The sequence below is a fragment of the Magnolia sinica genome, chromosome 11 (assembly GCF_029962835.1).
Source record: "Magnolia sinica isolate HGM2019 chromosome 11, MsV1, whole genome shotgun sequence".
Lineage (NCBI taxonomy): Eukaryota > Viridiplantae > Streptophyta > Magnoliopsida > Magnoliales > Magnoliaceae > Magnolia > Magnolia sinica.
The window spans coordinates 52,605,187-52,749,365 of NC_080583.1; the positions used below are offsets into that span (position 1 = coordinate 52,605,187).

At 39.5% G+C, this 144,179-nt stretch overlaps 1 protein-coding gene and 1 long non-coding RNA gene across 4 annotated transcripts; both read left to right on the plus strand.

Annotated features, from left to right (window-relative positions):
- The first annotated feature begins 10,110 nt into the window (after nt 1-10,110).
- On the plus strand, nt 10,111-90,327 carry LOC131219142 (uncharacterized). Of its 3 annotated transcripts, XM_058214146.1 has the most exons (19): nt 10,111-10,257; nt 10,338-10,428; nt 10,531-10,632; nt 37,018-37,100; nt 37,480-37,564; nt 37,639-37,737; nt 53,417-53,478; nt 53,700-53,893; nt 53,985-54,045; nt 54,195-54,372; nt 76,910-76,948; nt 77,058-77,119; nt 77,220-77,256; nt 88,787-88,836; nt 88,944-89,013; nt 89,506-89,581; nt 89,742-89,821; nt 89,912-89,980; nt 90,059-90,327. In XM_058214146.1, the coding sequence occupies exons 2-19, from the start codon at nt 10,363-10,365 to the stop codon at nt 90,107-90,109; spliced, it is 1,464 nt and encodes a 487-aa protein (XP_058070129.1). In that variant the 5' UTR covers nt 10,111-10,257; nt 10,338-10,362; the 3' UTR covers nt 90,110-90,327. The 3 variants fall into 3 exon arrangements, with proteins under 3 accessions (XP_058070129.1, XP_058070130.1, XP_058070131.1); XM_058214148.1 differs by lacking the exon at nt 10,111-10,257 and having other exon boundaries at nt 10,410-10,428; nt 37,005-37,100; XM_058214147.1 differs by lacking the exon at nt 89,742-89,821 and having other exon boundaries at nt 10,114-10,428.
- On the plus strand, nt 71,764-74,263 carry LOC131219143 (uncharacterized). Its single transcript, XR_009158010.1, has 4 exons — nt 71,764-71,921; nt 72,045-72,139; nt 72,651-72,710; nt 73,578-74,263. It is a non-coding gene; the product is annotated as an uncharacterized LOC131219143 (long non-coding RNA).
- Nucleotides 90,328-144,179: the final 53,852 nt, after the last annotated feature.

Genomic DNA, 144,179 nt, shown 5'->3' on the forward strand with positions numbered 1-144,179 from the left:
CATATAATGGGCCCATGGCCTCACACAAAGGTCTAATATACATCGTAATGAGCCATAAATTCATCACATCGAGCCTTGCCCATGGGCCTCGAATACATCAAATGGGTCGTATCAATGGGCGATAAATACGCAACAGGTGGGCCCCACTCATGGACCAAAGATACATCATGATGGGCCTCATGGATGGGCAACACCAAAGGTCATGAACACACCACAGTGGGCCTCCTCACATGGGTCATATATACAACAATGTGGCCTCGCCAAATGGGCCACAAATACATCATAATGGGCCTCATATCTATACCGCATATACATCATTATGGGCCTCATAGCTGGGCTTAATACACATCGCTATTAGCTACATCACATGGGCTTAATACACGTCACTATGGGCCGCTCAGATGAGCCATAACTATATCACATCAGGCCTCATTTATGACTTTATAAACATCACCATGTGGGGTCCACGGACTGGACAATGCTAATGAAACACGTACATTAGGCCGGGGCCACGAGGAAGGACGGTGTGAATACAACGCATCACAAGGTGGGCCCCTCCCATCCAGCAAACGGGCGGCATAGATATATATCATCTGGGTGGTCCCCCACCGTCCAGACCACTAGATGGTGTGCATGGATATAAAACACATGAATCAAGGCAGGCCACACCATCCCTCGTTTGGACAATGTGGATATATAACATATCAAGGTGGGACCCACCGTCCATGAGCTAGACGGTGGATGCAACACATAACACATATATATGGTGGGCCCTATGCCCCAGGACAATTGGAATGTAATACACATCACATGTAGGGACCCACGGAGCTTACAGACATCAATACAGCAGCAGTTGTAGCTGCTGGGTCCATATGGATGGTCAGTGTTTGATAAAAACACATGCATCTAGGTGCGTCCCACCTAGATAGCCTACACGTCAGTAGGTGGGCCCCACCCTTACACGTGTAGCACGTGTGAGGTGGGTCCCACACCCTACAAAAATAAATAAACGAAATGTATATAACACATACATTACGGTAGGGTCCACCGTTTTCAAACGGATGGACAGCAAGAATAATACACATATGTCATGGTTGGCCCATGGACGGTGGATGCAATCGCATCATCAAGGTGGTGCCACGTGGTGGCCCACTGATATATGTGTTTTCTCTTCATCCAGATGTACGGGCGGTATAAAATACATACATTAAGGGTGACCCTGCACGTTACAGTTGCAGGTGGGTCCCGTCCAGATGGACGGACGGTGTGAACAAAGTACACGCATTATGTGGGGTCTATACAAATGGACGGTGTGGATCAAACCCACAGAACTTGCTGACGCAAGTGCAGCAGCAGAGCTGCTGCAGTCCCCATCACATTGATTCCACGTGTGGGGCCAGCAGCGTAGATAAAACACTTAGATCACGGTGGATCCCACGTCCTCAGATGGATGGTGTGGATTACATCATCCACGTGGGGTCCACACACAGCGGGTGGGGTCCAGTCCACATCCAGGGACTGGACGGTTAGATAAAACACGTATATTAGGTGGGACCCATAGAACTTCTGACATCACACATCAGCTATATAGCTACTAAGGTACACTGGCCGATCGGCTTGGTGGGTCCCACGTATAGCCCACCAGATATACCTATATGGTATATAATATTATATTATATCTATTATTAATATTATATATTATTTATTTTTAAAAAAAAACAATGCCCACGCCCTAACTTCTGGACGTATGCAAGTGGGCCTTGCAGCTGCCGTCCAGCAGCACGCTGCAGATGGACGTTTAGGACGAGTCACATGCTCACGATGGGTCCCACTTAGTCGTGAGTCACCTAGGGAGTGGTTGACCCTCATCCTCTCCCAATCAGATGGGCTGTGAGGATAAAACAAATACATCAGGGTGGACCAGCAGCTGGGTAGACCCCTGCCCGCTGGATCTGACCCATTCTTAGGTTCATACCTTAAGTGAGCTCTCCATGGGTGGTGTGGATAAAAATACATGCATCATAGGTGGGCCACATGATCAAGAGAGAGAGAGAGAGAGAGATCGGTTGGTGGAGGGACCTGCCACTATGGGTCCCTCTTTGATACAATAAATATATCAAGATGGGTCCCACATATGTGGGCCCTTAAATCACAAATCAAATAAATGAAATCACCCACCTTCAAAACTACTCCTCCTTCTTCCGCATTAGGGTGATCTAGCTCCAAGGAGAAAGAATCAATGGTTGAGATTGGATTTTAGAGGTTGGATGATGAGGTATGAAGCTTCATGGTGGGTGGAAAAATGGAGAAAAACTTGGACGTTGGGAGTTCTTGGGATTGCTAGGAGAATGAGAGAGATGAGAGAGAGTGATATAAGAGAAGTGATGGGAGAGAGGGATGGTGAGGTAATGGGAAAGTTGACTTTTTGGGACTGCTTGGGGATGGGTGAAAGGTGATGTGTACTTGACATGAGATGTGATGTGGTACTTGATTGATGGGATGTGATGTGATTGATTTGAAAGATTGTTTTCGGTTTGTAAATGCGCGGCATTTTCCTCGAACTAATCACGGGCTCGCATCTTCTAGCCTGGGTATCACCTCAGTGCGTAATACGCAGCGTTGGAACCGTGGTGATGGCGCGGTCGCTAAGGTGTAAGTCTCAGGTCAAGCCGACTTCGGAATAGGAGACATGAATCAAGGTTACACGCAACTGCCGATAATAAATTGCAGGTCTTCAGAATTCAACCGGGAGAACTGTGGAAGTCTATGGAACAGTACGGGCTAAGGTATGGGTTTTACATTCCATACCATTGTATTTGGCTCACGAGTTTGGTTTGCTCACTAGTCACTACAAGGAGGCTTGTCACCCAAGTGTAGGCCGACAGCTTAACCACGGTGTCACATACCACCATGCTCGGCTCATAAGTCTTAACGGATCGTAGTACCAAGGTTAAACGGGCCTTACACTGGTAAGTAGTACCTTAGATTCATACAGTAGCATCCATATATGGTGAATATACATTAGGCCAATCGGGTTACTTGGACTAGCTCAACTGGTACGAGGGCACGTTGAATTAACCGACATGGAGCTCGTAAGCACTCCGCGTGTCCTAACCACTGTCGACAAATAGCGTACGACTTGAATTTATCGAACATATCTTGGTGGTGAAACGACCTCGGCCACTAATTCGGGAATCATTACCAATTGCCTGGACTACGCAGTAGTCCCAATCATATTTTTACACAAGAGGTATTCATATGTGATAGTCAAACAACATGTGACAACCAACTTCAGTATAAATCTCATTTGAGCATTTTAACAAACACATTGTACACATATTGTCATACATAGGCATTTCATCCATAAAGCACATAGTAGTAAGATAAGTTATATGAAGGAAACTGCAACTATAGATAAGGTAATCGAGAATCCTATCTTAACACCCTCATTAAATCCATTTCAGCAAACATTTTCTCATTCATGCATTTTATCAAACACTTAGACTACACATACCAACATACATATAATAAATTAGTTATAACCTATATTATAGCAAATCCTTTCACAAGGGAGTTGCCACACGTACAACAATCATGTATTCTCAAACAACAAACATGGCAAGCATAAATCATAATTCCATATTCATACAAACATTTCAACAAACACATGGAATGCACTATATTTAACATAGTTCATATATATGTATAATACACAGAAATCATCGTGTCTAAGCACATGTGACAGCAATCAAGTCATTCATAAATCATTAACTGATATTGAAAGCCTTGAAAACCATAACCTAAATGTTTATAGTCTGCACCTTTCGTCGGTATACTCGTATCGCACTCAGTTGGAATCCTACGCCTTTGTCTACGGCACAACGGTTACCTGAATCACGAAATAGGCCAGCTATTTCGTTGATTCTTCTACTTGGATACCTAAAACAGATTAGGGTTAGAATTTCTTACCCAAAAATGGATTCGGATTTGCCGGTGTAGCGATACAGGTAGGATGATTCGGCATGTGGAGTGGTGGAATCGAATCCCAGCAACGATCTCTCACTCTCTCTCTTCTCCTCACTCTTTCCTTCTCTTTTCTCTTCTCTCTCCTAGGGTTAAGAAATTCATATGGAATGAGAGAGGGGTGGGTTAAGGCCCTTATATAGGCTCAGAACTGATGTCAATGGCCTCATGGCCATGGTATGCTTAGGATATAGCCAAAGGGTGGCTGTTTCGATCCAACAGAGCTCATATGGAGGCCTATTTTCTGCATATGGTCCAAAGAAAGTTTTCTGATAATGGATTTAGGTCAGGTTAAGGTTTCGGTCCGATCGAATTTATAGATTGACCGTGGAGGACCAGTTTCAGTTCAACGGTCATCGTCACTCGATCAGGGCCACAAGTGCACTGACATGTGTAGAAAAATTTTCCTGATCTAAGGGTGTAGTTGGGTCAGAATCTGACGGTCTGAACCCTTAATTTGGCCTGTAAGTGAACAACCCAAATCACTTAAGTTTGAGTTCATTTTCTAAAGATATTCACGTTTCTCACACACTTCACTCCAGGCTCAAGTTGTACGTTTCTGGATACTATTGGGACTTAATTTCTAAGATGGTTGTCAAGCCCAATAAGGCGGTCATAACCGTATAGTTTTACGATAATCGAACTTTCGACGCGCGATACAGGTCCGATACGGAGTTTCATGGTGCTCCCGAGAGCAACTGGGTTTTGAGATTGATCCGAGGTTTCTAAGTAATGTAGAGTTAGCGATTCTAATGGTTTTAGGTCTTGCAGTTCGTATAGAAAGTAGTCCAACCTAACCTACCGATTAATTCAGTTTAGTACTTAATTAATTTTCAGCTAATTTCTACATAATTTGATCCTTAGCGATTTCTGCCTGAGGTGGTACTCGGGTCTTTGTAAGGATTTTTCTGAGACGTTACATACCCACTGTTATTTGCAATGTATATTTATTAGAAATACACACGTGAGAGTGTAAGTTATCAGTTGACGATGGATTCTTCAGATGAGGAATCCCCGGATAGTATAATTGTGTTTCAGGCGGTGGCAGCTTGTGTACAGGCTGTTGGGAATATTGTCGTACGTACATGTTCATGCAACCGGCGCATCATGAGGATGATGACCGAGCAAGGTTCATCAATTTTATTATTTGGGCTAGCGACGAAGGATGTGTAGATCAGCTTAGGATGAATCGAGATTCATTTTTTGAACTATGTACATTGCTACGCAAAAAGACATGACTCCGTGATACGCGTAATGTTAGTCTTGAAGAACAAGTAGTTATTTTCCTTCACACGTTGGGGCACAATGTTCGTAACCGGGTCATAGGTCACAGATTTATTCGATCGGGTGAGACAGTCAGTCGACACTTTCACCATGTGCTGGAGGCAATTATATCAATGTACCCTGATTTAGTTAAAGCAGCTGGCACAGAGACGCCATCAAAGATCCAAACAAATCTAAATTGGTCTGCTTACTTTCAGGTATATTTGTAATAGGTGTGTTTTCTAAGTCTGTCTTTTTTACTTCCCTCCAATGTACGGTCGCTTCATGGTTATTGATTCTTCACATTTAGGATTGCGTCGGTGCAATTGATGGTACACACATTCCAGCGCATGTGTTGGCAGTTGACCATGTGAGCTTCCACAATCGCAAAGGGGTGCTCTCCCAAAATGTAATGGCAACGTGTTCTTTCGATATGAAATTTACATATGTATTGGCCGGTTGGGAGGGTTCTGCTTCGAATGCGAGAGTGCTACACAACGCATTGACCCGATCAGATGATCCCTTGCTTATATCAAACGGTACTGTTTATCTATTATGAAAGTGTCAATCTAATTGTTAACTATGACTGTATCCAGTTTTTTAGTTAATAGAACGTTGATTCGAATGTATAGGAAAAGATTATGTTGTCGATGCTGGATACGCTCATTCACCTGGATTTATGGCTCCATACCTGGGCATTCGGTATCACTTATAAGAATATCGAACCGGGAGAGCTCCTGCAAACATGAAAGAGCTGTTTAATTACTGACATGCACAATTGCGTAATGCAATCGAGCGATGTTTCGGTTTATTGAAAGACAGATTTTCCATCTTGAAGAGCGCTATGCAGTATGAATTTTAAACATAAGTCCAGATTGTGATAGCCTGCTGTGTCCTACACAATTATATACGTAGCCAAAATGAGTCTCCACAGGATAGTGATTTCGCTGGTATATCTGCTGCCGATGTGGAGGGTATCCCAACGCCACAAGAGCTATCAAGTAATGATGAGTGGCAATGGTTGCTTCGAGTAACGCAACATGAAAAAGATGCTTAGAATCGAATGCACGATGACATTGCAGCCAGAATGTAGGCAGATGCTCAGCAGAATAGTAGGAGTAGATGATGATACTTTCTATTTAATTTTCATACATCAGTTGGTGATGCTATATTAAAGGTTTATTTAACTTCGAAAAACAGTAATTATGGTCACCGAGTTACACACTTGGTGGTTTGTTGGTTACTTATAAGGACCAGTGAATTTATGTTATATAAGTCTATCTTAATATTTGTTGTTTTAATGATTATAGTTGTCATTTGCAAAATAATCATACATACTTCATATTCAGGTGAAATGACAGACTCCTTTAATAAAACATCCACACCGACCTAGTCATCGGTAAAAACATTGCCGGTAGCCACCCAATGTTCACCATGTGCAAAAACCATGAAATCTCTCGTGGAGCCTTCATCTAGAGCGTCGAAGATCAAATGGACAAGTGCTATGGACTAGATATTATTCGATACATTCCTCGAACAGGTCGCACCAGGCCGTAACGCTGATAACAGATTCAAGTGGGAGGCGTACTAGATTGCGGCTGACGAAGTTACAAAGTACACTGAGGTAATTGTCACATGGCAAAACGTGTCCAATCGGTTAAGATATTACAAGCAAAAGTATACTTCAGTGAAAGACATGCTGGCAACGAGTGGCTTTGGTTGGGACTCTGAGAGGATGGTTGTGACAGCTCCTGATGAAGTCTGGGAGTAATATCTTAGGGTACATTTTATTGGTTTTGAATTTCCTATCATCCATCTCTATGTAATATTTACCCATTATTACATTTGTCTTATTCCTCTGGCAGTTTCACCCAAATACTGTAAGACTCCGCGGTAAACAAATCGACAGGATGGATGACCTCGCAGTCATATATGGATCCGACCAGGCCACGGGCCACTACGTACGAGGCAGCAGGAGTATGACCGCGTCGGCATCTTCTTCTCGTCTGCAGCGAGACCTTAATGAAGCATGAAATTCTGTTGATGACGATATGGATGATATGATAGATCTATCAGAGGATTACGTAACAGACTCCATAGGGACCATTCGATTACCATTGGACAGTCCTGCAATGGGACATCACGGGTCCCGTGGCACTCCCACTCGCACTCTTATTCCGATGGTACTCGTGGAGGGATAGTAACAAGGAAACAATCGTGCCCACCTCATCCATATGATGTACTCAAGGCCTCTTTAAATACCGTTGCCGAGTCAATGATGAAATTTGGGCTCGGCAAACAAGTTAATCGTACTAACAAAGTACTTGATGTGCTCTAAAAGGTGAAAGGCCTGACCATCAAAGAATTTATCGATGTTGGTGAGATCCTGAGTAAGGACAAGTTGTTGGAGTCGTTCTTTGTTAGTCTTCGACCCGAGCGCCGAGTGCAGTAGTTAAAGGAAAAACTCCGTAATCACTTCAGTGATGGAGGCAATGTCTCTGTCTGACAAGGTGTGGTCAATGGGTTTGTTATGCTGGTTTATATTATGGGCATGTAATAATTTATATTGTGATGTTTGTTTCCATATACTGATTTTTTTTTCTTCATAATTTTGGATTTTGCTGTGCTAGTATATATGCCTAATGTATACCATTGTGACTGTTGTTTTAATGACTAAATATGTTTTGGAAGCAATCCGGTATATCTACTCACATGCTTGCATTACGCACATTAACTCGGATTGGATTAGTCAGTTAATATAATGCAGGAAGGGTACGTACATACAACTTTCATATTCTTATTAAGGATTACTATGGGATATTTGAATTACAGATGTTCAGTTTTTGATATATCACAAAAATAATCCATGCGTGTCATTGCAGATGGGTAAAAAAAAGTTCTACATTGTCCTCGTCGGACGTCGCCTTGGGATATATGACACTTGGGATGAGGCGCAAGTAGAAGTTGAGGGATATAGTGGTGGCAGACACCGTGCGTTTTGGAACTGGAAGGAGGCCGTAGCATGCTGGGACAATTTTTTCCGTAAGGCTCGTGAGCCATCTAGACCACTGCCAGAGTTTCCGTGTCTTTAGGTTGCTGCTGCATCTGCTGAGATGGAGATCCAGCACACTACAACTTCGTCTACCCATTAGTCGACCCAGACGAGACAGGAGGTGGTGGAAAGGGCCACATCAACTGATGATCTTGCTCTCTTGGATAGCGAGAAAGTCGTTGCAATTTTCGTGGGTCTGCTGGTTCTTTTTTTTTTTACATTGCTTATTATTATTAAAATTTAAATATTATTATTGTAACTTTGATTAAAATTTTGACTTCCGTTTATGGTTTTTGTGGACTATAGTCATGTGATGGTTTAGTATATTATAGTCTGCGTGTAGGCACAAATGAGGATTTTCTTTGTGCTTTTGATATCTCTTGACATCTCTAGTTTTAATTTGACATGGATCTCCAACTCTATCGGTTACCACAATGAACGGAATGGATGGAACACATCCATGAATGTACGGCCCATATTTGAAATGGATAGTCCCATGGGGGTTATGTGAAATCGGTTTGCGTACTGAGATATGCTCTACAACTCCAGCATTTACACAGTGGGCCCCACCATAATGTATGTTTTTCATCCATTCTGTTCATCCACTTTTACTGAATTTGTTATGACTTCATCTAAAAAATTAGAGGTATATAAATCTCAGGTGAACCACACAAGCTGAAAATAATAGTGATTGGATATCCATCATTATGACTGTCCAATCCAACACTTTCATCCACAACTTCAGATCTCGCCTGCTGATTTTGTAGACAATGATGATTTTCTAGACTTAAGATCCATTTCTCATTGTTTAAGTTTCTGTACTGACCATCTGATAGGTCAATATATATATGGACGACGTGGATGAGACACAGGTTTGGACGATACCCATTGAACGGTGTGGATGAGACACAGACATCATGGTGTCCCGTGGAGTACCCAATCCGGTCCATGACACCCTTTCAAATACGAAGAGTGACTGCCAGTTTCAAATTCTACAACATACAAACACTTTCACTGTTGGATTGCATGAGATTGCATGCAATCCCATGCCCGGCCAAACATCCACCGCTTCTACCACGTTTGGATTTCCTGAACTGTCCAAACGTGCACACGAAGTGGCCGCTGGATTGTCTACTCCAATTGGATTGGAGACAATCCACTGACGGGCAATAAAGGACTTCGTTTTTTTGTGCACTCTACCCGTTACGACCTACTCCACTTGAATACTTTTGTCCAACTGGGCCCTAATATATTTCCTGCATATACTCTAGATAAATGCACACTAGTGCAATATCCGAGCCATCCACGCCCAATTATTAGTTGGGTTGGGACCCATTATTGAATGAGTCCAGTCCATAAAATAGGAGTGCCTCACATGTATTATAAAAATAGTCAATGGTCCCAACTCATCAACACGCAAATGTCCACTAGCCAAGGTGAAGTTAGGATTTAATGATTGATGTCCCATTCTTCGTGGGTTCACGACTTGGATGGTTATGATTCAATACTTTCCTTTCATTTGCCTTGTATGCTATGCCCAAGTGAATGTCATCGGACGCTATGAAAATTAGCAAACCATTTCAATTCGTTTAAGATAAGGTGCCCCTGTAATCACTGTTATTCCCGCGCAAACGTGTAAAAGATGAACATAGAGGACAGGAAACGCAGTTATATATATATATATTATTATTATTTTTAATTTTTACCGTTAAGATTTTGTAGGCAGTCACTTCCAGGATTCGTTTCTCTCAGTAAAAAAGAAAAGAAGAGAATTAAAAAAAAAAGCAAAAAAAGAAATGCAGCCTATCGCAATCGAGAAGAGAGAGAGAGAGCGAGAGAGAGGGAGGGAGAAAAACACGTCTCCAAACGTGGGCCGCGCAAAATGAAGGAGGAAGGGAAGAACACGAAGTGCCCGTGAGGTCAGACGACTTCTCTATGAAGAAGAATACCATTGATTTACCTCATCCTTTTCTTTTCTTAGCATTGTCTTCCTTCCTAGTTCCTATTCTTCATTTCATTCTTCGATGGCCGGTTCTGCTGCTTCTGCCGAGGGTTCAAATGCATTCGACGACATCGAAGAGTTCCTTTGGGTCGGTACCCTTTTGATCACTTCATCTTTTTGTTTATTTCATACGAAGATTTCCCTTTTTTTGGGGGGTTGTTTGAAGAAAGGGCCTTGTGTTGGCTTGCAGGCTGATGTTGCGACTGTGGATATTCCATTGGAGCGATTCAGCCAGGTGTTTGATTTAATGCACAAGGGAAACCAAGCTTTCCAAGAGAACAAGATTGAAGAGGTTTGATATGATTATTTGGATTTCTTCAAGGGATCAAACCCCCAACAATCTCAATTTTATTTTATTTTTCCTTATTTCCTAATAGCCTATATCATATGACGAGTACTATCTATAACTACTCGTGCTAACTCTATAAATTGTACGGGACCCATGTCACTCCTCTGATGTTTTTCATTATCCGTTGGTACCATGGGACCACACCTCCTGTTGGATTCATGGAGGCTAGTGCAACCATTGATTGTTAGGAGCTCCTTTAAACATGCACCCAACAGAGTTTCAGAACTTCTATTTTGATCATATGAGCCTCCGAAGTTTTGATTCTCCTTACCATCATGTCCTCTTGTTTGAATTCTATGGTACGGGCAGGTCCAACTGGCTGGACAATTGCTCCACCTTTAGTTATGCTTCCATCCACAATCTATGCCGTTGGTCCAAATTGGACTGTGTAATTGGGGGACAGCCTTTTGGATGATTGACCTTTTGTTGACTGGATGTATATCATCACCTTGGAAACCTGTCTCGGAGTGGCATCAGCTGATTTTGGGTCTCATTCATCTCCTTCAATTGATTGATTCTCTGTGCCAACATCCCACCTTTTGAGATAATTCTTCAACTCCATCTCCGTTGCCACTCTGGTTAGCATTACCATTCACAGTAATGGAAGATAGCTCTGCTACCTTGATGAGATCTCGGCTCGTATCTAGTGTTTCTAACTCTTCAAGTGTATCAAACCTTCAAAACTTCTATTGTTTTCGTTAATGCCTAATAGGTCGTTCCATGTCTATAATCCATAAGAAATCATGCTAGTCCCAACCCAGCACTTAACCATGCTTAACCTTGATTCTAACCATCCAGCTGAATTGTGGCCTTTATCTTAATAACTAAGTGGCAGTTGGGGTGACATTAGAAACCATTTTAGATCAACAAGCATGACAGAAGAGTCACCGCCTGTTGGTCTATAATTGTAGCACTAGCGTGGCCCACCTAAATGGATGAACCTGATTTTTGTGGCATTTTATGTTTCATGATGCTGCACCTCATGGACAGTTCGGATCATGCACATGCACACCAGTTGGCATGCATATGGGCTTGCTAAAAATAACTGCCTCATCTCATTTTCCAAAATACAGGCAATCAGTTTTTCAGATTTTGACAGTTATCCAGGCAGATTTGGAAAAACAATAAACTGGTGTCACTTAAACCTGAATACTAATAATTTAAAAGTCTAAATTCTAGAAAATATTAAACTATAGTATGCTAAATACAGAAACAATTAGTTGGGGCATCGGACATGACATTCCATCCAACGCATGGCTCAACAAAATTCCGACAATCACCCCTTGATCCTTTTTTTTTTTTTTTTTTTTTTTTAAAAAAAAAAAAAAAAAATTTAGAAAAAAGGTGCCATACAACCATGCCAATTACAAAACCAATTTTGATGGGTATTCTTTTGGAAACCTGGGGTCTGCTGGGTTGGGGATGTTGTTAGGGACAGCAATGGTGTAGTGTTGGCAAAAATTTCAAGCACTGTTTGGAATTAGGTACCGAACTATGTGGAGGTGTCTACTCTTCTTCAGGTCATTAAGGTGGTTAGAAGCCTTGATATTTTCCTATTTTCATCAAAGGAGACTACAGCAATGCGATCAAGTGGACAAAGTCCTGTGGTTGTTTGTGCGTGTGGTGGTTCGGTAGATGAAGCTTGGGATTTTTGTTCTCAGGTTGTGATCTCTCTCTGTTACCCTGAGAAGTGTTAATGAGATGGCTGACGGTCTTGCTATACTCGCGCTTTGAGAGATACTTGTTTCAGTCAGGAAATTAAGCTTTTTTTTTTAATAATTTTTTTTTATATGTTGTTTTGGTCTGGGCTATGTATCTATTTTTATTTTCTGCTCTGGGATATGCTCCATGTCTGGTTGTGGTTGGGTTAGGTGTTATTTTGGCGCTTACAGCAGAGCTTTCTCTTTTCCTTTTTTGTTTCGTCTCCTTTTCTTTTTGTAAAATATTAACGGCTAGGAGAATGTTTTGGGGTAGTAGGGTAAATGACCCAAAATCCTTTGCAATGGAGGAAATGAAGATTGCGAGGGTAAAAGTCCGTAATGCTTTGGGTGGGGACGGTTAGAGGACAAACTTCTGGTTGGCGATTATAGTTTCCTAGTTGCTTGGGAGATTAAACACAAGGGTGTGGGCTAGAAGTGCCATGTTCTGGTGATACTAAGGGCAAAGCTTGGGTTCAAGGTTCAACAATCGATTGAATGAAGACATGATCCAAGCGGCATTGACAGTTGCTGTTCGAGGGGAGGAGTTAAGGGATGTTGGAGTTCATGGTTGCCTGACCTAGTGCAAAAGGGAAGGAGATCTCATTGGCGCTTCTAGTGATCGTCGATGGCTTCAAAGGAAGTAATGGATTTTGCACTGAGGAAGAACTACGGAACTTGTTTGTCTGCGAGCTACTGATTAATGATGAGGACAGGCACTATAAACTGCAGCTGACAGGAGATAGTGGCTTGGATAAGGAGATGGGACAATTCACTGTTGTCTCTCGTTTTTCAATTTTCAAATGTCATAGGGTACCTTCAAGACACTTTTCTTTATTTTGGTGGCAGGGTGAAAAGGGTTAAATCCATGTGAGAAGGCCCAACTAGCTTGCCAATGTTGCAGTTGCCTTGTGTGAAAAATCCAAGTTGTCTTGGTTCCCAATGTTGGTAGGGGCATGTAATGATGATGGGCAAATATGTTGTCGTCAGGGAGTGGACAGCTCAAAAGTTGCCAGAGATGACTATGATGACCACATGTGTATTATTGTGATTTCTCCTTTGCTTCTGGAGAGGCATTTTTTGAACAGAGGGAAGGGTACTACTGAAATTTCATATGTAGAGGAGATGCATCCGATACTCGGAGTGGATGTCATCAACACATCATGGAGGAACGTATGTAGCTTACAATAACTTATAGTGCTTTGAGAACACTTATATATATCTGTATGTAGATATATATGTACATGCACATGTATGTATATATTGGTTCTGGGAAGATGTGGGGCCCACTTGATGAATTCACGACATATAACTTGTCTATCACATGTGTCGCAGGTCCCAAAATTAACCCAACTGGAAACTCAGGTGGGCCACAACACAAATATCGTGTAATGGAATCTAGGCTGCCCACACCTTTCATTTGCCCTGGACGAAGGGTCAGGACAAAAATCATGTTGTTTTGCGACTTAGGTGGGCTGCTTTGAGAATCAATGATGCACTTGGTTCCCTGTGCTGTAGCTCACCAGATTTTCTATTCAAGCTGATTTTCAGGCCCTAGGGGAATCTGAGAGGGCTCATCTAATGGATAGGTTGGATGTGATACATACAACATATGGGCCCACATCTATTGAGTACTTGGAATGCACTTCATATACATATACCATGGATATCATAATTAATGTGTAGGAAATTTTTATTATTAATGATTTTGAGGGTTACAGAGAGGAATTCCTTGATTACCCTTGGGGAAGATGAGATTGGACACAACGGTCACTGTTGATGGGAGGGTTCATTGATCTCAGTACTATAAATGTCCATGACCACTTTAGCAGGATTGGGTAGCCCATGATCATATTTCGTGGCCATCCTGTATGTTGAGAACCAATGACGAGTTGGGGTGGGCAATCTCTCTCATTGGGCCCCAAGTGGGCCTACCCCACATAGGAGTGTAAGTCATCATTAGTGTTGTCATGTGCGATTGCATATGCGAATATGCGATCACATATGCCATAACCAGGAGCGAATGCGATAACATACTTTTTTGCATGAACCCTTTAAAAAAAAGTTCATGTGAAGATGGCACACTCCATATCCGATCGCATATAGGTCCCACTCCCAAAGGTTTAAAAAAAAAACCATTGGGACCTTTTTTTTAAAGGCACTTTTACACCCTCCCCAGTTTTCCATATTCTAGACCTATATATCTCTCTCTCTTTCTCTTTTACTCTAATCTCTTTTCAATACACAATCTCTCCTCCTAATCTCTCTCTTTTACAATTTACTATTCATTTCCCATTTGCTCTTGAACTCTTCCAAGTTTCTCTATTCAACAACAACAATCAAGGTCCAAGGATTCAAGATTCATCATTCAAGTTTGAATTCAAAGTTCAAAGTTCAAAGTTCAACCATCGAAGTTCCAACTAAAATTGCGTGGATTGTCTACCACGACGCGCGTGGAAGCTTGCCGGAGCTTAGAATTACGGCTAAGTCCTTGGGGGGGGGGGGGATGGGATTGAATAGTAGAGTTGCACATGAATCGAATCGAGTTGAGCTTGGCACATCTCGACTTGGCTCGGCCAGTAGTTGACCCCAGCTCGAACTCGGCTCGGCTCGGTCCTTGAGCCTGACTTGCCCGCTTGACTCGGTTTGGTCCTCGAGCCTGACTTGCTAGCTCGACTTGGTTCGGTAGCAGCTCGGGCCAGTTCGAGTCGAGTTGGAGCCTGCGCGACATTTTCTCAAACACATGGAGTGCACCTTCAATTTCTCATAGTATGAAAAATAGTAGTAGCAATTTACAGGTATCTCATCAAACACTCGATAGGCAGCATCAAAATCAAAACATGAGGTTAGTTTTATCATGTAAAGTTTTTTTTTTTTTTTTTTTGTAGTGATTTATTTCATATCCATACCTTCCTTGCCACCAGCCGATCCCGCGGAGAATGTATGCACTCGAAATAACACTTCGTTGAGTCATTTCATCAAACACTTGGTGAGCAACGTCAATATCAAATAACCGAGTCACTGAACTGATTCGATCCGAGTTCGATTCAAGTTGATTTGTGCTCGGACAAGCTTGAACTCGGCTCAAAATTTTTTTGAGCCCAAAAATTAGCTCAACTTGGCTCAACTCAGTTTCGAACCGAGTCGAATTGAGCTTTTTCGAGTTGAGTCGAGTGAGTTAACCGAGCTAACTCGGTTCGTGTACAACTCTAGTGAATATGACCACTTTAAATTTTTTTTGCCTAATTAATACAATTTACCAATTAAAACTATTAAGACAAATTAACACTAAGGCTTTTAAGCCAAAGTGGGTCCAATCATATAGACTACAAATGATATAACAATTAAGCAACTAGTCTATGGGAGATAGTAATTGTGTGTGCTCAGTGTTCGAAGTATCGGTATCGCTACAAGTTTCGCTGGCCAGGGATATGGAAACAATATTGATATCGCCGATAATATCGCTGATAACTGGAAATGCAGGGAAACGTGGGAAAAACGGTGGAATTTTCAGTGAAACTTCAGGAGATGTTAAAATGTACATATTTGCATATTTAGAAATTAAAAAAAAAATAAATGAAAAAAGAATGCATACATAATAAGTTTCCATTTAATGGGGCCTTAAAAGCATGTGCTATTGAAATAAATTAGTCCACCCATTCCATCTGGCTTGTTTAACCATCCAACCTTCCATCCAAACATCCATCAATATTGAAAAATATCAACAACATATGATATTTCACCAAGAAATCATCAACAATTGGAAATGAAACAAAAGATTATGGTCTCAATATTGTGCATGTTGCGATATCAATAATATCGAGATATTATTAATGACAAATTGAACACTATATGCAACCATGTACCAATTAAAAAATTTGAAATAATTTTTTTCTAATAAACAAAATTTTGATGATTTCAATACGTTGGTGATATTATTGAAATATCGTTGATACACTTATGATACAAGCATTACCTATAATTTACATAGTCGAAAATATTGGCAATACATTGGTGATATTGATGCATTGGCAATACAAGCGACAACTAGAATTTACATGGTTGAAAATATTGGCGATTACATTAGTGATATTGAGACTTCGGCGATACTTAGCGATACATTGCTAATACTTGGAATTTTCGATACTACCAGCGTTATCAGTATTGCTACTAGTGTTATCGGTATCGCTGAGCTGGAGATAAAGATAATATCGGAGATATTTCGATAATATCGGAGATAATTCGAACATTGTGTGCGCTTACAAGTTAAGTGACTAGCATACAACCCAATTCAAGCATTCATATAATTTAACTAATCAAACCAATAAACATGAATAAAATTGTGCTCAAATGACAATACAAACACAAGCACGTATAGTGTTTCAGTTTCCCTACTCCACTCCCAACGGACGCACTCTCCTCGAGTGTACTGGTATTAACTATCTTAGGAGTTTTCAATAGGTTCACTCATAACCTTTACAAGCATACACTCTTGCCGGAGGCCTACATAAGGACTTGACGCACGTCCACTCCTGTATTGGAGAAACACGCTTTCACCCGTGTTGGTGGCTCCCACGAGATTTTAGTTGATTTTCTATCAGCTAACCAACAACCACTATCGGTCCTAATCTAAGGCCCTACGTATACTCCCGTTAGAGGCTCCCTAATGAGACTAACAGGTATACAACTATGTTTGGTGAATTTGGCCCTACACAAGATCTTAGGTCCTACACAAGAACCTATTCGAGTTTGGGTCACAAACTCTTACACTCAATCCTACACAAGGAAAGATTGTATGAACTCTAAAATTGACAACCTTACTTGTCGAATTGAGCTCCGTTGATGCGCATTGCTTGAGATACTTGATCGATGCTTTCTTGTGCTTCAACTAGCTTCTCTTGTTCTCCCCTAATCTTTGAAGTCGATCTTTTTATGCTTCCTTGTATTTGCTACTTTGCACTTGATGCTCCAGTGAAGCTACCAAGGTAATGGGAGGGGTTTGGTTGAATCTACTACAACTAAAGGCTTAGTTGGTTTCCAAATGAGGATTCACCTATATGGGCATTCTAAAGGTTTAAAAGACAGGATTTACCTATTGAATTGGTATCTATACTCTAAAAAATGCAAGGAAACAAGATCATCATCATAAGGAACTTGGAATACTCATGAGAGTGATTAATTACACGCAAGATGACTTGGATTGATTTGGATGAGAGCCCAAAAGTGTTGGGAAGTATTGGGGCACACTAGGGCTTCTAACTCACTAAAAAATCATCATTTTTGCCTAAGGTGACAAGGTCTGAGTGCCCTTTATAAAGGAGTAAGTTCCAACAGTAAAAAAATGACACATTCGATCGATTAACCGATGCCTTCCATCGATCGAGCGACCCTTCGATGGAATCGAGAAAGTCCAGAATTTCAGACAGTTACTGTTGGACGTTTTTGGCCAACTTCGATCGATTGATCGAAACTTCGCTCGAGACACATCGACGGTTTGTCAAAGGGATCGAACTCCACTCGAAAACTGCTATTTAGGCAATGCAATTTACAACAACTTTGCGCCTCTTCAAAGCATAACTAAACATGTTCATTAATGGTCTAACACTTAGATTAGATGAGTTAAATGTTTACTTATGGGATGATTCATCTAGAGGTGGGTTATTTTGGATTCTAAAAGGTTTGAGGCTAGGTTTACCAAGGCACCTCATGATTTACCTATTGTCTTCAACCTTGAGGCTTCAAGCCTTCATGTCTTTGGCAAGGTGTACCAAATCGATTACGTATCGGCCGTAACGGCCAATACATAACGGTAACAACCGAGTCCGTTACGCGTTATGGGGGTCGAAACAGTGACCCCCCCAGTTTTTTGCTCGGATCGGCCGTTACGGGGGTTGTAACAGCCGTTACGCCCCATAACAGTCATTACTGCCCTGTAATGGTCAAGGTCTAACGGTCATAAACAGCTCTCTCTCTCTCTCTCTTTTTTTTTTTTTTGGTCATTTTAAGTTGTGTTTTTTCTCATTTTTTGGCATTTTTCTCTTCCAAATTCTTTCTTAAATTGTTCTACTGCAAATTCCGACCACTCTTATATTGAATTTGAGGATCAAAACAAGTTATTTCAAGGATTTTGTTGAATTAAAGTTCCGTAGCCATTTTTCAAAAAATCTTCAAAAATAGGTATATATACCCTTTTTAAAAAAAAAAAAAAATCTCTGTTGTTATGGTTGAATATGATGCGTTATTCAAATTAGAACATATGAATATGCAGTTTACAGATAACGCAACTGATTTTTCATTTTTTTGTATTTTTTTGTATATATTTTTTTAAATTTCAAACTATTTTTGATCAATTTTTAAAAATTAGCAAACACCTACACATGTGAGATATCTTAATATTAAATTCATTCTAATATTCTATCATTGGTATTAGATAGTTAGTAAATTAAATCTGAGTTTTGTAGTCAATTTCAAGCTGTCAGGTTCATAAATTCATCAAGCCACCTAATACAACTTTCTCACCAAAGATTGCACCGTTACACCACCATAAGGCCATTCAAAATTATAAATGAATGCATATTTGGAATATTTAGAATTTTCTGTATTTAATGGATAATTTTCAGATTTTTTTTAGAACAAATTTTTTTTTTTTTTTTTAAAATAAAATGTTACAAGGGGTGTATCAGCCGTTACAGGGCCATAATGGCCGGTATGGCCTGTAACCATATTAGTGACGGTGGGCACCGTTACGTCCAACGGTACCGCAATGGTACACCTCAGTCTTTGGTCTTTAATATCTTCATATGGAGGCTCAATTGACTCAAGACACCCTAGCTCATGTCATTGACAAAACCGAGGCACTAACACCAACAACAACCAAGTTACATCCAAGATCATTTCTTCTTCTTTTTCTTTTATTTCTCCTACCCATTAGCTCATATTCATATTCTTATCATTCATTCTCTAACCCATTGGCTCATATTTGTTTCTTCTTCTTCTTCTTCTTCTTTTATTTCTCATTCATTCATTCTCATCTCGCTTTCTCTCTCTCTAATTCTCTAATCTTTTATTCTCTCTTTCTCGTACTCTTTCATTCATGCTCTCTTAGACTTAGATTCTTAATATTTCACATTCTCACTCATTTTCTCATGATCTCAATCATAAACTTAGATTCATTTATTCTTTCTTACTTTCTCTCATTCATTATTCGTTTCTGTAATTCCTTCATAGTCATAACTCATAGCCTAGATTCATAACTCATAGATCATAATTCATCCCTCTTTCTCTCTTTTGACTCTCTCTACTATCTATTTGTTTATTAATTGCAGTCATAACTTCATAATCTCTTTCAAGTTTGATTTTTTTTTTTTTTGGTTTCAAGAGAGGAGTCAAGTGAATTTACAAGTAACAAATTAGTGAGTTACGACTTATAAGTACAAGCAGTGTTGTCATGTGTGATTGCTCATTCGTATATGTGATCGCATATGCACATATATGTGCATTGATCGCATATGCGATAGTGGCATATGGCATATGCGATCACTACACATGCGATCGCATATGCCACATGTGCCATGATATGCGATCGCATATGCGATGTATGCGATTGCATACAGCATATGCGATTGCATATTGGCCAACAATCAGAAATCTGACCGTTTTCTGACTGTTGCAATTTTATAAAAAAAAAATTTTAAATCCAGTTTTTTTCCTCTATAAAAAGGCATTCTAAGCACTCTTACATGCACTCAAAGCTCAATCTCTCTCTCTCTCTCTCTCTCTCTCTCTCTATCTCTATTTTGCTCTCTTACACTCTCTTACACAATTCCAAGCCTCAAGCTCCACTCCTCCATCTATATTTCTTTCAAGAATCAAGATTGAGATTGAAGTTTCAATCAAGGGACAAGTACATACATCCACAAGGATTCAAGAATCAAGATTCAAGAGACATTCCAAGCCTCAAGCTCCACTCTCTCTCTCTCTCTCTCTCTCTCTCTCTCTCTCTTCCCCTATAACTACACGTCTACAAATGTAACTAAAGTGTTAACTCTCTCGTTCTCTCTTCTCAACTTCTCCTTCCCAATCTTTTTCTTTAAAAGCCAAGTCGACTGACTCCGTTTGGAATTACAAGCATTATCGTAATACTATTGAAAAGACTCACATACTGTGTGAGCTTTACGGGTTTGTAAGTGTAGGTGGCATTGCACAACATAAGCAACACCTTACACATACGCCGAGATCAAATGCAAGAGCATATCCCAACATTGCTCCGAAATCCGAAAGGAAGTCATGGAATACATGGACAAACATTCGAGAAAAAAGTACAATAGTGTCGTACTTCGAGAAGAGTTTATGGAACAAGAAGCTTATGAGACTATAGATATTAATGTTGTTGATAGGGATCAACTTACCCTTCCTACGTCGACCGAGCGCTCTAGACCACTGGCTGCCAAAAGAGCTCGTGGGGCCAATAGATAGGTGGTATAGATCATGTTCTGAGGATGTCGTTGATTAAAAGGGTAAAGGAAAAGAACCCACTCAAACAACTATAAAAAACTGATACAAGAATAAGGATAGGAAAATCACAATTCAGTATATTGCTTTTAACACTGTTAAAATGAAAAACTTCAAGGTTATGGTAGAAGCAATAAGTCAATTTGGACCTGGGGCTCAAGCTTCCTTCGCATTATGAAGTGAGGAAAACATGCCTCAAAATTGAGGTTGATTTTACTAGAAGCTTCATTGTTGAATATAAGGAGGTATTAAAAACATATGATTGTACTCTTATGGCCGAAGGATGGACTGATAGATTTGGTCGGACACTGATAAACCTTCTAGTGAATTGTCCAATTGGGACAATGTTTTTGAAGTCCATAGATGCTTTGGCTCATTCTCACATGGCTAACTATTTATTCAAATTGTTAAATAGTGTAGTTGCAATAGTAGGAGAGGAGCATGTTGTCCAAGTTATCACGGACAACGCAACCTCATATATAGCTATCGGTCGCCTTATCATGGAGAAGAGGCGTTGTTTATTTTGGAACCTATGCGCAACACATTGTATAGATCTAATGTTAGAAGATATAGGTAGGTTATACATTAAAGTGATTGCTAGGGCTAAAAGAATCACAATTTTTATGTATAATTATGCCTTTCTTCTCCATCACATGAGAAAACACATTGGGTGCAATTTGTCTTGTCTTGTAGTCACCTGATTCGCTACGACCTTCTTAAAACCATAAAGGTCGTAATCAAATAAAGTCGGGATTAGAAGCTTTGTAGTGTTGGCTGATTGGAATAATGGACCTTGGTCAAAGAGGATTAAAGGGAAGATAGTCCAACAAACCATCCTCTCATAATCCTTTTAGACACAAGTGCTAAAGGCACTAAAATCATTGGAACCCTTAGCAGGTGTGTTGCAATTGGTGGACGACGATGAGAAGATCAATGGGCTATGGAGATGGCTAAAAGCAAAATTATAGATTACTTCGACTAGAAAGAGCGTGATTACAGGCCCATCTTAGATATTATAAACAAGAGATGGGACAGCCAAATGTTATTTCCATTATATTTGGTTGCCTACATCCTTAATCCGGCCTTAATCTTTTGGCAATTGAATTGAGGCAAAAGCGACGCATATGGTTGGTTTTCTTGACGTCTTGGAGAGAATAGTTCTAGATAAAGAAAACCAGGATATGATTTTTGCTCTGCTGGACTTTTACACGAAGAGTGGGGGATTTTCTCAAGATTAATAGTAATAAGGTATATGACTATGAAAATTTCAAGTATGAACGTCTTAGTGAGTTGATCTAAGTAACTTAGAAATAGTTTTATACAATGTGCAAAGTCTAACTTAAACTTTTATTTGCAGCTGATTGGTTGGTTTTCTATGGAGTAGACCCGAACACGAAGGATCCAACATTAAAAAAACTGGCCATGAATATTCTTGGTTTGACATGTTCTGCTAGTGGTTGCAGTGCATCTGGAGTACGTTCGAGTCTGTCAGTTTGGTAATTCACTCCTTAGTGTTGATTTTAGTCTTAAATTTTAGAAAGTTAAAAGTAAACAGTCATTGCTAATATAAAGGAACCGTTTTAAAGAAAAGAAGCTCAATGACTTGGTCTTTGTCCAATACAACCAAAAGTTGTGAGAACAATTTCAGACTAGGTGAGAAAAGTCTGGTTTCTGTGATCCTATTTGCTTAGATGATTTGAAGGCAGATAGTGAGTGGCTTGTAGAGATAGAAGATCCGATTTTTGTAGGCGAGGACCTAACATGGGCTCAAGTCAAAGATGCCGCATTTGGATCTGCATCTGGAGAAAGTTCTTTCAGTTGAAGGCGGAGAGGAGTGGCGAGTGGTAGCAGTCAAGTGCAAACAGTAGATGGGGATTGATGAGATAGAAGAAGATGATCAAGATCAACTATTACATGTGGATGAAGTACTAGTACGAACCGATGATGAAGAAACAGACGAAGATGAAGTATACATCAAAGAAGGAGATGAATATGATGACGATGATGGTGATCCAATGCCACAATTGTAACTGGATCAATGTGTATAGTAGCCTATGTTAGTATGGTTATTTTATATATTTTAAATTTGCAGAGATAGAAGATCCGGTCTTTGCAAGCGAGGACCTAACATGGGCTCAAGTCAAAGATGCCGCATTTGGATCTGCATATAGAGAAAGTTCTCCCACTTGAAGGTGGAGAGGAAGGGCGAGTGGTAGCAGTCAAGTGCAAGCAATAGACGGGATCGATGAGATAGAAGAAGAAGATGATCAAAATCAACCATTAGATGTGGATGAAGTGCTAGTACGAACCGATGGTGAAGAAACAAATGAAGATGAAGTATACATCAAAGAAGGAGATGAATCTGATGACGATGATGGTGATCCAATGGCACAATTGTAACTGGATCAATGTGTATGTTGCCTTTGTTAGTATGCTTATTTTATATATTTTAAATTTATAGAGAGTTAATAAGTTGAAACTTGTAACTTTTTAAGTTGTTCTTTTTTCTTTTTTTCTTTTCTTCTCTCTCTCTCTCTCTCTCTCTCTCTCTCTCTCTCTTTGTAAATTGTAAATTTGTATTTGTAAATTAAGTTGTAATTTGTAACGCATAATTGTTTTTGAATATCTTGTTTGGCTCACCCTGCAAGATTACATTAGTGGCTCACATACGAGTATGGCTGGGCCAATGTTATAAAATCGCTTATGCGATCATAAGCAATCGATCAGGTGTGATCGCTTATGCGATCGCACATTGATTTTTTTTTGAAAAAAATAAAAATAAAAATAAAAAAATGAAAAAAGTCGAAAATATTGATAAATTTTCTGATGTTTTCCCCAATAAGACTATAATTACTCCAATTTTGTTTTGTTATATATTTCAATCTAATTTGTTTGTTACCTAAGCTATAATAAGTTAATAACCATTAACTAAGATGTAAAAAGCTAAAAATTAAAAACAAGTCAACAACTTATTAATAAAAATTTAATAATTTTATTGATAAATGAAATCTTAGTGGTGTTTCAGACTTTCAGTGAAGAGCGAAGACTACTATAGCATATACATAGTGCATTACGTACAAATTACAATTACAAGTTAGAAGTTACACCTATAAGTTGCAACTCAAAAATTACAAAATTTCATTACAAGTATACAAATATACAAACTACTATAACTATATACATTGATCCCTCTCCTATTGGGACACACCACCACCACCACCACCACCACCACCACCACCATCAGAATCATCTCCTTCTTCAATGTACACTTCATGTTTTTCTATTTTTTCATCATTTGTCTGCACAAGTTGCTCATCCACGTCTAATGATTGACATTATTCTTCTTGTACTTCTTCAATCTCAATATCATATTCTTCTCCTTGACGGCTACTAGCCCTCGTGCTGCTGCTCGCTCCTCTTCTCTGCCTTTGAGAACCTTCGCCGGGTGTCAATCCATAAGCGGCGTCTTCGACTTGGACCTATGTAAGGGTCTTTCCAGCAAAGATTGGATCATCTGTCTCCACAAGCCACTCACCATCCATCTTTAAATCATCTAGGCTGATAGGATCATAGAATCCAGGCTTTTCTCTCCTAGCCTGAAATCTTTCCTGTAGTTTCTCTTTATACTGGACGAAGACCAGGCCATTGAGTTTCTTTTGTTCAAGATGATTTTTTTCTTTTTTCATGTGAATCTGCATAGCATTTAAAATTTTCAATTAAAAGTGAATTAGCAATTTTCCATTTAGTCAATAACCTGAAACTAAAAGTGAATTATAGAACTTTTTAAGTCGTCAACTTAGCAAATTGAATGTACTCTAGTTGTGCTCGCAACCACTCGCAGAACATGTAATGCTATGAATTCTCATGGTTAGCTTCTGCAGTGCTGGATCCCTCCTGGTTGGGTCAACTCCATACATTGACCACCAGTCAACTATGCAAATAAGTTTAAGCTAGACACTCACTTAGATTTCTTACTTTGTAAGTTGTAACTTTGTGGAAGCGCATACTTAGCAATTTCATACTTCTATGCCCGATAACAATGTCTCTTGGGAAAATCCTTGCACTCTCCATGTAGAAGTTCAACTCTTGAGAAATTATATATATTTCTTGTTTATCTGGAATCATTCTTTCCAAAACGTCAAGAAATCCGACCATATGCATTGCCGATGCCACAGTTCGATTGGCGAATGCGAAGAATACGGTCGGATTATAGTTGAATACAATGGGATGGCATTTGACTGCCCTGTCTAGCATCTATAATAACTACGATGGGCTGGTAATTACGTACTTTATAGTTGAAGTGTTCTTTGATTTTGTTTCTAGCCCTCTCCATTGCATCATGGATATAACTCAGGGTGGCTTTTCATCATCGTTTACCAATCGCAATACACTTACTAAAGGTTCTGATGATTTTAAGGCTTTTATCACTTGCTTCTAAAATGATTGGGAAAGAATGGTTTGTTAGACTAGCTTCCTTTGACCTTCTTTAACTAGGGCCTATTATTCCAATTAGCCGGCATTACAAAGGTTTTAAGTTCGTGACCTTTGTAGTGTTAAAAAAATTGTTGCAAATCGAGTCGTGACTGGACGAAGCAAATTACACCCAAAGTTGGCTTCTCATGTGATGGAGAAGAAGGGCATGCTTGTACATAAAAACGGTGATTCTCTTAGCCCCAACAATTATCTTAAGATACAATGTGCCGCGCATGGAGTCCAAAATAAACGTCTCCTATTCTCCATAAGAAGGTGACCTGCAGGCTGCAGCTACATAACTAGTTGCGTTGTCCGTGATAACTTGGACAACATATTCCTCTCATACCTCTTCAACTACATTATCTAACAATTTGAATAAATAACCGGCCATGTAGGAATGGGCGGATGCATCCATGAACTTTAAAAACATTGTCCCAGTCAGACAATTGACAAGAGTTTATCAATGTCCAACCGGATCTATCGGTCCATCCATCGGCCATTAGCGTACAACTATAGATTTTTCAACTTTTTTTGTATTTAGAAATAAAGTTTCTAGTAAATTAAATCTCATTTTTTAGGCAACTCTCCCTCACTTCATGATAGGAAGGGAGTTTTAAGCCAGGTCTAAATTGACCTATAACTTAAACTAGTACCTTAAAACTCTTCATCTTTACTGTTTTAATAGCTACACCAGCTTGATACAACCACTTTACAATATATTGAATTGTGGTTTTTCTATCCTTCTGCTTATAATAGTGGTTTGGGTGGGTCATTTGTCCTTAATTCTCTGGTCAAACACATCTTTGGGATGTGGTCTACACCACCTATCGATAGGCCTATGCCCACGGGCTCTTTCGGTTGCCGGTCTAGATCGTGCTGTTAGGGTTGTAAATGGTTGATTTAGCCAAAACGAGACCCGCCCATTTACTAAATGCATATGGGTTCAAATTTTAGACCCAGACCCTTTTACTAAATGGGCGGGTCTAGGTCTAGGTCGGGTTTGAGTCAACCCCATCAAACTCATTTATAAATGGGTCTGGGTCTGGTAGAGGGAGATCCACCCAGACTCATTTATAAATGGGTTGGGTTTAACTGGCCTGGTTAAGGGATATCCAGACTCTGAACTAGACCCATTGATAAACCAACCTGGGTTACCTTTATTTAATATCAAAATTAATCAATTCACTAATCCCACCCTCTTCGACGCGTCGATTCGGATTCCGTGGTGCCTCGTATTCTTAGCCGAACATGGGGTGGATTTCTCATTTTCCCATGTTACTTGTCAAGGTATACAAAAGCATTTTTACTGGGTTTAAAACTGGGTCTGGACGGGTTCAGGTCTGGATGGGTCCCTTGCAACATAGACTAGATCCGGCCATTCACTAAATGGGTTTGAGTCAAGCCTAATATAAAGGAAACCAGATCCAGACTCATTTAGCAACTGGGTCTGTTCTTGGACCCAGACCCATACCCAATGTTCGAAATATCGGTATCGTGTTACGTATCACATCCTTGGGATATAAATACGTATTGGTTATCGCACGGGATATATTGTTTGTATTGGATAGTTTATTACACTTTTTGGAAAACATGAGGAAACATTGAGAAAATAATTGAATTTTTCAATGAAACTTCAGGGATTGTTAAAAAAGACCTTAATACACATTTTTAAATCATAACATCTCAAAAAAGAAGTGCACATAATACATTTCCTTTGTATAGGCTCCTAAGCTATGTGTTGTTTGATTGAACTAATGCAACTACATTCAAATTGAATGCATAACATTTATTGTATGTGATGATCATTTCATCAAACACTCCTAAATACTTCGAAATTAGTCTTAATTGACAAGCTGGTTGAAGGAAAATTTTGAAAAAAATAATAATAATTTTATATTTTTAAAATTAATTTTTAATTAAAAATGATTTTTATTTTCTGAAAATTGACAAGGACTTGACAAATCAGTAGATAAGCCATCATAGATGCTTGATTGCATGTTTGGAGTGCAACATTGCAAACAATTTGGGAGAAATTGGGTAAAATTTGAAATTTCTGCAAATCGGATCCCCTACACTCAAACTTCAAAAATAGAGTATTTGTGATGATCATTTCATCAAGTACTCCTAAATACTTCGAAATTAGTCTCAATTAATAGCCGGTTGAGGGAAATTTCAAAAAAAAAAAAAAAAAAAACATGGAGAACATGAAGAACCAATGAATATCGAAATCAAAGCTTCGACTCCATGATTTTTCATGCAAAACATGAAGAACCAATGGATTTGTAACCATTTGACATTGATTTAATATAATTTCAACAAAAAAAGGATTGGAAATTGAAAATACTTACCGGATCGAACATGTGGGATATATCGGCACTACATGTACGTTTCGTAGCGCACAGGTGGGATATATCGGCCGATATCATTGATATTTAAAACATTGGCCGTACCATTTGGCAAACAGGTCGGGTCTGGGTACCCTATCGGGTCCACTAACCCATTTACAAACCTACGCCTTGTGGATGTAGGTGGTGTAGAAACTTCCACATCTACAACTTCAATGTCCTTATAAGCTTCACTCTCCATACATTCTTCTTGAATAATAGTTGTGTCATGTCTTTTTCGATCATTCTTGTCCATGTACTCCATGATTTCCTTACGGATCTCCGGAGTAACATTGGAACATGCTCTTACATTTAATCATGGTGCATGCACAAGGTGTTGTTTATGCCGAACAATACCATCGCAACTTATGAATCCGCACATATCACACACTATCTGGGACTTTTCACCAGCACTTCGATAGTACCCGCACTTCCAACCCAGGTCATTTGACTTTGGTTTCAAAGAAGAAGATTGAGAAGAAGACATGATCACAAAGTATTGTACGAGTAACTAGTTACTAAACTTCCTAACTTCCTACTAATTAGTAAGTACTAAGTAGTGTATGAGTATATGAGTAAGTGTATTAGATAAACAATTGAAACAAATAAGCTATATGCTAACTACTAGCCAAGTCCTAACTACTAAGTAACTAGTAACTACTAAATACTAAATACATGTCTACTATTAGTATATTATTATTAGACTATTACTATATGAGTGAGTGATAGTGTCTCACTATAGTGGAGTTACAATTTACAACAATTGTAACACACACGCACACACATATATATAAGAAGTGAGTAAAGAACCTCTTCTGAATGTCTAATGTCTTGAATCTTGATAAAAGAAATGACTAATAATGATATTGATACACTAAACAATACAATTATACATTTACAATTTACAAATGAATACAATAGTTAATAAAACAAAATAATGCTGGGTGACTCTTGAGTCTTGAGTTGACTTGAGAGTTGAGTCTCTTGAGTCTTGAGTTTTTGAGTCTTGACTCTTTAGTCTTGACTATTGAAATGGAAAAAAAAAAAAAAAAAAAGACAACGAATGTTAGATAGAAGTTAGAACTTAAGAGATTAGAAATAAAATGCTAATGAATGAAAGATTAAGATTAGATTAGAGAATGAGAATGATAGATAAATCGAGTGAAAGCAAGAAGATAGAGAGGTGAGATGAGACTTGAGAGAAAGAAAGTAAAGAAGAGGAGACTAGAGAGAATGAGAGATATAGATAATAGATTACACAGAGAGAGAGAGAGAGAGAGAGAGAGAGAGAGAGAGAGAGAGAGAGATTGTGAGGATTACTTTAAGCCTTCGAGTGAGAAACTATGAAAGAGAGAATGAGAGTATTACTTTAGAAATATGTGATCGCATATGCCATTATGCGATCACATATTGTATACATGGCATATGCGACCATCACATATGCCATGTGTACAACACTCTCATGAGTTTCAACACCAATGTTTTAAATATCGACGATATTGGCCAATATATCCCACGATATATCTTGTATCCCACCCGTGCGATACGAAACGCAGAAGTAGCGGGATATATCCTACATGTTTGATCCAGTGAGCATTTTTTTTTTTAATATTTCCAATCATTTTTTTTTTTTTTGGTAACTTATATTAAATCAGTATCAAATTGTTACAAATCAATGATTTTTCATGTTTTGTATGAAAAATCATGGATTGGGAGCTTCGATTTCGAGAATTGGAGGAGAATGACCGAGTTGTGGAAAAGTGAAAAAAATAACAAATTTCTCAATTTCTCGCAAATCGGTTGCAATGTTGATGTCCAAACATAAAATCAAACACGTATGTAACTTGATCTAGTGATTCTTCTTTTGATTTTGAATGTATTGCTTCTATTTCCACACGTCTTCTTACATTTATAAATTATATGAGTAAACTTTGAATATACTTGAATCAATTCAGATAGCGCATAGATTAGGACCCTATACAAAGAAAACTTATTATGTGCATTTTTTTTTTGTAATGTTTTGATTTGTAAGTGTATATTGATGTCTTTTTTAACAATCACTGAAATTTCATTGAAAAATTCGACCAATTTTCAATGTTTCCCCATGTTTCAACAAGAGCGATACATTATGCGATACAACCAATATATCCCATGCGATAACCGATACGTATTTGTATCCCAAGGGTGCGATACATAGCACAATACCGATATTTCGAACACTATTCCACACTAGGGTCATGGGTTTGAGTACCCATTGTGGTGTGTGTGTTAAAAAAAATGCGATTATGCGATTGGTTTTGACAACACTGGGTTGGCCACATGCATTAAGATGTAGTCAGTGTTAGAAGTCTCGGTATCGCTATAAGTTTCGCTGGCCAGGGATACAAAAACAATATCGATATTGCCGATAATCTCGTTGATAACTGGAAATGCGAGGAAACATGGGAAAAATGGTGGAATTTTCAGCAAAACTTCAGGAGATGTTAAAATGTACATATTTGCATATTTAGAAATAAAAAAAAAAAAATAAATTGAAAAAAGAATGCATGTATAACAAGTTTCCATTTAATGGGGTGTCTTAAAAACATGTGTTGTTGTAAGAAATCAGTCCAACCATCCCATCGCGGCCTATTTAACCATCCGACATTCCATCCAGACATTCATCAATATTGCAAAATATCAACAACACATGATGTTTCACCAAGAAATCATCAACAATTAGAAATGAAACGAAAGATTGTGGGCTTAATATCATGCATGTTGCAATATCGATAATATCGAGATATTATCAATATTATTAATAACAAATTGAACACTACATACAACCTTGTGCCCATAAAAAAAAAAATTTTGAAACAAATTTTTTTCTAATAAACAAAATTTTGATGATATCAATACGTTGGCGATATTATTGAAAAATCGTCAATACACTTATGATATACGCATTACCTAGAATTTACATAGTCGAAAATATTGGCGATATCAATGTTCGAAATATTGGTATCGCGCAATGTGTCGCACCCTAGGGAATCCACGTCCCATTGAGTGGATTCCAGATTTCCTGTGAATGCCTTTAGCATGAAGTTCTTGCGCTGAGATGCTAGGTGGGGCCCACCATGATGTTTGTGAAAAATCCATGCTGTCCATCCGTTTTTCCAGATCATTTTAGGACAAGAGACCAAAAATCAGGTGGATATAAAACTCAAGTGGCCCGCACGAGAGGAAAGAGTGGAGATTCAGTGACCACTGTTTAAACATTTGTATGGCCACAAAAGTTTTGTATCAGGCTAAGTTTTTTATTTTTTTAACTTCATCCTAGTGGAAATGACCTTATAAATGGTTTGGATGGCATATAAACATCACGGTGGAGCCCAGAAAGGTTTCAACGGTATGAAACTCTGTCTAGTTTTCCTTCTCTTATGGTCGTCTTGAGTTTTGGATCCACCTAATTTTTGGTTTCATGTCCTAAAATAATTTGGACAAATGGATGGATGGTGTGGATTTTTCAGAAACATCATGGTGGGCCCCACCTAGCATCCCAGCATAGGAACTTCCTGCGAAAGGCATTCACAGGAAATCCGTGTCCCACCATTTTCATGCTCGGCGCTGCTACGGAACCAATGATGTGTGTGGGACCTTGACTGTGGCCCTCGTCATTATGTATGTGTTATATCCACATCGTCCATCCATTTGGAGAGATCATTGTAGGGCCTGAGACAAAGAATGAGGTCAATCCAAAGCTCAAGTGGACCCTAGTAAAACACAAACATCAGCTTGATCGAAAACTTTTGTGGCCCTCACAAAGTTTTTAATGGTAGGAGTTCAATCCCCCACTATTTTGTGTGGTGGGGTCCACTTGAGCTTTGGATTCAACCCATTCTTTGTCTCATGACCTAAAATAATCTCTCCAAATGGATGGACAGAATGGATATATAGTACATACATCTATGTGGGCCCACCGTAAGGGCTACACCATCTTTAGTTCAGCCAAGTCCCACCGAATCCACTTTCCCTTAACTTAAGGGGCGTGGATTAGGTGTTACGCGGGTAACTGCTTAGTGGTTGTTACCCTTACTGTTGGGCCCACCTTTGATGATATGTTGTATATCCACTCCGTCCATTTGTTTTTCCAGATCATTTTAGGATGTTGTCCCAAAAATTAAGTACATCCAAATCTCAGGTGGACCACACCACATGAAACAGTGATGATTAAACGTTCACCGTTAAAAACATATCAAGGCCTGCTTTAAGTAGATCCGTAATGTCTATTTGTCATCCAACCCGTTGATAAGGTCAATCAGAACTGGATGAAGGGAATATACAAAGATTAGCTTAAACAAAAACTTTCGTTGCCTACAAAATGCTTTTAATGGTCATTCATTCACCACTTTTTTTGGTGTGGTCCACCCTAGATTTGGATCTGCTTAAGTTTTGGATTAACGTCCTTAAATGATATGAAAAAGATGGATGGACGGTCTGGATAAAACATATACATCAAGGTGGACCCCACGAGCTCGTGACAGACTATCTGTCTGTACGTTGTCACTACCGCATTCATCAAAAAGGGCTTTTGAAGCCATTTTTGCAACAGAGATAGGGTTCCAGTCATTCTGCAACCCTAAAACCCTATAATTTCTCCAAAAAATCCCCCAAATCCCACGATTTTTGGCAGATTTGTTGCTGAAATCTCCCTTTCGTTGGAAATCTACCAATTCAACAAAAAACAAAAGGAATTTGAAGTTTTTTCGCACTTATGGTGCACCGCTAGCTCTCGATCGAGTGGACCACCAAATTCAGCTTCCGATCACCCAATCTTCCTCCACAGGTACCGAAATCCCCTCTTACATGGATTGAAAGATTTTCCCTCTTTGTTATTATTTTTTTTGATTTTTCGGTAAATCTGCAGATACAACATGATAATATTGCTAATATCAATGATTCTGCAAAAAAATCATGCGATATTGTGCGATATATCGCACGATAAAAATAATTTTGTTTATATATATATATTTATTTATTTATTTCTGAGGGTCTCAGATGGGTTTCGTATCGCTGGTCAGCGATAACGATAATATCGGCCAATATATCGGTCGATAGTATCGACATTAGGAACATTGGGCGATATTGATGCATTGGCGATACAAGCAATGTCTAGAATTTACATAGTTGAAAATATTGGCGATTACATTAGCGATATTGATACTTTAGCGATACATTGCTAATACCTGAAATTTCTGATACTACCAGTGTTATTGGTATCGCTTAGCTGGAGATAAAGATAATATCGGAGATATTTCGATAATATCGAAGATAATTTGAACACTAGATGCACTTGGGTCCACATGTTCCAACATCGGATCTATTGGTTCACTTAGGAACACTTTAGTGGGATAGATCTTGGTGATAGACCATCCATCAAGTGGTTTTTAGCTGGCTTGATAGTTAAGTGATTTTAGATGTTTTATCAAAGGTTTTTAACCATTGATCTTTTATTTTCATAGAAAAAAATGGTTTATCGAACTTGATGGATATCCAATACTTAAGATCTTATTATTCATTTCTTAAGCCGGCATGGAATTTATGGCCAAGGATGGATGCCACTTGGGTGCATGGATAGGCAGGATTACAGACTTTATATGTAGGTCATAATGAAGTCTGCAGTGATGAGGAGAACCATAATAGGTGCATCCCTTTGAAACGTTGATTCCTCCTTATGAATAAATCCTATCTCAAGGAGAGAGAGAGAGAGCCCCTTGGACACCCCCCTTCTTGGACATTTTTAGAAAAAAAGGAGAAAAGGAAGGACTGAACAAAAGAAAAGAAAATTGTCTCTCCTCCCTCCTTCACATGTGTATGAGTGGTCCACCTTGTGGATGACTTTGATGGTGTGTAGGCCAAGGTGTTCTGTATCCATTACGATATGCCCATAAAGGCTGATACGTATAGGTAATGGCCATGACCGTTACGCGATATGGGGGTGAAAAGGGGCAGTTAGTTTTTTGAGACCGTATCAATTGTTCCGTTGGCCATAAAAGCCGTTACAGGGCATAATGATCGTTGCTCCTGTGACGGCCAAAAAATGATCACTTTTTCTTCTTTTTTTTTCTATTTAAATTCATTTTTCTCCTCTTTTTTACTTTTCTCATTCCAAAAACTCTCCTATATCATTTTACAACAGATTTCGACTACTCTTACTACAACTTTTAAGATTGAAATTGTGGATTGAAGTGATTTGAGTGAATAGTTTATCCAAGGGCCTTTTTTTCAAAAAATTGAAAAAGTAGTTTTTATGCCTTTTTCTGATTTCTAGTTCTAATGCTTGATTGTGATGTGTAAACATTAGAGACATAATCATATTAAACAATTCACTAGACAACTCGATACAACACTTTCACCAAAGAGTAAACCGTTACACTACCATAAACATGTTCAAAACAAAAAACGAATACATATTTGAAATATTTACAATATTCTTGATTTTCTAGATATTTTTTCAAAATTTATTGGGCAAAAGAAAATTTTCAGCCGTTATGGGGGTTGTAACGGTCATTACGCCCCCGTATCGACCGTTATGACCAATACCCGTATCGGTAATGGTGGTGACCGTTACGGCCACCATTATTGATACAGAATACCTTCGTGCAGGCCTAGCCCCATAGTAGTTGAAGGGACATTGATTGAAGGAAAAATGTTCTCCCTTCTGCAGTTTTAGGAATTTGATTGTATCTTCATGAGGGCCTATAAAAATTTTAAATTAGTCATTTTTCAAAAGTTTATGCTTTGCCTCTTTTAAAAAAATTGCTAATGAAGGTGGTATCAGAGTGCTCCCATTGTAGATACAAATTGATTCCTTGTTTTGATTGTACCAATGAGTATATCCATTTGGGATGATAACCGGGCAGATTGAAGGGGCTTTCTTTGGGAATGCATTTTAAATTTCAATCCAAACAAACATATGGATTTTGAGATCTGGTTGATTCAATTCATCATATCACCAATAGTGGGAACTGAATCAATAGTTAATTAGGGCGTATGGAAGTCTTTTTTCTTGTTTTTCTTCTTGTAGACGATGGAAAATGGCATTTTATGAGTTCTTGATGGTTTGGATTGATTGATGGTGATGATTTATGGTTATTTTGAGAATTACATGTAATAAATGGTTGTAAAAAAAAGAAGTCACTAGAACACTATTCTATATTCGAACAAGTTGTACTTTTCTTCTTCTTTTAGATCTTGATATATCCATCTTCTTAGATGGCCTGGATTATCTGGGATATCCATGGAAGATCTAGGCGAAGAGGGCCCGTGCATAGCAGAGAAAGTTGTAGAATTCATGTTTGGGAGTGAGAGGAGGATGATGATCAGCTTGGATTGAGCTTATGTAACCCACATGTAAATGCCCATGGGAGAAGGGCGTGCACACCCACCCCCTTCGTATTTTCACTCTCCATTTTTCTTCTCTTCTCTCTCTCTCTCTCTCTCTCTCTCTCTCTCTCTCTCTCTCTCTCTCTCTCGTTCTCCTGGTGTGCTTCTTCCTCTCTCTCTCTCTCTCTCTGTCTCTCTCTTGTTCTCCTGGTGTGCTTCTTCCACAAGTTTTCCAATTTAGAAACTCTTTTCCCTCTTCCCTTTTGTGACAAGGTTTCTAACAAGAGATAATGAGAACCTTCCAATTCTGAAACTTTGCTAGAAATTAGCTTCCATGTGTTGCTAAATTAATCATATTTAGATATTTCTTAATGTGTTTGATTAGGGTGTTTCTTAATTTGGTAAGTGTACTTGCACTTGGATGCCCATGCGTTGGGATGTATGAGCCATCCTCCACACCCTTAATGGTGTGTACGTCCCATGTCCAACAACATACAAAATTTGTGGGGCCTGGTCACATGTGTGGCATCATAAGTACTGGCTCCTTCAGCAGGTTTCTCTGTGGTCATATATCTCAATTTTCCCTTAGCTTTGTGAAAAACTTGGATTGACTTAGACTACTTAAATAATTTGTCTTATTTAACTTAATAGAGGTTATCTGGACTCCTAAAAAATCAGATGGGTTTATAAATCAAGGTTCTGGGTCACTTTTTATCTCCATAACAAATAAAAGAAGAGTACCTCACCTGCACAAACATGGGCTGACATAGAACAATCGATGAGCACCACTCTTGAACACTTCACACGATGCACTCGTCACCTTGGATAGAAGAATCACCCCACATGTCCACTACTTCCAGCCGGTCATGGAGAAATATAATCACGAACACAACATCCAACATGGGCAAACAGCCCACACGTTTGCAACGATCACACATGAGGTGATATTATTCAAGAAGCTGATGTCTTCAGTCCTTCACGCACACATGGACCATTACAGAAGGCCCGACACACAAAAGAAATAGAAAATAATCCCTAGGTTTCTTAAGAAAATTCCAGCACAAGCATAATAAGGGACACCAAGGGTTAAAAGAAAAGAAGTAATAAGAAGATTTGGAGAAGAAGTAAAAGAATTAGAAACTACGAAGCTCTGATACCATATAAAATAGTGGAAAGAGAGATGGGATAGAGAGGAAGAAAGGGAGAAGAGGAGAATGTAGCGAGAATAAAATGGCCTGATGTTAGGTTTTGCAACCCCCTCTCCTTTTACATTATGAAAGTTTCATAATTATAGAAATGTAATTAATAACAAAAGCAAGAATCCCCTCTATGTCCTAGACCAAAATAACCCATCTAAGTAGGCCTATGTTGGCCCATATCACATTCATTAACACAGGTTATACCATGAAATAACCATCTTCAACATCATTTGTGGCCTAATATACCAGGAACTAACCTTATTCAGCATCGTCTATGGCCTTCCATGACAGGAACTAACCTTATTCAGCATCGTTTGTGGCCTACTTTTTGCATGCTCCATCATCTACCTTTTCTTCATATGTATACTGATAAATAGGAAAACATGTTTTAACCTTATGCAGTACTCATTTGGTAGCAGCTACCGTATCTTTCTTGTGTTTATCTTACTTATGCCCATAAAACCAAATATTACTTGGAATTTGAACGCGACAATTTAATATTTTATTCTACCAGTCATCCAATTGCTATTTAGTTGGCAATGTTAAGTTCATCATGTGTTCAGGTAAAAAAATAAGAAATATACTTCTTGATCAAGAAACACATATTGACTTGTAGACGATGGACATGATCCTGATGAGCAGTTTTTTTTTTTTTTTTTTTTTACATGCATTGATAACTATTTTAGGTTTTTAATGCAGGCAATCGCTTGTTACTCTAAAGCTCACAGCTTAAAACCGGGAGATCCTGTTATCTTGAGTAATAGAAGTGCTGCTTTTTGCAGGTCAGTGCTGCAATCATTTTGTGCTTTTTTTTTTTTTCATTCAAGACCACCTTCAGTTCATGGTCATGATTCTAACTATGCTACACTTTTCTAAATCTATTACGCCTGTCCCATATCTCTGGAAATGTACTTGATTCATCATCATCATCTTAGCATTTTCGAATTTTTTGGTTTTCTTTTGAATGGTGTATTGGCAACACTTCTATGATCAGCTGTCCCACAGACATTAACCTACCTCTTTTACTTGGCACTTGGAAGTTGGAACTGGCCATCGTAGATGCTCACATTGATGCCACTCGTGGAGATGTACTTGATTGTTGATAAAAACTAAAGTGATTAAATGTTCTTCCCTGCTTATATAACACCTTTCATGTTCCAGGATTAGCAAACGCCTAAGAAACCGATCTGCATCTGCTTCTGAATACCAACCGCTAAATGGATTGGATCCTACAACACATGCTGAAGTAAGGCTCCGCTTCATGGCTTGCATCCTTGAAACAGCACTTTCCAATTGCCACATATGCTTATGCTTCTTCAGTCATCATTTCAGCTTGCTTTGAAGGATGCTGAGAAGGTGATGAACATCCGAAGTAATTCAGCCAAATCATATTATCTCAAGGCCAATGCTCTCATTTTGGTAATAATTGTTTTTTTTTTTTTTGTCAAATTCATTCACTATATATATATATATATATATATATATATATATAGATATATATATATATATATATATATATATATATATATATATATATATATATATCCAGAAATGGCTACATTTTCAACCAAGATATTGGGTGCACCAGTCATACATGGACAACTCATCAAAGAAGAAAAGAACTTGCACAAGCCAAACATGCTGTCCTTTTTAATTTTTTTTTTAATTTTAATTTTTTTAATTTTTTTTAAAAAATTTGAGTCTGTAAATTGGGATTGAATCTACACCTTGAGTTTACCACATGGATGCCATCTGATTGAGCAAGGGTCTTGAACCTTCAACATGCAATCCCTTTTTAGCTATCGAAATTCTGCGATCTCAAACACTCGAGCAGTCCTATCTAGCGAAACTGAAACAAGGAACTCCCCATTGGCAGAGCAGCCAGCAACTGAATGGCATCAAAATGGCCATTGAATGTTTTCTTGCAATCCCCGGAGAGGGTGTCCCATACTTTCCCATCTACGCAGCCTGTAGCTATATACTGAGATGTACCCAACCAAGACAAACACGCCACTCCTTCCTAATGTTCACTGGTAATAATTGTTCTCACTTCTCACTGATATTTCCCTACAGAGGGGAGGTCAGTTTGTTCTGCTTACAGAAATCTATATAATTTCCTTATTTATTGTTTCCTATTGTAGACACATACCTGTAAAGCTCCACCTTTGACTGGCTGAATCTTCCTTGCCTTTCTTCACACTTTTTGTTCAAACTGATAGGATAAGACTTCGGCAATGCTTTGAGAGCTGACATTTATCACACTGAATGTTACTCATTAGAGGTAAACAGTAAAGGAAGAAGTAACTTCAGACTAGGAAGAGGAATATACCAATCTATGATGCAAGTACATGACACGGTCCATCTTTAAATTGTCACCAAGTGTGGACTAAAAAGCAAAAGCTTTAACATCATCAAGGATCAAATAAGTAGAGTTCCTCTCATTCATGGCCACCATTAATCTTTTGTCCAGTTTTCAGTTTTGAAATAAATGAAAAGAAGGAAAGAAGGTCACACTACTATTGAATGACTGGGTGAGCTTGCTAATAAAAAAAATATTAGTAGACAATTTTAGAACAAATGACAAAGACAATGGAGACAAGACTAACGGTACCTGTTCTTTCAACATGAGTACATGATCCATCAACAGTTTTTATGTGGCTAGAGTCTGAAGTGGATGAATATGACAAAAAAATGAAAATATATACCAGTCATATGATCGGATGCCCCAAAATTAGTGATCCATGATGAACTATTAGGATTATTGGACACTAGTTAGCAAAAACGAAGATACCTGACTGATCTACGAGAGACTGTAGAGATAAGCACCCTCAAGAAATACCACAAAAATCCCTAGAAATACAGTACACTAGAAAAAATGAAATCTATACTGTTTATTGAATTGTTTTATTTTTCATGATACAAAAATCATCATAAATCTTCTAAAATCAGGCTATTTCAGATCCATACCTTTTTCCTTCAAGAAGCCATCAAACTGTACACTGATGTTGTTGTCGATACATAGGATGACGTCACCAGTGTTTTAAATAGCGCTAGCGTGTTGTGTAGTGTTCAACCTTCTGTAGTGTGTAGCATAAATAGCATAAGATACATGAACATGATACTTCTATTTTTTAAATTTAAAAATAGGAAAAATATGAGAAATAGTAAGAAAAAAAGCAAAAAATAAAAATAAAAATGCCTAAAAGTTTCAAACAAGTTGTTAATTACCATTTATCAAAAGCCAATCCACATATATAACCAAATCAAATAATTATCACATCAACAACTTTCTAAGCAAACCACTTTGATTAATAATGTTTAACTGAAACAACAAGTCACAAGTATGAAAAGAAATAAAAACCCCATATGTTAAGAGTATTAAGTACAATACAAATGTCACAAGTGAAGTCGCAAACTCATAGATTAGTGAATCACAAAGGGGAACATTAAAAAGTAAAAAACCACCATTGTAGAATGGTGGCCCACATGATGGACTAGAAAACATTGGGGGACAATGGGCCCACTATGGCCCATAGAAAACACTGCACCACCCATACACACACCACAATGGGCCCCACATGGGCTCACCATAGAAAACAATGCACAACCACCCATACACACACCATAGTGGGCTCCACGTGGGCTATGCCATAGAAAAAAAATGCACAACCATCCATACAAACGCCACAATAGGCCACCTAAAAAAAGAAAATAAGGAAAAAATTGCATAACAACCCCTAACATGCCATGCACACATCACAGCTGGCCCTAAAACCAAAAAAGAAAAAAGAAGAAGAAAAAATTGGATAGCAACCCCTATCCTATAATATTGCACAGTAATCAACACCCTAAAATGAAAAAATCCCAAAAGAACCAATAAATCTGAATTCGAAATGAAAAGTAACTCATTAAAGGGCAAGAACATACCTCTAGCAGGCTTAAGAAGAGATTTAATCAATCAAAAATCTGAAAAGTGGAGCTTTGTAGTTGCACAGATGCGAAAAAGGGGTAAACCTGATTTTTCTTTTCTCCCCTTTGTTTCAGCTCCAGTGCTCTTGAAAAGACAGGAAATGGACCTCTTTGCAAGGTAGACTGATTGCTTGGAATCTCCCATTCAACGGCCTTTTGGATCGAGGGGGGGGGGGGGGCGGGTGGGGTGGTTGTTCAAAAGAGGGATTTTCAGAAACCCTCTTTTGAAACTCTTTTCTTTTAATATTAGTTTTAAAGATTATTTAGTATGTGAGTTTAACACCAAATTTAACAAAGAATCACCGCCATTTTAAATGAAAATCAACAAAGAAAGGTTACGTTTTAACTTTACATTTAAGGTTTTTTCAAAATGTGAATTCTAAACCATTTAATATAAACAAAACTTAGAAAAATACATTGTAGTGTATGCTACATATGCTACACGCTACATAGTTGTAGTGTATGCTACAGGAGATTTACGCTATTTATGTACGTTACATAGCACTACGGCTACGCTACGCTACATAGCATACACTACGAACGCTATTTGAAACACTTCATCACCAGTAGGTCCCACCAAAGCAACCTTCACTCTGGTTAGCCTAGGAAGAGTGCTTTGATACCAAGTGGAAAGTGGAGTGACTGAATAGAAGAGAAGGAAGAAAGGAGGAGGAAGGAGAAAGGAGAAAGGAGAAAGGAGAAAGGAGAGAGTGTTGGGATTTAATATTGTATCTTAGCCTTAATGATTAACACTCTCTTTAATATTTAACATATATACAGTAGTACACTATAGACCACAAAATACAAGGCACACACGTGAAGACATAAATACGTATATTACATTGTCAAGTCTACACAAGAATATTTTAGAAACTTCTCAATCTTTCTAGAGTGATCTTTGGGACATTCTCAAGTCTATGTAAAAGTTTAAATAGATTACAAGAATACCGTTATAGTGCAAATTATTGGAATACTCTCAAAGAAATCACCACTGGTAATTACCAGTATAATCAATCTAGAGCTCTGCCATCATGAAAGAAATTGAAAACCCTTGTGCTGAAGGAAGAGGATCTATTCTATCTTGTTGGTATCATCGTGGTCTTGTGCCTGCCATTTGGTGTAGGCTTTACAATCTTTGTTTCACCAATCAATCTTATTTTATGTCCTACGTGTGATAAGTGACTAGGACTTCATATCTAATTTGACAACCTCAATCCAAGTCCTTTTAGGTCTTCCTATCATTATGCTTTCAGGTCCTTATATCCTAATCTTGGTTCCTTTAAGAAGTGCGTAGAGAAGTAAGCTACCTTATGAAAACATTTAGGGCTCGTTGGGAGCTTGTAAATGGAGGTAAATGAAATCCATTTCACAATTACACTCAAATCAAGTGTAAATGGAATCGTCAATGTGTCTGGTAGCCTGTAAATGAAATGCACCGAAATCCAAATATTCTATTTGGACGGGAGTAAATGGGAGATATTCGAATGCATTGTAATTCTTCAATATATTCATAGGAACATGTGATATCCCAAATCAGCTTTAATATCGATAGAATGACTGTAATAAGCCCATTGAAATATATACTTTGGCCAAAAATGAGGAAATTCTGAGCCTTGGGTGGGCCACAAATGGAAGGATAACAAACAAGCAACTCGGCAACTTTTTCTAGTTGTCCATTTAGATATCCAACATTTGGGCAGTTTAGATCATTCCATTGGTGTTATTTTAGTGATGCAGCCTATAATTGGATTGCTGCGGAGTATCATCAGCGTGCCATGTGTACGGCGGATTAGGAGCATAGCGACCCCTTTGTTTACTCATGCGATTCTCCCAAGGAGCCAAAAAAGGCATTTCACACCAATTACTCCTAAATCTCTCCTCTTCCTTGGGATTTCAAATTAACCCCATTTACTCCTAATTCATTTACTCCCAATTCCATTTGCTGACATTTACTCCATCCAAACACACCTCTTACCCCATTTACTCCCATGTGCATCTATCTTTTTTATTTTGTGGAGAGATATGCATCTGTCTCTTAATAAATTGCTTTTCTCTGTCTTTCTTTCCTTCAAAATAGTGTGAAGGACAGAGTAAAAAGTTGCATTTACAAAAAGGCCTGGCAGTCGGAAGGGGAGTATAAGATCATTTCCACTAGATGATATCATGAGAGGGATTAGATGGTCCTTATCCTCCATAAATTTGGAGTTTGCTGATGGACAAGATTACGTGACTTAGGGCTCATGGTTAGGTGATCTAAACTAAACAGTCAATCTAATGGGCCCCACTGTGGATGGTTGACATCTGTAAATCTCCACAGATTGGAAGATCCTAACACATTAATTAAATGCAAATGTGTTGCTTCAATGTACTCATGTCCTTTTCTATGTCTCATGTTCCTGTAACTTTTTCCCCCCTAATTTGCTGGTTTTCTTTTCATTTTTCAACTTTCTTTTTTATTCTAATTTTAACTATTTAACAGACTGTTTCCTTCATAAGTGAGGATTACTCTCAATGTTACTTGGACACTTGGCATGCGTGTCTAGTGTCCAAATGTCCAAAAGCATCTGGCATGCCGAACTAAAAAAATCTAGACAGGAAGGCGCTTCCACATGCAAATAAATAATAATTTAGTTAAATAAATAAAATTGACAAATAGAATAAAATTTTGATTAGAACGATGAAAACACGAAAAACAATGGAAATTCGAAAAGAATATTGACATAGTTCCAATAAAAGGCAATTGCTAGTAATCTAAACTAACTACTAATTGATTTTATAGTCATCTCAAGAAATTGCAGTTTGTATCATCACACACAAACACTCTCTCTCTCTCTCTCTCTCTCTCTCTCTCTCATAAAATTAGAAAACCCCAACAATTGAACATCAAAGGTTATGTTTTTCTGTTATATGTGTCATGCGACAATGAAAAATGAACTTACATAGAGAGTGAGAGGAAGCATTATGAATAGTTTCTTCAAAAAACAACAGAATGAAGGCAAGCTTGGGGGATAAAGATGAGAGATGTCTGGTTTGAAAAAGAAATTTACATAACAAAAGATTTTAAGAAAGATGAAAAGGAAAGCTTTGTGGAGAATATGTTTGGAAATCTCCCTTGAAGTGTCCCACATGTGTTACTTATGGTGACATCACTAGGACATTTTGTCTGTTCAATTTTGAAGTGTCGTGTTGTTTCAAGGAGTGTCCCTAAGTGCCGACACGACAAAAATCCATAAAGCGTCCAGGTAACACTTTCTTTTTTGATTGCTTTTCCCCTTTGAAAACAATAAATGAAGATGCTGGTTGATTTTGAAGAAGTGAAGATATCTTATTAATAGAGTATAAAACTGCTTGATATGTACCGCTGCAAAGTCACCACTATGGACAATGTGACTTTCGGCATTGTAACTTGGTTTTTGATGTAGGGACATGTGATGACCTAATTCTAGATGCATATATAATCAGGTTAAAGAATGTTCAAATAAATACACCAATTAACTAACTGTTTCTAGTCAAAGGAGTTAGGTAAATTTCAAAACAAAGATGAGGTCATTCCGTCAGGGTCATGCCCCTTAGCATAAAATTGCGTAAACAGTAAAAAGGGAGGACCTAGGGATATGAGGAGATCCCAGATCTAGTATAAGTCAGTCCACAGTCAAGTTTGATCTGATTCTACTGACTAACCATCCCTCTTTTCCGTTCAAACTAGAAAGGGGATATCCAGAGAGGAACGAAAGGGGTGAAGAATGAAGGGTTCGAGATAAAGAAAGTACAGGTCATTTTGTCATCAAAAGAAAAGGAGGAGGATGACTCTTACCTCTTACTGCATCTCGAAGATCTAGAAAGAAGGAAACTTGAAATCAGGGTGGAATCCTCAACACCCAAGGGCCAATCTTGAAACCTTAATCTCTTGAATAAAGAGAAAGAAAAGAGACGAATTTCTATTCATTCAATAATAATGAAAATACGGTTTCTCACAACGTATATATAAGCTTTGGAAAAAGTAAAAGTGCGCTAAAGCCCCTGAAAACAAGAAAAATAACAAAAAAGACGAAAAATAAAGAAAGTGCAATAAAGCCCCTAAAATAAGAAAAAAGAACAAAAATGCCTAAAACTAAAACACCCGTGTGATAGGTTGTGAAATCCGACCCATGGATCTATGGTCAGGGTGCGGTCATGCCGCTCATGCACTCGTAGCGCGTCAGAAAATGGGTCCGATGGACCCACGTCTATCCGCATCAACTCCTTTGTTTCGGTACTTTGTCGGCGACGACTCCTTCTCTGGTACACTCTAAAGGGTGCACCACTAATGTTCGCATCAATTCTCCATGGGTAGGAAGAATTTGCCACTGACAAAAGCGAACTCTTATATCTCTCCAACAAATCGGGGTTGATGCATTGCAACTCTGCCTATGTGATCCAAGAGTTATCTGTAATGGGCCTGTTCCTCCATTTGACTAGGAATTTCTGGAAACCCCCAGAGCGAGTGGAAACCGCCTTAGGGTCCAAAATTTCCTCTATCTCGTTTCTTCTCGGTGCAGGTGGAAGAGAAGGTAAGATGGGTACAGGAAGATTAGGCTGTGTCCAAGGTCCATATATAGGGAGGGTCTGGGAAGAAACAGGTGAACTAGTGGATATAGGTAATGGCTTGTGAAAGGGAACTAGATCTTCCACATTAAATGTGGATCTGATGCCCATTGTAGCAGGGATATCAACAACATAAGCATTAGATCCCAACCTTCACAATTTTATGTGGGCTTATGCTACGGGCATGAAGCTTCTTCACGGATCCAAGTGGAAACCGATTAGACCTAATACGAACCATGACGTCATCTCTAGGTTGAAATTCCTTAAATCTCCTGTGAGTGGCAGCAGAAAATTTATAATGTTCATTACTTGAATTAATTTTCCTCTTGATCTCATTATGCAATGCATGTACATGCTGGGCGAAGGACTCTACCATCTCTGAAGGACGCTGTGAGGTAGCCATGGGGATTAAATCTATGGGGGCTCGGGGTCTAAGACCTTAAACAATTTCAAACGGGCTCATTCCTGTGGACCTGTTCACTGAAGAATTATACGCGTACTTTGCTGTGGGAAGAACAGTGTCCCAGGTCCTATGGTGGTCTCCAACTAGACATCTTAACAAATTCCCTAGGCTACGGTTTACTACCTTTGTTTGACCATCTGACTGGGGATGATATGCTGAAGAAAACTGGAGCCTTGTACCCAAAAGATGTCAGAGTCTTCCAAAAATAACTAGTGAACCTAGTATCTCTGTCAGACACGATGGATCTAGGTACTCTATGGAGTCGCACAACCTCCTGAAAGAATAACTTAGCAACATGGGAGGCATCTGAGGACTTATAACAAGGTAGGAAATGGGCCATCTTAGAAAATCGATCAACAACCATCAAGGGTGTACATGAACCGAGCTAGCCTGATTAGCTCGCTCGACTCGACTCGAAAAAGCTCGATTCGAAGCTAATTTCGAGCCGAGTCGAGCTGTTTTTTTTAGCTCGAAAATGAGTTCAAGCCGAGTTCGAGTAGGCCCTAGCTTGACTCGACTCGGATCGAACTAGTTCGGTGACACGTTTACTTTGCCATTGATGTTGCTTACCAACTGTTTGATAAAATGACTCAACGAAATGTGGCTGGTGGCAAGGAAGGTTTGGCTGGTGGCAAGGAAGGTATGTACATGAAACAAATACCTTTTTCTCTTTGTTTTTGTTTATTATTATTATTTTTTTTAAAAAATATTTTATTTTATTATTCTTATTTTTTTTTAATGTTATTTAGAAGGTGTTTGAGAAAATACCTGTAAAACCATTGCCTCTGTTTGTAAAACAGTGGGATTTTGAAGTTGTAGTTAAGGTGTTTGGGGAAATGCCTCAATGGTGAACTCGGCTCAATCTTGGCTCGAACTCGGCCTGAGCTGACCCGAACTGCTGACTAAACCGAGCCGAGCTGGCTGGTCAGGCTCGAGGACCGAGCCGAGCTGAGTTCGAGCTGAGGTCAGCCACTATTCGAGCCGAGTCGAGCTGAGGCCAGCTCGACTCAGTTCGACTCGATGTACACCCCTAACAACCATGAGTATGAAGTTGTGCTTACGAATAGTCTTAGGAAGCCCAAGCACGAAGGCCATACTGACATCTTGCCACCGGGTATGTGGAACTGGCAAAGGAGTATATAAACCTGTATTTTGCTTCCTCTGCTTTGCCAGTTGACATGTCTGACACTGCCCTACAATCTTAGCTATATCTCGCTGGAGATTAGGCCAATAGAAACGATCAGACACAAGGGCAATTATTTTATCTCGACCAAAGTGACTTGCCATCCCTCCAGCATGCAGCTCTCAAACTAGAAAATTGCGGAGGGATGTTCGTGGGATACAGAGCTTGTCCCCTATAAAAAAATATCCATCTGTAAGGACGAACTTCGCACTCCTCGAGGGCGGGTCACTAGACAATGACGCATAAATGATCCCAAAATCAGGACATTTTGAGTACTCACCCTTGAGTTGCTCAAAGCCTGTAACTTCAATACTCATGGACCGCAGTGTCATGATACGACGGCTAAGCGTGTCAACAACCTTATTCTCTTATCCGGCCTTGTGCTTAAGCATTACTCTTGAAGAAATTGTGCCCACTTGGCATGCCTAGGGCTCAACTTCTTTTAAGAGCTCAAATATTTCAAGGCCTCATGATCAGAGAACAGGACGAATTCTTGCGGTAATAAATAATGCCGCCAACGGCGCAATGATTGCACAACTGCATAGAACTCCTTGTCATAAGTGGAGTAGCGTTGTTTAGCCTCGTTCAGCTTCTCATTGAAAAAGGCCACAGGATGTCCCTCTTGGCTTAACACTCCGCCTATGACAATTCCAGATGCATCACACACTACCTCAAAAGGCTTTGGTAAAGTCAGGTAGACGCATGACTGACGCTTTCGTCATCTTCTTTTTAATTTCCGAGAAAGCCCGTGCCGCGACTTTAGTCCATTGAAACTCCCCTTTTTGTATACAATCTGTGATGGGAGCCATAATCGAGCTATATCCACGGATGAACCGCTGATGGAACATAGCTAGGCCGTGAAAGCTTTGCACATTGTTTATGGTATGCGGCTCAGGTCAATTGACAATGGCCTTGACTTTCTCAAGGTCTACAGACATACCCTCTGACAATACAACGTATCCCAGGAAGATAACACGGGAGGTTAAGAAGGAACACTTCTTGAGGTTCGCATAGAGCTTTTCTGCATGCAAGGCATTGCAGACCTACCTCAAGTGCTTGATGTGCTGGCTAGGGGACGTATTATAGATGAGGATGTCATCAAAGTACACGACTAAAAACTTGTCAATAAAGGGTCGCAGCACCTGGGTCATCACCCTTATAAACGTACTTGGGGCATTGGTTAACTTGAAGGGCATAACCAGCCACTCGTACGGCCTGTCCTTCATCTTGAAGACAGTCTTCCATTCATCTCCTAGGCGAACATGAATTTGGTGATAACCACTCTTGAGGTCAATTTTCGAAAAGATAGTAGAGGTGGCCATTATGTTAAGCATGTCATCAAGCCTCGGGATGGGAAACCGATACTTGACATTGATCTTGTTTATGACTTTACTATCAACACACATGCGCCACGTGCCGTCTTTCTTGGGTGTAAAAAGCGCGAGCACAGTGCACGAGCTCAAACTTTCGCGAATGAATCCTTTTTTAAGCAATTCATCCACCTGCCTCTTCAACTCGGAATGCTCGGTGGGGTTCATTCTGTAGTGAGGGAGGTTTGGTAAGGTCGCCTCTGGGACGAGATCTATTGTATGTTGAATCTCTTGCATTAGTGGAAGCTTGTCTGGATGTTCCTCAAGGAAGACATCCCGAAACTCCTCTAGGACCAGATGAACCACCTGGGGTATCCCCATAGCAACCTCAGGTGTACTCTCCTTAGCTAGTAGGCCGTACACCATAGTCCCCGCCTTAGTCTCTCTCTCAAACTCCTTATCATCTATGATGTGGAGGGACTTCGACTGAGGCGCCCTTTAACTTTTAGGACCGCCTTGGAACGCAACATCTTTCGCTCTTATTGACCATTTGGGAGGGAGTGGGTCCAATACAAGCTTCTTTCCTTCATGCTTAAATACACAATTATTTGTACGCCTAAATATAGTAACATCTTTGTCATAGAGCCATGGCCTTCCCAAGATGATATGACCAACGTCCATCGTGAACACATCACACTACAACTTGTCCTTGTATGGTCCAAACTCAATCAGAACAAGGCATCACTGGGTCACAGGGAGGGATGTCGCATCCACCCAAAAAAATCTGTATGGGTTGGGGTGAGGGATTGGCTTCAACCCTAGGCGACTCAAAGTAACTGGGGAAACTACATTCTCACAGCTCCCATTGTCCATGATTACTTTGCAGCTCTTTTCTCCGCACTTGGCATAGTGTGGAAAATGGTGGTTTTGCGCCAATCTTCGCTTTCCTTCATCTGGGTCAAGGTGCATCTCACCACCAAGGTGTTCTGTATCCGTTACGATACGCCCGTAAAGGCCGATACGTATAGGTAACGGCCATGACCGTTACGCGATACGGGGGTAAAAAGGAGCAGTTAATTTTTGGAGACTGTATTAGCCATTACGGTGGCCGTAAAGGCCGTTACAGGACATAATGACCGTTACTACCGTAACGGTCGAAAAACGATTACTTTTTTTTAAAAAAATCTATTTAAATTCATTTTTCTCCTCTTTTTCACTTTTCTCATTCCAAAAACTCTCTTATATCATTTTACAACAGATTTCGACCACTCTTACTATAGTTTTTAAGATTAAAACTGTGGATTGAAGTGATTTGTGTGAATAGAATTTTTGAGGGCCTTTTTTTCAAAAAATTGAAAAAGTAGTATTTGTGCTTTTTTTTTAGATTTCTAGTTCTAATGCTTGATTGTGATGTGTAAACATTAGAGACATAATCATATTAAACAATTCACTAGACAGCCCGATACAACACTCTCACCAAAGAGTGGACCGTTACACTACCATAAACATGTTCAAAATAAAAAATGAATACATATTTGAAATATTTACGTTATTCTTGATTTTCTAAATATTTTTTCAGAATTTTTTGGGCAAAAGAAAATTTTTAACCGTTACGGGGGTCATAACAATCGTTACGCCCCCGTATCGGCCGTTATGGCCGATACCTGTATCGGTAATGGTGGTGACTATTATGGCCACCGTTACTGATACGGAATACCTTACCACTACAAGTGGGATACTCTCCACAGTATCATCCTCGGCATCACTAGCTGGGTCAAGGGAGGGGATAATGATCTCCTCATCACCCTGGTCACCATCAACTTTATCTGCCACTTCTTCTGTGGGGTGTTCGGAAACAAAGGCAATGCGCCCACCCTTTATTTGAACACTCGACAGCGATGTGACCCATGCCACCACAGCGGTAGCACTACCCTGGCATCGCGGGCCTAGTACTTGGTCCAGCCATTGTCAAAGGAAATATCAATCTACACAGCAGATTTACAGCTTTACAGATTTACAGATTTATAGCTTTACAGATTTACAGATTTACAGATTTACAGCTTTGCAGATTTACAGATTTACAGCAGATTTACAGCTAATATCTACAGCAGATTTACAGCTAATATCTACAGCTTTGACTGATATGACAGTTATACAGATTTATTCCTTCCTTAATTAGGATATATTAGCTGTACAGTATATTTAGATAGATGTATATATGGTAGGGGCTGAAGATCAGCTTGTATTTTCTTCCCTAAATAGCTTGTAATCTACCTATATAATGGGCAATTGTCAATAAAGAAAGGCAGACTTTTTCAAAAGGACTCTAAACTGTCAGCCATATTATTACCTCGATTTCTGTTGAGTGGCTGGGTACCAGGTTGAGCTCTAGGTTGATTTCTGACCTGGGGTTCGCTCCCTGCAGAGCTACTCTAGGCATAACAGGTCGAAAATCAATCCCCCTCACATTGGACTGGCACAAACAGTGCTCCAGTTCCTGCACCACCTGGTAAGCAGGTTCCAAACTGGTGACCATGTGAAGCATGAGCTCCGCTGAAGCTCAGGCCTGAGGCCCATGCAGAAACGGGAGAACCACAACAGGGTCTTCATCCACATTGCGCCTTATCATATATTCATCAAACTTGGCGATGTATTCCGTCACCATCATGGATCCCTGGTGCAAAATGTGTCATTGATCCAACAGCCTTTGCCTGTAAGAAATGGGAACATACTTCTCTTCCAACAATTCTTTCATCTCAATCCAAAAGAGTACTGGCCCCTCTCCAGATCGCTCATGGCGATGCTCCACATTCCCCTAAGATAGTTTTGCACGGCCCACCAATTTCATCTTGGTGAACCCGACTCGTCGTGGGTCTGGCAGACCGTGCCATTCAAAGAAGTGGTTCATGTCTGATAACCAGTCAGAAAAAACTTTAGGATCCAATCTCCCATCAAAACCGAGGGTGTCAACCTTGATGCCCTTCATGACCCTAGAAACAGGGTCCTTGTGCTTATGATATCTCTGGGGGTGCTGATGATGCACCTCATCATGGCCATCCCATTGGGCGGGAAGAGCAGGATCACGATTGTGTGTGGGTGGTAATGGATACACCCCATCGTGTTTGTTGCCAGGCCCACGGGCCTAGTATGCTTCCAAACCATCCCTAGGCGGACAGGGCTCACAACTTGGGACTAATCGACAACCCCAGTGTCGGGGGTCGCTTGGGCTTCACCTATAGTGGCGGTTGGAATACTAGCCTTTAGACGCACAACTCTCCTCTAGACAGATGAACCTACCATCCTAACGCACAAATTGTTGCGCGATATAATCCCTCAAGGTTTGAAACTGTTGATCTATTTTCTTAGTTAGGCCCTCCATAGCCTTGGTAAATTGATCGGAGTCCATGGTGTAATGGAGACCGAACCCACGACCAGTGTGCGTGGGCATACACCAGGAATGACGAGTGAATGGTCCTAGATCTATGTTCGAGAAATGGTAAAAATAATGATACCAATGCAATACAACTACCCTATATGGCCTAGATCTATATGAGGACTCAACAAAACCTAGGAAAAAAGGGCTGACTAAACTCAACAAAATATGTCTCCCTTCGCAGAGCCGGTCACGCGGGTCGAGCTGGAAGAGACTGAACATGCATAAATTGCTGCTTGAAATCTTGTTGTTCATTTTTTAAAATTTTAATTTTTAATTTTTTTAATTTTGAGTATTAATGACTGAATATCTTGAGATTAAAGAGATTGAAATCACCAATTGAGGATCGATACTCACTTATTGAAATCTTCACGATCGTTTATAGGATTCACTGATATCAAGTATAGACATTTAGCTTTTATACCACTTGAAACCTAGACGATTATTTATTTATTTATTTAAATTTTGGATAAAAGGTTTCTTTAGAAAATTTTCACCACAATGACGGATTGACAATAAACTGACCTATGCTAAAACTGAGCTCTGATACCAAATTTGATGTAGGGACATGTGATGACCTAATCGTAGATGTATGTATAATCAGGTTAAAGAATGTTCAAATAAATACACCAATTAATTAACTGTTTCCAGTCAAAAGGATTAGGTAAATTTCAAAACAAAGATGGGGTCATTCCGTCATGCCCCTTAGCATAAAATCGCGTAAACAGTAAAAAAGGAGGACCTAGGGATATGAGGATATCCCAAATCTAGCATTAGTCAGTCCACAGTCAAGTTTGGATCTGATTCTACTAACTAACCATCCCTCTTTTCCGTTCAAACTAGAAAGAGGATATCTAGAGAGGAACGAAAGGAGTGAAGAATGAAGGGTTTGAGATGAAGAAAGTACAAGTCCTTTTATCGTCAAAAGAAAGGGAGGAGGATGACTCTTACCTTTTCCTTCACCTCGAAGATATAGAAAGAAGGAAACTTGAAATCGGGGTAGAATCTTCAACACCCAAGGGTCAATCCTGAAACCCTAATCTCTTGAATAAAGATGAAGAAAATAGACGATTTTCTATTCATTCAATAATAATGAAAATAGGGTTTTTCACAACGTACATATAAACTATGGAAAAAGTAAAAGTGCACTAAAGCCCCTGAAAACAAAAAAAATAACAAAAAAGATAAAAAATAAAGAAAGTGCAATAAAGCCCCTAAAATAAGAAAAAAGAACAAAAACGTCTAAAACTAAAACACTCGTGTGGTAGGGTGTGTAATCCGACCCATGGATCTATGGTCAGGGTGCGGTCATGCCGCTCCTGCACTTGTAGTGCGTCAAAAAATGGGTCTGATGGACCCAATGTTCATCCATATCAACTACTCCGCTCCGGTACTCTGTTGGTGACGCCTTCTCCTTTGGTACACTCTAAAGGGTGCACCACTGATGTCCGCATCAGTTTTATGCCTTGGAATAAATCCTTTTTTGTAGGTCTATCATCTTAGTTATCATGTACTAAGGAATTTCAGTGTTCATGAATATATTCTAAGAAAATTGCCCTATTTAGTTGCTGTCCAAACACTTTTGCTTTGGGTTACTCTATATACACTCCTTTGTTTAGAGCTTGAATGCTTGAATTTTAGTGGTTTTTTATTTTTTATTTTTATTTATTTATCACGGCCAGTCTGCTGATGTCTTGATTAACCTCCGATATATCTCTAGGTGCATCTATTGCATAACCAGAATGGTACTTACACATTTGTGTGCAATATCAATATCTACCTTTATGTGTGTGTGTGTGCGCGCACGTGTGTGCGTGCGTGCATGCGTGCGTGTGAGCGCGCGTATCTACCTTATCTTCAATAAAGGCTTAGAATTTAATACACTTACTTTCTTGATTCATTTTCTTTAGATGTTTTTAGGTGGAAATCCTCTAGTTTCATTAAACCTTCATTACTAATTGGCAGCTAGAGAAATACGAAGATGCTTGAGAAACACTTTTGTGTGTGTGTGTGTGCGCGCACGCGTGAGCGCGTATCTACCTTATCTTCAATAAAGGCTTGGAATTTAATACACTTACTTTCTTGATTCATTTTCTTTAGATGTTTTCAAGGTGGAAATCCTCTAGTTTCATTAAACCTTCATTACTAATTGGCAGCTAGAGAAATACGAAGATGCTCGGGAAACACTACTTTCAGGCCTTCAGGTTGATCCTCTTAGGTAATATTCTTGTTCATTTTTAATTTCGTATACTGTCTCCAATTAGTTGGTGTGAGGCTTAGATGACGATGTATTTATATTTATCATTTTTTATGGCTTACTTTGTTGTTTATTCACATCTGAGGTCATACAATGCGTACGTATAAATAACGTGAACTGTTAAGGTTTATCCTGACATTGTTGGTTTCTTCTTCTATGCAACTATTTCGGGGATTATGTAGCTCTTGCCTTCAGATCACTCTCCAGGATTTAGAGAGTATTTCAGTTTGTTCGTTTAAAAGGACATCACATGGGAAGCCACAGCGTACGGATGACTTTGAATGTACCCTCTGTTTGAAGTTGTTGTATGAACCTGTTACTACTCCTTGTGGGCATTCTTTTTGTCGCTCTTGTCTGTTTCAGTCTATGGACCATGGTGAGTACTCTCGATTAATTGAAAAGCTTTTTACTCTTCTAGATATTCCTACTCAATAACTCTATTCATCTAATCCTGAATGAATTGACAGGTAACAAGTGTCCAATGTGCCGGACAGTTCTATTTATCACTCCTACAACATGCTGTATAAGGTAAAGCATTCTTGTGTTAACACTTGGTTTCTTATGCATTGTGGTACTCATTGTTATAATTTGTTTTTCTCTACGTTGCCTTTCCTTATTAAATAGTCTTACCCTCATATTTAGTTTCTCATTTCTTGATCTTTCTTGGTTATCTTCAGTGTAACATTGAACAACATAATTCAAAAGAACTTTCCTGAAGAATATGCAGAGAGGAATTCAGAGCATGGCAATTTGACAAACTCAGGTGGTGATTTGGTTCCACTTTTTGTCATGGACGTTGTCCTCCCTTGTCAGAAGCTGCCACTCAATATATTTGAGCCACGTTATAGGCTTATGGTGAGATGATCTATTGCTTGCTGCTCTTGTCACTTAACATTAAGATTTTGTGAAGTAGAACTAAGTTGACAGTTCCTGAATTTCTTAATGTTTGGCTTTAGCTAATGCCCCTTTGAAACTTCTTGCAATAATTAGTCTCCGGACTTTCAAAGGTTCAGGTTGATATTGACGAGTGTCAAATATTCTCTTAACGCTATCTTCTTGTGATTCATATGCATTCTTTCTTCTCGAATCTAGGATTGAAGTGGAAGCATGGCATTACCTCCAACCACATGGTGAAAACCCAGTGGTGACACTTTCAAAAAGTCCACGTGGATGCTGGTTCTCCATGCAACCAAGAGAACTACAATTGATACCAAATATCTTTTTCTGCTTATCATTGTTTCTACACACTACAATAGATGAACTTCTTGTTACTGCAGTATGCTGAATACCTTTCTATTCCTTGTAACATGGGATCGGTGTCTAGAGCTCACAGTGAGCATGGTTTGTACTGTTCAAAGTTTAAATATTATTCAAGATTCTGTCATCAGATGTGTATTGTCGTTAAGCCCTAGCCATGCATTATTTAGGAAGGTTGTATCATAAAGGCCCCATAGTCCAAACCCACCTGTATCATCCAGGAGTGGATTTACACTGTTTAGGCTGTGTTTTGATGCACAAATGAATTGACTTCTGAGCATTAAGTTTATTGTGAACAAGAAATATGATGTTTCCTATCATGATGAGGTAGTTGCACTCAAAATGCAATTATGCTTCTAATGCCAACTTGACAGAAAAATCATTGTAGTTGGGAGTCTGGAACTGTTTAGGCTGTGTTTTGATGCACAAATGAATTGAATTCTGAGCATTAAGTTTGATGAATATGAACAAGAAAAAATGATGTTTCCTATCACGATGAGGAAGTTGCGCTCAAAATGCAATTATGCTTCTTCTAAGGCCAGCTTGAGAGTAAAATAATATAGTTAGGAGTCCAAACCTCAATAAGAATGCTAAGAAAGGAAACTATAATTTGGCTATTTCTACTATAAAAGAAAGACTAATAATTGCAATGCAGTTCTAGAGTGCATCCAAACACATCCTTAATAAAAGAGCTTTCTTTTTACGATAGGGAATGAACCTGATATGCACTACAAGTATTTATTGGTTTAAGAGCTAGCCAGTGTGCTCCATACTGATGTTCAATCTGTCTGAGAGACCATGAAGTAAACTCTATTTTTTTGTAAAATGATCAAACTCCCACATTTATAGTATGCTACATGATGATACTTGATACATGAAAAATTAGAAAAATCCCAACTGAATTGTATGACACAAAACTATACTTGATGTGTGGTGCAGCCTGCAGGAATGCATGCTGCCAGCTAGTATGTGCTCCTTGCTGATATTTAAATCTATTATTGAGAGGAGGTTTTGATTGGGACATCACGCGCACACGCACACCCCCCTACGCATGTACGCAAGGAGGCGGAGGGCTCCACCATCGATCTGGATTGATGACGATGTCTAGGGAGGGCCTCTGATGCAGGACATGAATTTAAATATGATATGCAAGATTTCAGGCTTAGATCATACCAGTTCAAAAACAATCACACAAATTCCACATCCCACGTGAAAATCCAAACATTCAATTAAAGGGGAATCTATGCGGGTCCAGGCCTACACACGTTAGGCTGGATCAATGAAAATTATGAACCAAACAATACTCAAAGGGAAATAGAAATCAATTATACATGCATAAGAATCAGTCCCTAATCCAAGGGATTCCCCAATCTCAATTCAAGGAACCCTAGGGTGAGAAAATTGGTAAATATCTTAGAGAAAACGTAATCTAAGGCTAGGATTCATAAAAAAACAGCTATGAGAGGATAAAAGAAGACAAAAACCTAAGCCAAAAGACGATCCCGCGTATGGGCAGGGGGCTCGGGGCACTCGCACGTGCGCAGGTACCCGGCCGCACGTGCGAGGGGGCGTCGTTTGCAGAAAAGCTCTCCTTGGCCCTGGTCGGCCACGGGGATGCTCCAAAATCCCGAAGTTTCGGGTCGATCTAAGCTATGACTTGTGCGTGGTGCTCCACCGAAGTTTCAGCTCGCCTGCGGGCCGAAATCTGGAAACTTACTATAATGAAGAAAACTGATGCAACAAAAGGACGAATTCGAAGTACGGATGGTGGTGGAAGATGAAAAAAAAAAAGATGGAGGATGGAGGTGAATCGGGATCGATGTGGCTTTGCACTACAGTAGTTAGCCCTTCGAAAAGGGAGGGTTTCGCACCCACTTTTGAATTCTTCCACAACTCATGAAGAGAGTAGAAAAATAAAGCAGAATTTTTTTTAATTAACTTGAATGAATCAAAAGAATTATAAGGGGTGCCTATTTATAGGGAAAATCCTATACCCCAAAAACTCGCACCATGGGCGCAACCTCTTACTTGGCGATGAAGTAAACTAAATTAAAAGCCAAACAAAGAAATCTAAAGCGTTCACGATATTCTAAATAATAACAATAAGCAAAACCTAAAATATGAAATCAATCCGACGAGTGGGCCATGATCATGAAATCCCATGATGGGCTTTTCTTGACTATCGGGCCCACTTTTCTGAAACAAAACTTGTCTTCTAACTAGGAGGCCCTCCTTGGACGTCGTCATCGAGCCAGATCGATGGTGGGGTCCTGCGTACGTACGTGCGTAGCGGTGGTGTGCGGGCGTGCATGTGCACGATATCCTCATCAACTCTCCCCGGCTGCGAAGATTTCGCCACTGGCGAAATAAAACTCCTGAACCGCTCTAGGATGTCAGGATCAAGTTGCTGAAGCTCCTCCTCAGTGAGCCACGTGCTGTCTGAAGCTGGGTGTGACTTCTATTTAACTAGGTATTTCTGAAACCCGCCATCCGATGTGAAAATTATCTCAGGGTCCAGGATATCCTCTATTTCCTCTCTGGGTGTGTGAAGGCTAGGTATGGGAGGTAGAGGCTGGGAGGAAAGGTCGGGAAGAGGCCATGGATCAAAGGGTAAGTTTGAGGAATCAGGATGGGTGGGCAAAGGGCAGGACAAAGTATCAGTGGGTCCCTGAAAAGCAACTAGATCCTCTACATTGAATGTAGAACTAATTCCCATAGATGGTGGAAGATCTACCTCATATGCATTGAGACCGTTTCGCTTTATAATTTTGAAGGGCCTAGCGCTACGCGCGTGTAACTTACGAACGGCCCTTGGAGGGTACCTCTCGAGCCTGATGCGGATCATCACAGAGTCCCCAATATTGAACTCTTTGAAACGTCTATGTTGGTCTGCAGAAAATTTGTAATGCTCATTACTAGTAGTGATCTTTTGCCTGATTTCTTGATGCAATGAATGTATGTGATGTGCAAAAGACTCTGCAGACTCTGATGGCTTATGAGACAATGACATGGGGATAAAATCAATAGGCTTCCTAGGCTTGTAACCTGTAACGATTTCAAAAGGACTTAGACCTGTGGACCAATTGACAGAACTATTGTATGCAAACTCGGCTATGGGTAGTACGGAATCCCATGTCCTGGTATGCTCCCCCACTAAACATCGAAGTAAACTCCCGAGGCTCCTATTAACCACCTCAGTCTGGCCATCAGTCTGAGGGTGGTAGGCAGAAGAAAATTGGAGCCTAGTATTCATCATGTGCCATAGTGTCTTCCAAAAGTAACTCATAAATCTCACGTCACGGTCAGACACTATGGTTTTTGGTAACCCATGTAGTTTGACGACCTCACTAAAGAATAGTTTGGCAACATGCGATGCGTCAGAGGTCTTAGAACAAGGAATGAAATGGGCCATTTTAGAGAAACCGTTCACAACAACAAATATGGAGTCATGCTTTTGAATAGTCTTGGGAAGTTCAAGCACGAAGTCCATACTGATGTCCTGCCAAGGGATGAATGGGATTGTCAAAGGTGTATATAATCTTATATTCTGTTTCCTCTGCTTTGCCAGTTGACAAGTACGACATTGCCCTATAATTTTGGTCACGTCCCGCTTAAGGCTTGGCCAATGAAATCTATCCTCCACTAAGGCAATAGTCTTGTCACGACTGAAATGACCCGCGACCCCTCTGAATGTAACTCCCAGACAAGAATATCGCGAAGGGAGGTGCGTGGTATGCACACGTGGTCACTCCTAAACAAATATCCGTCCAAAACCAGATACTCACTGTTAGCTACTGACGGACTCTCTAATAAAGACGTATACACAACCCCAAAATCTGGACCCTCAAAATACTCTTCTTTGATCCGTTCAAGGCCTGTAACTTCCACGCTCATGGAGTTGAGTAATGCGACTCGACGACTCAACGCGTCGGCAGGCTTATTCTCTACACCGGCCTTGTGCTTAAGCACAAAAGTGTACTCTTAAAGGAATTGAACTCACTTAGCGTGCCTGAGGCTTAATTTCTTCTGAGAGTTCAAGTATCTCAAGGCCCCGTGATCTGAGAACAAGACGAATTCTTGCGGTAACAGGTAATGTCGCCAATGGCGTAGTGATTTCACTACCACGTAGAATTCCTTGTCATAGGTGGAATATCTTTGCTTCGCCTCATTCAGTTTCTCATTAAAAAAGGTGACAGGGTGCCCTTCCTGGCTAAGTACTCCTATGCCGACTCCTGACGCGTCACATGCGACTTCAAAAGCTTATGAAAAATCTGGAAGTTGCGTGACTGGAGCTTTGGTCATCTTGACCTTTATCTCTTTGAAGGCTTTCGAGGCGGCCTTTGTCCATTGAAACTCTCCTTTTTTTATGCAGTCCGTGATGGGAGCTACAATGGAACTGAAGCCTCGAATGAACCGCCTATAAAAAGTGGTTAAACCATGAAAGCTGCGCACCTCATGAATATTATGGGGTTCAGGCCAATTAACGATGGCCTTGACCTTCTCGGGATCCGCCGATACGCCCTCAGTTGATACAATAAAACCTAAAAAGATCACACTACTAGACAAGAACGCGCACTTCTTTAGGTTGGCATACAACTTCTCGGCCCCAAGGATCCCACAAACTTGCCTCAAATGGTTGAGGTGTTGCTCCTTAGTCATGCTATAAATCAAGATATCATCAAAGTATACGACCAGAAACTTCCCCATGAAGGGTCTCAACACTTGGGTCATCACATGCATGAAAGTGCTTGGGGCGTTAGTTAACCCAAAAGGCATCACTAGCCACTCATATAGCCCATCCTTCGTCTTGAAGGTCGTCTTCCACTCATCACCAGGGTGTATACGGATTTGGTGATACCCACTTTTGAGGTCAATTTTTGAGAAGATAATAGCATTGGCCATCATATCTAGCATGTCATCAAGACGCGGTATAGGAAACCGACACTTGACTGTGATTTTATTGATGGCCCTACTATCAACACACATCCTCCATGTGCCATCCTTCTTAGGTGTAAGAAGGGCGGGCATGGCACACGGACTCATGCTCTCTCGAATGAAACCCTTCTATAGGAGTTCATCAATTTGCCTCTTCAACTCAACGTGCTCCTTTAGGTTCATTCTGTAATGCGGGAGGTTTGGTAGAGTTGCCTCGGGGATTAAATCAATGGCATGCTGTATATCCCTCATAGGGGTAAGTTCATTCGGTAGGTCATCAGGAAAGACATCACGAAACTCATGTACTACCTGAATGGCCTCAGTGGGTAACTCTACGCTAGTCTCTGGTACACTCTATCTAGCTACAAGGGCGTATGTCATCGAGTCCGCCTCTGTCTCTCGCTCAAAGTCTTTGGTATTCAAAATATGGAGCGGTTTGGACTCGGACTTCGACTCCTTCACTTCTTTTGGGCCGCTCACACCACTCTGTGGTGAACTCTTTTCCAGTTGTATTCTTGGGTGGCGGAAGATTTAGCTTGACTTTCTTGCCCTCAAACCAGAATGTACACACATTTGAACGACCAAATATGGTAACATCCCTGTCATAGAGCCACGGCCTACCCAAAATGATATGGCCCACATCCATAGGAACAACATCACACCAAATTATGTCTTTATATGATCCGAACTGAGTAGGGACAAGACAGCGGTGCGACACTGGAATGGATGTTTCATCAACCCAAGAGACTATAAGGCTGAGGATGGGCTTCCAGCTTCAAGCCCAAGCGACTCACAGTGCTAGTTGATGCCACGTTGGCACAATTACCACTATCCACGATCATCTTACAACTCTTTTCTCTACATTTTGCATAAGTGTAGAAGATCGTGTTGTGGCGCTAGTCATCAGTGTTCTTGGCTTAAGCCAGGCCGCAACGCACAATCGTGAGGGTCACAGACTCTTGTGCTCCCTCTTCCTCATCACTAGGGGTTCCGACTGGCTTATATTCCTCCTCCTCACTATCACTCTCTGGGGGCACTACTACTTGCCCATCAATAAGGAGTACTTTGGTGCCCTCTCTCGTGCCGCACTAGTGAGCAAAATGACCAAACCCCTGACACCTAAAACACCTAGTGGCCCCACTTCCACGTGAACTAGACCCGACAATCTCTTTACCCTTATTATCCCTAGGTCTGGGCTGAACATTAGGGGAAGGTTTGTTTTGGAATCCCGTGTTAGGTCTAGCCCTAGAGGGGTTGGCCTTAGCACCGGATTCGCGAAAGTCAAACCGCATTCCTACAGATGCTTTAAGGTATTGCTCGACATCTAACACTACTTGGTACAATTGTTCAATAGTGTCTATCTCTTTGGCGAGCACTTCTCTCCTGATGTCAGGATGGAGACCCGTTTTGAAATGAGCAAGGGCAAGTACTGGGTCCTCATCAACCTCACAGCAGGTCGAGTATTCTTCAAACTTCTCGATATAGTCCGCAACACTGATAGAATCCTGTCGAAGAGACTGCCATTCCTCAATCAATCGTAAGCGATAAGAGAAAGGGAGGTACTTTTCTTTAAGCATTTCTTTCATCTCTACCCAATGAACTATTGGGAGTTCCCTCGCTCTTTCTTTCTTTCGCTCAACCGTCGCCCAAAACCTCTTTGCTTGACCCACAAGCTTCATCTTGGCGAATCGGACTCATCGAGCATCCGACATATCATACCACTCAAAACAGTGGTCCATATCTGCCAGCCAATCTAGAAAGGCTTTAGGGTCCAAGTGGCCATCAAATGTAGGGGCATCTATCCTAACTCTATTGAGGAGTTGTGCATCTGGGTCATATTGATCATGGTGTCCTTCACGGGGTGGGTGCATTGGTACGCGCCCATGACCAGCTCCTTGACCGCCTCCATTCCTTAGTGTAACCTCCTAAGCAACTGCCTGAGATTGGGCATCTTCCCCAGTGGTGGGGTTTGCCCTGAAGGAGGCCTCTATTTCTTCTAGGCGTTTATCTATGCATTGTTCCAGGTGCTTATTCAAGGACTCAACCTCCCGGGCTAATTTGGCCACTATTTCTTGCAGTTGCTCCATGTTTAGTGTAGGGTGCAAACCGAAACCATGACCCGTATGTGTGGGCATACACTACTTGCTCAACCTAAGGACCTACTACGGCAACTATATGCGTCTAAAACTAAATGACCCTATGAGACTCTATATGAAGGAGACTACACACCATTACTAAAAATTCAGCTATATATGATGGACTGAATGCATGAAGGACTCAAACAAACTAAACCATAAATATGTGGTGAATTCCCCTACAAGAACCTTAGGCTCTGATACCAAATTTGATGCAGGACATAAATTTAAATATGATATGCAAGATTTCAGGCTTAGATCATACCAGTTTAGAAACAATCACACAAATTCCACATCCCACATGAAAATCCAAACATTCAATTAAAGGGGAATCTATGCAGGTCCAGGCCTACACACGTTAGGTTGGATCAATGAAAATTATGAACTAAACAATACTCAAAGAGAAATAGAAATCAATCACACATGCATAAGAATCAGTCCCTAATCCAAGGGATTCCCCAATCTCAATTCAAGGAACCCTAGGGTGAGAAAATTGGCAAATATCTTAGAGAAAACGTAATCTAGGGCTAGGATTCATAAAAAAACAGCCATGAGAGGATAAAAGAGGACAAAAACCTGAGCCAAAAGACGATCCCGCGTATGGGCAGTGGGCCTGTGGCGCTCGCACGTGCGTAGGTACCCGGCCGCACTTGCGAGGGGGCATCGTTTGCAGAAAAGCTCTCCTTGGCAGTCGGCCATGGGGATGCTCAAAAACCCCGAAGTTTCGGGTCGATCCAAGCTACGGCTTGTGCATGGTGCTCCGCCGAAGTTTCAGCTCGCCTGCGGTCCGAAATCTGGAAACCTGCTATAATGAAGAAAACTGATGCAACAAAAGGACGAATTCGAAGTACGGATGGTGGTGGAAGATGAAAAAAAAGAGATGATGGAGGATGGGGGTGAATCGGGATCGATGTGGCTTCGCACCACAGTAGTTAGCCCTTCGAAAAGGGAGGGCTTCGCACCCACATTTGAATTCTTCCACAACTCACGCAGAGAGCAGAATAATAAAGCAGGAATTTTTTTATTAACTTGAATGAATCAAAAGAACTACAAGAGGTGCCTATTTATAGGGAAAATCCTATACCTCAAAAACTCGCACCATGTACGCAACCTATTACTTGGCGATGAAGTAAACTAAATTAAAAACCAAACAAAGAGATTTAAAGCGTTCACGATATTCTAAATAATAACAATAAGCAAAACCTAAAATATGAAATCAATCCGACGAGTGGGCCACGATCATGAGATCCCATGATGGGCTTTTCTTTACTATCGGGCCCACTTTTCTATACCAAAACTTGTCTTCTAGCTAGGAGACCCTCCCTGGATGTCGTCATCGAGCCAGATCGATGGTGGGGTCCCTCTTCTGCGTACGTACGTGCGTAGGGGTGGTGGTGTGCGGACGTGTGTGTGCACGATGTCCTCATTAGCCTCATAGTTGAGGACTGTATTTTGGTTCATTAGAGTGGACCCGATAGTCATGTGAATCCCATCATGGGTTCTCATGATCGTGGCCCACTATTCTAATTAATCTACTTATTGTTATTAGGAATATCATGGACAGTTTAGATTACTTTGATTAGTGGTTATTTTTTATTACTTCGTCTCCAAGTAATAGGTTGTGCACATGATGCAAGTTTTTGGGTATAAGGTTTTATTATAAATAAGCACCCCTTATAGTCTTTTTTTCTTAATGAAGATCAATAAAAGTGATACGTTTTTCTGCTCTTTTAAATTTCTGAGTTGTGGAGATTCAATTGGGTGCGAAACCCTCCCTTTCTCGAAGGGCTGACTACTGTGGTGCGAAGCCACGCCTATCTCGATTCGCCCCCACCTTCTACCATCTATATTTCTCCTCCTACAATCATCTATGCTTCAAATCCATCCTCTATTGCAACCTTTTTTCTCTTTACAATAGATTTCCAGAATCTGGCCCTGCAGGAGGGTTAAAACTTCGGCGGAGCACCACGCACAAACTGTGCATCAGATTGAGCTGAAATTTGGAGGTTTTGGAATCCAGCCCTAGCCGATCAGGGCCAAGCTGGCCTTTTTCTGAATAGTGGGCCTCACACACGTGCGGCCGGGATCGCACGCACGTGCGTCTGGGCCATTGTTGTTGTCTACACGTGCGGTACTTCTTTGGTTCATCTCTCTCCTCTCTTTTACCTCTCTTTCACCCCAAATCCCTAACCCTAACCCTAAATTACTTGAATTCCCAATTTCATGCCCTTTCTTCAACCTTGAGGTTCCCCAAATTGAAATTCGTGAACCCCTTGGATTGGGGAATTATTTCCGTGCATGTGTGGATGAATTTACCCTCCTTTGATTCTTGTTTGGTCTATAATTTTGATTGATCCGGCCCTAGCATGTGTAGGCCTGGATCCGCATAAGATTCCCCTTGATTGAATGCTTGAATTTTTGTGTGGGATGTGGAATTTTGTGTAATTGTTTCTGAACTAGTGTGATCTAAAGCCTGAAAATCTTGCACATCATATTTGAATTTCATGTCCTGCATCAGGTTTATGAAGGCCACATGCATGTGGGGCACTGTCCATCTTCATGCAAACACACATGCCAATATGCTATATATGTGCGAGATCCAAGCTTTTCATCGAGTGGAATACACTGATGAAATATTCTTCCTCAAACATCAGGCTGCATCACTTCTCAGCTGGGCCACAATGTACAAAATAAATGGATGGTTAAAACATTTTTATGGCCATCCATTCCAATTCAAGGAGTGAAACAGTTTGCTTTAGGCCAGATAAAAGACTTGTGTTCCTCTTGATGGAAAGCTCGGATGTTTCACACATGCACCATATTTACACTTGTGTGGGAAGGGCTTCCACATGCATGTGGCCTTGGCAAACCTCAACGAAGAGACTATATAACAAACTCTATTTTCATAAAATTAGACAAAACGTTTCTACTCTACTGATGATGCTTAGAATCAACCAGGTCTTGTATGACCAAATACAATCAAGATTTTTTCTTCTAGCACGATTTATTTTTTGGAGGTATATTAAAATTTTCCCCGATTGTGCTTCTTTGGTCTGTGTTGGTTTTATGTTTCTTATCTCCATTATACTCTTCATCTAAGTTGAAGTGAATGGAAGATTTGATTTCCTCAAACTTTAATTTCTTCATGCCCTTAGATAGGAGATTGATTAAGTGGTTTAGGAATACTTATCTCCTAGAAGTTGAGCCTTTGGTTTTTATGGATTTGATGGAAGGCCAGAGTTCATTAATTCTATCATTCTACCATTGGTCTTAGTTAGGAAAAAGCCCTTTATGGTCACTGAAGAGGAGCATCAATTAAAGTCGTTTAGAGAAAATGGAAGTGGATGTGCTCCCATTTAGTGAATTATTTAGTTCTATATTCCTTTTAAGTGGTTTGGATTTTTGTTTAGTTTTGCTACCTTTTCATGATGATCCTTCATGTTAGAGTTTTTGTTTCACTTGTACTTGAAGTTCTTCAGTCCAACTCGAAATAGGTGTATATTTATTAGTATCTTGTACAACATTATATTCCATATGTTTCGAATACCAATTTGTCTCATGCTAACCCATCTAGTCACGAGGAAGCTTTTACTCGTAAGTGTAGATAAAAAGACAAAAAAGAAGAAGAAGAAGAGAAAGAGGCAGAAGAAGAAGAAGAAGAACTCAAGATCAGGCTTATCTAGAATACAAGCCACTCTCCTATGTGGTACTGGGATGGGTATTGGAAGTAGTAGGTTCATTCAAGTCATCCAGTATGTAGGACAATTACCATCACTTCACAATCGTTGGGTTATATGGTTGCTTTGGTGGGTCCTATTCAACATGTGTCTATGGCCAAATCCTTGCATCCTAATTTCGTTAGTCCAAGGATTTGTTCCAAATCCAATGTTTGGGGCCTCCAGGGATTCGCCAATCTCAAGATTAATGAATCCACTTACAACCCCAAGGCTCATAAGTAGGACTTGACAACTTGTACAAAAAAGGCGTTATAACACCCCTATCCTTGCCCCTAACATCTTGCCACTAGTGTTTTTAGTATCGGTATCAACGGATGTAATGCACCCTTGAGCATGGAAACATATCGAGTATCGCATGGGAAATATTGAATGTATTGCATAATGTATCGTTGTTTTTGTGAACATTGGTAAACATTGGGAAATTGGTCGAGTTCTTATGAAATGTCAGGAATTTTTTTATTTTTTATTTTTAAAAAAAGGTGCACATAATAAGTTTCCTTTGTATAAGGTCCTAGACTATGTGCTCTCTAATAAAAGCAATGCAACTATATTGAAAATTAGTTTAGCTAACGCTCGTAAACACTTGCAAATTAAGGCTAGATAATTGCTAATCAATTTTGATCTTTTAATTACTTATTGATATTTAAAATTTTTTTTTTTCAAAAAATCCAAAAACCTTCGTCAATCTATAAATCAATCTTCAACATGTCCAATGTGATTTTTCCATACTCTAATCGTAATTCAAATGGGTGAAATGGGGAAATTTCCAAAATTTCCCCAATTTCCCCAATTCGAAGGTTGAAATCTATGATCAACATGCAAAATCATAGATTTTGAAAATTGCAAAAGGACTAAAATCGAAAAGATCTCATTGTTTAAAAATTGGGCGAACTCATTGTTTGACTTGATTTCCATCGAAAAATCCCCTTGTTTTTTAGAAAAATGAAAGAGTGTTAGTTGAAATCAGGTTAGTAATAGATTACAAGCTAGAGATTTGGGGAAAATTTTCAATTTTCTATGGTTTTTGTTTTGTTTTGTTTTTAAAATGAGTTGGGTCTTATGGCTGGAATGGCATCACTGATACTTAATCTAATGTGTCGTCGATACCAACAAGTTTTTTACTACGATATCATCAAAATATTGAATTATATTGATATCTCGCCTATACAATGCGATATTTGGCAATATCTCATGCAATGCCTGGAATACCATTGACTTCCATGCTGTTTCGTATTGGGCCCACGAGATATCAATACTATTGGCTGATAGTATTGATATTGTAGACATTGCTTGCCACTACCTCCCCTCCCAATAAAATAGAATTAAAAAAAAACACTTTTGATCTTCACATTAACTGATTGTTGTCTAACCACACTTTGTTTTTTCCCTTTATAAATATATCAACCAAACAACAAATTTCCAATTTTTGGGCTTTATGGCTCCCAATCCAAGTTGTTGATGAAATAATCAATCTGTCAATCTCAGTTGAAACAAATTCAAGATGTATCCCCAAAGATTTGTAACTTGTCTAGGGCTCACCATCCCAACGACCTCCTAGTGGTATGTAGAATTTGTTGTCTTGTAAAGGTGAATGTGTTGTATGGATTTGTTTTCCTCTTTGGGAAAAGAGAGTTTTTTTTTTTTTTTTTTTCTCTCTTTTTAAATTGAAGAATGGGCCTTTGCCTTTTCTATGTTAGGGTTGTGGTGTACCCAGTGTTTTAAGTATCGACGATATCGGCCGATATATCCCACGATATATCTTGTGTCCCACCTGCGCGATACGAAACACACAAGTAGTGGGGTATATCCCACATGTTCGATATGGCGAGCATTTTCAGTTTTTGATCCTTTTTTTTTTTTTCTTCCTATAAATGATGTTAAATCGGTGTTAAATTGTTACAAATCAATGATCTTGCATGTTTTGCATGAAGAATCATGGATTGGGAGCTTTGATTTCAAGATTTGGAGATTGGCCGAGTTGCAGAAAATTGAAAAAAAAATCAAAATTTCTCAATTTCTTGCAAATCGGTTGCAACTTTTGTGTCTAAACATAAAATCAAACATGTGTATGTAATGTAATCTAGTGATTCTTCCATTGCTTTTGAATATATTGCTTGTGTTTCCACACGTCATCTTATATTTATAAATTATATGAATATAATTTGAATATACTTGCATCAATTCAATTAGACAACGAATAGATTAGGACCCCATACAAAGAAAACCTATTATGTGCACTTGTTTTTTGTAATGTTTTGATTTATAAGTGTGTATTGATGTCTTTTTTAACAATCAATGAAGTTTTATTGAAAAATTCGACCAATTTCCTGATATTTCCAACAACAGCGATACATTACACAATACAACCGATATATCCCATGCGATAATCGATATGTATCCGTATCCCAAGGGTGCGATATGTAACGCGATACTGATATTTTGAACATTGGGTGTACCTAGTTTTGGGACTTCCACTTCATTTAAACAAGAAAAATGTTTTTAGTGATTAATCTCAAAATAGACCCATGCCATGAATGGATCACACAATATTGTATATCGTTTACAATGAAGGGAAAGTTGTTGAATTTTTTCATAATCACAACTCACAAGCCACCATTTATTGTTTCTCCCGTATAAATCAGTAGAAAGATAAGAATATAAAATAGTTAAGAATGCAGATTGCAACTTTAGCTAATTTATGTGAAATTATTTTTTTCTTTTGTAGTTGCATGAAATGTGAAGGTAAGACGCAAAAGAATTCAGCCGAGGTAATAAGGAAGTGGTTGTTTCAAAATCTTAGCAAGTATAAACGGCTAGGAAGCGGGAGTTGGAGTGTGTGTGTGAATCACAATGCAAAGCGGTAGCAACACCTATGTGGAACAACAAATCTCGTCTTTAGCAAAGCTTGATATAATATGTCAAGGGTGTCATTCTTTGCTAGTTGGATATGGATGTTGGTATTGAGTTTTTCTACAAGAATTGAATAATGATCTACATGAGTTAATATTAGATTGATATTAACTCCATTGCGAGGATATATAGTTAAATCCGCCCTGTCGAAAGGCTTTCATTAATTTGGGAACAAAAATACATTTCAGTTTGTGTTATGGCACAAATCCTTAATTACAAGCGTCATGGAGAAACCCTTGATTAAAAAGTAAAAACCAAAGAGAACTAAATTATTACATGATACAGAGTAACAAGATGCAAATGATGCATAAAGTCCTAATATATGGTCTTTCGTATTCAAAGTATCTAGATTATGGATTCCAGTGATTCAAGGACTCAGGGCTCAAATAGCCTTAACATTCATATCTTCTATATCTCCAGGAAATTTAAAGGTTCTAGCGGCATGACTACTTTGAAAGAAACAACATTGTGCCATTCTTCTAGAGTGGACAAGGGGTTAGCGCCTGTACTGCCTAACAGTGGGTGCGGGACAACCTAGAGGTTCAATTTGACGGTCCAAAAAGTTAGCCAGGGATTGCAACTTGGGTTTTTGAACAATCAGCATGGGGCTGCTTCCAAGGTCTAGAGTAATGAGGATTGGGCCATTGTTCAATCATCTAAAACATCATCGTAGGGTCAGATTGTTGGTACTCAGACAGTTAGCATGTAGACACTACTAGGGGTCGAAAGCTATTGTGAAGTTATGATACATAAGAGAGAAGTCCGTAGACTCTCATTCTCACCTTGTCCCGTGCCTTGGTGCGGAGAGGAGGGAGCTTTGAGAAGGATCTAGAGAGCTTTTGAGTAAGTCGAGAAGCATGAATGGCATGCAGTTAAGTTCTGAAGTAAAAGTCCAAAGGGGTATTCATAGTGGGGAAGGAGGTTATTTCCCACTCATGAGGAGGTTACACAGTTATTTCCCGCCTAAAAGGTTGCACAATTACGGACACGTGTTGCACCGCCATTGAACGGCTCAGAATGCTTCCATTTGGCGCTCACTAAGTGAAAAACTATGATCCATGCTGACCTTGGCCATTGGTGGGGGATGAGTTCCCACTATGGCGATGGGTGTTGCATTGCCCTTTAGACAATCGATTGTGATTCTATTCTACCCTTGAGTAGTGAGGATTTGTGTTGGCATGTTGGCATGGAGTGTACAGAAGGTGTCGTGCTGACTTGGTTAATGCATATAATGAACTTGTGCTAGCTTGTCCATGAATGCAGATTGCCTCGTGCTAGCCAATGGTAGTTAGCGGCTTAGCGCGGACTATACTTGGTAGGATTTTGATGTCAATAGATGCCTCTCACCCACGTTGGTCAAACCCTTTGCACGTAACTCTCGGAGCATCAGGGTGGATTTTCGACGGAGGGGTCAGTGCAGTTTTCGACGGCGCAACGAAATGGTTTGCATGGGTGACATGTGGCACAATGTGTCAGCTGCCTAGTGCCTCTATAAATATTGGGCCACCTCTGCATTTCATTCTTCCAGCTTCCCTATCCAATCCCTGCTAGTTGTCTGAACACTAGTGCGACCTTGGAAATTTTGAGCTCATGCACTTAGCGCGAGGTAAGGAATCTCTAACATAATGGACCTTCTAGTTGATCTACACTAGCCTTGACTAGTGCATGTTGGCTCCAAGTTGGTCACGTGTTGGTTGCTAGAGTAGTCCCCGTTGGTAGACAGGGTCAAGTTACACACTACCTAAGGGAATTGTGTCTGCATGCCATAAGGGATTAACGCTATCTATAACTTTGAAAAGTGAGGAACCTTGATCCAACAAGCCCTCCCACTAATGATGTTGGCATTGCATGATTGTAGGTTGAGCCCTGCAGCTAGTGCCAGATGGACTTAGAAAATTTAGGAACCTTGATCCCTCAACACGAACTGGCCTTGGACAATTAAATCTTATTCAACGTTGAGATTATCAATGAGGATTAAACTTGTTCTTCACTATGAATTGACACTCACTCAATTTTGTCATGCAACCTTAGTTGACTTGTTGATTCGAGCAAATTTTAATATGATCTTTCATACCATCTTGCAAAAATGGCAAGAATCAATAAAATTGTACACTTGATTTGACCGAATGTAGTTATGTCCAACCCATTAGACACTTTCGTACACACACTGTAACATATGGTTCAACAAGCATTGCGTCCATACCCCAAGAAGAAGAAGATGATACTCACCATTGCAGAACCCATAGTCCTAACCTAGGAGGCCCGGGTAAGAGAAACTATTACTGCCGAAATGCCTAGAAGCATGAGGGGTGCGCAACAAAATAGGAAGATGTTGCCAACATCGTTCTTTAGGTTGATTGGGCAAATTGACTGTTCTGCTCATGCATTAACGCTCCCACACACAATCCGGACTACCATTGCTATGGTTCAGATTGAGCACCCTTCATCTTTGGGGACAAAGGAGGAATGGACAAAGAACTTGAATGACTTTGAAGCCACTGACACTACCATCCATTAGTCGCCTCGACTTTCTACTAGCTTCAAGTTGCAAGCACTAGCGGCTTGTTAGTAGACAAAGACTACCCAATAGAAGCTAAAAATGTTGATTCAAACAAGGCTAAGCATGCGGAGCAAGCTGGGAAGAGATGAGGGGCCAAAAACTAGGACTGGGCTAGCTAGAACAACATTAAATTATAGTATACTCATAATTCAATTTCCATTCTATGAGGAACATTGGATGTCTGAGTCAAGTCATCAACTCTAGTGCCAACTCCTTATGACCATAATCACCTCTCTCGATAAGTAGGATATCACATGCTATCGGATCGTGGACAATTGGTGCTTTCGAGAGCTGCACCTTTTGGTGGTGATCCTGTTCGGTCAAGACATGAAGCAATAGCCCGGGGAGATCTTGAAGATGATCCTACTACAGCCAATCTACAATCCCACTTACTCTTCCAAGCACATTTATTCGAGACGTTGCGATAGTGTTTTGGGAGCTTGGGGATGGATGGCATCTAGGTGGGTGAGTTTAGGCTTTGGGGGCTCACAAATCACCACCTTGGCTACTGGGAATGGGTTGAATGCATCTTCTAGAAGCACTATGGTGACATGGAGGTTGTTGGCTTAAATGATGCAATTCAGGTATGAGCCAGCGGTTTGAGCAGAACACAGACATCATCCGTGGTTTTGTGGATTTTTGGTGCCCAATCACCAAGTCCTTCCATCTTCCCTGCGGGAGATGAGTATAACGCTTTGGTACCTGTATGGGCCTCCCAATTACAGGAGCTTTCTATGAAGAGTATGTACAGAGTAACACAAAGCTTGGTTACACAGACACGAATCAAAGGCCACATCATCCGAAGGTTACCCACATGCTCTTTGAAGAGTTTGGGAAGATTCCCTACAGTGGAAAAGTCATGTTCCCAAGGTGGATCACATACTTCCACCGCCGGCTGTCAAAGTACTTAGCTTCTAGTGCAACTTGCTGATTTGTTTTTAATGATTCATATAACTGATGTACTGACCTTGTGAGATCTGATCTTGTTTACAGGCCTAACAAAGGCAAAAGAAGGCTATTAAAAATGGAGAATTCATGTTTCGACAAGTTGGAGCAGGAGTTCGAGCCTACTACCTACTTCGATGAATGTGAGTTGATTGTATATATGGCATTTTGGCCTAGCGTGGTGGCCATGCCTAGCTCCTATCATGCTAATACAGTATGCCCCTAGACATTTGTGATAGCGAGGTTGTTGGTGTATGGCGTGCATCTTCCTAGCCTTGACCATTTTGGCAATCATATACCTGGGCTTTGGGGATGTAACATGGCACTTTTGTGGATCATCATAGGCGTTGCCGTCTTCTTCTTGCACTACTTTTGTGGATGGTTGGGGATCTACTTCCCTTAGGTCTACGACGACAATGAAGGAGTGGTGCTTGAACAAGATAGATGCATCCTACTCGGCTTCTTCCCACAAAAGAGAATGAAGAGATTGAGCTACAATGATGTTGTCGACTGCATTTCTATGATGGAGTCAATTTTCTTTTTCTAGTTTTCGATATCTACTAGTGAGGAGGACAAAATTCTCTGACATTGTTGGGCTACCTAGTTGGAGAAACAACTCTTGATCTCAATATTCTTGTGTTTCTTGCCGATTAGAGAGGGAGCAGAGTTTTGGAGGGAGCCATGCTACTTGAGCTGCTTTGCTTGGCAATTCGGGTATGTCCAGTGTTTGAAGTATCGGTATCGCTACAAGTTTCGCTGGCTAGGGATATGGAAACAATATCGATATCGCTGATAATATCGCTGATAACCAGAAATGCGGGGAAACATAGGAAAAACGATGGAATTTTCATCGAAACCTCAGGAGATGTTAACATGTACACATTTGCATATTTAGAAATAAAACAAAATTGCAAAAAGAATGCATACATTATAAGTTTCCATTTAATGAGGCCTTAAAAGCATGTGTTGGTGTAAGAAATCAGTCCAACCATCCCCTTCGACCTATTTAACCATCCAACCTTCCATCCAAACATCCATTGATATTGCAAAATATCAACAACACATGATATTTCACCAAGAAATCATCAACAATTGGAAAGAAAAGGAAAGATTGTGGTCTCAATATCTTGCATGTTGTGATATCGATAATATCGAGATATTATCAATATTATCAATGACAAATTGAACACTATATACAACCATGTGCCCATAAAAAATAATAATAATAATAAATTATTTTTTCTAATAAACAAAATTTTGATGATATCAATACGTTGGCGATATTATTGAAATATTGTCACTACACTTATGATACAAGCATTACCTAGAATTTACATAGTCGAAAATATTGGCGATACATTGGCGATATTGATGTATTGGCAATACAAACGACACCTAGAATTTACATAGTTGAAAATATTGACTATTACATTAGCGATATTGATATGTTGGCGATACTTAGCGATACATTGCTAATACATGGAATTTCTTATACTACCAGCGTTATCGGTATCGCTACCAGTGTTATCGGTATTGCTAAGCTAGAGATAAAGATAATATCGGAGATAATTCGAACACTAGGTATGTCCGGGTCATGACAATGATAGTGGGCCTTCTAAAGAGATTCGTCTGACAGTGTGATACTGGACTTGTTCACTGGGGTTATATTTGGAGGCAAGTGCTGACTAAAAACATAAGTGCCTAGTTTGTCGTTCTTGGGCAAGGAAGGATGGACAAGGCATCCTATCAATGGATATGGTGGTGGGCTCACTGGTATAAGCTGGTTCGTCGCCTTGTGTCTTAAAAAGCGGAGATCTGGGTGCTGCCACCCAGAATCAGCCCGTCAAAACTTCCTCCCAAGGACGTGGGCTATGTCGAAGAGCTTGAAGAGCAAGCACCGTCCCAAGGGACCCTTTGTGTGCTGATTTCCTATGTCAAAGCCTTCCTTGCCAATCAAGACGATTGTCTCCTAGATAGTTGGGTAGCAGTCAAAGATAGGAAGCACTTAAAAGGCACACAGGGAAGAGGATGAGGAAGAAGAAGCTGAAGTTGAAACTAGATGTGCGAGATCAGTTTTCTTAATGGAAAGCCCCTAGCGCCAGGTGTAAATGTTGTAGTAAGTCTACGCTCTTGCTCTAGAGAGTCAAGCTAATGAGACTCATCTCTGGTGTTTGCCCCCATAGTCCTTTGGTGGGCTTAAGGAGAGTATTGTGTCTTGGTGTGAATGTTGTGACAAGTTTGCGCCTAGGCACAAGGCTTGAGTCCATGGTGCTGAAGCTTTATTCAGAAGGTACTAGCATATGGCACATGCCCCCTCTCCTCCACTAGGGTTTCTAGCACATGGTATGTGGTCAGTTTTCTTAAAGGTGCACCAAGAAGAGGATGAGGAAGAAGAAACTAAAGTTGAAGCTAGGTGCGAGGTCAATTTTCTTAATGACAAGCCCCTGGTGCTGGGTCTAGATACTACAACAGGTCTATGCTCTTACTCTTGAGAGTCAAGCTAATGGGACTCATCTCTGGTGTCTGCGTCCATAGTCCTTTAGTGGGCTTAAGGAGAGTTTTGTGTCTTGCTGTGAATGCTTTGACAGGTCTGCGCCCAGGCACAGAGCTCGAGTGCATGGTGCTAACGCTTGTATTCAGAAGGTCCTAGCATGTGGCACATGGTGTTCTAGCACATGGTGTGAGGTCATCTCAGTGAGGGGCGGAATGTTCAGCCAAGTGAGCCTCACCTTGGGAGTGTTTGCAACTAAAATTCCTTTTCTTTGAAATATTCAAAAGTCTTTCTCTACTTCTTTCTCGAAATAAGTGCCAAAGTGTTTATAGGTCAATGGGGGCCCGATTTTCCTGGCACCTTAAAATGGGAGCCTTTGTGCTTGCCTTAGCAGTTTGTGTAGTGTATAAGTCTTCTGCTTCTTCATCACAACAGGATGATGTCATCTTTCAGCACAAAGCAACTGGAGTTGAGCTAAAGGTGGCACAAAGTTGCCATCGGATGCATGGAGGCCCGTTTTGGCTAAGTACCAAAACATAAGGTTAATAGATAATATAAAAAATATGTTACATATATATAAAATACGGTTTTTCTAACATCCTCGCCTTTCTATGGACTTTAACAATATCCTTGAAGCTTCTAAATATCATGTGGGATGCCCAATCATCAATCCAGATGGTTCATTTACTAGTAGTCTTAGGAGCAAGCCATGAGAATCATGCCAATCAGATGACCATAACACTTTGAATGGGGCCAATTTGTTATAGCGATCCATTATTTACTAGTCATATATCACATGGCTAGGGTTGTCAAACCAAAGTGCTACTTTTGAATTAAAAACAATTTAAAGTGAGATATATCGAATAAATATTTCATGATGATGATTGGACCTATTTTGTTTCTTCGCTCAATCTTGACTACTCATCTTTCATTCTATTGATTGGATATTTTGGATCATCCAGTTGGTGTGATTTTTGTACCATGGCTTGTTCCTAGTTGTATAATTGAAAGAACAATTCAAATCAATGATAGGTCATCATCCTATGTGTCATTTTAAAAGCTTTGGGGACATTGGAAAGCGTGCACGATGTTGCTGATGTCCCCAAACCTCACAGGATGACCTATTGTTGGTCTGAATTGTTCATTCATTCATACAACTAGGAGCAAGCCATAGAGCAAAAATCATGCTAATTGGGTGATCTGAAGCTTCTAATTTATAGCATGAAAATAGATCCCACTATTTCTTACGAATCTAAAACAACACTTTGATTTGGTAACACTAAGCATGTGATTTTTGCCTCTTAGACAATGGATGGTTTTAATAAATTGGCCTCATTCAAAGGATTAGGATCATCCAATCGACATGATTCTTGCACCATGGCTTACTCCTATTTGTGTCAGTGAATCGTTCGTATCAATGATAGGTTACCCTATGTGCAAGTCAAAATGTTTGGGGACGTCGCTAACATTCCCATGAAGGTGAAGACATTAGCAAAACCTCACACGCACACACAAAAAATATGTTTATTTCTGCATGTGTATGTAGATGTTACAGTTTGTAAACAATCACACTCAATAATCTATCAATACTATGATCAAGGTCGTTGGGTTCTAGCTTATATTTTAATGGTGGCCATTGTTTGCTTCAACATTGAGGTTTGCTTTCAAGCCTATTTAACTTGTTAAATGAAAAGAAAAGGACACTTGTTTTAAAATTTTGCCATTTAGACATGTTGGAAACATCAAGATGCTTATTAAAACAATAATCCTCACTATACCTTTCTTCTATTATCTTTTAGTTTAACTTATATACTATTCACCCATCAACCATATACTTTTATTTAGATAGATAGGCTTTACTGTATTTTATCTTTCATTAACTAATATTTATATAATAAGATGTTCTTGTCTTGTATCAGTACTATGCGGCATGTTGGGTTTACAAGAGTTCATCATCATTATCATCATCTAAGCCTTATACCAAACAATTGGGGGTGGCTACATGAATCCTTTTCTGCCATTCTACTCAATCAAGGGCCATACCTTCAGTTAGACAATAGGTCACAAGTCTTGTGTTTACATGAGTTCATGGCTGATATTTTGTGTTTGTGTCTAACACACATGCACCTCTCTGTGTCTTAAGTTGCCTAACTATTACAGAACACCAATCTTCACTCCCTCTTTGACACAATACTGGGAGTCGAGCGTTTTCTTGGTTTAGGAGTGGGTAGTTTGAGAAAAAGCAAGTAATGTTCTTGTCATCAAATATGCATTTGGAACTCGTATGACCTTGTACAGTTTTATTGGGGGGCCTTTGTTTTTGTAGCGTAAGTTATTCACTTGGATCCTATTTCACTCTTTAATAATATTATTGTGCTGCAAGTTTAAGCCATGTTGACTTCTTTATTACATTTTATAACAGGTGAGGAGGATAATGGAAGGAAATCATCGCATGGGAATGGTAGAATACTGCTGTTATAATTTTTCATTTATTTATTTATTTTTTGTTATTTTATAGGCAGAAACATCTACAACATTTTTTTGGTGGTTTTTCCAATTCTTTTTTGTAGGTTGGCTTTGATTCAGCAACAGGTTCCATAGCTGATTATGCTTGCGAAGTGGAAATAACCGAGTTAGTATTGAAATTCTTTATTCTTGGGTTCATGGTTTTTCATAGTTACGTTTCATTATGGTCCCATTACACCTTTGAGGTATCTTTTCTATTGATGTAGGTGTGAGCCGCTACCAGATGGACGATTTTATTTAGAGGTAAAATGCAATTTTCAATGTTGCACAATGCTGTTTTTTGCTGAATGCCATACTCTTTTGATAGATAAAATATTTATCATAATCAAATCAAAAGAATCATATAAATGTAAGGCAGAGACTGCTTGAAATAGGAAGAAGATCTAAATCTAATTACTCCTTTTTCAAGACCAAGTTCTTTGTCGTCATGGAGTGCATGAAAAAGATAAATGTCTAAGCTTTTTCTTTCTATCCTTTTTCTTTTGTTTTTTTTTTAAAGTGAAACATATATGATTAAACGATTAGCAGCATCCTTGACTTCATGATTGTGGAGACTAATCTCAACAGATCCATAGTTGCTCTCATGCCATTAAGAAAACCTTTTTCCAAACTTATAAACCTGTTTGGCTGTATCTACTGGGCTTCTGCCATGGGGGTCATCCTAATGCCAGCTTAGGGGAATGGGCCCAGAACCGTAGAAGGTACTCTCCATTGGTTGAGGGCCCACCTGATTGGATATAGATGGAGATATAAACGTTTAAAATGAGATATCTCTATAGGTAGCCAGTCTTTACTTGATTCAGCCCAACCCCTGGAACTCCCTTGCCGTTCTTGGTTGGGCTAACCCAACTGCCAATTCTGAAGAGTCTCTTAGAACTGAATTTGGTGAGCAGAGCATAGATAACAATCTTCATCTTTCATTGTGCGTCTTTTCAAACGACCCCACCCTTCTCACTTCATCTTCCTACTTGTAAGTGAAAGCTCACTTCGACGTTTCCCTTTTTCGATAGAATCTCGGGGGCTTTACTGATTCTAATTTTCTTGTTCATTTTTATTTTATCTGTCAAAAAATTAGTGTTATTAGCTTCACCTGATGAATCTTTCTACTTCTCCTAAGCCCCTCCAATGAGTTCTTGAATTACCACAAACTGTCTAGCAATCCCTTTCTCAGCCTCATTTGAATCTTGTAGTTGAATGGACCTAAAAATGCTGAATTAATGTTGCTCATGTATCGTGAAAGCACTTAGCAAGGCCATTCCCTGATTACCAACTGAACTCCCACTGAATTGAGTTGGTTTTGACAAGTGAGATTTCCTTCTTGCCAATGTCCTCTGTTTCTAGTTCCCTTCAACAATTGGCTTCCAATTCCAGAGCTACTGGGAGGCTGATGTATCCTTTTTGGGGGATTGATGATCCCTTGTTTTCTATTCCCTATGGTTGCATTTTTGTGCCAGTTTTGCGAAGAGGAAGAAGAAGAAGAAGAAGAAGAAGTTTTGCTTAATATCATGAAAGGATAAACAGTAGTTTTGCTTGTCATGAAATGATGCAACCCCTAGTGGAAGGGCCAACACTGCATGAATTCCAATCGATCCCAAATACATTAACGGCTAGTTTGGATTAGAGAATTCCTTAGTAAAAGAAGTCACAACTGAAATGGTTATATTTTTGTTATGTCTGAATTGCAAGGAATCCAAGGTGTAAATATGGAAATTATAATGATTATGCATGATTATTTCTATTTATACTGTAGTCTCCCGCTCGTTGTATGAGCTGATAGAGACAATGTAGTGCGTGTGAGTGATACAGGGTTCAGTCCCCAGTAGTGTTACCTTTTTTTTTAAAAAAAATGTACTGTACAAAGTGGGACTCCAAATTTGGGGGTCCTATTTGGATAGCAAGCAGAAATGCTAGATTCTTCAGACAATGGTCACCTTGTCTCTTGCGCCAGAGAATCCTGATTGTGGATAAGCTGAATGATTACTTTGTAGAATCCATCTATCTTAACATCAACCGTTGTCTTATCAAGGAAATCCTAATAGAGGAATTCCAAGACATTTCCAACATGGTGGAAAAGGATTTTGTAATCAATGCAGAATTGATTTCTGCCATGGAATTCTCGTCCAAACTGGCCCTAAGGAAGATGCATCACATTCTTCTTTCCATCCCTTCAAAGGTTGACTTGTTGTTTACTGGTTCCTTTTGTACCCATGAAATAAATATCGCAAGATGTACTTTTAGTTCTTTTGATGGTCATAGGTTAGAAATTTACCTTCCAAAGGTGCAGGATAACTTTTCATGCCTTGGCTTTATTCAATAACCTACCACTAAAAGAAGTAAGATTCTGGGAAATGGATGCCTTTGTTGCTAATGGCGACACTGTTTCCATTTTTGGTGGTATATATTTTTGTGATATTGTTTCATGTGAATAAATAGCCAGTCTTCGATGGATGCCCAGATTCTTATATAAGATATGGTTGTGAATTATGACCAAGGGGGATGGACATATTTCTTCTCAGATGAATTATTTTAGTGAGTAACTTGAACCATGAAGAATGTTTTGAAAACATAGAATTCCTTCTTCTTTTCTTTTCTTTTCTTTTTTCTTTTTAATTTATTTTTTATTTTTTAGTTTCTTTTGATGTTGGATTCAAATTTGCTTTATGTATTTTATACCTAAAGAAACAACTTTTATTATGATGTTCTGGGCTATATGCATGTTTATATGGTTTGACATGCCAAGAAGGTACAGAAGATAGAGAGTTTGATATTTTTCGGAAGCGAATTGAAATTTGATAATTATAAAAAATCGTTTTGTGAAGCCATAATTAGCATACCAAAAAAACAACAACAAAAAACAAAAGCAACTATACAGGAAAAGTTTGGTTTTTATTCCTAAAAAGCAGTTGAAATTTTGACCAAAGAAACTGATGCATGCCCAAGGCCCAACATCTGCTGAATTTTAGGTTGTTTGCTGCTAGCTTTGGGGGATGAATTTCACATACTACCTTCACTATTTTTTGGAAGATTACAATTGTTGATTTGATGACTGTGGTTGCTGATTTTGAAGATTCTCTGAAGATTTTGGGATGATTTGCTAAATTTACTTTTACTCTTTTAGGCCACAACAATATTTCCAAATCTTTATAGATGGAACCATTGCTATTTAGTATCTTATTATGTTGGTTTGTAATCAATAGAAGAGTTGGAAATGTCCTAATTAGGGATACATAAGGATTCTAAGGTGCCTTTTAGAGTTGGAAATGTCCTAATTATGTAGCGTACATTACAATGTATTTTTTATCATTAATTTTTTTAATGTTTTCTTTGTATCTAATGTTGATGAATGTGACACTTTTATTATATTTAATACTGTTAACTTGTGAGATTTTTATTTCTTTTCATACTTATGACTTGTGGTTTCAATTAGACATTATTAATTAAAATAGTTTGCTTAGAAAGTTGTAGATGTGATAATAATTTGATTTGGTTTATCTATGTAGATTAGCTATTGATAAATGGTAATCAATAAGTTGTTTGAACATGCTTATACTTGAAAAAATGAATAATCTTTTAGGCATTTATATATATATAGTTTTTCTTTTCTTTTTTCCTTACTATTCATCATATTTTTCCTATTTATTTATTTATTTTTTTAAAATAGAAGTATCGTGCAACTACGTTACACGCTACACGCTACAGAGAGCTGAGTGCTACACAACACACTACTACTATTTAAAACATTGGTTGTGATTACTTGGGAACAATTTCAGCTTAGCTTTGATGGTTGGTTCAGTAAATTATAATTGTTCATCAAAATGGTAGTTGGAACTTGGAAGCAAAGTAGCTAAGAAGTTGTTTGCACATGTTTTGGTGAATTGGGGGATTTCTATAGACATTCACGGATCATTCACAGACATTGATGAGATATATACATAAAAAAGGAGGAAGAGCATGTATGGCCAAATAATTTTTTGTTTATTGTTAGGTTCTTTGCACATTCCAAGCTGTGGTATTGCACAGTCCCTTAATTACATTCCGGGGAATAACCCTTGATTCTAAGATAAAATCCAAGAAAAGTTGTAGCCTTGCATAAATGGAAAGGAAGTAATACATAAGACATTGCAAAGAAAGGATGTGATGCTATATTTGGAATGTTTGGGGGATATCCCGAGTGATCTAGAGGGTGATTGTGATCAATTAACGTATGCCCTATACCCTTCACATGGTTAGATGGCAGGCCTAGGCTCTCTTCTTAAGTAATGGTCTCCCCAGTATAAAATCCATGATGTTGCTAGGATGGGAAGGATGGAATGGACGGATATATGGATCTGATGTTATGTGTATTCCACCTAGGTATCTCCAAGAAAGGGAGCATAGAGTTCTATCTATGAAGAAGTGTGTTATTGCATAGTAAGAGTCATGCATATGCACCTCTGAGACAGGGAGTGTAGAGTTGTTTCTATTAGGGAGAATGCATTGCACACGTAATGGGGGGATGGACAATGTCCTGCGAATGTTGACATGTATGTTTGGGACATCATGGATACTATAGTGGAGAAAGGGTGCATCACATAGCGGTTTAGCACTCATGAAGGGTATTATAGTGGGCTTCGATCGCCACTTGAATGAATACAGGCCTTGGTTCAATCAATAAACATCACCCTTGGAAGGTGAGACTTAGGGTTCACCCTTTCTAAATAGAATGTCAACTTAGCTTGATTGATACAAGGGGCGATGCCACTGACGAAGGCATCGATGATCAACCCGGGCAAAGGCACGATTGATTGGCTTTGTTGATGATGTAGGCGATTCGTCTTATGGAAGGCATGGGTGGTCAACTTTAGTGAGGGCACGAATGAAGGGAAGAGCAAGCCTTTGGCAAAGGTTGGCGACCTGTTTTGGAGAGAGGAATGGCAAAAGCAAGGAAGGGGCACATGGTGCTGGACTTTTAGAGCATTGGCCATAAGAATGCCTTGCCTGGTGAGGGCATGAGCATTTGGGGCGACTAGCCACTAGAGGGTGTTGGCCTCCAATGCAGGGGAGCAAGCAAACCTTCTTTGGTGAAGTTGCAAGTGAAATGTCCTCTTATTAAAGGCGCGAGGCATACTTCAGGTGGCTTCAACTGGTCTTCAACACAACGTGAGTGTGGGGTCATGAGCATGGGGAGTGCGGGACATGGTTGGCTAGGAGCACGGGACACGTGTTGGCCTTGGATGTTATAAGAATACTAGTCGTGAGTTTGGGACAACAAGGTAGATGATTAGGACACCACAAGGATGTTCTAGGATGGCTTAAGACATCATAGGGGTGTTTTAAGATAACTTAGGACATCATGGAGATGTTTTAGGACGTCGCAGAGGTGTTTTATATTTTTCAAAAATCATTTTTTTAATCAATTTTTTGAAATAAAAAACATCAGTTTTATATTTTTCAAAAATCATTTTTTAAAAATCTGATCTCAAATATGTACTCTCCAAGCATTTTCGATCAGATCTATGTAGATCTTATCGAAAAATAAATTTTATTAAATCTATTAAATATATATATATATATATATATATATATATATATATTTTAGATTTTTTTAATATGATGTTTCCGATCACAGATCTGGAGGGGCCATGCATGTTTTAATAGATCTACATTAGATCTGAGAAAAAAAATGTAGTCTTTTTGGGAATTTTGAGATTTATGGAAATTTCAAATATATATATATATATATATATATATATATATATATATATATATATATATATATATATATATTTCAAATTTATTGCTTTGGGGGGTGGCTAAGTTTATTGTTTTGGGTTTTTAGTTGTTTTTTATCATATCCAAGTAGTTTGGTCACCATTTTTCAAATATTATGTCTAGGCTTCTTTTTTTTTTAAAAAAAATAAAAAATAAAAAAAAAATTTTAATTTTTTAATAATATGTTGATGTCTTGATGATGCAAATTGATAATACATTTTTTTATTGTTTGTGGTGTTTGATTGTGGCTTTGTGGCTTGTGCAGACTATAAAGTACTATTGTGACCATTGTTGTATAATTGTATGTTTTGAGATGGCTGGAACTGGAAATGATAATGAAGATGTAGGGTGGAAGTATGGTGTAAGGATAGGTGGGAGTAGAAAACAAATAATGTGCAAGTTTTGTAGTAAGAGTGTGAGCGGGGGGCATAACCCGATTAAAACAACACTTAGCCCATCAAAAGGGTCAAGTTTTAGGGTGTCCAAGTGTCCCTCAGGCAGTAAGGGAGGAGATAAAGAAGAACATAGAAAAAATTAAAGGTAAAAAGGTGATGAAGGAGAGAGAAGAAGGCTAGCAGAGGTGTTTGGGGATCCTACACTGTTGCCTGATAAGGACATTGAGTCAGGGGAGGATTCAGATAGGGAGATGACGATTGTGAGGAGGGAAAGCTTACGAGCTCACCACGAGGATGAGGAGCATCGTCGAATGTTTGGGAGGACCGGTTCAATTCGTGTTGTGGGTGGGGGGAGTGGTGGTGGTAGTGGGCATGATAGCAGAGAATTATTTGGGAGCGTTAGGGCAGGGTTACATCGTGCCTTTAGCATGCGACCACAAGAGCCACACCTTTCTCACCCTAACCCCTCTCCTCATATTCATAATCTTGATGACGAGAGGGAGCCACAGGCACCTCCTGGTGGTGAAATAGTGTTTAAAAAGGCCACCATCACGCGAAAGAAATTAAAATGTATGTGGACAAAGAAAATAGTGGATAATCTTGGAAAGGCAACTCTAAAGTTGTTCTTGCACAATAGTATTCCTCCATATGTTGCCGATTGCCCATGCTTACAGGTGTTTGTAGACGAAGCAACTGATGTGAGGCCTATGATTAGAGCCCCTAGTTCTTATGACATAGATTCAAAGTATTCAAATGAAGTGTACCAGGAAGTGTGGGCTTATGTGCAATCATTTAGAATCATATGGGCAAGTAGAGGATGCACAATCATTTGTGATGGTTAGATTGGCCCAACCAGATTGACTGTAATAAATTTCATGGTCTACTCCCACCTGCATACAAGTCTTTATTAGAGCCATCGATTCATCAGATGAAGTGAAGGATGCTAAGTATATAGTTGGCCTAATTGATAGAATTGTAGAAGAAATTAGGGAAAGTAATGTGGTGCCAATTGTCACTGATAATGAGGCAGCATATAAACTAGTAGGAACACAATGTATGGCGAAGAGGCCTCATCTACTTTGGTCACCTTGTGCAGCACACTGCATTGATCTCATCCTTGAGAATATTGGGAAGAAGCCTAATGTATCGATAGTGGTTGAAAAGGTAAGATTGATCACGACATATATTTACAATCACAATTGGATAATTGCTCTTATGAAAAAAATTCACAAGTGGGTGGGAGTTGTTGAGGCCTAGGGCGATTAGATTCGCCACAAATTTCATAGCCATGGATAGTTTGTACAATCATAGAGGGGCACTTTGTGAGATGGTTGCATCTCGGCAGTGGCTCAACTTGAAATATGGACAAAAGACAAGTGGCATGCCTATGGAGATGTGTGGGCATAAGAGACAACACATATTGGAAGAATCCTCCATAGATGTTTTAGGATGTTAGGACATCATGAAGAGAGAAGGAGATGGGGTGCGAATCCTCCTTAGATGTTTTAGGATGTTAGGACACCATGAAGAGAGGAGAGATGTAAGAGAGAGACTGTGGGGAGAGGCATGAAAGAGAGAGAGAGTATGGGATGTGAGAGAGATAGGAAGTAGGAGAGATTTAAGAGGGGAAAAGAGTATGAGAGAGAGAGAGAGAGAGAGAGAGAGAGAGAGAGAGAGAGCATGTGGCGAGAGAGAATGGGGCATGGGAGAGATAAAGTAGGGGAGATGTAAGAGAGGGAGAGAGGAGAGATGTGTGTGTGTGTGTGTGTGTGTGTGTGAGAGAGAGAGAGAGAGAGAGAGAGAGAGAGCATCGTAGGCTCTCTTGTTGTCCGAACAAAGGGTCGCGCCCTCTCCAAATTTCTTAGACATGTTGCCGCACCCTCTTCAAGTGTTAGGATAAGCGACCATGCCCCCTTCAAACATTAAGACAAGGGCTTGCGCCCTCTTCAAACATTAGGACAAGGGGAACATGGTGCCGAAAGCAAGAGCCTTGCCCCCTCCCGGGTGCTCCTCTTCGGGGAAGTTGATCCTCCTCCCTTGCAAATGAATCATTCAGCCATGTTTATAGGTGCAATATGGGACACGTGGCATGCTCCTATTGGTCAACTCAGGTCATTCTCATCATCTTGTGTCCAACGTTGTCCAACATTGCGCAATCACTTGAAAACGCTCATTACTTCCTCGTTATAAGTTGGATCGGGGCAATCTTGGGGCTCGTTGGAATGATAATTTGACAAGCTTTCCAATGAGGTAGGAGTCGTCTCATTTGGAGACCGTTTGACCACTAAAAAAGGAGCCCAAAGTCCTTGATGGTGTGACCAACTTTGCCCGCAAAGTTAGCCACGTACGTTTTCAATAAATGGACTAGATCTTGTTTGCTGCTCCTCCGATCTGAGCAAGGTATTCAAAATCAGTTACATAACGGCCGTTACGTAACGGTAACAGTTATAACCGTCATTGTTGTCAAATGCATTCACATATGGGCATATGCGATTCCATATGCGCATACTATTGATCAAATCGCATATGCCATAATGGCATATGTGATCCTGGCAAGTATGCCATGGCATACTTTTATATGTTATCGCATATGCGAGTATGCGATTTCCCAATAGCCAAGAGCAAAATTTTTATTTTTTATTTTTTTATTGTTTTTTCAATTTGGAGAACTTTTGCCTATAAATAGGCACTCATATCCCCTCATTTTCACTATTCTTTACTCCAAAGTTCTAAATCTCTTACTCTCTCTCATACACCTCTTTTTCTCTTTCTCTAATCTCTCTACAATTATTTCAATTATGTTTATTTTTTGTATTTTATAAGTTGTGCTTACTTTTTGTAAATTAAGTTGTAAGTTATAACTTGTAAGTTGTTTCAAGTTATCCATTTATCAGTAAAATTTCTTTGTTCGAAATTTATAATAATTAGTTATCTTTTAATGTAGCTTGTTGATTGTTTTGTTAAATTTTATATAATATAATATAAGTAATTAAATATATCACTTAATGGAACACTCAAACTATAATGAAATAAGTAAAATAACCCAATCCAATCATGTGTTCTAATTAGACAAGTTTTTCCTCTTTAAAAAAAAAAATAGAATTTTTTTTTATTTTTTCCTCTTTTTTTTTCAAATTTTTATTATTTTAAAAAAAAATGCCATGGCATATGCAATTGTGCGATCACATATGTGAACAGCATATGCTGATTGCATGCGATCGCATATTCGATTTGACAACATTGATAATTGTTACACGTTACAAGGTCGAAACGGCCGTAACGGTCTAGTAACAGTTGTTTCAAAAGATAAAAAAATAGCTGTAAAGGCCGATATGGGGTCTGTAACGACCGTTACAGCCCGTATCATAACAGTAACGGTGGTGGCTGTTACAGCCACCATTACTGTTTTGGAACACCTTGGATCTGAGTGATCTTGGGCTTGTTGGAAAGGTAACTTAACTAGCCTTCGAATGAGCCATGAAATATCTCAATTCGAAGCTATTTGGTCTGTCATGATCTAACTCGAAGTGTGCCTTCTATATTATTAGTTCTGCTTCGACTCTTGATTGTGTGTATGGGAACCCTCGTACTAATCTTGACCCAAGCACAACTCAGAAAGATGACTTTTCATGCCTCAATAGAAGCAAACTTGGTTCTCTTATTCTTTGGGATACTTGTCAACCATTTGCTTTTTGTGAAGAATTTCAACTCTCCTGAATATCTTGCCAGTTGAGTCATGGCATAGTTTTGATGCAAGTACTTTGAAAGGTTGTGATTCTATTATTCAATGCTATGGAATGGATGCAAGTTTTCAAGGACATACATTGATTTGGAATGACATCAAGATCTTTGTAAGAAGTTAAAATGTTATTCATGAAGGTGATGCTCTTTATGTCACCAAGGGAAATCATGTACAAAATGTTGGAAGAGGTAGATTTGGGCAATCAATCAGAATGGAGAAAAGGAGGATAGGCGAAAGAGAGATTTTCGAGCCCGATTCGCATCGCACTGCCGTATAAACAATGGATCCGCTAGACTGGATGAGCAACCTTCTTTGGAAAGGAATAATGAAAAGCCATGTCACTTGGAACAGAACTGTAAGCTTACTTACCTTTCAGTAAGGCCATTTTGGTAAGAAAAATTCGATTACGTAATATAGGCGTGGTTGCTTACAAGACAAGCTAGCTTCTAGATGTTATTCACTTGAACATATACAAAAGAAGCAACCTTCTATCTGGCCTCTGTACCAGCTTCAAAACGTTAGTGTGCTAGCACGTTGTCATTAGATAAGGCTAGTGACAGGCTTTGAAGCCAGCTTCAGCTTCAAAAAGCTTATTACATCAAATGTGCGTCGGCGCTTACGTTTTTCAGCTTCAAAACGACTATAAATTCAGGTGCACTAGTGTGTTTTACTAATAGGCTTGACTTTACTCCACCCAAGTGCTAGCTGGCTAGCTGAAAAAAGCCCCTACCCCTATTATGTAAGGCACATGTTGGCGCTTATGTTTGTCAGCTGCTTGCTGCTTGCTACTTTCAATCAGAAAAGGAATGGGAATTGAATATTCATTACTGATATGACAAGTTTCTGTCTTTGAATCGCTAGAAGTTATAATGGTGACAAGCAAGCAGACATAAACTTAGATAACATTCATATGCATGTCAGGTGTGTTTGTTTCTACATTTTATACGAGGCTTCATGACAGTAGAGCACATTGCTCATTGTTTTTAAAAGTCATGATACAGCCATATTGGCTCCACATCATTCACCCCAGTATGCGACAGGGGTGAATCGTAAGGTCATATCTGTTGATAAAAGGCTAATATGGCCATAGAGGCCCCAGTTTGAAATTTTTGTTTTCAGTTTTCTTGTCTTTCTTCATTGGCACCATGGGGAGTCGTAGTAACTCATTTTGGAGTAGATTTAGGCTAATTTGAGGATCAAAATACAAGATTTGAATGGGATCAGACTAATTGATGCTGAACAAAACATTTTAGGGAAAAAATGAAAGAAGAGAGATTAACCATTAATTTTTATTTTTATTTTTTTTCCATTTTTCATCTTCTTTTTTCTTTTTTGCTTTGTTTTTGTTTTTCTTTTATTTCAATGTAATAGATCCTAATCCACCAAATCACGCTTTATTTGTGGTTGATCAGGGCCTTTTGGTTAACTTTCTATAGGTCAAGCTGACAGAAAACGTTCTTGTCAAAGAATGGTGCAATACATCATTGAATAATTAAACACACGCCCATTTATGCACTTTCCTTTGTATTTTACTTATCACACGTATGTGTTGATATACGAGTATGATCATGTGGAGTCAACTCCGCCCCATTAGTTAGATAAATATTTATGTACTTCTATTTTGTGTACAGTGTTGTTAGAAGTCAGGAACAGCCAATCTTTCAGTCTGATCCTTTTCTAGCAGCAGCATCATCATCATCATCATCATCTAAACCTTTTCCCAATTAATTGGGGTCAGATCCATGAATCCTGTTCCGCTCTCTATCAAGGGACCAGGCCTTCAGTTAGACCATAGGTCTGACATGGATCCTATTCCTTTTCTGACATGATACGTACAAAGAGAACTTCCAATTTCCAAAAATTATTTACTGGTGATGTGATGTAGGTTGAAGGACGCCGGCGTTTTCGTATTCTACACTCCTGGGACCAAGACGGGTAAGCTCTTTATCAAAATGCTCATCATCATCTAGTTCTATTTGTTTTCATGGGTAATAATATGATATGCATGTTAACATTTGGCACTATTTCATGTTTATTTGCAGGTATCGCATTGGAAAAGTTGAATGGATTCAGGATATTTGTCCACCAGAAGGAACAAAAGAGAGAGATGATGTAAGCAGCTGTTCATGTTTTAAATCCCATCAACTATTCAATTTGCTGAATGACATTGGCAGGCCCAGAAGCAAAAAATGATGCTTAGGTTTCAATTAAGGACAATAAATTATCTCTATACTAGACAGGTTGTGCCACCGAGGTGACACATGACATGTTGGGCTATGGGAGGGCCCAAGTAATTTCTCCCATGAAATACGTAATGGTATCAGGATTTAGATAGGTTTTAATGTTAGATGCTTTTGGACGGTAGTCCAGTGAGCAAAGACAATCCTTGTCAATCTCGATGCTAATACATGAAGCTTTATAATGACTTCATTTTAGTTTTCTCATAAGACTGCCAGTGGTCTGATGAAACTGGGCCACCTCGTGGTGGGGAAGGCTTTAGCGTTGGTGTTTAGGACTTACAACTTGCAAACCAGAGCAATTTCCTTGTCTGTGATTGTTAGTGCTTGCAGTAGTTCTTATTATTGTTTTTTGTGCACACAACAGTTACAGCAAATGGCTATTGGAGCAGCAGAGCTGGCTCGCACATGGATAAGGCAGGTGAAAGACACAGCAAAAACAGGTAAATAGCTTAGTGGAGAGCAGGGAAACAGATTCTTTATTTTTTATTTGAATCTGCTCTTGCAAGATGTTTATTGAGAATTATATTATTATTTTCTTGCAACTGTTCATTCTATGATTCATTAAGATTGATGATAGAGAATCTGGTGGGTACTACACAGATAGAAGACCAAGGCGTTTAGAACTCCTCCAAGCTGAAGGAATGCCAGGACCTCAGGACCCTGAGCGTTTTAGCTTCTGGGTATTATATATGGATGTTCCTTTTTTCTGCTTTGTTTTCAGTAGACATATTTTACTTGTTTCTAATTGCTACCATTTATTTCTTTCACAGCTTGTGAATTTGTTGAAGCTGAGGCCATTAGAAAGGTTGGAAATGCTACGTTCGAGAGAGACACGTGAGGTACATGTATTTTCCCACCCACAAGTCACTGCTTGTCCATGTTCCTACAATGCTTACATTTTCTCTGTCTGTCTGCAGAGGATATCCCGTGGGCTTGTTCTTTTGAGAGCCGCAGAACAAGGCTGCTGACTCCGATGACGAGTATTGCAGTGGTGGGTTTTTGGCACCCCTTGATCGTCTACTCATAGATATGATTATTAAGAAGAAGAAGAAAAAGAAACAATTTATTTGTAAGAAATTTGTTATTATTCTTTGATCCAGCCAATTGAAAATGTGGATGGATATTGTTTTAGTTGTAATAATGCATTCAACTCTTTGATGTCATTCACAAACTTCCGTATTTGGCATCTCTCTCTCTCTCTCTCTCTCTCTCTCTCTCTCTCTCTCATGTGTGTATGGGTTTTGCTAATGTCCCCAAAGCTTTTAATTGACGCGTGAGATGCCTAATCATGAATCTAAGCCGTACACTCTTTTATGCAATTAGGGACAAGCCATGGTGCAAAAATCACACCAATCGGATAATCCTAAACATCCCCAATTAATAGCATGAAAAATGGATAGTCAAGATTAAGTGGTGAAACAAACTAGGTCCAATCATCATTTTGAAACATCTATCATATCCCACTTTGTATTGCTTATGATTCCAAAGTAGCGCTTTGGTTGGATGGTTCTAACCATGTGATCCATGGCTCTTAAATAATGGACGGTTCCAACAAATTGGCCTCATTATAGAAGTTAGGATCATCCGATTGTCATAACTCTTTTACCATGGTTTACTCCCAATGGTACTATTGAATGAATCATCCTAATTGATGAATAGGTGTCCCACGTGGCATTATGTGTGGGTATAAGGGTCCTCTGCAACACCTTAGCAACTTCACTTCAAATTTTGGTCTTTTTTTTTTTTGTTTTTTTGCCAGAAATTCATTACAAATTGTCGTTCCATCTGAGTTTGATGTTAGCAACTCTCTGTTTAGTGTAGTTGTGTCTAAAAAGCTACAGCTATGAATAAAAAAACCCCAAGTAAAATCAGTTACCACTTACCACTCAAAAGTTTTCTAATCACAGAACAAACGGCACCTGTTTTTACGCCCATATCAAGATTCTTAAATAATTTAAATTGACGAGGAAGCATACACATAGGTTCAATGTGGATCCCAACTGTTGATCTCAAGGAACAGACAATGAAGGTTGAATCCTGAAAAGGCTTGCCATCATTTTGTGGGACAGTTTAAACTTTTGATCAGTGTCCTAACAGTAAATGGATTGAGGGTATCCAAAATACGGATAGATTTTTGGGATATCCTTTATCAATTGAAAATATGGACGGATCCATCTCCCCACCACTTCAAAGCACAAGGATCTCCAAACTCCAAGTCACCATGAGCAAAATATAAGTAAAACAGAACAAGAAGAAAAATAAGAGGAAAGGGCTCTCTATAGATTGAAATAAACATAGAATAACCTAAGGTTCCAAGATAGTCTCCTCTTCGTCATTGGATCCACAGCATAGGTAAGATATATCCCTACTATGAAAAGAAAACGACAAAGAGTCCTACCGATGTCTACTTGCTAAAACTGGAAAAGGCAACTCTACTACCTTACTCCCTTAAATTAGACTTTTCAAAATTGGTTGTTTGACATTTTCTTCAATTGTCAAATGTGTCAGATTTCAATGGCTGGGGTGAAAATATATGCAACTTGACCACCCGACTACTAATACTCTAACTTGAGTTTATAATTCTTTACAAGCTCTCAAATGAAGTGACAATGAATATCTATATGCTTACTTCTCCTATCAAAACTAAGATTTTTTGTCAGAGATACCATGGAACTATTATAATGGGACCATTTTAAAGATTATGCATCTTCTTAGCCATATAGCTTGACTTGCACATGATATTGTTGGAATGTACCGTACTTTTGTCATTGAGAACTTGACCACATCTTACTTCTTTAAAGACTTTGTGAATGCACAACTTCTAGAATAGAACACCTAGCCCAATGTGTCGGTATCACCTGCCTAATAGTTATATGTGAACCCTTTAAGTCAAAACATTTTAGCACATGAATAAAAATATCTTCATTAAGTATACATTTTAAATAACTCAAATTTCTTTTTCCTTCATGTAGATGAATCTAACTTGAAGACTCCTTGTAGCATTGTAGTGACTAAGCAACCTCATACAATACACAATTTCCAACCTTGTTGCGATAAAATATTGAAGACTTCCAATTGATCACTTGAAGTATGTACGATCCATCATATCACTTTTCTTGTTCGTGTTCAATTTCAACTTAATTTGCATGGGTGTCAACATTAGCCCAAAATTCTCCATCTTCAACACTTTTAGAATTTCTCAAGAATATATTTTCTAAACAAATAACTCCCATTATCTATTTGATTGATGACTGGAATTTAATTTGTTGGACAAGTAAAATACAGGAAAGAAAGTAGATGACTAAAATTTAAAGTGCGGCACTAGTGGATATTGGAAAGAAAATAAATGGCTGGAATGTAAAGTGTGGGAGAAAAATAAATGAAAAAAGTAAAAGGACTATAACTAAAATCTCTTAAAATTCAGAGAATCCCACATTTCAATTCGGGTCTTGGTTAGTGAAACTATTTAAGACCCAATGGAGTTGTCGAATATGTGAACGCAACACACCTACAGGCCTACCCTCTCTCGGGCTCTTGGCTTAGTTGTTTCGCATGAGGTGTGGTGTTGACTCAAGGATGATGTGTGTTTGACTTGGAGCTGCCATTTAACCAATTTACTCAAAATTCTATGGTCAACTAGACCTTGCAGAGTTGTAAAAGATTAAGAAATCTAAAGATGCCCTATGGAAGAATAACTCCCTATGGATTCAACCTCGGTCTCACAAAATTATTATTACATCGTGACCCTGCACTTGGAATTATGAATAACCATTTTCGATTCAAACTGTTTTTTAATAAGTTTTTTTTTTTCTTTTTATATCAAGGTAGATACGGATCTTCAGACTTGATTCCTAACACTTTTAAGTAATTAACAGGTTAAACATTAAGAATTCAAGTTAACTTTTAAAAGAATAAGAGTCAGACGTAAAGTATTAACTAACTCAATTGATATTTAATTTTTCTATCAATTAAATCATTAAAAAGAACTTTGTTCAAAAATCTACTAATCAACTAGACTTTAGACTTTCAAAAATTATTTTATATCTTATCATCTTACACTCAAATATATTCAGATACACGGAATATCACTCCTCAAAGAGAGTTTTGAAATCTGAAAATTAAAAGATTTTTTAATTTTTTTGCTCAACTAAGAAAATACTTATTAGTTCCATCTAATCTCACCCCCAACTGAAAATTTACACCGTCCTCGATGTAAAAAAAATACGCAATGTATTATAACATGAGATAACGAAAATAAAAGAGGAATGAATGAGAGAGAGAGAGAGAGAGAGAGAGAGAGAGAGAGAGAGTACCTGAAGAAGATCAATATATTGACATGAATTCTTCACCATCTAAAAGGATTAGCAATAAATAGAACAAAATCTAACCTATTCTAACCCAATCCTAAGAAAGCAATAAATGGATAGATGAACCTCCATCTGATTAGAAGGTCAGTCCTGATAAACAGGATCTTTCAAACTACATTTATATGAACAATAAATTCCCAAAATCGTTATATATTGACATCTTACCACTCTCAGAATTTTAATTTTTAAACCATGTATTATAATGAACTTAAATTTAAAAGTTGGGTTCCAGACCTATTCTTGAGACTCTAGAAAAATTTTCAAAATAAAATTCTACAGTTTGGTTGATGTTTCATCCCCATAAGGTTTTTTTTTTTTTTTTTTCTTTTTTTTTTTTTAAAAATTTTTTATAAATAATTTATTTTTAAAGCTTGTTGTCTAGCAACATTTTTCAAAAAAGTTTTCTACTATTGGCTTTTCTAGAATTTTTGCAGCGTGTAGGGATGGTCCTCTCTCTCTCTCTCTCTCTCTCTCTCAAACAAGGTTAGATGTGTGGAGGGGGGTATTTCTAGAGTTTTTGCTCTATAGTTAGAAAAAAATAGCAATAATGACTATAGCAATAATGATATATATATATATATATATATATATATATATATATATATAAAAGAAGGGAAGCCTCGGGTTAGACATCCCATGCATGGGATGGCCTTGGACGGTCCACTTTGTGGGCTCCACCATGATGCTTTGTGAAATCCACTCAAAAATCCTGATTTGGGATGCAAAGGTGAGTCAGAATATGTAATTTAGTTAAGGGTCCACAACTCACAACGGTGGATATTGAATGGGGCTTGATGAACGTTCGTGGCATCATGATCGGGTTCATACTTTCCACAAAAACTTGTAGTCTTGTTAGATAAATCATCATTTAAGTTTTCATCATTGATGGATGGTGAGAACATAGTTAACTTAGGGCCCACTCCATTGAAATTTGGCTCTAATTAGAAAACTCTCTCCTTAATTTGAATTTGGAAACTAGTTTAATCTTTTGAGTAGGATGAACCTTGCATGATGAGATCTCTCAATTGGTCCATGATTCTTAAGATCTAAGACACTCATTAGATATAGAATCATTGATTATAAATAGTCGTTGAGTTTTTCCCCATGATGGCCACTAAAATCAAGGGTTTAGAGCATGTTTCACTGGATGGCCACTTCTACTATGATTTAAGGGCTGAAAATTGAGATTTATGGTTCATTTATGATAGATAAACATGAGATGAAATATTAGGTAGAATTGATCATTAGAACCCTGTGATCTAGAAATCAAGTGTCTAGGTTAATGGCAAAATCATAAATATTTATGATATTAGCCTTTTGGGAAAATTAATGGTTCTACATAGTTTTAGCCATGTTTATAAGAAAATCTTATGAATGAAACCCTATTCAAATCTCTATAGACAATTAGCTATTCACAAAACAAGTTAAGATTTATGTTAACTAAGGGAAAATACACATGTAAAGCAATATACTGAACATGAACTGGAACAGAAACGTATGGGATGATACAATCCACCCCCCTTAAAATAAAATTTCATCCTCGAAGTTTGCTTGAGGCATGATATTTAAAAGCTGATAGTATTTCTCTTTCATCTCATCCCCATGCTTACACATCGCTTCTTCTTCTCCATGGAATGACCAAATGACTTTTACCATGGGGATGACCTTGGTGTGAAGGATTTGCCCTCTCTTATCCAAAAGACGCACCAATTCTTCTATATATGATGCATAATCTCTCAAGTTGATCTTCTCCCACTGGATCACATGAGTATCATCTCACTCGTACTTCCACAACGTGGACACATGTAAGACATTATGCATATTTGACAAGTGCAGCAATAAAGAAATACGATATGCCACTTCTCCAATACGCTCCAAAAATTCAAATGGGCCAATATATCTCAGGGCTAGCTTCTTTTTCTTATTGAATCTCAACATTCCATTTATCGACGATACCTTAAAAAACACACGATCGCAACCCTGAACTCAAGATCTCAATTTCTTGTATTTGCAATTTTATTTTTTTCTGCTTTGCGGCGCTTATAGAAACTTCTAAATTATCTCTATTATCTTTAAAGTGACTTGCACAATCTTGGGCCCAATCAAACTATGCCCATGTACTTCTACCCAACAATGCAGTGTATGACATGGGTGGCCATATAAAGTTTCATAGGGTGTCATACTATACTTGCCTGAAAACTGTTGTTATAGGAAAACTCTGCGAGTGGTAGGTAGTCTTCTTAACTTCTCTTAAAATCAAGCACACACGTGCACAACATATCTTTGAGAATCTGATTCACTCTCTTGATTTGCCCATTTATCTAAAGGTGGAAAGTCGTGCTAAACTTGAGTGAAGTACCCATTGTTTGCTGTATTTTCAACCAAAATAAAGAAGTAAATTGTGCATCTCTGTTAAAAACAATCGCAACTAGTACACCATGCAATCGCACCACTTCCTTCACATACAACTCTGTTAAATCTGACACTGAGGCATTGACACGCGTCGAAATGAATTGCACTGACTTAGTAAGGTGGTCTACTATAACCCATATAACATCAAGATTTTTACGAGTCTATGGTAGACCGGTGATAAAGTTCATTAAAATCTATTCCCATTTCCAAGTGGCAATCTCTAATGGGTCTAACAATCCTCCTAGCTTCTTATGCTCGGTCTTTACTTATTGACACGTAAGGCATTTTGACATATACTCTGTAATCTCACACTTCATATTATTCCACCAATATTGACTCTTCACATCTTCGTATATCTTTGTACGTCTAGGTTGGATCATCAACTTTGACCTGTGAGCTTCATCCATCACTTCTCGCCTATTCAACCACTTGTACAACATTGCTTAAGATGATCAAGCAATAGTTAGATGGTGGGGTTTGTCTGATGAAAATGGGTAACACCTTTAACTTCCGTACGAAAGAACATTTTCTCTTCAATACAGACAAAATAAAAAAGAAAATTCTTACAATCAGCCATGGAAAATAATTGTAGAATGCTTCTCTGGATGGAGAACTTCGCTTGATACTCGAACTAAATCCAGCATATGAGTGTAGATTCGAATTACAGGTAAAGTTAACAACTACTTGATTACTGTTACGGATTATACTAAAGAATATAAATGGTAGGTAAAGGTAAAGATTATACTAAGGAATGTAAATGACTGAAAAAGATAAGGATTGTACTAATGAATATAAATGACTGATAATTGAAAGACAGATTTGGTTTGGTTTGGTTTGGTTTAGTATAAGACAACTCTTTTGCTAAATTCTCTTGCTATTTATAGTCTTAAATTGGTCATTTGGATACTTTTCATGTTCTAATAGTTTATATAATCGTTTCAACATTACTGACCTTTTGGATCCTTCCCATGTTCTGATGGTTGCTATAACCATTTTAGAGTACCGACCTTCTGGAGCTCTCTTAAGTCTACCACCTGATAATCGCTTTAGACTTCCTTACCGAGTCGACTATATCTTTTCATTTTGACTACTCGACAAAGCTTCTCAGCCGTATTCCATTTCCTGACTTTCATTGGCTACTTAGCATGCTTTTAGACACCTCTCGACCGCTTTGTTTGCTTCTGGACGCCTATCGGCCGCTTACTTCACTTTGTCAACCAATGTTTTGTCTTGAATACCCTCTCGGTCGACCTCCTATATGACTCTCGGCTACTTGGTTTGCTTTTAAATTCCTTTGATCTGCTCCATATCTTGTTATTTCGTTAGTTATGATTCCATAAAAAGTACTCCAAGCATTTTTTAAGATCTTTATCATACCATATTTTTTGCTTACTATGACACTATTCATTGAAATTGAGTTTCCCAATATCGACAAAAAATAGAGTAGAACAACCATAGGATTTCAAAATACAATAACTACTGGCAAATGAACAAGTTGCTCAGTATGAGTGAATGGTCAACAGGTCACCCATAATAGATTCGGGGCCTCATTGTAAATGAATAAGTTGCTCGGTATGAGTGAATGGTCAGCAGGTCACTCATGGTAGATCGATACATGCCTCATTGCAAATGAACAAGTTACTTGGTATGAGTGAATGGTCAGCAGCAAACCTAGGGTATAGTCGGTGCCACATTGCAAATGAACAAGTAGCTCGGTATAAGTGAATGGTTAGTAGGATACCTAGGGTAAACCCATAGAACACCGAGAATATTGAAATAGGCCAATTCGAGGTCAATCTAGCCTCAATTAGATCAACTAGCTTGAGTAACTCAAAAACATAACAAAATTGGCATTTGTTAGTTGAACGACCAGTCGTCCATTCCTGTCGGTCCAACCGACAACTTCCGAATTGATCGAGTACTTCTTGAAATTGACTAAGTACTTGTAATTGACCAAGTACTTCTTGAAATTGACCTATTACTTCTTCAAATTCACCGAGTACTTCATCAAATTGCCCAAGTACTTCTTGAAATTAACCGAATACTTCATGAAATTGACCGAGCACTTCATGAAATAGACCAAGCACTTTATGAAATTGACCGAGAATTTCATGAAATTGACTGAATACTAAATGAAATTGACTAAGCACTTCATGAAATTGATCGAGCACTTCATGAAATTGATTGAATACTATATGAAATTGACCAAGAACTTGATGAAATTGACTGAGTACTTCATGAAATTGACCGAGCACTTTATGAAATTCACTGAGCACTTCATGAAATTGACCGTTAACTCAGTGAAATTGACTAAGAACTCGTTGAAATTGACCGAGAACTTGCAATACGCGACTTCTTGGAAGAGGGAATTTAAACTTTCAAAGTCTCAATTGTAGTAGTAACTCTGCAATTTAAACAAAATTTACAAACGTTTTCGAATTAAATCATTCACCACCATATTACATTAAAACATAAAATACATTATAACATAAATCATTCGAACACAAAATAAATTACGAAGTACTTTATTCCTTAAGTATTGGAAACTTGCACCTCCAGCAGTTATGCCCTATTTATTTGCATCTTCCACACTTTATTGTTTTCTGTTCTTCTCCATGTGAAAAAATTCTTATTTTTTTCGATCTTCCATCTGTCATGGGGGTTTAATTCTTGCACAATACTCCCTAATTTCAAGCGATATTTTCCATTGGCTCTTGTCACGTACTGGGTACACGGATTCGTTATATGTGATCTGGTAATTTTACGCCATATAGAAAAGGGAGCAATATGTGTAATGAGGAAGATTATAGTTTATACATGCTGGAAGAACATGCAAACAAGGGAACTTTTTTTGTCAAACTTACCGCATATACACGAAAGCTCACTGAGCACAACCGTTTCATTATAATCTCTCACAACATAGTACTCATCGTGAGAAATTGCATGTAAACAGACATCTCGCACCTTCGGTACAAGATCCTTTAACTATTCATCGACCCACAGTGTCAACGGCCCTACAAATAATGATCCAGACTCTCCTCTTGTAGAATATTTCTTGAATCTTAAATCTTACTGCCTTTATCAATACAGTCACGGGTTATTCTCGTGCTTCTTTGAAGAGAGCATTTGTAACACCCCGTACTTTTTAGTACTCAGGTGTTACCATTATAATCTAAATAAGCATTGTTGTGTGAAGGTTCACACCTAACATATGTTGTCCACCACTGCTGATAATTCACAATCTGCCCACTTCAACCATCGATCTTTAGTGTAGATCATCATATTATCATGAAATCGATATAAGATACGATTTAACCATATAAACTCTTAATTTATGTGAGACCCGTATCCTAGCCCATACTGTTCCGTAGGCTTCTGCGGTCCTCCCGGTTGAATTCCAACGACTCGCGATGCGTAGATAGCAGTTGCGCACGACCTTGAGTCGTATCCCGTATTCCAAAGTTGGCTCGACTCGATACTTATACCCTTACGACTATGCTGTCGCCGCGGTTCCGATGCAGCGTCTCACGTGCTGAGGTGATACCCAGGCCAAGAGATATAGGCACGTGTTCAGTTCAAGAAAAACATCGTATGTTGCAATCCTAAGAGAATATATATCATCAATCAAGTACACATCACACATCAAATGTCAAATACAACACCATTTCCAAAGTCAACTCTCTCTTATAACCCTTACCTATCAAGTACACCCATCACTCACCCATCTCTCTCTCTCTTACAACCTCTCTCTCTCTCTCTCTCATTCTCCCAAGCAACCCAACATCAAAGCTCCATGGGAGAGAGCTAGTGTGGCCCACCTTCCTACCATCCAATCCCACCCTCCAAAAATCATCTCAACCATTGAAATTCATCCCTTGGAGCTCTAGAACACATCAATAGAAGGAGAAGTCCATGATCAAAGGTGGGTGACCTAGGATTTATACCTTTAATCTTGATGATTTGAGGGCCCACATGTGTTGGGACCCATTTGATGTATGCATTGTGAGAAAGGGAGCGCCCATAGTAGTGGGGTCCCTCCTCTCCATCATGTTTCTCTCTCTCTCTCTCTCTCTCTCTCTCTCTCTTTCTCCCTTGTATGATGGCCCACCTATGATGTGTGTATTTTATCCATGCCGTCCAATAAGTGGGCCACCTTGATCCCGATTTGGGGCCTACATGACCGGTCGGTCACACAGGCCCGGATGAAGGGGAAAAACACAAGTATTAACTTGATCTATGGGGTGGCCCACTGATGTGGACCCCACTATATATATGTGTTGTATGTGCGCTATCTAGTGCTGCTGGACGTAGGTAAGACACAAATATCTAGTGGATTTTCCAGCTGGTGGACTATACAGTGGAAATCCTCACCGTCCAGACAGATGGGACGGTGGGACCACGTAATGTACGTGTCTCATCTATACCGTCCATCTATGTTTTATCCACCGTCCATCTGTGGATGGTGGAATCTATTGCTGTATTGACAACAACAAATTATGTGGGTCTGATCCAAGGTATGGATCTCATCATCTGTGCATAGCATGTGGCACCCACGTTGATGAGGTACTACATCCAGCATGTACATCTCCACCGTGATGCATGTGTTTCATCATCGTCATCCATCTATGATGACCCACTGTGATTTATGTATTTTAGCTGCTGATTGGTCATCAGCAAGCTTTATGGGACCCATGCACATGTGGAGATCATGGAGGGAGCTCACATCCAGACCGCCCGTGGAACGAACGTGCAGGGGCTGGGTGTTTGATTATATATATATATATATCATGAGTGGTGGGCCTCACGTGGGACCCACCTGCTAAGATAGCAGGTTGGCTGGAGTACCCTACACCAGCTATACAACTGCTATATTGAAATAGCAAGTTCTGGGGGTCCCACCTACTATCCACACCGTCCATCTGAAGGACGGTGGGACCCCACCTCAATGCATATGTTGTATTCACACAGTCCAAACATCAGGACGGTGGAAATCCACCGTGATGCATGTATTCCTCCAAGCCATCCATCTGTTTTGCCAGCATGGGACCGCCATGATGTATTTATTTCATCCACACTATCCAAATTGTCCTGGACGACACTGGATGATGTTTGGACAGTGCTGATTTACATAGACAATGTTTGGACAGTGCCGTGTGCTCCATCGCGATGCATATTGTACCCACGCTGCCCATCTGGTGGGGCCCATTTGTTGTGTATGCGAGGCCCACTTGTTATGTATGTTAGGCACATGTGATGGGGCCCACCTTGGTGTACGTATTCTATATTCACACCGTCCAACTTTGGACGGTGCCATGTGGAGCCTACCATTGATGTATGTATTGTATATCTATACTGTTCATTTGTGCGGCCTACCATGATGTGTGTTGCATGCACACGATTCACCCACTTTTCTAGGCCCATTGGTGCGGCCCACTTGTTGTATATGGGGCCCATTGGTGTGGCCAATTGATATGACCCACTTAATGTATATAAGGCCCATTGGTGCGGCCCATTGGTGGGCCCACTTGATGTATATGAGACCCATTGGTGCGGCCCACTTGATGTATATGAGGCCCATTGATGCGGCCCTTTTGATGTATATGAGGTCCATATAGTGCGGCCCATTTGATGTATATGAGATCCATGTATTGTGGCCCATTTGATGTATGTGAGGCCGATATGACGAGGCCGATATGATGTATTTGAGGCCCATGAATAAGGCCCAATGTGATGTATATATGGCCCATGTGAGGAGGCCCATTCTCATGTATTCGCGACCTTTGATGAGGCCCGATGTGATGAATACGAGGCCCATGAGTGAGGCCCATGGTGATGTATATTAGGCCCTTGTGTGAGGCTATGGGCCCACTATATGTTTGGCTCTATGTGGGCCACTCCTTGGGAGCAATGTTGGTTAAATGTCCACATTGATGAGCAATGATGGTAAAATGTCCACATTGTGACCTTGCTTAGGCCGATTGTCGAGGCCAATTCCAATTGTCGAGGCCGATTTCAATTGTCGAGGCCGATTCCGTTTGTCGAGGCCGATTCCAATCGTCGAGGCCAATTTCGATTGTCGAGGCCGGTTCCAATTGTCGAGGTCGATTCCGATTGTCGAGGCCAATTGTGAGGCCATGGGCCCATTATACGCCCATGGTGATGTATATTACACCTTAACGACATTAGGGCCGTAGCCTCCACAGACATGTCATGGATGGCTAGATGGGACACCGAAAATGTTTGGTTCGAACATTTGGGGACTTTGGATATCCATGGGTGAAAGTCCCTAAACCTCCGTGGCCAGGAGACTCCCCATCGTCGAGACCTAGTGGATAGATGAGCGCCAGAGTGCCGAATACTAGGAGGCCGCATCTCCCACTGTGTCGTGGTCGATTGAGAGGGGGTGTGGCCTTACCCACTCGAGAGTAGGGGGTATAGTTAGGCTGAATTTGACCAGCTCGTGATTGGGTTCGTCATCGACGTGCCAGGTAGATATTGGCTGACTACTGGTCAGGCGGATGGTGAGGTCTCTTCCACTTGCATGGTCGCGTGTAAGTGGGCAGCGATTGCATGTAGAGTGTACTAGACCCTGGTGATGTTCTCATAGATGTACAGTACTGATTTGTAGACTGATTGTATAGGAGTTGTATACTCAGCATATACTCATTCATTCATTCATTCACTATCCACTCGGGTTGGTGGTGCGTAACTAATTGTTATGTGTACTTTCTCAATGGCCAGGATTTTGGTTGGGGCGTGCAACTAACCTGAGATCAGGCGCTTACCACATTGAGTCTATCTATCTAAATTTAGGTATGGGACTGGTTTGGATAGAAGTCCTTTGTGATAGGCCCCATAGCATGCGATACCACGTACTATGATCCCGAATTCACACTACAACTTGGTCATTTCATTCGCACCATATTTACATATTGCATTACATCCTTGGCATATGACATTCTGGGTTACTAAGTTTCTGCATTTATATGACATAGATGAGGCTGATGGTATTCGTAGTTCTTCCAAATTGCACATTGTATTGCATCCTCGATATCTGATATCTGGTTCATAATGTTTTCACATTATATAGTCGATTTACATTACTTTCTCAGTATATGATATTGGCTTGATATGTCTTTTCATCGTATATCTTGGATGAGGTTGATGATATTTTTATGGACTTATTAGTATTTTTGCTTACTCTGATATTGAATGGTACGTGGACTTACTAGTATATTTTCGCTTACTCTGATATTGTATGATTCATGACCTTTTTGGTATTTCTATTTATTCCGATATTGTATGATTTATGGCATTGTATTGCATATTTAACACTTACCTTGTGCACACACTTTCACCACCCTCTAAGCTTTCTATAAGCTTATGCACAACAGATGCATGTAGGTGGCGTTAGGTTGCAACAGAGTTGAGCTTGAAGCGTGCAACCATCTTTTGGAGCTTTGATTTTGACATATGTATTTTCCTTTCAGCATTGTATTTAAATGTTTATATTAATGGATATGTGATGATGTTGTTCTTGTGATTTGGGTATAATTGTTGTTATGCTTCTTGTGAGATAAATGTATGATGGAAAATCCTCCTCGTAGGATCCCAGGATCAGAATCTGGTGCATGCGCGCTGGGAGCCGAGAATGAGGTACTACGGAGGCTATCGGCACCAGATTCGGCAATCGAAAATTTTGTGAGCCCGGTTTCCGAGTTTGGGGCATGACATAGAGATTGTCTCACATGAGCGCACAGTAAACCTAGGATTAATGTATGACTGGATTATATGACTCATGCATCTTGCATTGTGTGATGTGATTACTGTACAATCTAGCGACATCAGGGCCGTAGCCTCTACAAGCATGTCGTGGATGGCCAGATGGGACACTGGAAATCTGTTATTAGCATCGGGGCGCCATAAATGTCCATGGGTAAAAATTCTTAAACCTTCGTAGCCAAGAGACGCTCCAATGTCTAGACCGAGTAGATACATGAGCGCCCGAGTGCCGAATACCAGTAGGCCGTGTCTCCCACTGTGTCGTGGTCGGTTGAAAAGGGATGTGGCCTTACCCGCTCAAGGGTAGAGGGCATAGCTAAGCTGAGTTTGACCAGCTCATAAATGGGTCCGCTATTGACGTGCCGGGTAGATATTGGCTGATTACTGGCCAGGTGGATAGTGAGATATTTTTCACTTGCATGGTTGCGCGTCCAGTGGGCGGCGATTGCATGTATAATATATTAGACCCCGGTGATGATCCCAGAGATGTACAATATTGATTGAGTAGGAGTTGCATACTCATTCATTCATTTATTCACTATCCACTCGGACTGGTGGTGCACAACTATTTGTTACGTGTATCTTCGCAATGACTAGGATTTCAGTTAAGGCGTGCGACTAACCTGAGATCAGGAGTTTACCACATTGAGTCTGACTATCCAAATTTAGGTATGGGACTGGTTTGGATCAAAGTCTCTTGTGGTGAACCCCTTAGCCTGCGATACTACGTACTATCATCCTAATTTCACACTCCTACATGATCATTTCATTCGCACCGCATATTGCATTACATACGCGGCATATGACATTTTGGGTTGCTATGTTTCTGCATTTATATGGCCTAGATGATTCTGACAGTATTTATGGATTCATCAGGATTTATATATTACATTGCTTCCTCAGTATACGATATTCACTTATTATGTTTTTGCATCGCTTAGCCTGGATAAGGCTGATAGTATTTATAGACTTACCAGCATATTTTCGCATTACTCTGATATCGTATAATTTATGGATTGCCAGTATTTTTGCTTACTGTAATATTTATATGCTTGGCACTTACCTTGTGCATACACTTACACCACCCTCTAAGCTTTCTATAAGCTTATGCACAATAGATGCGTGTAGGTGGCGTTAGGTCGCAGCAGCATTGAGCCTGGAGCATACAGCCATCTTTTGGAGCTTTGATTTTTTATATATGTATTTACCTTTCAGCAATGTATTCAAATGTTTATATTAGTGGATATGTGATGATGATGTTACCTTTGTGATTTGGGTAAACTTGTGGTTATGCTTATTACGAGTTAAATGTACATTGAAAAAATCCTCCTTATAGGATCCCAGGATCGGAATCTGGCGCATGGACGCTGAGAGCTGAGAATGGGCTACTACGGAGGCTATCGGCACCGGATTTGGCGATTGAAAATTTTGTGAGCCCGGTTTCCGAATTTAGGGCGTGACAATTGATGTTTTGAAAATTAATTAAACTAATAAACTCCAAATCTAACCCTGATTATTGCTCAATTACGAATAACAAACTTGAATCAATCTCTAATGGACCACAGCGATCAATGAATGCATAAGATTTGGGTTCTTTGACAGTTAAATTGACCATCAAAACCACTAATGTGGACTATGAAAGACCCTGATCTTAGAACCTCTTAAAACTAGGGCCCAAATTCATCAGAGTCCCCATTCATCGGGGTTGTAATGCTTAAATAGGAAAGTCTGTCATTTGATCACACCATCATGTCATTCAATTGCTTGAGGCCAGACAAAAGGATAGAATAGCCAATCAATGCCCTCCAAGCATTAGGGATCAGCTGCCCCGGAGCCAACTCCAGATGAGTAAGCACCGGTCTTACTATATATTGCAAAGGAAGCCTCAGGCTGCACTGAAGGGTGACCTGAAAAATGGTAACTGCTCCCTCTAGAGGATGAGTAGGGAGCTCGTCTGGTGAAGGCACTCGGAGGATTACCAACTCAAGTATATGTACCCCAATCTAATCCGAGTTAAGTTGGCCTCCTTGAGGGTTGATCTCACGGGACCTCTCTCCTCTTCCTCCTCCTCCCTTGGGGATTCGTCTAACTCCCCCTCAACAGGCAGATCATGCTTTGCCCCAATTAGCCACTCAGCCGGAGATGTCTCCAACACTCGTGACAATTGCGACACCCGAAATTCGACGTCGCTCATCATCACCAACGACGACGGTGGGTTCGACATCGGAAAAAGGCTACTTGCCCCACTATCGCCGCCGGAGGCCCCCTCCCACAAACTCAGCGAATCTGACATGGCAGTTAGTTAGAAAATGCCGAAAATCTATAATGAGGAAGAAGGGAAAGAAGGGACGAAGTAAGTTGAAAAGCAAGGCTCACCAGAAGAAGGATATCTCCCTATCGCCGAAAACTTCACAACACCAAGTCGCTGGAAATCACCTCTTTACGCAGCGGTTAAGGATACAAACACAAAGGGGGAAAACGCAGAGGGGAGATGCAAACAGACTTCACCAAGGGTTAGGTCTTTCCTTATATAGGGGAGCTACACGGTAGCGTTTAAATGTTCCCATTAAAGCAAACACGTACAGCATCCCCTCGACTACCCTGTCTCAACATGTGGCGCGACCCCACTTGTTGTTCGACCCCGTTATTGAGAAATGGCATGCGTCTCTCTCTCATTGGTCAGGTAGTGAAAAGATGGCCTGATAGGTCACATGGTCTTGAGCCACGACATGTCACCTCGACTACGTCGTACATGATTACTGACACGCCTCGACTCCCATGTTAGCGGCCATACTCAGTATTTATGGTGAAACAGTCTTACCTAGTAACTTTCGACCTACTTTCTGAGTCCGTACTACCTACTCGAAAGCAGGGGGGCTTACTATTATAGGAAAAATAGGTCGATCCATGAAAGGAAGTCAAACCAGTAATCAACACAAGCCAATGGGCCAAGCTACTTGAAGTATAACTACAGTCAGAGCAGGGCGTGACCATAGGTCGGCGTGACCTCCAATGGGCTTCCCCGAAGAACAACTTATTACGGTTGTCCAACCCGGTGAAGGAAACTAAGGGCCACTAAGGTTAATGATCACAAGGACATCACAAGCTTGCTTGGGCGGTATCATCCTTGGAATGACGCCAAACTTTTGATAGCTCAGTATCGTTCAAGGTACCGCTACCTCTACCGTCCGACCTTACCTATCGGTCGAACGGGTTCATTGGCTTCCAATTGATGTTCGATCTTATCTAAAGAAAGCGGCCCGAAGGTCTCTCTTGAGATCTCGGGGATAGGATTGGAATCCCGAAGATCACGGGCCCCGAAGATCTCTGATATATTAGGAATTCTAAATAGAAAAGATTTTCCGATAGTGTGATCTTCCCTCTAGCAGAAAAGATCTTCCAACTATGTGATCTTCCTTCTATTATAAATATGGAAAGCTCTTAAACAGTAAAAGGTAAAAGGTAAAAAAACTCATACTAAAACACAACTCCTTTTCTTAAAGATCACTCTATAAAGACCTAGATCCCTGACTTTGGCATTAGAGGGTCCCCTGCATTAGCCAGGGTCTTCCTTATATATTTCATGTGTAGGCACCTAAGGGTCTAAAAAGGGTCTATTGGAAACTGTATCAACCTAATGTATTAAAGTCTCTTGAAACTCATGAAACTCATTCTGAAATTCATAGGTTGACTCACGCTTAAATCATTCTGAAAAAGAAAGCTTAGATGCTTTTATTTTTATTTTTGTTTTTATTTTTATTTTATTTTTAAATTGAGTGAAAAAAATTCAAAGAGCACCATGTTTGGCCCATGCCATGATAAAAGGGTTGAAGGGAGGGAGGAACTTGACAAGACTATAATGACTATAATAGCGTAATATCTCCTGCTATCAATTATTGTTAATAAAAGGAAAATAAGGGTAGCTGTCATAGGTGTGAAAGAGGGAAAAAAACATGAGAGAATGGGAGAAATTAGATTTAGTAAAGCCCTAACAGGCCGGGTCAGGGTCGGGTTCAAGGGCTTTTAGGATGCTTAGGCCCAGTCTCGTCCCAATTTACAATCAGGCTCATATTTTAGGTCTGAGCTTGACCCTCAGGCTTGATACACCACCCCAAACCCGGTTTGATGGAGGCCAAGCTTGGAAGTCTATTAAGCTAGCTTGACCCATTGACAACTCCATTAAATAAGTATAAAAAATGATGAACACAGTTAATTTTACATCAACATCATGGTGGGGAGGGTGAGTGCCTATTAAGTAAACTTTGTAAGCCCTAAAAGGGATGCATGTGTCTTATCCATGCAATCTATTTATTTTATCAGCTCATTTTAGCATATGAGCTCAAAATTAAAGCACATCCAAAGCTCAAGTGGACCATAGGATATGGTGGAGGTAATGACATCCACCAATGAGACCTTTTCAAGGGCCCATATTGATGTTTATTTTGTCATCCAATGTATTCATAAAGGTCACATTGTTCATTATTGTGTGGGCCACAAACGCACACACCCTGCCACACACTCACGCCGTAGTGGGATTTTGAACCCTTGACCAGGTGTTGATACTCCTGACAGTCTACCACCCGAGCAAGAGCAAGGACACAGTTGTTTCAACAAGCATTAAGTGAAAACATAAGACGGATGGAGTGGATATAAAGATAGTCATAAGGATGGGCCTACATATATTTGGGTAAGAGGAAGTTAGGGTCCGGTACGGACAGTTGCACAGGGATATTCTGCAAAATCCTTTCACATAAAGTTCGTGCACATAAAGTTCATGCGCAAGGATGCTGGGTGTCGCATTATAGGTTAGAAATCCATTCCGCCCATGAGTTTCGTGCGGAAGGATGCGGGGTGAGGCCCACTGCAATGTATGTTAGAAATCTATTCTGTCCATCAGTTTTGCTAGTTTAATTTATAATGTGAAACAAAAAATGAGGTGATAAAAAACTCAAGTGGGTCACATGAAATGGAAAATTTGGAAAAGAAATTCCTACCTTTGAAAACTTCTTGGCTCCTCCTTGATGTTTATATGCTATCCAAACCGTTTATAAGTTCATTCCCAATGGGATGAAATGAACAGACCAAAAATATAACCTGATATAAAACTTTAATGAAAATAAGAATGCTTCAATCGGTGCTCACCGAATTCCCACTGTTACCTCTCTTGTGGCCCACTTTAATGTTGTATACGCCTAATTTTTGGTCACATATAATACAATGAGCTCGGAAAACAGATGAATGGGGTGGATTTCTATTTCCTCACCCAGCATCCATGCGCAGGAACTTCTTGCAGAAGCTTTAACAGGAAATCCGTGTCCGGATAGTTCCGTTTTTGAGCAGTACAGGGATGCAGAAGCGGATTGCGTACCGAGTAACTCAGTACAGAGTAAGCTCTGTGGGCCAAATGAGATTTATTTATTTTATCCCGTCTATCCAACCATTTTAACAGATAATTTTAGGCATTTAGGCAAAAAATGAAGCATATCCAAAACTCAAGTGGACTACACCACGGGAAACAGTGTGAATTGAAATTATACCATTGAAAAATTCTTGGGGGAAAACCGGAAGCTTGGATCAAGGTAATATTTGTTTTTTTACCTTCATCCATGTATTTTTTATCCTATGAAAGGTTGTATGAAAAATAAACATCACTTTGGGCCCTAGTAAGGTTTCAACGGTGGAAATCATTATTCCCACTATTTACTTTGGTGGGTCCACTTGACCTATGGATATAATTCGATTTTGGGTTAAACTCCTAAAATAATCTGTTAAATCTGATGGACGGCGTGGATAAACCACGTATATTCACAGTGGGCCTAATATAGTGTTGTCAATATGATAAAAACGTACTGAGTTACTCATATATGGGATGCTACGTGGAAATAGAAATACTGTGAGGTTGGGCAAAACATGGAAGAGACTTTGCTCGTAAGAGAAACCCCAAAAAATCATAAAAAGAATCGAGGTGATGGAGAATAATGATAAACTTACGTGGTATCAGCTTTCCACTGAGCTTCCCACTGAACTCCTCATCACTGTTTTAATGTGTTTATATCCAGTGCAGACATGATGAGGATGGCGGCCCGCAATCTCGACCTGTCACGTAAACTCTCATGGCTCATTCTTAAAAAAAAAATAGAAATAAAATAAAATCAATAAACCAAAATTCATAGAGTCCTCAATCCATCGATCAATAAGATTTACAAGCTCTACATCTTTCGCAGGCATATGGAGTAATCTAGCTAGGATGTTTCAATGAAAGGTTGATTTTGATGCATAAGAAAAGTAGTGAATGTTTTCTAGGGGTGTACATCGAATCGAACCGAGTCGAGCTGGCCTCAGCTTGACTCGGCTCAGCCACTAGCTGACCTCAGCTTGAACTCGGCTCGGTTTGGTCCTTGAGCTTGATTGGTCAACTCGGCTTAGTTCGGTCAGTAGCTCGGGCCAGTTCAAGCCAAGTTCGAGACAAGATCGGGTTGATTTCAACTGTGGAGCATTTCCACATACACCTGAACTGTACCTTCAGAATCTCACTGTATGTAAAACAGCAACAATGATTTTACAGGTATTTTATCAAACACCTTCTAAGCAACATAAAAACCAAGAAAAAAAAGGGTATTTGTTTTATGTACATACCTTCCTTGCCACCAGCCACACTTCGTTGAGTGATTTCATCAAACACTTGGTAAGCAACATCAATATCAAAGTAACCAAGTCAATGAACTGGTTCGATCCGAGTTTGATTCGAGATGGGTTTGATCCGAGTCAAGTTGAGCTGGGGTAGCTCGAACTCGGCTCGAACTCATTTTCGAGCTAAAAAAATCATCTCAACTTGGCTCGAACTCAGCTTCAAACTGAGTCGAATCAAGCTTTTTTGAGTTGAGTCAAGCGAGCTAACCGAGCTAGCTCGGTTCGTGTACACCTCTAATGTTTTCTATTGAACATAAACTCTAACTAACGAATTCAAACTCTAGATGGGCCACGATCCTGCAGAAGATGCTTCCACTAGCCGAGCCTAGATATCCTACATTGGGTGTGACTTTCGTCAGTAACATCCACATGGTTGAATCATGTCAAAATTTACTAATGGTTTTAAGGTTTTAACATTATCTTGGTGAACATGATGACAACAGGATTCCATGTTTTTAAGATGGACACTAATGGGGCTCATTGGAAAAGGTGAAAAGTTTGGAGGATCAAATGATTTTCTTGGGGTATTCTAAGTCTCTTTCAACCAAAGGATTATCGGAGTTCAAAAAGAATTGTATCTATTTTACTAATACTACTACTACTGACAATGAATTAGGTGTCTTCAACTTAATTAGAAGATGGTAGTATTAAGCAGTTTCATTCAAAAATTTGTTACTCAATTTCGCCTCCAGCAACGTGGATAATACCGTATACATTATAATAGTTTTTATTTTATTTGATTTATTATTTATTTTTAAATTTTATTATTTTAAATTAATCAATAAGCTTAATATTTTTTTACGTTAATTTGATATATAAGTATTTACCATTGGGTTCAGTTTCCTCCAATAACCCATGTGTATAAGAAAGTTTATACTGTTCAACAAAAAATTAAAGAAATATTTTAGTGATATATAAAATGCATAAGTACATAAACTACTTTTTAGTATTTTAAATGACCATTAGCTAGTATTGAATTCCATTAGAAAATAATAGTTCATTCCCCTCTCTTTTCAAACATGCCAAATTTTCAACGTGAGCTATTTGTTTTATTTAATTTAATACATTTTCATTCCATGTGTATTTTTTATTTTTATTTTTTGTTAACTTAATTACATGAAAACAAAGGTCTACCTATGCATAGAATAAATGTTTCAGAAAAACAAAATAATGCATCTTTTGCAAATAAAATTAGTTGTACCATTAAAAAAAGCACAAATTTTACTTTGTCGTTTTGTGGGTATGACTCATAATAGCATACGAAAGATTTATAATATTTGAAATCACACTAATTAAGTTTATGAGTTGCTTTGTTTAATGCCTCTTACTATCATGTAAAATCGGCTCTTTATAAAAATCACGATGAGAATTTTATTGAAAAAAAAATCAATAGAAAATAATGATAGCTTTTCATACATGTCAACTTGGCCAAAATGGATTTTCTAATCAAGGTTGACTTGGTATCCAATTCCAAATACTATCCCGTCCAACCCAATTAATTATCAAGCTTAAATCTTGCGTCGAGTCAAACCCACAAGCGTATTCCCGCCTAAAATAGGTTGAACTTAGATTGGGCCCATTTGCTACTCAGATAATATTGTTTGAAGGTGCAAATAAAGAAAGAAAGTTCAATTAGGTGAGTTCGAATAACAGCTTAGTGGGTGAGTGGCTGACTATGGGCCCACTTCGATATATGTGTTGTATGTCTAAACTGTCCATCCAATTTGCCAGCTCATTTTACATAAAGGTAAAAAAAACCAAGCAAATACACATCTTAGGTGGAGTACACCATAGTAAGCTTTTCTTAGGCCATAAAAGTTTTGGATTAATATAATATTTATGTTTTCCCTTCATCCAAGTTTGTTTAACTTTATGAATAGGTTGGATGTAAAATAAACATCACAGTGGACCTTAAGAAGTTTTTAATGGTGGGCGTTCAATAACCTTTATTTCCTATGGTGTGGTCCACCTGAGATTTGTATATGCTTCATTTTTGGGACCATGCCCTAAAATGAGTTGGTAAAATAAATGGACGACATGGATATACAACACATACACTCAGGTGGGTCAAATGGTCAGGGACTCACTATAATGCTTTGGTTTTCGAAATTGAAGTATACGACTCGTTTTTTGAAAATCCGAGTGTTAACCTTTCAAAATAGTCAAATTTCAACTAATTTTTTTTTTCTTTTTATTTTCAGAGTTAGCAGTTTTGCGGAAGAGGAATAGATCAAGCATAAAGGAAAGTCCAATTATATATATCAAGTGGATGCCCGAATGCTTATACAAACCAACGTCTTAATGCTACAAATACATAAAGGAAATAATTTCATACATGAAACAAAATAAAATTTCAACTAGTCTTGAACTGCAAGATCACGTAGATACTTTTTGACAAATACAACTATACATCCTTGGCATTTATATTGCGCTCTTCATCAACCTAAACATTATTATCATTTAAACTACTTGTACTACCTGTATGTTTATATATTCAAAGAATGAGTGGCCAGCTCAGCGTGAATTCCTTTCAAGATTACATACCATCGCATTAGTTAAGTATAGTTTAAACAAGGAACATACAAAACAATTCATGTTGCAATCTTATTTAAATGCATGAATGCGTGATATACATCAACTGGGGATGCTTATTCAGTTAAACAAATGAATGGACATTTCAAACTGTTAGTCCATTTATGCAAGAGAATGGGGCTTTCAAATAGTCATCTCATTCATGTAGGGGAATGGGTCTTTCAAATAGTCGACTCATTCACGATAAGAACATGGACCTTTTAAATAGTTAGTTCATTTAAACAATATAATGACTCTTTCAAACAGTCAACTTATTCAATTTGCGAGAGAATAGATCTTTCAAACAGTCAACCAGCTTGTGTAAGAGAATGGACTTTTCAAATAGTTAGTCCATTCATGCAAGAGAATGAGTCTTTCAAATAGTTAGCTCATTCGTACATGAGAATGAGTTTTCAAACAGTAGACCCATTCACGAAAAGAGGATTGACTTTTCAAACAGTCGGTCCATTTAAGTAAAAGAATGAGTCTTTCAAACGGTCGACCCATTCAAAATGCAAAAAGGGTCGTTCGAAGTGCACTGATCTTCCAAACAATTAACTAGGCACCCAATAACGTTATCACAAGATTATATGAAAACAATTCATCAAAGCTACAAAGGCAAATATTCAATCAAAACTATATAGGACAAATATCAAATCAAAGCCATAGAGGGCACAACGATCCACTGTATGGTAATCCCGCATCTATATTCCATTAAATCAATCAAAGTACTCATTAAGTTAAGGATACATCATGGTTAGACGTATAGAACTTGGTGACATCATGTCAGTAGCGAGTCTCACTAACAAACCCGTTCAGTCGCGAATCTCAGTTTTGAAGTTATGTCACCAAGTTCCTTAGGCCCATCATGATCTATGTGTTGTATCCACACCATTCATCCATTTAGAAAGAACATTTTAGGGCATGAGCCAAAGAGTGTGGCATATCCAAAGCTCAAGTGGACCCACATAGAAAATAATGGGGATTGAATGCCTACCATTAAAAAATTTATTGTACGTGAAATTCAAAAATGGCTAGAAAATCGATAAGCGAACTTCAGCTCCACCCGAAAATCATGGTACAAGTGAAATCCATAAGGTGAATAGAAAATCAACCTTTAAACCTCTACTTCACCTAGGAATCATATCGTACGTGAACTCCGCAAGATGACTAGAAAATCGATAAGCGAACTTCAACTCCACCCAGAAATCATGATATGACTGAACTCCGCAAATGAAGAGACAAACAACATACAAACATCTACTTCATTCGAAAATTATATCATATGTGAACACCGCAAGATGGTTAGAAAATCGCTAAGTGAACACTCGCTCCACCTGAAAATCATGGTACAATTGAACACCGAAAGATGAAGAGACAAACAACACAAACTCTAGACCACTCGAAAATTATATCGTATGTGAACACCGCAAGATGGCTAAGAAATCGCTAAGTGAACACCCGCTCCACCCGGAAATCATGGTACGACTGAACACCACAAGATGGCTAGGAAACCAACAAGATATGTAAATATTACCATTAAGCCACAAAAGGGCACTAACGACTCATCAAAGCTACGTAGGGTAAATATGCGGTCTATCGCGTAAGTCAAATATTGACTGCAAGATGGTATATCCAAGATAGATTCCATTCATTCCATCATTCAAGTGCAAGTGATGGCATATAGTTAATTAATACATGTACAACAAAAGATAGCATGTTATCATCAATTATTTATGCATGTCACAATTAAAGAGATATGTTCATCATTTACCATAGGAATCAGGTACGCAACATATTATCATATTCACATAATAAGTCAAGTAAGCCAATCAAGAACTTTAGGAGATATTTGATGGGAAAGATTAAGGCATCTTCTACGATTAATGAACTTAAGTGGGAAGCTCAAGGGTGAGTCCTTACCTTATGTTTGAACCGCCTGCACCATCGTTAAAATGCGTGCTTCATTGGAATCAATTCCTACCATCAATTGCAAAGTTGTACAATTAGACTCAAGCTTACACACTTTTTAGGGTTAGGGTCTTAACCTAAATTTTAGGTTATTTAGGTCTAGGATTTTATCCTAGAGTTTAGGTCTAGGCTAGGTTTTAGGGTTTGAATTCTAGCTAAGGTATAATTAATTGAAATGTTAACTTACTAAGTGTAACATAATTATTAACATTAATGATATAATTAATATTAGTGCATTATTGCAATAATAATCATTATGATGGTCGTACATGGCATGTCCTGCTATTAATGGAAATATTTCTGAGAAATGAATGGGATATAAATATCTAATAATTGTAACTTTGTTTATAATAACTAATATTAGCATAAATAGTCCATTAATGGATAATCATATCTATTTTAAAATTTATCATGCTAATAGCAGTAAGGATGATAATTGTAAATCGAATTACTTTAGTTTGGGAAAAACGTGTTGACTCACCATGGTCGACCTACTAGCCAAAGGTTTACAATTTACTTATAATTAGGACCAACGTTAGGATCTTGGTCATATCATCTAGAGGGCTTTGACCCATACTCTAACTAAGGTCAAGGTTAATAGATACAACATCTAATTAGATGATCAAATATGATTTACAACATAAGAGGATGGAGGGTTTTTATACCTCAATGGAGGTTGGATGTGGCCCAACTTGACTTGAGAGGTTGGGTTGACACGGCCACCGCACTTCTTCTCTCCTTTCCTCCTCATTTCTTTCTTCCTTTCTTATTGTCCTTTCCTACTGCTAGAAACACAACATGACCCGAACCAAGCCCAACTCGAGCCGAACTTGGCAGATTTTAGCCGAGTTGACTCGGCAACAACCTACAACTCAAACTCTCTCCCTTCTCACCTTCCCTCACTTCTTCTCTCTTCCTCTCCTTCCATTCTTCTTGCTTTCATAACCCAACAAATCAACGAGCTCAGAACTCAACCTGACCGAGTTCGAACGAGTCAGCGACTCGGTCCGGTTTGAGCTAGTGTGGCAAATGCGCTTTCTTCCCCATTGTTTCTTCCTCTTTCTTCTCTCCCTTTCCCTCTTCTCCTTTTTCTCAGACCCATCTGGCATATCCAGCGAGATTGCTGGACCAAAATCGCCAGCAACTCGCCCTGACTCAAGGGTAGCGAGTTAACTCTAACTCCTTGCTTCTCCTCTTCTCTTCCTCCCCGATTCTCTTCCTTCTTCTTTCCTCCTTTTATTTTTCTTCCCTTTCCTTACATCCAGACCGGACCCAAGCTCGGCCAACCACGTACCCAACTCAATGTTAAACCGAGTCGAGTTAGCACAGCGACTAGGTGCGGTCCAACAGCCCCTGTCTTGCACTCGGACGGGAATGCGGCTGCAGCACACCCCATCTCTCTGTCTTTCTTCTCCGTCTTCTTCTCCTTTCTTTCTTTCTGCTTTTCTTCTTCCCTTTCTGTTGCTTCTCTGACGGCCGGATAGGCTGTGCATTCGGCCCGAACTCAGTCCGAGCGACATTGGTGCGGCAGCGAGTTGGCAGAATCGACGTCTCTCTCTGTTTTCTTATTTTCTTTTCCTTTTCCTTTCTTTCGGATAGCTGCCCTAAAAGGGCGCTTATATAAGCCACATTAATTTCATCTTAGAGAGTCCAAAGAACTAATCAACGAGGTAGTAGAGTTATTAATTAATTCATTTTGAATTCGGTTGTGAAAGATCGGTCAATCAGAGGTTGTTCTGAATACATGGATAGCATATGTTGATATAGAGTGTCATCTGGAGCTAGGGGCCACCAGATGGACGCTTCTGATTTGAGAATGGGGCCCACAAGGGATGGTGGGTTGTTTTAGCCAACGGAGAAGATGACTCCATCGGTAATGGTATCTCATTGATGGATGGCTAATCTTCCAATCCATCACTCGTGGATGGCGTGGATACGATCAGAGAACACAGTGGGACCCACTAAACAGACGGTGATGGGTAGTTTCACGTAAAGAGTTCGAGTGCAACGTGCGGAATTGGCGGAAGGAAGTCTTCAAGCCATCGTTGGGAAAGCCACGGTTTGGAGGGCTCCGATTTCGCCAAGTGGAGGGCTGAGATGTTGTAAGAGCCATTGCACGCGGATCGCCAGCGTGGAAAGGCAAGAAACGCAGATTTTTCCGTTTTCAAAAACGACTGTGCTTGTTGCCTGATTTTCAGCTGATACTGTGTGCACACGTGTATGATCCAACGGGTGGATCAACCATCGTTGTGGTCGTCCATATCTCCAAGTGAAATGGACGGTTTGGATCGAGCACATGCCCAATCGTGGTGGGCCACAACGCTCACAAACGGCGTCCGTTGTTGGTTCGAATTCCCGTTCGGGCGGCAAAGATAAAGGAAGAAGAATTCTTCCTTTTTGTTTTGTGGGTTTCTGGCGGGTCAGAGCCAGCTTGACCGAAATTGATGTTCGGTGCACAGCGGTTGTGCACACGCAGTTCAAATGTGCAGTCCACAGGAGGTTCGGGGTAAATCTATCCCGTTCATTCGTTTTATCATCCCACATTAGGGCCCATTCCAAAGAATGAGGCAGATTCATGACTGAGGTGGGCCATATCACTTTATTATGGTCATTAAGTGCCAACCGCCATCGATTCATTGGCGATCCGTGGTCCACTCCCATGATCAAGACCATTCTCCTAAATAGTGAGCCAATCAAGGCCACTACTTATTTTTAAATTGATGTCCTATTACATGGATGAGCCACATGATCAATCCGGGTGCGGGTGGTGCTCACCGCTTAAAACCCTCACTCCTACTCACGCTCCAACTTACGTTAGATTATTCGAATTGCGTGGGTCCCCTTGTGATGGTTTCTCTAAGAATCCACTCCGTTTATCCGGTTTGTTACATCATTTTAGGACAGAGGGTCAAAATTGAAATAATTTCATTAATCAAGTCTCCAACAAAGTCCAACTGAGTCTCAAAGACATTCACCGTTGAAAACTTAATTGGAATTCTCGTATGCATAGTACCATGCACGTGGTATCCGCTTATTTACAACTTTACCCTTTATTTTGTCAAAACTTCTGTCGTCCGTAAATCACTACTCCACCATCCAAATGTGATCAAATTTGGCGGGTGTCCTTTATTTTTCGCGCTCTTTTTGTTGCCCAAATTTGAGCTTTGATTTCTCGAGGATGACTAAGATACTTTTTTAATGGTTAATATATTTCAAAATTCTAAAATAATATTTGTACTCCTCTGATTGACAAGTTATCGGGCAATTTGGACCTAAACCCTAAGATCTTCATGATGATCGGTTTGCCATGATGTTTACATTACCCGTTTGGTGGATCCAAACATGATGGATGGTCAAATGACTTTTTAATAATAAGTGGACTTGATGGTTAGCACTCTGGCCATGTATGTCAGTGGATGTACGGTCAGTTTCGTAAATGGATGGTCATAAGGTGTGTTTCTGGAGTGATTAGGGTATGACATGTATACTGTTAGATTCGAGTGACTTGTTCACATGTGTAAGTTCCTCAGATTGTAATTCTAATGGTGGGTTAAGCATATCATGTGGGGTGAATAAGATAAACGGGTCGGAATCTCGATTTGATAAGTGTATGGACGGATGTAGAGGCCAAGTAGCTGATTTACTATGATCTAAAGGCTAAAATTTGACTTGTATGGTTAATTTATGATAATTAGGCTTGATAAAAATTTCACATGAAACAGATCATGGGAACTATGTGATCTAGAATTCGGGGGTCTATGTTAATGCATTTTCATAATTATTGTTGATATAAGAGTTTTGTGAAATTTAATGGTTCTACATGGTCCTATGCCCATTTCTAAACAATTCTTACAAATGGACTTACATCTAACTCATTATAGATAAAGAGTTATTCACCAATTTAGTCAAGGAAAAGTATGCATATTAAACCACATGATCAACGATCGGATACTTGATTTATAGATGGAAATAATTTTTTATTGGTATGATTCATATTGGAGGATAGATGTAGGGTTACGTTGGCTACATAGTTGTCGTATATATGTATATAATAGGTTAAATTCATGGTAACACTCGAGTACTGAAAATGCGGGGTGTTACAGAGAGAGAGAGAGAGAGAGAGAGAGAGAGAGAGAGAGAGAGAGAGAGATGTACTTGTAAAGAATATAATGATTGTTGTTAATAGAGAGAGTGTGTTGGAGGTGAGAGAGATAGAGAGCGGGAAAATAAGAGTGACTGCCACATAAGGTGTATGAGAGTAAAAAATTGAGAGAGATTTGGTAAAGCCCTAATAGGTTAAGCCAGGTTCATAAGCTCTTGGGAAAGCTTGAATCCTTTCCAAATTTACAACCGGGTTCCTATTTTAAGCTTGAGCTCGACCCTCAGGCTTGATACACTAGCTCAAACCTAGCCCAATGTAGGCCAAACTTGGAAGTCTGTCGAGCTAACTTGGCTCATTGGCAATTGTAACGTCTTAGATTTTCACTATTTTAGATTTCTAAAAACCCTTAAAAAAATTTGCTATAATTAGCTCACGTTGTCACTTACTAACCTTTAATGTTCGATGTGAGCTTATACGCGAGTGATACCAGTAAAGAACTACATAAATCTTATTAATTAACCGGATGAAGCCAACGAATCTACCCAATCACTTAAACCTCGAGTCTAACCTTGTGATTTGTTCATCTATGATCCAAATCTAGCTGTCCTATCATTGATTAACCAAGACAGTCATAACTAAATAAAGACCTACCAAAAACCGAGACAACTAAGGTCAAATCTTAATTAACGAACCAAACTTACTTGGTTACTCTAATAACCTAAGAACTAACAGTTTAGAGTGATTATGATTGAATCGCCATTTTCCTTAATTATAAATAGGACATACTATGAACATAACTAATCCAAACTCTAATTATCACACATAAAAAAAACATCGCCACTCAATTCATTCCAAAAATGCCCTGATTATCCAAATAAGCTCTAAACCACTCATTAGTGGGTTACTAAACCTGAGACTATAGAAATATGTTCTTGATCTTAGCGGGCTTGACATCAATTGTGGAACATCCATCCATGGGATGTGGCCCCCACCATGGCAGCGTGTGGGGCCCACCTTGATTCAATGTAATGCATTCACACCATCCAGATCTTGGACGGTGGGAATGGATTGACTGGTGTACCTCATGCCAGTGGGATTTCTGCTGTACTTGCAATAGTGGCCAGCCCTATGGGCCCTACCTTGATGTATACACTAGATACTCACCGTCCAGGGAGCTGGACGGTGGGCCACTCGGTGATGGTTTGGTCTTATCCACACCGTCCAGATGGCTAGACGGTGGTACACCCCGTGATGCATGTGTTTCATCAGCACCGTCCATCTGGAAGGTGCCATGAACGGCCCCACCGTTATGTATGTGATGGTCCACACCGTCCAGATGGTTAGACGGTGGGCCATATTGTAATGTATATGTTTTATTTGCACCATCTAGATGGGACCGTGGGCCCTCCCATTGTATGTGTTCCATCCAAACCATCCATCCATTTAGCAAGCTCGTTTTAAGGCTTGAGACTAAAAATGAAGCAGATCTGATGGTCAGGTGGACCACACTGCAGAAAACAGTGTTGAGTGAATGTCCACCATTGAAACCCTTTTTGGGGTCATGGAAGTTTGGATCAATATGAAGTTTATTTTTTCTCTTAATCCAGGTCTTTGTGACCTTATGATCGGGTTGGACGGAAAATAGAGTGGTGGGCCCTACAATTTTAAACGGTGAAAATCATTATCTCCACTGTTATTTGTGGTATGGTCCAGATGATCTTTCGATCCGCCGCCATTTATGGTGCGGCCCATGTATTGCAACCCACTTGACGTGTATGAGGCCCATGTGCAGGGCTCACCTGTTATATATATTGGGCCCATGTGTAGGGCCCACCTGTTGTGTATTTATGACCCTTTTTGGCATGTCCCATTGAGTTGTATTCGTGGCCCATGGTGATGTACATTAGGCCCGTATGAGCAGCCCATTGTGATGTATTTTTGGCCCATTTGGTAAGGCCCAAGTGAGATGTATTTGAAGCCCATGAGTGAGGCGCATTGTTATACATTTGAGACCCATGGATAGAGGCCCATTGTGATATGTTTGAGGCCAATGGGATGTGGCCCATTGTGATGTACATGAGATCCATGAGCGAGGCCCAATGTGATGCATATGTAGCCCATAAGTGAGGGCCATCATGATGTGTATTAGGCCCTTGAGAGGCCCATGGTGATGTATATCGGGCCATTGTGTGAGGCCGTGGGCCCACTATATGTTCGGCCCTATGTGAGCCACTCCTTGGGAGCAATGTTGGTTAAATGTCCACATTGTGACCTTCTCTTAAGCCTGGTTAGGCCCATTCTCATCATTCTCTAGTGGGTTAACCCAAACAAATGAGCCCCATTAATATTGCTTGGACCATCATTGGTTGTCCATCTATGGACCCCGCCTTGCGTCGAGATCGATTACCGATTCTGATTCCGATTATCGAGGCCTATTGTTGAGGCCGATTCGATTCCGATTGTCGAGGCCGATTATCGAAGTCAATTCTGATTGTTGAGGCCAATTGTTGAGGCCGATTCTGATTTTGATTGTCGAGGTCGATTATCGAGGTCAATTCTGATTGTTGAGGCTAATTGTTGAGGCCGATTCTGATTTTGATTGCCAAGGCCGATTGTTGAGGCTGATTCTGATTTCGATTGTCGAGGCCGATTCCTATTGTCGATGCCGATTCCGATTGTCGAGGTTGATTATCGAGACCGATTCTGATTATCGAGGCCGATTCTGATTCCGATTGTTAAGGTTGATTGTTGAGGTCGATTTTGATTTCGATTGTCGAGGCCGATTCTGATTGTCGAGGTCGATTCTGATTATCGAGGCCGATTTTGATTGTCAAGGGCGATTATTGAGGTCGATTTCAATTCCGATTGTCGATGCTGGATATCGAGGCCGATTGTCGAGGCCCAATGTGATGTATATGCGGCTCGTATTTGAGGCCCATTGTGATGTGTATTCGGCCTGTGTTTGAGGCCCAATGTGATGTATATGTGGCCCATATTTGAGGCCCGTTGTGATGTGTATTCAGCCCGTGTTTAAGGCCCAATGTGATGTATATGAGGCCTATGAGATAAGGCCCATTGTGGTGCATGTGAGGGCCAGACGATCAAGCCCATCCTAATATATATTAGGCCCATATGAGAGGCCCATCGTGATGTGTATTAAGCTCTCGAGTGAGGCCCATGGTGTTGTATATTAAGCCCTTGTGTGAGGCCATGGGTCCACTATAAGTTAGGTTCTATGTGGGTCATTCCTTGGGGGCAATGTTGGTTAAATGTTTACATTGATGAGGCCGATTGTTGATGCCGGTTATTGATATCAATTATGAGTATGTGACAGCATAGCATCATGATATATGCCCATACGCATCATCTGCATGTTTATTATGAGATGTGATTGACCATTGCATATGCCATAGTATAGATGGTTTATGGGACTCCCTGATAGGTGAAGTTATCCCACATAAGCGCACGGCATGCACAGGATTGATGCATGATTGGACTACATGACTCATGCATCTTGCATTGTGTGATTGTGATTACTATACGCCCTAGTGACATCAAGGCTATTACCTCCATAGGCATGTCATGGATGTACCAGATGGGACACCGAAAATATTTGAGTTCGAGCATCTGGACACTTTAGATGTCCGTGGGTGAAAGTCCCTAAACCTCCGAGGCCAAGAGACGGCCTAACGTCAAGACCGAGTGGATACATAAGCACCCGAGTGCAGAATGCCAGGAGGCCGCGTCTCCCACTGTGTCGTGGTCGGTTGGAAGGGGGTGTGGCCTTATCCACTCGAGTGAGGGGGCTATAAGCTAGGCTGAGTTTGACCAGCTCCCAAATGGGTTTGCTATCGATGAGCTGGGCAGGCATTGGTATAGTACTAGCAGGCGGGTAGTGAGGTCTTTTCCACTCACTGGCTACTGGGCCGGCTTAGGCGGTAGCTAGCTTGGAATGTACTAGACCCCGATGATGATCCCAGAGATGTACAACATTAATTTATACTCATTCATTCATTCATTCACTACCCACTCAGGCTGGTGGTGTGCAACTAATTGTTACGTGTACTTTCGCAATGACTAAGATTTCGGTTGGGGCGCGTGACTAACCTGAGATTAGAAATTTACCACATTGAGTTTATATATCCAAATTTAGGTATGAGATTGGTTTGGATAGAAGTCCTTTGTGATAGGCCCCATAGCTTGTGATACCACGTACTATCATCCCGACTTCACACTGCAGCTTGATCATTTCATTCGCACCACATATTACATATTGCATTACATCCTCGACATATGGCATTTTAAGTTGTTATGTTTCTGCATTTATATGACCTAGATGAGGCTGATGATATTCGTAGCTCTTTCGAATTGCATATTGTATTATATCCTTGATATCTGATATCTGGTTCATTATGTTTCCATATTACATAGCTGATTTACATTACTTTCTCAGTATATGACATTGGCTTGCTATATCTTTTCATCGCATATCCTAAAAGAGGTTGATGATATTTTTATAGACTTGTCAGTATTTTCGCTTACTCTAATATTGTATGATTCATGATCTTGCCAGTATTTTCGATATTGTATGATTATGACATTGTATTGGATACTTGGCACTTACCTTGTGTACACACGTTCACCATCGTCTAAGCTTTCTATAAGCTTATGCACGATAGATGCATGCAGGTGGCGTTAGGTCGCAACAGCGTTGAGCTTGGAGCGTGCAGCGGATTTTTGGAGGTTTGATTTTTGACATATGTATTTCCCTTTCAGCATTGTATTCAAATGTTTACAATAGTGGATATGTGATGATGATGTTGCCTTTGTGATTTGGGTAAACTTGTGGTTATGCTTATTACGAGATAAAAGTATATTGGAAAATCCTCCTTGTAGGATCTCAGGATCGAAATCTGGCGTATGGACGCTGGGAGCCGAGAATGGGGTACTACGGAAGTTGTCGGCATCGGATTCGGCGATTGAAAATTCTGTGAGCCCGGTTTCTGAGTTTGGGGCGTGACATCTTCCTTAAAGTATATGCACGCCTCGTTCAGCGTGTTGTACTTTGTGATACCTACATATAAGATAGGGTTTGGTTGGTGTTTTAAAACATTGTCCCAGAGTGAGAGTCAGTGATCAACTCAGTGGTTCCATTAACATCAAGTTACTCAAGTTATCAAATCTATAAGCACAATTAATGAAAAATAATTTAAGAATACAATCCCTAGACACTTTTGTTAATGCACATGCATGCCATTATGATATGATGCATGCCCTCACTATCCAATACTCTCTCATAGTGACTCCATCTTACGTTCGCAAATGACCAACACTCCCTCATCACGCGACCTCAACTGCCGAGTCACCACACCTAACTAATGCAATGCACAATGGTCATGTTAGCCGAGTGTTTAGTTAAGTCTGTTCATCCAGCAAGATTGGGGAAACTAAGGCACTCCCATGAAATCGAAAGCCATAACTCAATCGCAAGGCCCAGAGCGGCCGTGGTGGCCCCGTGCTTGCTACCCTTGATCTGTCTGGGTTCGTCACTCATAGCTGAAATCATACGAAAGGCGAGATTATAGACTATATTGCTCGTGGTCACTACGGGGAGGCTTGTCACCCTCAGTTGAAATTATACGAAAGGCGAGATTATAAACTGAATTAATCGTGGTCACCACGGGGAGACTCGTCACTCAAACGTAGGCCGACAGCTAAAACACAGTGTCCTATACCACCATGCCCGACTCTCAAGACTTGTGGATCGTATCATTAACGGTTGTAAGTGGGCATTCTAGGGGCGTGGGGTGCCCCAAGTTTAAACAGGCATGAACATACATGGTGAACACACATGGATGACCAGTTACTGGACCGATTCGACTGACTCAGGCAAACTATGGTGCAACCGGCACTAGGTGCAAGCATCCCATGTAGTCTAACTATTGCCTATTGTCCATCTTCGGCCCGGATCGTTCGGATTTGCACCCTTGTAAGTTTTTCCAATTTACTAGCCAACCCAATTGACCAACAGGCTAGAATTTTATAGCACGCTACAAACACATTCTATTTCAGAAATAGGCGAACATATTTTTCAGAATTTCAGGATATTCCAGTTAATGTGGACAATCAGATGGACACACGAGTGCAATACACAATTATCGCAGAATTTACAACATTAAGATAAAAAATGCATGTATCAGGGGGCAATGTAGAATAAATGGGCTGGCATTTCAGTAAGCTCTATCGATTCAAGCATTGGTTCAAAGTTCAGCTACATTAGGCATGTTTCACAATTCATGGAGGACAATCAATCAAGGGGTGTTCACTGATTTGCATGCGACCATAGATTCACTTCACAATCATTATTTGTGGCATAGGTTCGATAATTGGCAACCTAAAGGTAATGGTCCACACCTAGGGGTGGTCCAATGATTTTCTAGCACCGCTCCTAGAATACCGATCGAGTAATTGATGAATTGATGCCCTGCGTCGAATAGGTTAGCTCATAAGGGTGCATACAATAGCCCAAAGGCTTAAATTTTTTAAGAGGGCTATAGAATTACCTTTCTATCATCGGTGGGTCATTCTTTATGGTGGGGCAGAGTTGCGGACTCTGACGTGGGCAGTGGCAATAAGAAAAACCCCCAAACCATCTCCCTAAAGAGATCCCACCTTCTCTTCTCCCCTCTCCCTCACTCCCTTGCAATTAAAAATTCAGATGGGAGTAAGAGAGTGGCCTTAAATAGTCTGGATTTTGTCTAAATGGCCCTAGGGGCCCTTTTCCTAACATGCATGCCCTAGTGGGCTGGATTTTGGTACATAGAGGTCCTTCAGGGGCCCATTGGCTCATCCGTGCCATGGGGCAGGTGCCCCATCGTAGGATGAGTGATCAGTTCAATTTTGATGGAGCTCGGATGTATTGATCAACTAAGGGGACCCTACTTGTGATCGACGTCTATTGGTACTCAATCGGGGTCACAGTTATACAAATATGAGTAGGGAAATATCCCTGACTCATAGTTCAAGTTTAGTCGCAATCTGACGGTCGAAAAGTCACAACTTTGTAAACAAGTGGAAAGTCTATTTCACTTAAGTTTTAAGCTTCAGCCTAGGGTATTTGTGTATTTTAAGCACTCGACCTTTGTCCCAAGTTGCGTAGTATTGGTTATTATCTTGATTCGCCACCCACGATGGATGTCAAGCCTAGTGAGACGAACATTATTATATAGTTTCGGAACTAGTGGCCCACTAACTAGCGGTCTGGAGCTTGTTCGGATAACCGGGGTATTTCTGAAATAAATTAGGTAACAAGATTTCTTGTGCGCAATTATTAGGGTTTAGATTAACTATGTTCTTAATGTGGTTTATTCATAATTAGCAAAAATGACAATTTAGTCATAATTACTCTAAACCGTTGGTTTGTAGGCTAAATGAGTAACTATGTTAATTTGGTTTATTAATTAAGATCTGACCCATAGTCGTCTCGGCTTTAAGTAGGTCATTATTTAGTTATGGTTGTCTCGATTGGTCAGTGATAAATTGTCTAGATTTGAGCCCTATATGAACAAATCATGGGGTTGAACTCGATGTTTAAGAGATCGGTCGAATTCGTTGGCTTTTAGGGTTGAGGGTCAAATATTGCATATTATCCCCCATTTATATCTTGGTTTTATTAACATGATAATGCTTAATGATCTATTTTACTCATGTTTGTGTTGCAAGGTGAATTTAAGAGCTTGAATTGAAAAGGGTGCTAAAAGCATGGATTTGATACTTAAAAATCACCAAGGTAAGATTTTAAGAGACCAAGATTGAAGAAATCACATACCAAAGATCCAAGAAAATCAAGTGAGAAATAAAGACAATTAAAGACTTGAAGTGAAGAAAAGGAATCCTGAAATCGTCCTAAAAAAGCATATTCTATCATTTTGTGAAATTGGGCAAAGAGAAGTCTATTTTAGCAAACTGCGTAAATTTGAGGCGGTTTTCGAATTTTTCAAATTAATATGAAGAAGGGAGTTCCCCACTTATAAATAGGGCTTCTCACGGCATTCGTATGATCACAAAAACAAGATTTAAGGTTTTTAGAGAGTTTTCAATTTTATTAAAGTTTTATAAATTATTAATTTTTTTATATCTTTTTTTTTCATTTATTTCTTTCTTTTTTACTTTTCTATTTTGCAATTTAGTTATGTTTTTCTAGTTCCCTCTAGCCCAAGTTAGAAGGGAAGCCTATTGGTTTAATGATTTAATAAATTATAATGATTGATTATTTTTAATAATGAGATGAATGGTGTATGCATGTTATCAATTATCTAAGTTTAGGTTTTTTATCCTCATGTGAGATCCACATGTTTCCATCATATGATATCGATATTGATGGATAGGCTTAACCTGGATTAGTTAGTTTCTTAGATGGGAGATGTTCTCAACCTGTTACATTTCTTTGATTAATTATCTCATGGATATTGAATGCCTAAAATGATTGGCGCTTGGGAATATATATTAACGATGTTTAATCTATGATTCCCTAATCTTTTATATTATTTATTAAAATATTTAAACTGTTTTATTTTCCAATTAGGCTAACTATAGTGCTTAGATTCTAGTTGTGTTATCAAAGTCATCATGACTTAGGGAACATTAATATATGTGTGGAACTTTGAAGCTTAGGTGTTGTTTTCAAATTAATTGAATTCCATACATTAAAAACCTTCAAAATCATTTCATTTGTTTAGTTTCCATTACTTAGTTAATTTTGTATTTAATTTTTTCGTTCTCATAAATCATCTCCCTGTGGGATCGACCCTGCATTTACTTAGTTAATTTTGCATTTAATTTTTTCCATTACTTACAAACCTCTACACTTGGAGGCAAGCAAACATTATGGTTGATAAATCTTATTTGTACGGTTCTTTATCGGTACCGCCGGCATATAGGCTCACTTCGAGCGTCAAGAGTCAGTAAGTGACGTCATAAGCTAGTTATATGGGGTCCTTACTCTTACTTCGGCGGTAGGCTCTCAGGAGTTTCAACACCTAGTTGAGGGTTCGAGTACCCATAGGTGGTGAAAATCCACTACGGTGTGAGTGTGTGGTAGTGTGTGTGCGTGTGGAAAAAAAGAAGAAGAGTTAGTTATATGAATCTCATTTGTACGGTTCTTTGAGTCATGTTTATAACCTTAGGTCTTATAGCTAATTTCTTCCATCTTACAAGCTTGTATGATTGCTTAGGTTCTCGGTGATTTTTCTTTAACATCCTCACCCTAGGAGCATCGCAAGTCAAGTAAATCATCACAAGATGCAGACCATTCTTCTAGGTTTCATTTTTATTAACTCTTGATAGTGAAAGACAGTGATTTTGGTTGTTTATAATATCTATATGTTATTTATACTTGAATTGCTTTATTGTTATAACTCTAATGTTACCTGTTGTTCGTAGTCAACATGTTCGATGAAATTCCTGAGCAATATAAAAATTTTACTATTAGGATTTTTTTATGCAATTTGATCAGTGTTATTGATATATGTGGTTTCATGTCGATATTTATTTGTTGATGTCAATTCATATATTTATTTTATTGATACACCACATTGTAGTATTAAGTGGTTGTGCGATTTGTTTATATATTTGATAATTTGATTTACAGTCGTGTCAATCGCGTGATGTAAAAGGTTAAGTAAGTGGATGACCTACTTTGGGTTGGCTATCCTAGACTTATATGGTCAACCAAGGTTGAATACGGACAATCGACAGTAGTTGGAGCTACACTAAATGCTTCACACCTAATGTTGGTTTTGCTCGGGGTTCCCTGTTGTCAATCGGATCGGTCCGATACATGGCCTAATCATTCTTATGTTTGGTGGTTATATTACATTCAAAGAAATCTAGGATATCACTATTATTATTAAATTAAGTTCATTCATAACTACTAGTGTATTAGAATCCCACGAATACTCGTGTGTAACACCCTGTGCTTTTCAGTTCTCGGTATTACCCTGCAATCTAACTTAGTATAAATACAAATTTAATTCATCTACATGGTCACACGTTCTAGCCCAAATCTGATCGTTGGGATAAATATTCATCTCTAGTTATCCATTCGTTGATTTTTAAGATGGATCACTACATCATTAAGTAACTCTATTATTAGGATTCCAATCACCCTAATAGACCAACTGCTTTGATAAATAGATCAAACTGTCTAGTATGAATCATGGAAGGCCCTAATCTTAGATCACCTTAAAGATTGAGACCTGAATAATCAGATTCATCATTCATCATATTCACACTATTCAATTTGGAAATCCATCACTTAACCATGACAACCAAGCAATCTAATCATTCATTGTGGACCATGGAATGTCTTGATCATTCATGTGATCATTCGTGGACAACCACTAGCATTAAAGTATATTTAAAGGCTAATCTACATCATTTAATCCACCATCTTGTAGCCCATGATGTCTGATCAGATAAAATCCCCACCCTAATGTAACAGACTGGCTATTCAAACCCATATTAACTATTAAAAATCTGTGTAATTAGTCTTGGAACCCTAAATCATCGATTCGTTTTATGGAACGATTCGACCATCAGATTTTCACAGATTGTGGGTTAACCATGAGTTTATGGATCGTGACCATCTAGCTCAAAAATCAATGGCTAAAAACTCACCCAGATAGACTTTAGAATCTCTGGGATTATTAATAATCACATGAAGCTAATCTGAACATTAGATCGATGGAAATTATCGCAGAAAGACCATAATCCCCTTGATATGGCCCGCCTGAGTTTCTGATTTTCCTCGTATTTGGTCAGACGTCATCTCTCGAACCGTTAAGCCTATTGGGCGAAGTAGATTTCTCAAAACATCCCATGTGGGCCCCACATTTAAAGGTGCATGTGCACAGTCGTGGTGCACTGATCAGGATTTTTGATCAAATCTGGTTTACTCGACTATAATGAGAAAAAGGAGATTTCTCTCCCTGCACTTCTCACCAAAGACGGACGACACTCGTTTGTTTGAATTTGGGCCCACCACCTGGTCATGGATTGATGATCCAAACCATCCATCGTGTGCGGACCTCAGTTTTAACTAAACCTCTAGTCTTTTCCATTGTTTCTACACATGTGTGCATGCACGAATTCAAGTGAAAACCATGCGTGCAGTGTAATGCATTTCAAAAATGGAAAAAAGATTCCGTTTCTTCAGTCTTAGGTGGCATTCACATGCATCCTCCCTATGCATCCTAGCCCTCCACCTCAACGGATCCCCGCCTTACAATCTAAGCCAACTTTAGGGCTTCCATCACAATGAAAAAGCCACCACAAATCTGATATTCGAAACCTAACAAGATTTGTGGATTGACGTTCAAAATATGGGTTCCACAATGATCATTGATCATATCCACACCATCCATACAAATCAAATCGAAGGAAAAACCATCCAATCACAATCTACCATTATCGGCCGACACATCTTCCTCATTTAGCAAGGAAAACCCATCATCACCGAGTGGGCCTTACTATTTGATCAGATACATCCTCCTAATGGGCCATGCGTTCAATAGATCATCCACATCATTAGATCCTAGCCATTCAAATCGGATCTTAAGTTATTGCCTATAACTCTCTTGATCAGAATAAATGCTCATAACTAATCCCTTGATTAGTTACATTCGGTCTCCTTAGAAGCTGATTAGGGTAGCTGTATATATAGCCTTTTCCAATTCGGGAAACATCCCAAAAGAAATCCTCAAAGTTAACGAAATGAGAGAAATTGGCAGAGGGTGCCGTTTATGGTGCTGCACATAGTTGAGTCGACTCGGTTCGAGTCATTGCAAGTCGAGCCAAGCTATGCTGAGTCCAGTTGTTGGACATGAATTGCAGAAAGGAGACAAAAAGGAGAGAGGAAGATCGAGAGGGAGAGATAGAGAAGTCTCTCTTCGCCATCGGTTCCCACAGCTGGGCCAGTGACTCACCATCCAACTCAATTCTGAGTTCATTTAGAAGCTCGCCTAGGTCTCAGCAATGCTTTGAGACCATTGGATTCTTAAAGAAGAGATGAAGAAGAAAGAAAGAATTGGAGAAAGAGAAGGCACCGTTTCTGAAGCCACACCATGCTGGGTCGACTCAGTTCGAGTCACGGTGAGTTTGGGTCAAATCCGAGAGTCTCTGAGAATCCTGGGAATGAAGGAAAGGAGGAGAAGAAAAGGATCCGAGAAAGAAGATAGGGATTGAAAGGAGGAAGAGAATGGGAAGCCGAACAGTAATTGCTCACCTAGTCCGGGTATTGAGTGGGGTTGGCTGATTAAAACCCGACTCGTTATCGAGTTTGGACTGAGTTCAGTCCCTGGATCGAGGCTCGGGCTAGCTAGGTCCGGGTCTGGCTTGAGTTCAAGACCTGTAAAAGGGCCAAATAAACTAGAGAGGGAGTGGAGTGGCTGTTGCACCGATGCAAAACCAGGTTGACACGTCGGAGTTGATGTTGAGTCAAACTCGTGACTCGCTGACAAGTCGGGCTCAAATCCAAGCTTGGGTTTGGTCCATGGGATACTGAAATCCTAGAAGAGAGAGAGAGAGAGAGAGAGAGAGAGAGAGAGAGAGAGAGGCAGAAGAAGAAGAAGAAGAAGAAGAAGAATGGGAAAGAAAGAAGAAGGAAGAGGTGGAGGAAGGAAGAGAAAGGGAAAGTGGAGTTTGGATTACTGCCGAGTCAAGTTGATTTGACTCTCTGAGACCAAGTCGAGTCAAGTTTACTAAGACTAGCGAAAGGACTAAATGTTGGAGAAAAGAAAGGGAGAAAAAGAAGAAAAAATGGGAAGAAGAAGAAAGGAAAGAGTTGATTTGTCGCGATTGTGCAACCTTGTATCGAATTTGGAGATATCAGTGTTGATCTATCATTTCTGAGTCGACTCGGTCAAGGTTAGATCAAGTGTTTTGAATCCCTTTGTGATCTCTAGCCTAGCAAGAAGAGAATCCACACTTCAAGGTGAGGAGTCCCCCTCTTTGCCTTATGCATTCGTTGAATTCCATGTTAGTTAAATTTCATAAGTAATGAAATGTAACGACCTGTCCAACCAGTACAGTGTCGTGGGGTGTCCATGTAGGATTTTTCGCAGGACCGATCACTTAAACCATGTGCGGTGAGGTACCACAAGCAAATCAACCTAAGATCAGCCCATTAGAATAAGCCGGTCGAGACATGACAGGACCCGGTGTGGGCCGTTTAGCCAGATGGCTCATTTGCCCTTATCGACAGCCTGTGTGGGCTACACCGTGACACAGGAAGGTCAGAAAATTTTAAAAATAAAGGGGACCATCAATCTCACTGGGCTTGTGGACTATCGCGGACCACAGACCCAGCGGATACCCAGGAGTGGGATCTGGCATTGACTAAATGCACCCCACCAATGCCAGGACCGAAATATGGCGCTTGCAAATGAAACTGAGATACCAGGCTAACCAACCGTCGGATCTCTTCCACATTCACGTGGAGGTCTAATGAATTTTCCTACACCCGTCCACTAACTCTGGGACCCGATCGTGGAACGGTGACCGTCGATTGCAAATTGGACCCGTACGACCAAACCTCAGATCCGATCGTCCCCAAATTTTGCATGGCCCTTTATCGGGCCATGAAGTTCATAACTAGAGGGCCACTAGAACCACTCCAATCACCAGAATGGACCCCTCAGGGCCGTTTAAAGGTCAGAACCATTGACTCAAACCCCACAACCGTCCATTCGGTTGTTCCCAAATTTTACATGGTCCCTAATCGGGCCATAGGGCACTTACCTACCACATTTGGTGGCCAAAGGAGTATTAGGGCCACACCAACCCCAAAAGTGAGTCCTAGTAGGCTATTTTGGGAATTTGAGGAAACTTAAGGCCAAAAGGCCCAAGTCTAGGGAATAAACCCTATCTCTCATAACTCTCTCTCTCATTTGCTACAACCACCAACAGAGAAGAAGAGTGAAGGAGCTAAGAGGAGAAGATAGTGTGAGAGGAGGAGATTCAAGGTGGACCCTTGATCGAAGTGGGGTCCAAGAGAGTTAACCCTTCCAACTCCCTACCTCTCTTACAAGGAGAAACTCTCCTCCTTGACTTCAACAACCATTCGTGGGTCGCTTAGGTAAGGTTTTCACCCATTCTTCTTGAAATCCATGTTGTAAGATGGGATTGGCTTGGAATTCTAATATGCAAGAGCTTGTTTTAGGGATTTCGGCCGATCGACCCGAAAGCCCTCTTTCCTAGGGCATTTTTCGAATCTCCAACGAACCATAGGTGTGGACTATTGATCTTAGGTGGCCTAGCACCAATTTCAATATGAGATTAATGATTTTGATTGCTTGGATGTTTTATTGGAGAGTCTAGGGAAGTCCTAGGAATTGTATGTTGGATGGAATGGTATGGATTTACATGTTTGGCTCTCTCATGATGTCGTTCATGTTTCTCACATGATTTGGTGTATGGATGATCATATGCTCATGCTGTGTTGACTTTTATAAGTTGTTGCTTCATATTACGTATGATTTCATTACTCTTGTGTACATGATTTCTCAACATGGAGGAAGTGTTAATTTTCTCACCAACCCACACCACACATATACACTTTATTCATGATATTAAGGATTTGCTTGTTAGAAAATTTTGATTTATATGTTGAGCAACATGAGAACAAGGTGTTGAATATGTTGGATGTTGCTTTGTTATTGGCATGCTATGAGTCACTATTCCTACCCTTGGGTTGGTCAGGAACTTGAGGAGAGACGGTAGTCCCATCGGTAGGACTACGCTATGGTTGGACTTGTGGGTTTGGGCGGGTGTGATCGGGTGGCTATAATTCGACTACATGGGACCTTCGTGCCGATGTCACACGCCTCACGCTTGCCTGACTCGTGAGGTCTAGCTTACTGTCTGACCAACCTTGATTGTTAACCCTGTTTGCTCACACATGTTTGGAACCTGAAATACCCTACAACCGTGGTATCCCATCAATAACCCACTTGAAAATTGGTCCACAGCCTCGTGAGCAGGGCATGGTGGAATGGGACACTGTGTCTTATCTGTCGGCCTATGCTGGGGTACTGCGCCTCCCCATAGTGATCGCGGGCGATCCCTTTCTCATGGCACTCCTCATGTGCTTGAAGTCGGGGATGAGGAACCAGACGGGATCACGGACCACGGGTTCTCGGCCTCACGCATTGGGGGGCCTTGGCCTCGCATCCTGTTTAGGGCGTTGATACGTAGGGTGTACCAGATTCTCAAATCTGCTGGATGAATGGACCTAACTAATAACTCGGCTAACACGATCGTATTGTATCACACTAGTTAGGGTGGCGACTCGGCAGTCGAGGTCGCACTGAGGGAGTGTTATCATTTACGATCGTTAGATGGTGTCACTTGAGAGAGCGTTGTGGCGAGGGCATGCATCATGTCATGCTGCATACATGCGCATTAACAAGATTACTTAAACGTATGGGATTGTCTGCTTTTCATTAAGATCATATTATAATTGATGCCTGTGATAACTTGAGATTAATAGCACTCACTGAGTTGATCACTCACTCCCACTCTGGGACGGTGTTTTAAAACACCAACCAGACCCATTCATAAATGCAGGTGACTCGGGACTGGAGGAGCCTGGTGAGGCGAGCTTGGATGAGGAGGACGAGCTATCATACTTCCAGCTGATGGAGGGTTCTCCGCCAGCTTGATTGGCGGGATTGGGTCACTGAGCAGGGGGCTCAGTCCTATTCTTTTGGACTCGCTGTTCTTTTGAGATATTGTTGGGTAGCGTCATATGCGCCCCTTTTGTACTTTTGGTCATGTATATGAATGTATGTTTGTTTTTCGCTCATTTCAGTGGGCTGGTGTGGTTATATTTCATGCTCCAGGAACTTCCAAGCTTCACAACTAAACCTGATTAAACGCATTAATAAAATCGGTTAAAAGTGGCTCTCGGAAACTCGGGAGTCGAGCGTATGCGCGACCCCCGATTTTCAGGGTGTTACATGAAATCTTTATAATATAACTATAATATGTAATGTCTTGTGAACTTAATTTCACTGCTACTAATCTTACTTTATTTAATGAATCTTGTGTGTTTATAATTATTTCTAATATTCATGATACAAATCTTGGAAACATGTTACATCCTTATATTACACCTTGTGAGAAAGATCATGTTAAAATATTCTTGTTTTAGTTGGAGAATTGAAATTACTACATGGAATAAATGCACATGTATGCTAGCATTCTATACTAGTGTGATCCTATCCAATCTAAAAATAGAAGAAGTACGAAGAATCATATCAAAGTGAGATCCAATTTATGATTCAAGGTTAAGGGTCTTGCCAAGGACCTTAAGATTGGGTAATGACCACAAGTCAAGGAACATTATTGCCAAATCTAAGAGATGTGCATGGGCATCATGGTGCATAACATCCATGCATAACATATGAGCTTTATCGGGTGCTTAATGTAAGCCACATCCTATTAGGTCTACTGAGAATATTTTCATTCTAGTATAACCTTCAAGTCGAGTTCATTCATACCACCATGGGCTGCTCTCTTTGCTTGAGGCTTTTTCAAGTTCTTAGGACCTCCTCGGGTGTATCCTGAATACTTTTCCAAGAGGCTAAATTACCTTGGACGCTCTCACTATATGGTCTTTTCCAGGTAGTAAGTCTACCACGGGTGACCCTTTCTTTTGACAGCTGGATGTGTATCCCCAGGTCTATGATTTTAGACATACATCTATACATCCATGCACATGTCCATATTATCTTACTCTCATTATGAATTGTTAAGTTGGTTAAAACTATATTGGAATACTATGATATGCATGAAATCTTTGAGGGAAATTCCCATTGAGTTATCACTCACCTTCTCGTGCGGTTACACCAAATAGATGCAGGTTTGGTGATGGAAGAAGACCCCTTAGTTGGAATCCCAGGGGTGATTGAAGAGGAGTTTGATAAGGAAGGATATTATGCTTGTGTAGTTGAGCCGTTGGAGCTCAATTAGTACTCTATGATTTATATGCTTTCGTTTTTTGAACTTTATGCTTTTAATTTCACAAATTGTAATTAAAAATCCCCCGCTGAGGGATTTCATTTTGCTTTCAATTACATGTATTAAACTTCTTTGTTATTACTCACGATATCCGTAGCTTATACAATAGTTGCCTTACTTTATGTCATGGGATTTGCTATTAATTAGATGTGTAGTGGTTAACTTCATAATAAAATACTCGGGTTCTCATTTGCGAGTGACTCTCCTCGGGTTATGAGAACCAGGGTGTTACATCGTGAGTCAGGCATAGTGGTATGAGACACCGTGTCTGAGCTGTCGACCTACGTTGGGGTGACGTACTTACCACATAGGCAAAACATTAGGTGACAAGCCTGCCATGTTAGTTAAATATTCGGTGACAGGCCTCCCCGTAGTAACCACCAAGAACTGATGAATGTCACGATCCTATCATATTGTTAATGGTTTGGGTGGCGTGCCTTCTCCACATTTGGGGTTTGGGTGATGACCTTTACCCTAGTTGTGAATGTTCTTGTGTGACAAGCCCTGATATTAACATGATTGAGATGTATGAACCGTTAGGTAATGAACCTAAATTTGAATTTAAGGACACTTGCAAGGGGCTTTTACGTGCCGCCATGAGTTATGTAAATCCATTTAGCGATAATTGATAAAATGGAGGTATCATAGCTTCGCCAACTTACTATGTGAACCGAAAATAATAACTACTTGGCTAATCATTCATATTATTAAATTATTGGGTTGTGCTGCGGGCCAACTATTGTGCATATGTTGATGTCCTCAATAGCAATAACATTGATGTGCTTCTATATTCTTATTATTGATCTAAGGTATTTATCATGCTGAACATTATTGGGTTGTGTTGCGGGCCAGCCATTGCACGTATTATCATGTCATACATACATTTAAATAATTAACTTAGAGATTATTTGTTTTGTAATGTTGTTATTACCTATGTTTGATTGTGTTGATAACATGTGTAACTTAGAAAAGTTTGCTACTCACTCCCACTTGGGATGTGTTTCAAAACACTAATCAGGCGATATTATTGATGCAGGTACTATCGAGATCTCAGACAGGTAGACTTAAATCAACTTGCACCCTCGCCGTATGTTTTGGAGGATTTGGTCAAAATTGAAAACTTTACACTTTAATAATTTTTTGTATGTATATTGTAACTTGTATAATCCTCATTTGGGTAGACACTACTCTTGAAATTGTATATTTTAAATATTAGCCATTTATTTTTTAGCTTAGTTATCTTTACTTAACTTTTGATGCCGCTGATTTAAAATTACTCTGATTGATGAACGTTAACCGGACTGCACGGGTATGTGGAAACTCGCACACGTGTATTTTTGTTAAGTTCACATCCAGAAACTCGGGATCGGAGTCTCTATACTCGGATGCCAGTTTTCGAGACGTGATAGCAACTCTACTAAGTTAGAAAAAATGATAAGCATAGTAGATTTTACATTAACATCATGGTGGGTAGGGTGATTGCCTACTAAGTAAACCGTGAGCCCCAACGAGATATATGTGTCTTAGCCATGTCATCTATCCATTTTATCAGCTTATTTTAATGCATGAGCTCAAAATTGAGGCACATCCAAAGCTCAAGTGGACCGCACCATAGAGTGGAGGTAAGACCTTTCTTTCCCTTATTTATGTTATTTGTCATCCAACATGTTTATAAAGGTCATACAATTCCTTGTTTTGTGGACCACTTGAGCTTTATATTGCATGCTCTACAATAAGCTATAGAGTAAATGAATGGTGTGTATAAGACATATATATGGTGTGACTGATCAAGTTTACTCCATACGCTTGGCCCTTATGGTTGGCACTAGATAGTTTTGTTGCAGGAAACTTAGGGGGCATTTGGGGCAGGGTATTAGATGGGATTAGGCAGGATAATTGTTTTTGGTCCCGTGCAAGTTCCATAGCATTTGGAGAGGATGGCAAAGGTTGAGATTAGGTGGGATGGAATTGCATTTGATTCCCATGGAGTTGCATTTGGTCTCATGTAGGATTTTATTGGATTTTGAAATCCACTACACATGTGGGCCCCACATTAATGCATGTGTTAATCCATGTCATCCATTCATATACACCATTTACATGTAACATACTGGTTATAAATGTGTACAAGTGAATAACATTTGTTGTGAATTTGGTCCATTGATTATAATTCCATGGTCCACCAAATAGGATTTTACTTAATTTAGTGTTTTCATGCAGTAAGAATTTTATCCCAAACATGGGAGTAGATGACTAAAATACCATGGTATTTCCAAACACGCAATCATTGTGCAATGATGATGTTAATTCGATCTAATACAATTCAATACCATTTAATTCCAAGTGGATGGAGGGTTTGGATATAACTCATACCTCATGATGGGACCCACAAAACTTGGTGACATTAACACACCAGCCACATCGGTGGTGGTGTGTGGTATACCAGCCAATCCACTTCCCTTCGGATCAAGGCTCTTAACGTCTGGGTTGACACATCAGGCTTAGGCCTAGCCTGCCAGAGCTGGATTTAGGCTGGTGTTTTATGCCCTTAGGCTAGGCTCAGGCTTAAAACTCATTCATGTTTGTCAGTCCGGCAACCTTGTCCACTAACAATGGCACATTAGACTCACTCATATGCGACTTAGGCCTACCTCTTAGAGGCAGAAGATTAGGCGAGACCTTAATTCAATGGTATCCCTTATATATATATATATATATATATATATATATATACACACACACACACACACACACACACACACACACACACACACACCCACACTATCCAACCATTTTGACAACTCATCCTAGGCATGATCTAAAAAATGAAGCTAACTCAAATCTTAGGTGGATTACACCACAGGGAATAGTCAATGATTAAATCTTTATGATTAAAATCTCCATGGATTCCAATGACATGTTTATTTTCCATCCAACTTTCTGGTAAGGTCAAAAACACTTAGATGAAGAGACCAAACAATTATCATCTTGATCTAAAGCTTTTGTGGCCCGCAAGAAGCTTTTAATATTCAATCACCATTATTTCTTGTATTATGGTCCATTTAAGATTTATATCTAATTCATTTTTGGATCATGCACTAAAATGAGCTTTCAATACAGATAGATGGCATGGATGTAATCAAATACATCACAGTGGGCCCCACAGTTAGGGGTCCCCCCACCTCGGTGGATCTGAGTCTCCCCTCCCCTGTCAGGGAAGCGGATTACATGCTGAGTAAGGCCCACCGTGATTCATGTATTTTATCCACTCTGTCTATCCATTTTAATGGATAATTTTAGGGCTCCTACTAAAAACTAAAGCAAATCAAAATTTCAAGCGGACCACATTATAGGAAACAGTGTGAATTTAATGGATACGGTTGAAAAAAATTTAAGCTACAAAATGTTTCTAATAAAGTTGATACTTGTTATTATTATTATTTTTTCCTTGATACATGTTGGATGACAAATAAACATCACTGTGGGCCTTTGGGAGGTTTCAACGGTGAAAATCAGTATTGTCCTATTTCCTTTGGTGGGCCACTCGAGCTTTGTATATTCTTCGAGTTTGGGTTCAGCTTTTTGAGAACTCATCGTGCATGATTTGAGTCCAAAATATGCATGTAAATGCATCAACCCATGAAACCTTCGTGGCCAAACTTTTACTTTATCTAAAACTTTGGTAGCTAAGGAAAAAGAAAATATTTTCCTCCCTTAATTTGCATCTCTCTTTTTTATGGCCCACCAGAGTTTTAGATCAGGGTGAAAATTGGTCCCATGGTGTTTCATGGGATGCCTCATCACATGGGCCGTTCAGATCAAACGTCCATGACATGTGTCCAAATGTGCGCACGTACGCAGGTGAGCATGCCTCATCGTGTATATATATACATAGAAAACAAACCGTACACGCCTCAATCCATCTCCTCCCTTTCTCATCCTCGAACCTACGCCTAATCTCTCACTTCCATCCCGCCGCCATTGCAGCAGGTTCTTCTCTCTATCTCTTCCCCTATGGGTCTCCGAAACCTCTCTCTCCCTTTGCTATGGACGGCTGGCTTATAAATTGTGACCGTACATCTAGTTGTCCCTAATCCAGAAAACTAAAATCGATAGTAGAAAATTAAAATCTTTAACCATTAAATATTCAGTGGTGAATATTTAAGAAAACTGATGGATAGGATTTTCCAATAGATGTTTCCATTTAAAGTGTAAGTAGTATCAGGTCCAGAAAGATGGACCCCATTTACTTGCCTTGTGTCCCGAATTGCATTCTTCGTTGCAGGACGTGATCATCTACATCCTTCATCTAAAAGTTTTCATAGTATATGGTTCACTTGGAACAATTGATCGGGGTACTTTTTAAGTTATTTTGTGTGGACCATAGGATGATCTCTAATGAGTTAGAGGTTTTTCTCATGGACCATCTCCATTTGGAACTTCTAGATGAATGGTTTGGATCATCTGTTGGTAGGGGCAGATGGGGTCAGTAGAGTAGATGGTGCAGTGGAGTCTGCTTCACCTCATACTTTTCAAGGAGATGATATGGTAGAGCAAGAAGATCCAGAATATGGTAGATCCATCTAGACACCGTGCACTTGATGGCAATGGATGAACCAGAACCGTCCATCTAATTTCTCATTTTACAGATCGAATACGATAAGAAAACCATCTCGATTTGACGATCATATTCGTTGTATTAGTGGCATTCAAATGAATCGCAATGAAAAGCTAATGCAAATCCAAAAGGGAAAGCAAATAAATCAATAAGAAAAGAAAGAGATTGTGGGAAAGATCCAACAATCCTCTAGCCAGATGCTAGAGATCACAAATATAAGACGGTAAGCAAGCTCAATAGTCTTTTAATCTAGAACAAGAGATCACTTTCCTTCCCTTCAACAGCTATCATAGAGGAAAGAAGAAAATTTCATAAAGAGAATATTGATCAACTTGTGTTATTCCATATGAGATATGTCCTATTTGTAATCAACCTTACAATCTGTAATAAAAAATATGAAATCTAAAAATTTATGAAATGGGAAATTACCTAAGTAACAAAGCATTCTATAATTAAGAAAATGCCTAAAATAAGAATATACTTAGAAAAGAAAATATTTAAAATTATTCTCTGCCTAAAAATAAATATATGAAAGAAATAGCAGATCTTCTAATTTAGAGATTTGAAAAATAAAATAAAAAATGGAAAGTGATGATGGCTAAAATAGGAAGGTGGTCCTTTTCTTGTACACACATGCAGAGTGTGCACGCGTGGGATGTGGGACGATTGCATCAAAAACCTTACCGGTGTTCCTATCGAATGAATTTGCACTAACCCTTCAATTCCTTGTACATATTGAAAATCAAAAAGTTACAAGTCAAATTCTTCCACAGCTTTAACTAGATGAGCATATCCAAGTTTACGTGGGGGATCGAGTCGGAGAAAATCTCACAGAAGGGATCTCGCTCGCTCTTGCTCAGTCTAAGTGGGTGTATCCATGGATCGCCTACCCTATCGCTGAAGAATTGCGATTATTGCCTGCAATATCTGCTAAAGCTGATCTGCGCTCACTGATATGATCGGCGCCGCACAGGTCTCAAACATGGGAACTACTCGACTTGCCCTCTCAGGTGTCATGTCTGTTGTGGGTTAAATATTGCATATTAGACCTCAGTTATTCCTTGGTTTTATGAACATGATAATGCTTAATGTTCTATTTTAATCATGTTTGTGTTACAAGGTGAATTTAAGAGCTTGGATTGAAAAGGATATTAAAAGCATGGATTTAACGCTCAAGAATCACCAAAGTCAAGATTGGATCTGATGAAACCAAGAATGAAGAATGCACACACCAAAGATCCAAGAAAATCAAGTCAAGAATGAAGAAAATCGGAGTTTTGAAGTGAAATTCGGCCATCTTCGACTAGTCCTGGCCTCGGCTCGACTAGTCCTGGCTACGCACGACCAGTCCTGAGCTCTGATCGACCGGTCGAAGGTGCTCGACTCAAATTCTAGCAACTAAAATAGCCAATTTTCCATCCTGCTCGACCAGTCGAGGGCATCCCACGACTGGTCAAGGATGGCTCAGGACCAATAGAGTACGTCCCACTACTAGTCGAGCATTATGCAAAACTTGCACGGACTGCGTAAATTTGAGATGATTTTTAAAAAATTTTCACTCAGTGCAAAAGTGCAAGGCCTAAAACTATAAATAAGGATCCCTAAGGCATCCCTAGGCACCATCTAAGCTTTGGGGAGTGGAGCAAAGGCAGGGAGAAGTCGTCGCTAAGAGTTTTTTCTTCCTTTTTCTTAGTAGTTTTTATGCTTTTGTTAAGAGATTATTGTTCAATCATGTCTATGGTTGGCTAAACCTCTTAGCTAGGGCTAAGATGTGAAGCTTGTAGCGTGATGGGATGTTTCTATTACGAACTATCTTTGATTCTAGTTTGATTATAAGGAATACTTTTAGTTTATAATGGTTTGTTGTGACTCAAATTACAATAGATCTACGATAGCTTTGAGTATGTTTTTTTCATGTATTGGGATTGTGAAATTAAGAAATCCTATTGTTCACCATTGTCCCTTAGGCATGGTTGGATGATGGAATCATCTTTAATTTTCACAATTCTCCTAGATTGGTTATGGGATTGGTAAATTCTGTTGTTTGCCTTATCTCATGGGCATGGTTTTGTGATGGAATCACTTCTAGTTCTTACACCTTTCATCCATTGAGAGCTAGGTCAGAAGAAGTTTAGATTTGATTTTACTGGGATATCTTCCAATTGGATAGGATGGGACTCCGATTCCAATCGTGTGACTTGAATCGAGCATAGATCTCCCTGATCTCTACAAGTAAATCCTTAGAAACCCTAGTTTCCCACCTTTGAATTTATTAAGTTTTTTTTTTTCTAAAAGCTCTCACAATTACTCTCAAAATTTTCAGATTTAGGTTTTCATCTTTTTATAGTTCTTCTTCTATTTATTTTTAGAAAACACACGAGATTAGTCCCTATGGATTCGACCTCGGTCTCACCGAGATTATTACTACATCGTGACCCTACACTTGGGGTTGTGAACAAGTTTTTGGCGCCATTGCCAAGGATTAACGGTTGCGTTTTTCTGAGATTAGCTAGTTTTAGAATTAGGTTAAGATTAGGTTTTTTTAATTTTTTATTTTTAGATTAGGGATTTTTTTCTATTTTTAGAAACTTTTTAATTTTAGGATTTCTTATATTTTTAGGAACTAACTTACTTTTTAATTCTAGATTTAGAACTTTCCTAATCAGGTTGTAAAAACTAGTTTACTTTCTATTTTTATTTTTAGGAACTTTCTAATTTTAGAATTTCTGTTTCTAGAAACTAACTTGTTTTGTTTTGTTTTGCAGGATTTTAATTAGGAAGTTCCAATTTGGCAACTTCTTCCCAATTCCCTCTCTCTTTCTATTTTTAGATTTCTATTTCCTTTCTCTCTTTGAGATTTAGGTTAGAATCTGAAATTGAGGGCTGAGAGTGTTTCATGCCCAAGTGGGTCCGTGATAACACTCGATGTCTTTTGAGTGAAGGAGGATTGGTTGAGAGGTCATCTATCCATGAAAGGATTAGACACCACTCAAAATCCTCAGAGTTAATTGAGGTTCTGACTGTAAATCAACTAGTCAATCAACTAGGAAGACAACCTCAACCTAGGGTTGAGGAAGTCCAGGATGAGAATGAGGTGCATCAAGCACCCCCGCCTCGTACTTTGTGAGACTATTTACAACCGGCGGGGGTGATCATGCCTTCATGCATGGTTTTTCCAGAAAATATGGGACACATGGATATCAAGCCAAGGGTGATCCAATTCCTTCCAAAATTCCATAGACTTGAATCTGAAAGTCCATATTTATACTTGAAAGAATTTGATGAGATCATAGCCACTTTATATTTTCCAAACGTGCCTGAGGACATAGTCAGACTGAAACTCTTTCCCTTTTTCTTTGAAAGAGAAAGCTAAGATGTGGTTGCATTCACTACGTCCCAGTCTATTGGTACATGAAATGACATGATAAGGGAGTTCATTAAAAAAA

What these genes read in the sequence shown, in the direction of transcription:
- LOC131219142 (XM_058214146.1), top strand. Translation starts at nt 10,363, where the DNA reads ATGGCCGGTTCTGCTGCTTCTGCCGAGGGTTCAAATGCATTCGACGAC. An exon ending in AGCCACGTTATAGGCTTATG is followed by an intron (nt 54,373 to 76,909) that starts GTGAGATGATCT and finishes ATTTTATAACAG; the next exon opens with GTGAGGAGGATAATGGAAGG. An exon ending in CTGAGCGTTTTAGCTTCTGG is followed by an intron (nt 89,822 to 89,911) that starts GTATTATATATG and finishes TTTCTTTCACAG; the next exon opens with CTTGTGAATTTGTTGAAGCT.